A 144179-nucleotide genomic window follows, 5' to 3' on the forward strand; every position below is an offset into this window, starting at 1 on the left:
CCAAGTCAGGGTGGTGTGTGGCTTGATGGGGAACTCAATGGTGGTATTGTAATGCATCTGCTGCCCCTTTCTTTTAGGTGGTAGAGGGCAGGGATTTGCAAGATGATGTTGAAGGTGCCTTTCTGAGTTGCTGCAATAGATCTTTTAGGTGGAGCACACTGTTGCCACTGTACACTGGTGATGAAGGGATTGCATGTTTAAGCTGGTAGATGGAGTGCCAATCAAGTGGGCTGGTGTTGTTCTCGATGGTGTCAAGCTCCATGAGTGTTGTTGGAACTGAACACATCCAGGCAAGTGAAAAATATTCACTTGTGTCTTGTGTCCTGTAGATGGTGGACAGACTTTGGGGAGTCAGGAGGTGAGTTACTCAGAATTCCCAGCCTCTGACCTGCTCTTGTAGCCACAGTATTTATATGACTGATAAGTTAAACTTCTGGTCAAGGGTAACGGCCTAGGTTGTTGATGATGGGGAATTCAGTGATGGTAATGCCATGGAGTATTGAGGGGAAATGGTTAGATTCTCTCTTGTTGGAGATGGTCATTGCCAGGCACTTGTAGGGCATGGAAGTTACTTGTTAATTATCAGCCTAAGCCTGAATGTTATCCGAGTCTTATACTGCATGTGGGCACAGATTACTTCATTATTCAAAGAGCTGCAAATGGTATTAAACACTGTTAAATCATGCGTGAACAAACCCACTTCTGAGCTTATGTTGTAGGGAAGGTCATTGATGAAGCAGTTGATAGTTGGGCAGAGGACACTATCTTGAGGAATTCCTGCTGTGATCTCCTGGGACTGAAGTGATTGACCTACAACAACCACGACAACCTTCCTTTGTGCTAGGAATGATCCCAACCATAGGAGAGTTTTCACCCTGATTCTCATTGACTTCGATTTTGTTAGTGTGGTACTCAGTCAAATGTTGCCATGATGTCAGCTGCAGTCACTCTTATCTCACCTCTGCAATTCAGGTCTTTTGTCTAAGTTTGACCAAGGCTGTAATGAGGTCTGAAATTGAGAACCCAAGCTAAGCATTGATGAGCAGGTTATTGCTGAGTAAGTGCCGCTTGATAGCACTGATGACGAAACGTTCAACCACTTTGCTGATGATTGAGAGAAGACTGATGGGGTGATAATTAACTGGATTGAATTTGTGGGCAGGCGATACCTGGGCATCTGTCTATAGCATGCTGCTTCTGCTGTTTAGCATGCATGTATCCTGTGTTGTAGTTTAACATCGGCACCTCGTTTTTAGGTATGCCTAGTACTGCTCCTGGCATGCTCTCCTACAATTCTCAGTGAATAAGTTAGTCCTCTGACTTGATGTTAATGGTAGAGTGTGGGATATGCCAGGCCATAGGTAAACAGATTGTGGTTGAATACAATTCTGTTGCTGCTGATGGCTCACAGTTCCTCAAGGTGCCCAGTTTTGAATTGTTAGATCGGTTCCTAATCTATCCCATTTAGCACAGTGATAATGTCACGCAACACCTTGGAGGGTGTTTCACTTTGAAAACGGGACTTCACCTCCACAAGGACTGTGTGGTGGTCATTTCTACAAATGTTGTCATGGACAGATGCATCTGCAACAGATAGGTTGGCGAGGACAAGATCAGGTAGGTTTTTCCCTCTTGTTGGTTCTCTTCCCACCTGCCACAGGCCCAGTCTGGCAAACATGTCTTTCAGGACTGCCAGCTTGGTCAGTGGGGGTGCTCCCAAGCTACTCATAGGCCTTGAAGACCTCACCAAGGGTACATTCTGTGCCCTTGCTGCCTTCAGTGCTTTATCCAAATGCTGTTCGACATGGAGGAGTATTGATTGTCAGCTGAGGGAGGGTGGTAATTAGCAAGAGGTTTCTTTGCCCATGTTTGACCTCATTCCATGAAACTACATGGGGTCAGGAGTGAAAGTTGAGGACTCCTAGGGGCACTCCCTCCCAACTGTATATTTGTCGCCACCTCTGGTGGGCCTGTTCCGCTGAAGGCTGTTGCTCGACTAGTCTGTGGGACAGCTCTCGTAATTTTAGCACAAATCCCCAAATATATTGCCGTTCCTTCACTTTACTGGGTCAAAATCCTGGAACTCCCTCCCTAATAGCACTGTGGGCATACCTACAGCATATGGACTGCAGCGGTTCAACAAGGCAGCTCACCACCACCTTCTCAAGGGCAATTAGGGATAAGCCAGCGATGCCCAAATCCCATAAATGAAGAAAAAAAAAATTGATGGAAGGGGTCATCAACAGTGCCAACAAGCGGCACTTGCTTAGCAATAACCTGCTCACTGATGCTCAGTTTGGGTTCTGCTAGGGCCACTGAGCTCATTACAGCCTTGGTTCAAATATGGACAAAAGAGCTGAATACCAGAGGTGAGGTGAGAGTGACTGCTCTTGACATCAAGGCAGCATTTGACTGAGTGTAGCATCAAGGAGCCCTAGCAAAACTCAAGTCAATGGGAATCAGGAGGAAAATTCTCCACTTGTTGGAGTCATAACCAACACAAAGGAAGATGATTGTAGTTGTTGGCGGTCAATCATCTCAGTTCCAGGACATCACTGCAAGAGTTCCTCAGCATAGAGTCCTAGGCCCAACCATCTTCAGCTGTTTCATCAATGACTTTCCTTCCATCATAAGGTAAGAAGTGGGGATGTTCGCTAATGATTGTGCAATGTTCAACATCATTCACAACTCCTCAAATAGTAAAGCAGTCCGTGTCCAAACGCAGCATGACCTGGACAATATCCAGGCTTAGGCTGACAAATGGCGAGTAACATTTGCACCACAAATGTGCCAGGCAATGACCATCTCCAACAAGGTAAAATCTAACCATTGCCCTCTACAGCCAGCGGCACTACCATCGCTGAATCCCCCACTATCAACATCCTGGGGGGTTACCATTGACCAGAAACTGAACTGGATTAGCCATATAAATACTGTAGCTACAAGAGCAGGTCAGAAGCTAGGAATCCTGTGGTGAGTAACTCACCTCCTGGCTCTCCAAAGCCTGTCCACCACCTACAAGGCACAAGTCAGGTGTGTGATGGAATACTCTCCATTTTCCTGGATGAGTGCAGCTTCAACAACACTAAAGAAGCTTGACAACATCTGCTTGATTGGCACCCCATCCACAAACATTCACTCCCTCCATCACCAACGCACAGTGGCAAACAGTGTGTACCATCTATAAAATGCACATTTGGAACTCACCAAGGCTCCTTAAACAGCACCTTCTAAACCCATGACCGCTTTCATCTAGAAGGGCTAGGGCAGCAGACACATGGGAACACCACCAGCTGGAAGTTCCCCTCCAAGCCACTCACCATCTGAACTTGGAAATATATTGCTGTTCCTTCACTGTCGCAGGGTCAAAATTCTGGAACTCCCTCCCTAACAGCATTGTGGTTGTACCTATACCACATGGACTACAGTGGTTCAAGAAGACAGCTCACCACCACCTTAAGGGTAATTATGGATGGACAATAAACTTTGGCCTAGCCAGTGAAGCCCACATCCCATAAATGAATTTTAAAAATGTTAGTGAGGAGGACTTTGCAAGGTTGACTAGGCAGGGTATAGCTTTGTCATATCCAATGTTTTCGTTGATGATAGGTGATCCAACTGGTTTTATGCTTATTCAACTTTTCTGTAGTGATTCGATACAATTGACTGGCTTGCTTAGTCACTTCAGAGGAAAGTTAAGAGTCAACCATGTTACTATTGGTTTGGAATCACATGTAGGCCAGACCATATAAGGAAGACAGATTTCCTTCCTTGAAGGATCATTTTGAAAACTGGTAGTATCATTGCCATCACTTTGAGACTTGCCTGTTATTCCACATTTAATAATAAATTGAAAATAAATTCCCCCAGCTGCCCTGGTGGAATTTGGACTTATTCCGGAGTATTAGTCCAGTAATATTACCATTATGCTACTGTTCAACATATCTTTTTATGTAGCTTAGTGTTATATTTTGTTTTTAATGCCTCTGTGACATTCATCCAAAAAAGGCGCTGGTGAGAAGCGACTGAAGCATTCTGGGAGAAGTCGCTGCAAACACCACGATTCAGCAGAGAATCAAGAAGGACTCTTGCACTCAACAGGAGGAAGAGCATCCAACAGAGGGCGCTGGTGAGAAGCGACTGAAGCATTCTGGGAGAAGTCGCCGCAGACACCACGACTCAGGAGGGAATCGAGGAGGACCCACTGTCAAAGAACAGAATAGCCCCAAACATTACATTGCTGTAGTATTTACATCCCTCCCTCCTCCTCAAACCTAAAAAAAGAGAGGAAGAGGCAATGCCTTCAGGAGTGCACCAGACCTGCGAGGGACACTCTTCTGAAAGTGGATTTTAAAGAAAAAGCAGCAGTTTGGTGAGTAAATCCAGGGAGCAGACTCAGCGGGAGGAGCACCGGAGCGGTGACCTCGGGGTACAGAGTAACTGAAGCCAAAACTGAAAAAGTGACATCACAGGAAAGCTGTGACCTGATTGGTTGATAGGAAATCATAACCAAATTTGAAAAAAAACACTGCAAGCTAATTTATAAAATAATTAACTAAGTCGAGATGGCTGGGCAGGTGATGTGCTGTAGCTGTATGATGTGGGAGCTGGCAGATCCCATTGCGAGCTGCAGTGACCACATCTGCAGCAAGTGTTGGTTGCTGGAGGAACTCCGGCTCAGAATTGATGAGCTGGAGTCCGAGCCCCGGACACTGCGGCACATCTGGGAGGGAGAGAGTTACCTGGACGCTTTGTTTCAGGAGGCGGTCACACCCAGTAGATTAAGTACCTCAATTTCAGTCAGTGGTCAGGGTCAGCAGGGTATGACTGCAAGTGAGGCAGGTAGAGGGATCCTGTGTTCAGGAACAGAGGAGCCTCAGCTCTTGACCTTGTCCAACAGGTACGAGGTTCTTGCTCCCTGTGTGGATGAGGAACAGGGAGGATGAGCCAGCTGACCACGGCACCGTGTCACAGGAGGCCATTCAAGAGGGGGGAGTAAAAAGACAAGTGGTAGTTGTAGGGGATTCTATAATTAGGGGAATTGATAGCATCCTTTGTAAGCAGGATCGAGAGTCCGCATGGTATGTTGCCTGCCCGATGCCAGGGTGAGGGACATCTCTGACCGGCTTGAAAGAATATTGGAGATCCAATTGTTGTGGTCCACGTCGGGACAAATAACATAGGTAAGACTAGGAAAGAGGACCTGTTTGCGGATTATCAGGAACTAGGAACTAAATTAAAGAACAGGTCCTCAAGGGTTATAATCTCCGGATTACTACCCGAGCCACGTGCAAATTGGCATAGGGACGCGAGAATAAGGAAAGTAAACACGTGGCTAAAGGAGTGGTGCGGGAAAGAGGGGTTCCATTTCATGGGGCACTGGCATCAGTATTGGAACAGGAGGGATCTGTACCATTGGGATGGTCTCCACCTGAACTGATCTGGGAACAGTGTTCCAGTGAAAAGGGTAAATAGAGTGGTCAACAGGACTTTAAACTAGAAAGTGGGTGGGGGGGGGGGGGGGGGGGGGGGGGACAATGAGAAAGGGGACCGAAAATACAGGACTGAAGGTGTTGTATCTGAATGCACGCAGTATACGAAATAAGGTAAATGAGCTTGTGGCGCAGATTAAAATTGGCAGGTATGATGTGGTGGGCATCACGGGGATGCAAGGAGGTCAGGACTGGGAGCTAAATATCCAAGGATATACATCCTATCGAAAAGATAGGCAGGTTGGCAGATGGGGAGGGGTTGCTTTGTTAGTAAGAAATTAAATTAAGTCGATAGCAAGAAACGACGTAGGGTCAGATGATGTAGAATCTGTGTGGGTAGAGTTGAGGAATCGCAAAGGTAAAAAAACCATAATGGGATTTATGTACAGGCCTCCGAACAGTAGTCAGGATGTGGGGCACAAGATACACCAGGAGATAGAAAAGGCGTGTAAGAAAGGCAAGGTTACGGTGATCATGGGGGATTTCAGTATGCAGGTAGACTGGGAAAATCAGGTTGGTAGTGGATCCCAAGAAAAGGAATTTGTGGAATGTCAACGAGATGGCTTTTTGGAGCAGCTTGTGGTGGAGCCCACTAGGGAACAGGCAATTCTAGATTTAGTGATGTGTAATGAGGCAGATTTGATAAGGGAGCTTAAGGTGAAGGAACCCTTAGGAGGAAGTGACCATAATATGATAGAATTTACCTTGCAATTTGAGAGGAAAGAGCTGGAATCAGATGTAACGGTATTACAGTTGAATAAAGGCAACTACAGAGGCATGAGGGAGGAGCTGGCCAGAATTGACTGGGAGATGAGCCTAGCAGGAAAGACAGTGGAACAGCAATGGCAGGAGTTTCTGGGAGTAATTTGGGAGACACAGCAAAAATTCATCCCTAGGAAGAAGCATACTAAAGGGAGGACGAGGCAACCATGGCTGACAAGGGACGTCAGGGGCAGCATAAAAGCTTAAGAGAAAGCATACAATGCGGCGAAGAGCAGTGAGAAACCAGGGGATTGGGAAGCCTACAAAGACCAACAGAGGACAACTAAAAAAGAAATAAGAAGGGAGAAGATTAAATATGAGGGTAAACTAGCCAGTAATATAAAAGAAGATTGCAAGAGTTTTTTTTAGATATATAAAGGGTAAGAGAGAGGCAAAAGTGGACATTGGGCCGCTGGAAAATGACGCTGGAGAAGTAGAAGTGGGGAACAAAGAAATGGCGGAGGAACTGAATAGATTCTTTGCGTCAGTCTTCACGGTGGGAGACACGAGTAACATCCCCATAGTTCAAGAGAGTCGGGGGGCAGAGGTGAGTATGATGGCCATTACCAAGGAGAAAGTAGAAACTAGGAAAACTGAAAGGTCTGAAGGTGGATAAATCACCGGGACCAGATGGATTACACCCCAGAGTTCTGAAGGAGATAGCTGAAGAGATAGTGGAGGCATTAGTGGTGATCTTTCAGGAATCACTGGAGTCAGGGAGGGTCCCAGAGGACTGGAAAATCGCTAATGTAACCCCGCTGTTTAAGAAGGGAGTGAGGCAAAAGACAGGAAATTACAGGCCAATTAGCATGACCTCGGTCGTTGGTAAGATTTTAGAATCCATTATTAAGGATGAGATTTCAGAATACTTGGAAATGCATTGTAAAGTAAGGCAAAGTCAGCATGGTTTCATCAAGGGGAGGTCATGCCTGACAAATCTGTTAGAATTCTTTGAGGAGGTAACAAGTAGGTTAGACAAAGGAGAGCCAATGGATGTTATCTACTTGGACTTCCAGAAGGCCTTTGACAAGGTGCTGCACAGGAGGCTGCTCAGTAAGATAAGAACCCATGGTGTCAGAGGCAAGGTACTAGCATGGATAGAAGATTGGCTGTCTGGCAGGAGGCAGAGAGTGGGGATAAGGGGGTCCTTCTCAGGATGGCGGCTGGTGACTAGTGGAGTTCCGCAGGGGTCAGTGTTGGGACCACAACTTTTCACTTTATACATTAATGATCTAGATGAAGGAACTGAGGGCATTCTGGCTAAGTTTGCAGATGATACAAAGATAGGTGGAGGAACAGGTAGTATTGAGGAGGCTGGGAGTCTGCAGAAGGATTTGGACAGGTTAGGAGAATGGGCAAAGAAGTGGCAGATGGAATACAATGTGGGGAAGTGTGAGGTCATGCACTTTGGTAGGAAGAATAAAGGCATAGACTATTTTCTAAATGGGGAGAGAATTCAGAAATCTGGAGTGCAAAGGGACTTGGGAGTCCTAGTCCAGGATTCTCTTAAGGTTAACTTGCAGGTTGAGTCGGTAGTTAGGAAGGCAAATGCAATGTTGGCATTAATTTCGAGAGGACTAGAATATAAAAGCAGGGATGTGCTGCTGAGGCTTTATAAGGCTCTGGTCAGACCATATTTAGAATGTTGTGAGCAATTTTGGGCCCCATATTTCAGGAAGGATGTGCTGGCCCTGGAGAGGGTCCAGAGGAGGTTCACGAGAACGATCCCAGGAATGAAAGGCTTAACATATGAGGAACGTTTGAGGACTCTGGGTATATACTCAATGGAGTTTAGAAGGATGAGGGGGATCTGATTGAAACTTACAAAATACTGAAAGGCCTAGATAGAGTGGATGTGGGGAAGATGTTTCCATTAGTAGGAGAGACTAGGACCCAAGGGCACAGCCTCAGAGTAAAGGGAAGACCTTTTAGAACAGAGATGAGGAGAAACTTCTTTAGCCAGAGAGTGGTGAATCTATGGAATTCATTGCCACAGAAGACTGTGGAGGACAGGTCATTGAGTGTATTTAAGACCGAGATAGATAGGTTCTTGATTGGTAAGGGGATCAAAGATTACGGGGAGAAGGCGGGAGAATTGAGTTGAGAAACTTATCAGCCATGATTGAATGGGCCGAATGACTCAATGGGCCGAATGGCCTCATTTCTGCTCCTATGTCTTATGGTCTTTGGTAGGTTTATTATGTTACATATAAGTGCAAGTTGTTGCAGTTATTGTTGTATGATGATTTGGCCATGGAAAGTAAGCAAATAATGTTAGAGCTTGATGAGGCCAAGCCTTATTTGATGATGGACAACCAGAGTGATCGCTTGGCAATTGTGCTGAAGCTTGCAACCTTTGGACCTGAGGCTACAGAGTGCCTGCTATGCCAGGGAGAATAGTGAACGTTAATATAAAAGCAAAGAACTGTGGATGCTGGGAATCCAAAACAAAAACAAAAATACCTGGAAAAACTCACTTCTAAGGGTCATTCGGACTCGAAACGTTAGCTGTGCTCCTCGCCGCAGATGCTGCCAGACCTGCTGAGTTTTTCCAGGTATTTTTGTTTTTGTTTTAGAATAGTGAACGTGATGGATTACCCATGATGATTGGGTCAAATGAAATGATTGTGGAGTGCATTGACAGAGGCACTGATTTCATCATGAGTAATAAATATGTCAGTTGAAGAGGTTGGAATATCAAAAGGCACAATGAATAACATATCAGAATAGGCTTACATAGTGAAATGATCTGCTTACTGGACAACCAAAACCAAGGAGTGCTGAAATAAACCTTTCAAGAACAAATGAATTTAAACATTAATCAAGATTGAGATTTGAGTACATCTAGGAGATCAAATATGTTTGTGAAATCAATATTTAACCCCTAGGGATAGTTTGTTACCTTTCAGAAAAATACTGAAATGATATCTTCAATGTCACTTCAAATTTTCCATTAACAACCAGTCCTAAACTAGAGAAGTTTTAAGCATAGTCAACAACCAAACCTTTGGTTAAGATTTTGATATTGATAACATATTAAAACTATTGTTACAAGACACCTTGGTAGAATTTCAAATGTTATGATGAGTTTAGAAAATTATTTACATAGTACAGCTTCCTCTGACCTGTGTTTATTCTTTTGGCTTTATATTTCAAAATTTTTTGGCACTGTTGATTGCTGCTCTGCATTAATTGAATATATTGAGGAGTCCATTGAGATTTTTAGCTCCCTTTCAACTTCATCCTTAACTATATTTCAACACAAGCAGAGTATGAATGTTACCCTTTTTCTTCCTAGAATGGTTCAGAATTTTACAGTAGTTGGCTTTAAATCTCACCTGTCATTGTTCTGCCTATTTACATATTATGTGCACCATATTTTTTAATTTCTGAGCTGCTTCATTCAATTCTACTGCTCCTCTGAACCATCTGATGATTTAACCAATTTGAATTAAGTTTCTGGCTCAGTCAGTGATATAAATTAGAAACAATGCTAGTCCCAACACTGATCACTGGGTCACCTTATTCAGAACAGCATTCCCACTAACACCACCACCACCGGAGTGGTAGCCAAGGTGGGGGGACCTTGGCTACCAATCTGAAAACAGTTTCTCTAACGAATGCCCATTCACTTTTATCCTTGAGTGAACTTGTAGCCTTTGTGTGGAAATTTATCAAATGTCTCTTGGAAATCTAAGTACACCACATTCTAAGATTTAACATGGTCCATTTGACTTGTCACTTCTTCAAAGAAGTCAAACTTTTTCAGACAGGATCTTCTCTTTCTGAAACTGCAGTGACTATAATTTGTTAGGGTATTGTTGTACAAGATAATCTTAAAATTTACTCCTAACAACTGATTCCATTGAAATTTCAGATTAGGAAGAGCTATTTATTTATGTAGCCAAGATATCTTGCGGTGTTGTTCTATGTCAAGTTCATGAAGGGAATGCTACCTTGCTTTAAGAGGCAGTCTTGGGAGTCACACAGGAACCATTTCATAGTAAGTGGGTGGGGTGCCCAAATCCCAATGTGATTAGGAGAGCAGGCCATCTATCAATTGGAAATCTCTGGGAGTTAAAATTATCTGGACCTCAAGCTTGATGACATCAAGGGACTTCCCACTTGCCATGTCCGCATACTTTGCGCTTTGGGTTAAAATTTTTATATTTGATTTTCCCTTCCATTTCCATTGTACATGAGCACTGATTCTCAGTATTCCAGTCCGGCTATAGGGAGGATCCACAGTTCAAATGATAAATAAGCTGTTGGTGTGTGTTCCACGCAATTGGTGCACTGGGATGCACCACTGCATTGTGGTATTCTAAGAATAATGATTGCAAAATGGGCCTCAGAGCCCCTTGGCTGAAACAGGTGCCTACATCCAAAGCACAGCAGTACCGCAAATACCTGCCACCGCCTTATCGACACGTGTATACCATACCTCAGCCACACTCTTCTGGCTTATGACACCATTTCAATATCTAGTCACACATAGCAAGACAATTTATAATTGTCAATTTGTAATTGAGGATAATATATAGGGCAGAATTTTGCCCTTAATGGGTGGGCGGGCAGCCGAACTCTGCCACCGAAACGGGGCCCGTCGCCATTTAGAGTGGGCGGGCCAATTAAGGCCCGCCCTTCGGCCTGCCCGACAGGAAGCGCTATGCGCTTCTTTTGCAGGGAGTGGAGGGATTCCCCATCTGTCAAAGTGCGCTCTTTCACACATGCGCACGAAAGAACGTACTGCTCCCTGAGACTAAGTGCTGTCTCAGGGAGATTAGTGACAGTCTAAAAAACTTTAAAAATAGAAAAATTTAAAAATTATTAACATGTCCCCCTCATGTGACAATGTCACACGAGATGGAACATGTTAATAAATATCACATAAAATTTATTAAAGTTTTTAAAAACGGACATGAAACCTCATCCCACCAGTGAAGCCCACTGGGGCTCCTGGCCTGCCCGCTAGCATTAAGGTTGGACGGGCAGGTCTTTAATTATCTTAATTACTCTGTCAATGGCCTCAATTGGCCATTGACAGGTCAGTGGGTGGACAGCTGATTTCGCTGTCCGCCCGCCTTCCTAAAAATTTAAATGGACAGGATGATGTCGGGGGTTCCTCCCGACGTCATCCCACATCATTTTCCAGTCGGCGAGCGGGCCCTGCCCCCAAATCGCTGACAGGAAAATTCTGGCCATGGTCATCACTTCACACTTGCTTCAGTGTAGGGAGTGCTCCATTTTTACATACTGTTTAAAAAAAAACTGCTCATCCGACATCCAGTACTAAGTGAGCAGAATTTTCCTCTAAATAAATATTGGGAAGACTGAAGCCATTGTTTTCAATCTTCAATCCAAAACCTGTTCCCTAACTACGGACTCCATCCCTCTCCCTGGCCAAAATCTGAGATTAAGTCGATCTGATTACAACCTTGGTGTCACATTTGATCCTGAGGTAAGCTTCCAAGCTCATATTCATGCCATCGCTAAGACCACCTACTTCCATCTCTGTAACATCGCCCAACTTATTTCGTGTCTCAGTTCACCTGTTGCTGAAATCCTCAGCAATGCCTTCGTTACTCTAGACTCAACTATTCCAACACACTCCTGGTTGTTCCCCCACATTCTACCCTCCGTAAACTTGAGGTCATCCAAAACTCTGCTGCCATGTCTCACAGCAAGTCCCATTCTCCTATCACCCCTGTTCTCACTAACCTACATTGGCTTCCAGTGAAGCAATGTCTTGATTTTAAAATTCTTATCCTTGTTTTCAAATTCCTCCATGGCCTTTCACCTGATCCCTATGTCTGTGATCCCCTCCAACCCACAACTCTCCAAGATATCTGTGCTCCTCTAATTCTGGCCTCTTGTGCATTCCGAAAATTAATTGCCTCATCATTAGTGGTCATGCTTTCAGTTGTCTTGATCCCAAGCTCTGAAATTCCCTCCCTACACCTCTCTGCCTCACTTTCCTCCTTTAAGACACCTCTTAAAACCTACCCCTTTGACCAAACCTTTGGTCCTCTGACTTAATATCTTATATGGCTCGGTGTCATACTTTGTTTTATCCCTATGAAACACCTTGGGATGTCTTATTACTTTAAAGATGCTATATAAGTTGTTGTTTTTGACAATGCTCTATAAAGAAAGGACAGAAAAACATTCTGTCCAACAGAAAGAAAAAGGACAGAAAAATATTCTGACCAACAAAGTCATTTTCAATACATTTTTATCAACCCATCTCCATTTTAACTTACTATCATTTCAATTCCAACTTGAAACCTTAAATGGCCTTCATAGACAATGCACCAATACCACCCTTTCTGATTAAGTAATTGTATCAATTACTTTTTGAGTCAATTCAATCTTACCGGCCTCAGAATAATTTTCTGCTTTACTTTTTTATCTGATTATTGTACCTTCTTAAGATTTACAACGTTCATCTCATCAATTCCTCTTACAAATTTAAATACTTGTGAAACATAGTATCTCATATATCCTAATCAAATGCAATAAACAAAGCTTCCTCAATATCCTCTCATCGAACTTAGATCCTTAGTTCCAGACAATCTTAGTTGTTCTTTTTGCATCCTTTTAGACCATGTATATATTTCTGTCCAGAAGCCAAAAAGTACAATATTGCAAATTTACAGTAAGACATTGAAGGAGCTGGGGATATTACCTCAGTTGACTTGAGCTCAAGGTCCTTGTTATGTACTTCAAAACTGCATTTGCCTTTTTAAACAGTTGCATGATGCTGTCACAATGGTTACTCGGGTGTACATGATGTAACATATGGTGATGTAACATCAATTTCCAAAAGGTACAAAAGTGCAAAATACTTTTAACAAAAATGTAATAGTGATTATATATAATATGGAAAAAGGGCTTCCAATGGTACAATTTTAACAAGACCCTATGATCAAGCTAGCAAATACTGAACTCAGGTTTAAAATGAACGTTTCGAATATTATTTCCTCTATAATACAACCACTGGACTTCAAGATTTCGGACTAACCGTCAGCATACTTTTTAATGCAAGAGGTGTTTTACCAGACGTTTTACACTCCAACCCCTCTGAATTGGAATGGAGCCCGTACAAAGCCCGGAATAGAAATGCTAGCTCAAAAGAAAATCAACATTTATGTTTTATTTAAGTTCTATGTTTTTTTAATCTCAGGCCAAATTATTCATGTGTTCAAATTAATCGCCAGATGTGTCAGTTTGGCCCAGTTAGTAGCAGTCTTACCTCTTAACATAATTTAAGCTTTTTACTATATTAAATCAATAAGCACTCCGTCTGTGCGCGGCTTTGCATCCCGACAGTACTATGTTGTAAAATTTACTACCTTAAATCAAGGTCCCACCTGTCTATTCCAATGGTGACAACAGTTGGAAAAAGAACAATTTTAAGTTAATACCTATGTTATTAAGGAGTGGGACTGAAGCCGGATCATTACAACGGCTGGTTGGGGTAAAGGGAGAGGATAAGGGAGACAGGGGCTTGGACCAGGACCCCGAGGCTCCTGGAAGCACCGACACCACAAGACATGAGGTACGGCTCGATATATATATATATATATATATAAGCAGCTCGGCCTACAGCCGTCCATCGCCTTCCGGCGTCTCTCCCACTCCCGGTTACCATGGAGACACCAAACGGACCTCCGACCCGGAAATAGAAGCTGGCGGGACTGATTTCCAAAATGTCGCTTGTGGAATGGCTGTTGGTGGAAATTCCGCTCTCAGTATTTGATTCTCTGTGGTAGACGTGGGAGCGGGGGTGGGGAGGGTAAGAGATTTCATATAGTTGAAGCCGCCGGGAGTGTGTCCAGCGAGCTTACCGCGGGCCTGGGATCCGCTGCCAGCCTTGCCTGCCTACCTGATGAGATGTTAACCCGAGGCCCCGTCCACCCTCCTAGGTGGATGTAGAAGATCCCATGGCCCTATTTCGAAAAAGAACAAGGGGGGTTTTCCGCAGTGTCTTGGCCAATATTCACCCCTCAGTCAAAAAACATAAAACAGATTATCTGATCATGATCACATTCTTATTTCTGGGAGCTTGCTGTGCACAAATTGGCTGTCACATTTCCGACGATTGAAACAGTGACTACCTCATTGGCTTCAAACAGTACTGGAATTTTGTGTCAGGGCCGGGTGTGAGCGGGTGGAACAAGAATCACTGGCCTTGGTTGTGACTGCACAAAAAGATGACATTTTCAGAGGTCCACACATTTGGCTCTGTGTAGCTGCCACTAGCTTTCCTATCACTCCCGTTATTATAGGTGCCTTATTTTTACTGTCAATGAAGTAGGGTCACAAATAAAGATCCTAGTTTCTTTGCAGCAATGGATGTTCACCTTGATACTAATCACTTCTTTATGCTTTTATCAGCACAAACACGCAAACGTGAAAAAATATTGTAATTGTCAATGAAACTAACTTGATTACAATCAATGCTGAACTGAAATGGAAGATTTTATGTGTTGGACTATATAATCATTAATAATATTATCATCATTGTTCTCAGGGATCTGTAACCTCTAAGAAGCGGTGCAAGCTGAACCATGACGTTTTTGAAACGAAGAAAGACTACGAAAGGCACCGAAGAAAGACCAAAACAACAGGAAGATGAGCAGCCCAAAATAAAGCCAACAACTGGTAGGCTTTCCAGAAGCTCACAGTTTTTTTTTATGAATGACTTGGAACCAGATTTTAGTAACTGTCTTTTGGTATGTCAGTTAATAAACGGAAGACCAATCAATCACTAGCTTGGTTATAAAACCTCAAGGTGGCGCACTTCTCTCCTACTCAGATTCATTGATACAGGAAACAGTGAAAAGAGAACGGAATTCATTAACGTGTTTAGGGTTCTTTCCTCAAACAATATTTTAGTATAGCTACAAGGGGAGAGGCGTTGCTAGATATAGTTAGGAATAATAAAATACGTCAGATAGATGATTTAAATGTTGATGAGTGCCTTCGGAGCAATGACCATAAATTAAATGATCAGGTTTGAGGTGGGAAGAAAGAAGGGAAATTTATTGACAAGATCGGGCAGATTCTAGAGATATAAGAAATGAGCTAATTGAGGTGAAATGTAATGGGAAATTTCCACTATACTGTAGATAAAAAATGAGACATAAAAAAGGAGACTATTTTAAATTTCAGAATGGCTTTGAATGGAAGAGGTTAGAAACAAACTGAAATTAAAGAAGCAATATACTGCAGCTGCTGAACATCTGAAACAAAAACAGAAAACTCTGGAAACATTCAGCAGGTCTGGCAGCATCTGTGGAGGGAGAAATAGAGGTAGTGTTTCAGGTCGATTCCCTTTCACAAGAAAGACCAAATTCCGATGAAAGATCTGAAATACTAACTGTGGGCTGGATTTTACAGGGGAGTGTCATATTGCTCGCCCCCATGCCCCCACCCTCCGACTGACTTAAAAACAGGCCGCCCTGCACAATAACACATTGCCACGGCCTAAAGAAGCAGAGAGTGCGACTTCTACCCCTCAAATTGGGTTGCAGCTCTAGCAGTCCCAGCAATACCAGAACTCAGTAGTGGGCACTGCTGGGACTGCAAGCAGTTCCATGAGGAAGTAAGCAATGGATCGTGAAGGATCTGGACTTAGGTAAGTCTGGGATTTTTGGCAGGGAGGGACTGGGCACCCGAGGGAGGGGAGTGGGTTTTGGGAGGCCTGACAGGGAGGCACAAAGGAGGTATCATCTTGGGGGCGGAGGGATTGGGTGCCCCGATGCATACAGGGCACCCCAAAAGGATGTATCCTCCTTGCTTTTTCACTTCAGATGGTGAAAAAGCGGACTCCCCACTTTCACCTGCCTGTCCATGCTAACCTGCGTTACGGCATGGTTAGTGTAATATTCAAGTCAGTTGGTTTACTAATGAGCATAGTTGCCCTTTATGATTCATTTTTAAAACGGCGGGTAGGCTGTCAATTTCGGCGCATGCCTGCCTACTGTACTGTGGGAAACTGGCATGTTGACATTGGATTCGCAACCTGACATCATTCCGCTGGATTTTAAGCATGCGTGGGACAACTGCAGTCTCGATTTGCAAACTTAAAATCCCGGTCTCTGATACTCTTTCCACAGATGCTTCCAGATCTGCTGAATTTTTCCAGCGTTTTCAATTTTCTTTAAAATTGTAGAAGCTGGCTTTTGGGCTTACAGGAATGTGAAATAAGGACCTTGAGAAAATAAGGAAAGAGACTAAGAAAGGAATAAGGAAAGCACAAAAGGACTATAGAATCTCAAAATCTTAGAAAGAATAAAATATTCTACACACATACCAATAAAAAAGAGATACATGTTGGGTGAGATGTCAGGGAGCAAAGGATAGTGAATTAGTAAAGGATAAGCATAAATTGGGGAAGTCTTGTGTTGCAGTGGGTAGCATCCATGCCTCTGAGTCAAAAGCTCTGGGTTTGAGTCCCACCCCAGGACTTGATGGCCACGGAAGGTACGTCCAACCTGTAAATCCTTCCAATGCATGCCAATGGCAATCAGTAAATGTAGGAGAGATTACTGGTCAGCTGCGTGATAGAAAGAAAGTTGGAGCTTCTACTATCACTGTCCGTAGCTTCAGACTGCAACATGCATGTAAAAGTGTATTGCCTCAGGACTCCAAGTGATCTGTAACACACCACCACCACCAAGCAGAAATTGGCAAGGATATTTAACAGAGAAGAATAATGGGAAGGTGGTAAATCCTTAATTGGTTGAAATGTGTGGAGAGATATAATAAATAAAAGGAAAATATAGTTCAGGATTCTATTGAAAATGAATGTGTGCCAGAGATCTGGAGATTGGTCGATGTAATATTCATTTTTTAAAAAGGGAGTCAAAAGTAACCTGAGTAATTATAGGCTAATTGGTATAATAACTGTGTTGGGGAAAATTTAACTATCTTTAATTAAAGATGAAATAAATAAATATGAAGAGAAAATTATTGGAAGCAGTCAATGTGGATTTCAGTAAGAAAAGCCTGACAAACATCATTCAGACTAGTAACTCAATGCAGCACAGGTTTAAAGAGAGGTCTGTCAGACAGAACCCAGAACTGATAGTGAATTTAAATATCACTTTGTCAGCTTTGCTATGATTGAAAAAGAGATAAGTGATTATCATCACTGTTTACAAAAGCTTTAGTCATTGGATCCTAGATAGTATTGGAATAGTTGAGGTGAACCGCATAGATGCACCAAAGGGCCAACTAGATAAACAGATGAGGGAGAAAAGAATGGAAGAATATACTGATATGGTTAGATGACGTAGGATATGAAACATAAACACTGGCATGGGCTTGTTGGCCTGCATGACTTGATTCTGTGCTGTAAATTCTATGTAAGTGTATGTGCATCAGTATATTTCTACATTCATAAACTGACCTAATGTGTCCCGAGGTTTGTAGGCATTTTGCTCTTATATCCTTTATCTGTGAATTAATCCACATAGTCTTGAGCTGCTTGCTAAATCTGTTGCTATTTGGCATAAATAGCTAGACTCTAATGCAGTTAAGAAAATAATTCATGAATATAATTATTAGCATTTGGCCTGCAATTTCAACTGGAATAAATGTAAAACCCTAGTATGGCTAGGATCAATTTTGTTTAACATTCCAAGTCATTTCTGTTCTTACAATAACGCAATAAAAACACTGAAATGAATATTCTAACAAATAGGCTGTTGAACATACTTGTTTTATTTTTCTGTAATTTAGTATGTAATTCCATAGGTCCAGTGACATTGAAGCATATAACCATCCTCGTTGGTGGACTTATGGCAATTTTCTTAGGACTTCTCACCTCAGTTTATGTTGCAACTTTGCATGAAAATGATCTGTGGTTTTCTACTATCCAGGTAAGAGGGCCAAATCAATAAATAATAATATTAATGAGTGAACAAAAAAAATGTTGGAAGGATTATCATTCATTTTTTTAAACAGTGATATTATCTGTTTTGATTTTGAATTTTTCTTCTCCCTGATTTATACACTAGTTAGTTATTTGGTTTAATCTTTAGCATTGAATATTCTATAGACTAGAAATTGTCTGTTAATAATGCATGCACTTGTATGTCTAATACTGTAGTAAGTTTGTAACATTGCTGATTGGCCCATGGTGTCATGTAATATGGATTAATCCAAGCCCAACATTGATACAGGCTAACTATGTGATGGCACAGAGCAACAAAAACAAAAACAAAAAGGTAGCCTTTTTTATTTTCTACATTCTATTTTTCTAAAATTATTTTTAGCCATCTTCCTTGCTTTGATTTTTTTTTACTCCTACACAGCTAAAACTTGGTGCACTTAGACTCCTGACTCTGCCTATGTTAATTGTGGATTTATTAATATATTAATTGTGTTTAATTGTATGCAGGTGGTGGGCATGAACTGGGAATTCACTTGAGCCACTATAAATGAACAGCGACTAAAACCATGGTTGTTGGGTTAGGAGGTGTATACTTGTCATATGTAACTAAATAAGTATAAGGATGTGTAAAGATTGGCTCCAGCTCTATCCTTTATCTGGCTTCCTGGAGAAGAACATGGTAGCATAGAATGCCTAAAGGTGAAGGTTGGAAGCTAAGAACAAAACTCAGACAGAAAACTACATTCCAGTCACCATTGTGAAAAATGGCAAAAAGCAACTGTATATTGTTGGGCTATGATTACTGTTTGATTATCTCAATCTGAATCATATGACCAGTGGATGACTGAAGCGGATATGTGGAGACAGGTTATATCCCTTGGTGATGTCGCTTCTTACCAGAAATAAAATACAAGGTAAAGTATTTTGTGAGGCGGATGCTGATCAATTGGATAGTGATGAAGGTCTGGGTCTTCTATTAGAGTTCTTGGATGAAATTTGCAAGAAAGATGATCTGTTAAATGTCAATGAGGCATGGTTAGCCTTTGATAGATTTCAGGAAAACAAATGGTCAATCCATAGAGGAATGGATTGGAATGGACGGAGATGAGTTTTTTTTTCTCGGAGGTTCGTGAATCTTTGGAACTCTCTTCCCCAAAGATCAGTGGAAGCAGAGTCAAGGCATATTTTTAAGGCAGAGGTAGATTGAGTCCCTTGTTAGTCAAGAATCTAAGGTTATTAAGGGCAGGCGGAATGTGGCGTTGAGGCCACAATCGGATCAGCTATGATCTTATTGAATGGTGGAGCAGGCTCGAGGGGCTGAATGGCCTACTCTTGCTTCTAATTTGTATGTTCATATGTTTGTATGTATGTTCATATATCATGCACTTCTATAAAAGATTGACAAAATTCAATTTGGAGATCCCTAGATCAATACTAGCATTTTAAGTTGCTGGATTATTCTAAGGTGTTTCATGGACAGGCTCCTGGTTCTAACTGGTGTTTGGTTCTCAGAGAGGGACACCTTGTTGGATCAGATTTCTACTGCCTTGAAAAAACCCTACAGAAGCAGTAATTTCTTTCAGTCTTCATAGAACAAATGGGACATCCTCCATGACACAAAGAATAGAAAACTCAATGATTGCCAGATTTCAAAACGGTCCAGATACTGGGTGCAGGCATCAATACAATGGAAGGGTTAAAGACAGGCAAAGTGAGGATGAAAGTGCCTTTAGCAGATCTGGCTGTTACAGCAGAAGGCAAAATTGGAACAACAATAATAAAGAAATGAATCCCAGGAATACCCAAGAAACAGTTAATAGATACTTCAGGCGTGACTTAAAAATCATTATGTGATGAACTGCCCAAACTGGAGAGGCAGGATCCTCAAAGAGATGCATAACTCAGAGAATTCTGTGAATAGGATAAAGATAATGATAAATCCAAACAAATTACCTGGGCACAAGTAACTTTAGTCCTGTGTTGAATGTATTAGTCATGGCTCATTTAACTATGAAATGCTGGATAGTGCATGTACTTCATGTAGATAAGTTAAAATGTTACCTTGATTCACTAAGTAATGAGAATAGGTACAAGGTTAAAGAATATAAAAATACTACTTTAGGTTTGGTGATGACATTGAGATCACTAAAGAAAGTTGTAATTTCATGTAAAATAGCTGGACTAAGCCATTTTATAAATACTGACTATAGGCTGTAGTGAGATACCTAAACAAAAACAGAATTACCTGGAAAAACTCAGCAGGTCTGGCAGCATCGGTGGAGAAGGAATCAGTTAACGTTTCGAGTCCTCATGACCCTTCGGCAGAACTGAGTATGAATACTCAGTTCTGCCGAAGGGTCATGAGGACTCGAAACGTTAACTGACTTCTTCTCCACCGATACTGCCAGACCTGCTGAGTTTTTCCAGGTAATTCTGTTTTTGTTTTGGATTTCCAGCATCCGCAGTAGCTTTTAGCTTTTTGTTTTTATCTCTGTGAGATACCTATACTGTTGAGTAAACCTTCTATAAAAAAGGCAAATGAAATTTAGCATAGAGCATGATAAGGCAATTGTTTTTCGGAAGTCAGTGAATCTGCATTTTACGCAGTCAAACCATTAATGCATTCCTTTAACACAACCTGATGCTTCTTATCAGAGTATTAGACAAATATTAATGGCATTAGGTGATAAGATTCAGAGAGAGAAGAAAAAGCAAATTTGGCTTAAAGTTACATAGACAAATTGCTCACCCTACTTGTCAAAGGTTTCTCTCCTTTAGTTAGGATTTCATTATTTTTCCTACCATGGATCTTAAGCTGGCAGGTTTATAATTCCCTGGACATGTTCTGTTCCCCTTCTTAAATTACATTAGCTATCCACTAGTCCTGTGGCACTACTCATTTTTTCTAATGAATTATTAAGTCTGAGCAGTAATGTCTCTGCTAACTCTTCCTGAGATTCTTTTAAAATAGATGGATGAATACATCTGGACCTGGGGCCTTATCCTCTTTGAGTTTGTTTAATTTATTCACTATATCCTCTTATTTTATTTTAAATGCACTTATCTCATTGCTCATCTCATAATTCAATGCCATGTCTACCTGTTCTATCTCCCTGGTAGAAACCGAAGCAAAATAATTGTTTAATATTTCTGCCATCTCGCTATCATTACCTGTGGGATTACCCTGTCTATCCCTTAATGGTCCTATTCCCCTCCAAGCCTTCCTTTTTTAATGATGAGCTTGTAAAATATTTCACTATTTTGTTTTATGTTTCTTGACACTTTAATTTCATAGTTCCTCTTTGCCTTCCTAATTGCTTTCTCGAGTACTCTCCAAATCTCTTCATATTTTCTCTTATCATGCATTCCTCTGCTATCTCTGTACTTAATGTACACCTCTTGTCTAACACTCAGATGTTCCCTCATGTCCCACTTCCCATGGAATCCCACTAGTGTTTAGTTTTTTCTTTCCATTTAGCGGAATATATTTTCCCTACATTCTGGACACTATTTTAATAGTTTCCCATTTTTGTTCTACACTGTTGTTTGCAAATATAGCTGCTGCCCATTTTATTTTCTCAAGTTCCATTCTCAGCCCCTCAAAATCACCTTTTAGAGCAAAACCAGAAACATCAAAAATACGTGACCAATGAAATGCTGCATAAACTTTTAGCTGATCACCAGACTGCAAATTGACAACCGCCCTGTCATCGTCAGTTCATACAAAAATATTCACTGTAAATGGTTGGAAGGTATGGGCGAAATCCCAAGTTGTCACCTCTGCTATGTGGTAGTTCTCCTGCTCTAGAAGGTACTACAATTAGTTCCATTTTTTCCGCACATTTGAATGCTTTACATGCTAGGAGATGTTGGAGGTCTTGGCGGAAATTTGGAGAACACTGAGGTGTCATAGAAGACCATCAGGGACAGGATTCATTGGATTATTAAAGTAAGGGTCATAGGGAATGTGAAAGCCCAGGTAAAGTAATCAGTCGTGATGGTAAGACAGTACTTATGAAACATGGTAAGTAAACTGTTAAGGTTCATTCCTCATGATTAATCAGAATTAAAGACAACATCTTGGACTCTTACCAACTGATAGAAGTAAACCAAGCACCTTGTCTATCAACTGCTCATGTGTTTTGGGATGAAGGTCCTGAGGAACAGAATATAGTAGATCAATGACTGGGTGATGGTATATGAGTGATCATGATACATAGGGCAGAGGTATCACATCCAAAGGCCAATTACCCAGAGTGAGTACTCGGGTGACATAAATTCCAGAGAGGCCTAGTGAATGGTGGGATTCCACAATTGTGGGGCATGCAGATAAAGCCACTGGCAAGTTTAAATATTGGTTTAATGTTCAGGATGATAACCAAGAAGTGAGGTTCATGGACTGGCAGAATAGAGTGAAAGAGTGGTGAGTAAGAATGCACCTTACAAGTTCTGATAGTGGGTCTGGACATGGCTCTTGCATCAGAAGACAATCATGTAGCAAAGAAAGTCTGAATAGTTGTGCAGGAGGTCAATTAACAGCAGTAGTCCCAACACGCACAGAAGTGGAAGTAGAGGCCATAGCTTGAGTAGATTACACAATGGAACAATCTCACAACGGTACTAGAAGAAGAAGAAGACCTCATTATCGTGAAGTTTTGGTGGCTGCCAATAAACTTGAAGATAAACAAATAAGAGAGGCAATGCAAGGGGAATTGGATAGTTGGAGAGAATTTTGAGTGTGTTCTGAGATACCAGATAAGAGGCAACTAGCTATGTCACATAGATGGGTTTGTACTGAGAAAGTCCTTGCAATGGAGCCTAAAGCAAGGCTAGCTGCTAGGAGACTGGGTGATACAAACGTTAGAGTGAACTCTCTCACTATGGAAAAGCAATATTGAATATCTGTTTAGTTCTTTTGGTGACACATTCATGGGAGGCTAGATCAATCAACGTAAAAGCCACATTTCTGCAGGGCGATTCTTTTCAGGGAGAAAAGAGATAAAGATGCAGAAGGAAAACTATGAAAACTAAAGAAATGCGTCTATGGCCTGAATGATGCTTCTAAGGTGTGGCATTTTTCATTGAGATCTGTTTTGCTAAAAATAGAATGCAAGATCTGCTTTTAGTTAAACAAAGTTTTATAGGTGGTATAAAGGAAAACTTTTAGGCACCTTCATGGTGCATGTTGATTTCTTATAGGGTGGTGCCATGGAACATGAGGAATCTGTTAACAAATTTAGAGTAGAGATTAAAAATGGGAGTTGGGCTCTATGGGGTTTTAAATGTATCAGTTTCGATATTAAGTAGAATAAGTCTGGAATAACTTTAAATTGACAGTCCTATTTATAAAGTGTTACTCCCATTATGGTAAATCATACTAGGTAATCACAGAAAGATGATATCATATCTAAAAAAGAGATGGAACAATCGCGAAGCTTGATTGGTTAGTTGAAGTGGTTATGCATTCAGACTAGACCAGATGCTAGCTTTGATGGATTGGAATTAAGTACTACAATGAAACATCCTAAAGTAGTGAATGTTTTAAGGCGAAATAAGGCACTAAAAAGATTAAATCAGGAGAAATGCATATTTGAGTTCCCGCCTTAGGTGACCCAAAGAAAATGAAACTAGTCATTTTTATTGATCTTTCACATGCTAATCTTTCTGATGGTTATTCTAACACAATTGATTTTGTAAAATTTCTTATGGACTTGGGAAGCTAAGAAAACAAAAACAGTTGTTAAAAGTACTTTAGCTGCTGAAACATTGGTCATGTGGAGTCAGTGGACATGGGGTTCTATTTGTCAAATATTTTGTGGGTTTCTGTACAGGGGAAAGATATGTAGAATGTTATGTAGATTGAATATTATGTAGATAATCGTTCACTATAGGATAATTTATAGATTATGAAAAGTATGATTGAGAAAAGATTACAGAGTGACTTCACTGCCTTGAATCAAATGCTAGAGAGAAAGGAAATCTCTAAAATTAAATAAGTGGATGAAAGTCATCAATCATCTAATTTTTGTAAAAAAAAGACAAAGATGCATGTTCAATTAAATTATTAGGGGTCCTAAAGGAGGGGTGTCTCGCAATACAATGCTTTATACTGAACATATTTTCTGGTTTAATCTGTTTTGAAATTTTGGTTGTGGACATTAACTTTTTATTTTAAGAGCGAAGGGGATCTGTTAATTGCATATCAATTGTGTTTAATTGCATGCAGGTGGTGGCTATTAACTGAGGATTCACTTGAGCCCCTATAAATAGACACAGTTTAAAACTGTTGTTGTTGGCTTATAAAGTGTATGCTTGTAATGTGTAACTCTGGAAATAAATATACAACTAAAGATTGGCTCCAGTTCTAGCCTTCATTTAAGACAGTTGTACGTTTAAGACAGAGATGAGGAGAAATTTTTTTCTCTGAGGATCGTGAGTCTATGAAACTCACTTCCTCAAAAGGCAGTGGAGCAGAGTCTTTGAATATTTTTAAGGCAGAGCTAAATAGATTCTTGATAAGCAAGGTGGGGGGTGAAAAGGTTATCGGGGGTAGGTAGGAATGTGGAGTTGAGGTTACAATCAGATCAGCATGATCTTATTGAATAGCAGAGCAGGCTCGAGGGGCTGAGTGACCTACTCCTGCTTCTAATTTGTATGTTCATCAACTGGCTTTCTGGAGTATAACAGCCTAATCTAAATTTCCTTTCCTGTTTCATCCAAGCCCACTCGATCTCCATCAACATCTCGGCCATTCTGATCTCTTCTTCCCTACCCAGCCTCTTTGCTCTGTCTTTTCTGACTCTCACTTGGATATGTGCCCTGGCTGACTTGACGCTCACTCACCCCAACTGATATCTTCCCAATCACCCAACCAGAAACAGTATATTATTATTTCCCCTCCTCCTTTCTCAACAGCCTTTCCTTCAAAACCTCCTCCTCATGCCCAGTATTCCCTGACACTCGGATTGTGAGCAGCAATGCAGGAGATCCTTTAGTTGTTATTAAAATTCAGGTTCTAATGCATGCAGTTGATCAAATGTGCCACAGGATGGCAACAAAAATTATCATATAATTTCCCTTAAGCCCCAACTTACTTAATTGGCATATTTTTACTTTTTATTTTGCTTTTGCTTTTGTATGCCCTTACCCCTTCCCTGTCTTTCCTCCTTCCCTTACCCTCTCCTTCTGCCTTCCCCTCCCTTCTCTTTCCACCCTGCCCCCATTTCTTCTGACCCCCATTCCCCTATCTAGAAACAAAAACAGAAATACCTGGAAAAACTCAGCAGGTCTGGCAGCATCGGCGGAGAAGAACAAAGTTGACGTTTCGAGTCCTCATGACCCTTGAGGACTCAAAACGTCAACTTTGTTCTTCTCCGCTGATGCTGCCAGACCTGCTGAGTTTTTCCAGGTATTTCTGTTTTTGTTTTGGATTTCCAGCATCCGCAGTTTTTTGTTTTTACCCCTATCTAGAAAGTTGCTAGAAAACTTATTTAATGAGAAATTGAGTTTTAACAAGTTGCAGGAGCCTTTAGTGATTATTGTATATGCATCCTGCACAATATTAGCATACAAGTCAATTTCAAGCAAAAAACTAAGCTATTCAATAATTCCACAGTGATTAATTCTACAGATCCATCTTAGCCTCGCCCTCTCCACCATCGCAGATGCAGTCTTCAGCCAATTTGACTCACCATGCATGATGCCAAGAAATAGCTGAGTGCACTAAATACGGCAAAGACTATGGGCCCCGACAACATCTTGGCTGTCGTGCTCTAAATTAGCCGTGCTTCTATCCAAGATGTTCCAGTACATCTACAACACTGACATCAATCCGACAATGTGGAAAATCGCCAAGGTATGTTTCATCCACAAAAAGCCGGACAAATTCAGTCTGACTAATTACCATCCTGTCAACTGATTCTCAATCATCAGCAAAGAGACAGAAGCTGTTATTGAAAGTGCTATCAAGCAACACTTACTCACCAATGACTTGCTCACTGATGCTCAGTTTGGATTCCACCAGAACTACCCAGCTCCAGACCTCATTGCTGCCTTGGTATAAACCTGAACAAAAGGAGTGAATTCCAGAGGTGAGGTGAGGTGAGAATGACTGCCCTTGACATCAGGCAGCATTTGACAGGTGTGCCATCAAGGTGCGCTATTAAAATGATGTCAATGGGAATCAGGAGGAAAGCTCTCCATTGGCTGGAGTCATCACTAGCATACAGGAAAATGGTTGCGGTGTTAGAGGATAATCATCTCAGGACATTGTAGAAGGAGTCCCCCAGGGCAGTGTCTTAGGCCTCCATCCTTCTTCATCAATAATTTTCTCTCCATCATAAGATCATATGGTGCCAGGGTAAAGGACGTTATGGAAAGGGTGCAGTATATGCTGCAGGTGAAAGGGATTGAGCCAGAAGTTGTGGCATATGTCGGTACCAAGGGCATACAGCAGGTATTGAGGTCCTATGTTCAGATTTTCAGCAGCTAGGGAAGAAATTAAAAAGTAAGAGCTCAAAGGTAGTAGTCACTGGATTACTTCCAGTCCCAGGATCTTGGGAGATTCGAAATGAAGATGGGGGGATCAACGTGTAGTTTGTGGCATGATGCAGGAGGGAGCGCTTCAGATTCTTGGGACAATGAGACCAGTTCTGAGGCAGGAGGCACCTAGTCAAAAGGGGCAAGTTGTACCTCAACAGGCCTGGAATCAAAGTCCTGATGGGGAGATTCACCATTGTGGTTGGGGAGGGTTTAAATTGGCGGAGGATGGGCACCAGAAAATTGAAGTAGAGAAGTGCATAAAGGAGTGACAGTGAGATAGTACTGGAGAAGCAAGTAGTACCATAGCAGATAGGAGCAGACTAAGGACTACGAAGAATACCAAGACAGGTTTAGAATGTATGTACGTAAATGCCCAAAGTGTGATGAATAAGATTGGTGAGTTACAAGCACAAATAGCTGTGTTTGAATATGATGTAATGGTAATAACAGATATGTGGCTTAAAAATGGTGAGGACTGGGTGCATAATATTCAAGAATACAAAATGTTCAGAAATGATAGGGAAGCAAATAAATGGAGGTAGGGTGGAAGTAGTAATTAGGGAAGACGTACTATTGGAAAGAGAGAGGCCATCCTTGATTCGAGGACAAAAGCCATTTGATTAAAGTTGAGAAACGAGAAGGATATGGTCACACCACTGCAGATATTCAATAAGCCTCCTAATTGTTAGAGGCAGATAGAGGAGCAAATCTGCAGGCAAATCACCGTGCAAGAACTATAGAGGGGAACTTTAATTGTCCAAATATTGATTGGTATAGTGTTAAGAGTGAAGGGTAAGGAGAGGGAGGAATTTCTGAAATGCATTTAGGAGAACGCCCTTGACCAATATGTTCGTAGTCCAACTAGGGAGGAAGCATTGCTGGATCATTCCAACAAGGTCAAAAAGTAGGGGAACCAAAGCCAGGGCTCTTTGGATGATGAAGGAGATAGAGGATAAAATGAAATTTTTTAAAACTGTATGATGCACGTCAGGTAAATTCTTCAAGCGTGAACCAGGCCAAATGCATAAATTGAGAGGAGAAGTGAAGAGGAAAATAAGACTGGCAAGGAGAGAATCTGAGAATAGAATGGCAGTTAACACAAAAGGGAACTCAAAAATCTTCGACTGTTATATAAATAGTAAACAGATAATAAGAGGTGGGTGAATACTATTAGGGTCAAAGAGGATGATCTTTGCTTGGAGACGCAGGACTAGAATACTTAAGTCTAGTATTCTACTAGAATACTTAATGAGTTCTTAGTATCGATGTTTCCTATGGAAGAGGATGCTGACAAAATATCAGTAGAAGCGGAAATGGCAGAGGTAATGGATGAGGTGAAAATCAATATGCAGGTTGTACTGGAGTTTGCTAAAAGAAGTGAGGGTGAAGATAGCAGAAAGGCTTGATGTAGCCTTCCAATGTTTGTTGCCTATATGGATTTTGAGAAAGTGACAAAGTACCACAGAAAAGGCTGGGTGACAAAATTGATGCTCATGGAATAGGAGGTTCAGTGCCAGCTTAGATAAAAAAATTGTCATTTAATTCAAAAGTGGCAGATTTCATCCTACCAACAGATTTACTTTTTGTAACTTTTACTTTAATTTATGTTGATTTTGATTTGCATTAAACATAATTGACAAGCAAAAGATTATTCAAATGAAAAGGTAAACTTCACTTTAAATAATCGATACACCAAAGATATCTTACAAAACCACAACCCTAACACCACTGTGGGTGTGTACCTACATCACATGGACTTGGGAATGTGGATTTGCCAGTTCAGAGCTGTTCTAGGTGTAATGGGTTGCATTAAGTTTTTAAAACATGACCGGTAAGTTTGTAGACGACACAAAAATTGGTGGTATTGTAAATAGTGAGGAGGAAAGCCTTAGATTACAGGATAGTATAGATGAGCTGGTAAGATGGGCAGAGCAGTGGCAAATGGAATTTAATCCTGAGAAGTGTGAGGTGATGCATTTTGGGAGGACTGAATTGGCAAGGCAATACACAATGAATGGTAGGACCCTAGAAAGTACAGAGGATCAGATTAGCCGAGGCATAGAATATAAGAGCAGGGAGGTTATATTGGAGCTGTATAAAATGCTAGTTAGGCCACAGCTGGAGTACTGTGTGCAGTTTTGGGATGTTGCCTGGGCTGGAGCATTTCAGCTATGAAGAGAGACTGTATAGGCTAGGGTTGATTTCCTTAGAGCAGAGAAGGCTGAGGGGGGACCTGATAGAGGTATACAAAATTATGAGGGGCATAGATAGGGTAGATAGGAAGAAACTTTCTTCCTTAGTGGAGGTGTCAATAACCAAGGGACATAGATTTAAGTTAAAGGACAGGCGGTTTAGAGGGGATTTGAGGAAACTTTTTTTCATCCGGAGGGTGGCTGGAATCTGGAACACTGCCTGAGGGGGTGGTAGAAGCAGGAGCCCTCACAACATTTAAGAAGTATTTAGATGAACACTTGAAATGCCATAGCATACAGGGCTATGGGCCAAATGCTGGAAAATGGGATTAGAATAGATAGGTACTTGATGGCCGGCACGGACACAATGGGCCGAAGGGCCTGTTTGTGCTGTATAACTCTATGACTCCACTTTGGGCAACAACAATGCTTTCTACTTTACTGCTTTGGTATACTTCAGGTACTTTTTTTACCTCTGCAGTGCTGCATTACATGACAAGTTGCTGGGTTACATTTCCAGTTTTCTTTGAACTCTACAGCTCAATATGCCTTCCTCGGTGCTTGCCCACATAAATGATATTTTCTTGCTTTCTCTGCTCACAGTATTTATATATTGTACATGAGTGTTCAAACATACTACTGTAAAAAATCTAATTCAACCTGTGTGGTGAGCAACTGTGATAATTTTCAGTTGAATGGGTAATTGAGCAGGAAAAATCTGAGAATTTTATATTTATCTTAATTTGGTATGCGATTCAATTTTCCAATTTACAAAAGCACCTTTTGCAATATTTCTGTTGAAAATCCTTTGAGAAAAAATTTTCAGAAGGGCATAGCATATGCTATTGGTTAAGTATTAGGAGTTTTAGAAATTTATTTGGAAACGGAAAAAAAACAACTGTTGCAAAGCTTCCTTTTAGCAGTTGCATTCTCTGTTAAATGTTGCGTACCTTGCAGTTTGGTGCATATTTGGTTGGGTACAGCTGTTACTTAGTTTAGGCACATACCTCTGCTATCCCTAAGCTTCTGCACAAACATATTAGTATCCAGGGTGGGCCCAATCTGGCTACATCCTGGATGAAAATGTTAATAGCTGCAACTAAGAAGCTAGTGCATAATCAAAAATGTCTGAGTGAAAAGCAGTCGAGAAATGGGCATGATGCTGTCACTTGTTCCTTATTGGTCCTTGCTATTTGTCTTGGAGCACACCGGATCACCTCATAGAAGTTCGGTTGAAATAAATTTGCTGTTTTCCTTTTCCTACAGACATTGTATGCTACTCTGTCTGGATCTTTGAATGACAGTATTGTGCTCATGCCTGACCTGTTCTTACTGAGCCAATGGCAGGTGACCATTCCAAACATAGAAGAGGGTGCAAAGTCAAAACATTCTTAGCTACTGCGATTTGACATTTGCATCCAGGATGTAGACAAGCTGGATCTACCACAGATTATAATAATATATTTGTGCAGAGACTTGGAGTTAATTATTTAAGCTAAGTAACAGCTGTATCCAACCAAAACTATTGGATCTGGAATAACTTAGTGCTTAGGACTGTGACTTTTGGCTGCTATGAAAGCATGAGTTGAGAGAGACCAATTGAGTGTGAAGTCAGCTGAGTGAGTACAGATTGCCTGTACTAGAATTTCAGCACTGCAGCGTAGCTGATTTGAAGTTACTTTAAATTGAGTTTGAGTCCATTTCGTGCAGCAGAACAATTGAAGTTAGTGTTGTGTGGAACTATAACTCTCGTTTATATGGTGACTTTAACATAGTAAAATGCAGGAGTGATTGTCAAATCAAATTTGATATGAACCACCAATATTAGAACAGGTGACCAAAAATTTGGTAGAAGAGATAGGTTTTGAGGAGTGCCTTAAAGGAGGGGAAAAAGGTGAAGATGTTTCGTGAGGGAATTGTGGAGTTGGGGTCCAGGCAGCTAAAAGCACAGTGGCCAGTGGTAAGCAAAAAAAAAATTAGGATGCGCAAGAGACCAGAATTGAAGAAGCTAGATGATCTAGAAGGCTTGTAGGACTGGAGGAGCTTACATCAATAGAGTAGGGCGAGGCCATAATCAAGTTTGTAAGTCACGGGTGAAAGGACTGTTTCCAAATGAAATTCTTGGCAGATGGAAAAAATTGCAGGAATGTGGAAAGAGCAGGGAGTGGGACTAACTAGACTGTTCTTTGAAAGAGCTAGTGCAGACTAGATGAGCTGAATGGCGTCCTGTGTTGTACAATTCTGTGGCTAAGTGCTGTGCAGTTGAGGAGCTGTAACTCTGTCGGTAACTCTACTTGTGTTTATTTTGATAGGTTTAATTATTTTTTAAAATCTACAATATGTTCAATTGTTTAACATCCCCATAATCAAACTAAATAAGCTGGGGTCCCGAACCTTGGTCTATGTATTAGATAGTATTGTGTTCTGCATTATTAGCAGTGTCTACTCTGGATGGTAATAGAAGTTTATTTTAAGCGAATATTGCCAATCATTGAAGGAAATGAGATGATACTCTAGACTGAATGATTACAATTTATGACTCTAGCAAACTTCAGGATAACTCATAGCACCTCATTGTGTCTTGGATTTTTAGTGAAAACAGATGCTACATTGAGCAGAGCAGCACGCTAGATACTGTATTTGTGCTCTTGAGGCAAAAAGCGACTGAGATTTTTGTTACATCCAGTGGTATATCATCATGACGTTGAGGAAGAGGAAACAGCAATCTCAAGTTATCACTGATGCTTCACAGCATAGTTTGGAAAGGAATCAGAAACAGATTGATGCACATGCTGACACTAATGGAAGAAGTAACAAGTCATCTTGGGAGCTGGAAGCAATTGGGATCTGGTTACCTGTATGGACAATGGAGATTATCCCACTGCTCGGTCTCTCACTGGGACTAATACTAGGATGCTTTCACTCCTGGTATGTTCAGTCCCTACATGAGAATTTACTATGGTTTTCAAATATACAGGTGAGCATTTTGCTAATTGTCTTTCAAAGGGAAAGATTTCCAAGGCAGCAGCTGTGCTTTCAGCTAACATTCTAATAATATTGCAGTATTTCCAGTCCACCGTGGAGAGCTGAGTGAGATTAGTACCTCTTTGGCCTGCTGGATGTATGTAGGAAACTGTGTATCTGAGCTTCATTTCAGTTAACTAAGTCAGTTTAAGCCTATGATATTACTGGCATTAGTCTTGAAACATTTTGTTTGGCAAGCATGATAACTATTGTTGACTGTCTTGTTTATTTTTTAATCAGAATCAAATTTTTTTGTTCATGGATTACCTTTTCTCAAAAAATATCAAATGTAAGGCATTGTTGTGCTTTATCTTGGAGCACTTCATTAACCTTTGAAAATAAATTAAATCCTGAATATGTGTTTACATACTTAAGTAATGAATTAATTATTGCCTATTTTAAGAAGGTAATATCTTGTCTATTTATCTTTGTAATTGCTGTGTTACAGCTATAGCTGATGTGAAAGGGACATTTATGAACATGAATATTCATATTTTCAGTGCTATCCAAGAGTAAACGACAATCTTCACTAACATCAGCATTTAACCAAATTTAAGAATGCCCTGCACACCATGCATTTAAGGTTTCTCCAAGCAAAGAGAAAAAGAAACATGAAATAAAAATGCAAAATTCTGAAAATAGTCAGCAGGCCTGTCAGCAGAAGCAATGCTGGAAGTGTGTGCAGATCAGTGTAAACATTGCAGAAGCAAAACTTTACACTGTTCCAAAACAAAAGATCTAAATTCCTAGTAACTCTCAGTAACTTTCGATTATAAGTCCATGATAAAAGGCTTCACCTGAAAATGAATCTTCCTCCCTCTCTCTCCCTCTCTCTTTCTCTCTTTATATCTGCGTGATTGATACCCCAGATGAAGCCCACATGGGTTAGTTTAGCCTGATTTGAAGAATCCAATAACTGGCCATGCTCTGGTGACTGCCTTTGGCTTTCTGCTAGGTAATTAGAAGTTCTGTGGTCCACAATGAAGTATTACATTTTGCAAACTCACTGATTTATAGGAGGCAGAATTGAGATTGCCATTTACTTTTCTAATAGAAGTACCAGTTCTCTGCATCTGTTGCTGAACAATGCATGAAGAAAACATTCCAGATTCTGAACGTTCCTGCTGTAAGCAGTTAGGACTGTACCTGCATCAGTGCAGGACTGAAATGTCGGCCTAGACTATGTGATCAAGTCTCTGAAGTAGGACCTGAATCTATGATCTTCTGACTTGGAAATTAGAATACTACCACTGAAGCAAGGTCATCACTAGCCTTTTTAACGATCCTAATATTTTTCTTTGGTGAATGTGAATATCTTCTCTGCAGTTTGGACAACAAATTATTTAACTTGCCTTGACCTGAATGGAAGCTTTTCCTGTGCTGCCTAGCCCCTATCTCTGCATTCGTCTCTAGATCCATTATCTTTCCACTCAAAATCTTTTTGACTCAGGAGGATTTTGTGCTTTTCAGCTGATGATTATATGATCCCTAAGTACTGCTGTGGTAGCTTCTCGTAGCATTTTTGGGGACACTAGGGAAATCCTTCGTTCTTCAATACACAACGTGAGATCTGGCTCAGTATCAGGTAGAATTTCTGATGTAAAGTTTAGTGCTGCCTTTTCTTCACCAGTTATCAGATCAGCAATTTATTTCAAAGTTGAATCTGCTGACAAGATTTTAAAGCTTCAGAATTTGATTAAAGCACTCAGCAGAGAATCCTGTCAGCTTTGCAAGATGATGCAGGAAAGTGTGGAGAGCAGCTTAGAGTCTACATGTCAGCCATTGACAGAATCCCAAGACTTGCAGGCAGCAATGGTGAGTCATCAGAGAAGAAAGCACTCTTAGCCCATTTTTGTAGAATCTGGGTGTGGGAGGAATAGGCTAACTCAGCATTCCATGAGACCCCTAAGTTTTTGGATGTGGAGGCTTATCCTGGGTCAAGTAGCAATGGGAATGAAGCGAAGTATAGACTGGCGAACTGTTTGTACTCACTGGGTTTGTACACTCCTGGCTGTGTGGTGATATTAATTTCAAAAATCAGCATCTGCTTCCAGAGTTTCTGCTTCAGATTACCAGGCTGCTGAGCTGCATTGATTTGAATCAACTAATACAGTAGTATTCCTAAATGTTTACAGAATATTGATGTATCCTTGAAAGCAAAATACTGTGGATGCTGGAAATCTGAAATAAAAACAGAAAATGCTGGAAAAACTCAACAAGCCTGACAACATCTGTGTACAGAGAAACAGAGTTAACATTTCGAGTGCATATGACTCTTCTTCAGAGTTTTCCATCATTTTTTGTTTTCATATTGATGTATCCTTCACTACTTCCAATTAAATCAAACATTTTTTTAAAACTTGGAATTAGTTGGAATCGACACTATAGCCAGTGTGGATTATTGTTGTGTTCATGAACATGCTACTTATAAATAGCATTAATGTTTTGGAAGATTACCAAGTATTTTAAAAAGCATGAGAGCAGTAAATGGCCTATTCCATGTGACAGCTTTATCAACCCAGTTGGCTGTATTAAATGATCTACACCCTGGTTCCACCATGGTAACTCTTTTAAGCCTTTACAGCTCTTGATGTGTTTTTATTCCCATTAATATCTGTTTTTTTTAGAATGTAGCTTTCAAGTATATCTTTGTAATATTTGTATTACTGACAGAATTATATTCTGCTTGTTTAGTTGTTACGAACATGACTGTATTCTGTTTTACATGCAGGAGGTTGAGCGAGAAATCTCCTTCAGGACAGAATGTGGCCTATACTACTCATATTACAAGCAGATGCTGCAGGCTCCAACCATAGCCCAAGGTGATCACAAACTTTCTGTTCATGTTGACACTACTGTAAATTATATTTTATGCTGTTAATCTTAGGGTAGATTTTGTGAGTCCTAACTGCGACTGTCATGTATCAGAAACATTACAAGTGGTGCTGCTTGCACCATAGATGCAATTTTTGATGTGCACTGTACTGGCCAATGACTGGGACAGTTTACTATTGTCAATTTTTCAAAGATCCAACCAAATTGATTTTGCTGTCAGTGGAAGTGAAACTGTCGTTCAAGATAAAACAATCTTTGTATGATAGCTTTGCACCCTTATTGATATTGTACTTTTGTAGATATTACAAAGTGCACTGTAAAACTTAATAGTTTGAAAAATACCCAGTCGTAATTTATAATTCTAGCACTTGCAGTACTAACTCCCTGCTTTGTTGAAGATACAGCTCATCTACTTTCTGAGTCTCATAAACATGGACAGTTTGTTGGTGTATCTTGAAACCTGAATAATTTTTTTATTATTCATTCATGGGGTGTGGACATCGCTGGCTAGTCCAGCATTTATTGCCCATCCCTTGTTCAGAGGGCATTTAAGCGTCAACCACATTGCTGTGGGTCTGGAGTCATATGTAGGCCAGACCAGGTAAGGACAGTAGATTTCCTTTCCCTATAGGACATTAGTGAATCAGATGGGTTTTTACGACAATTGGAAATGGTTTCGTGGTCATCATCAGACTTTTAATTCCAAATTTGTTTTTTATTGGATTCTAATTTCGCCATCTACCGTGGTGGGATTTGAACCCGGGTCCCCAGAGCTCTACCCTGGGTCTTCCGGAATACTAGTCCATTGACTATACCACTGCCTCATACTTCTACATATGCATGAAACAATTAAACAGTTAAACTTTAGAAATTTGATTTTATCTCAAATTAGCTGCAATCTCAGGATTTTTTAAAAAAACTACCTAACCTGAATTTTACTGCCTGTCAAGGAAGACTAAAAATTATTTCTCTTAACCTGCTTTTGGAACCCAGAGAAGGATATCCTAGGGATGGGCAAAACCATATGCGGGGAAAGGGTACGTACTTTATGGTCCTTGGTTCATAAAATAGCAGTTGTAAATTTGTAGAATGTTCTGATATTTGTAAATTTGGAAACAAGTATCACATGCTGATGTATTCATGTTTATCCTTAAGAGTCCAGTTCTTTTTATTTATGTTGTGCTTTTTGTGTAAAGGATTGAAGGAACTCGTATATGACAATAAAACTGAATCAAGGAGAACAATAAACCTCCTTAAGCGAATGAACATTTACCAAGAGGTTATCCTAAGCATTTTGTACAGAATTTTGTCTCTTCAGGTAAAAACATCAGCTTTTACAATAAAATGAATCTGTTTTTTTAAAATTCATTTATGTGATCTGAGTGTCGCTGGCTAGGCCAGCATTTATTGCCCACCCCTAATTGCCCTTGATAATGTGGTGGTGAGCTGCCTTCTTAAACCGCTGCAGTCCATGTGGGGTAGGTATACCCACAGTGCTGTTAGGGAGGGAGTTCCAGGATTTTGACTCAGTGACAGTGATGGAATAGGATGGTGTGTGGCTTGGAGGGGAACTTCCAGGTTGTGCTGTTCCCATGCATCTACTTGCCCTTGTCCTTCTAGATGGTAGTGTCGTGGGTTTGGAAGGTACTGCCTAAGGAGCCTTGGTGAGTTTCTGCATTGAATCTTGTAGATGGTACACACTGCAGCAACTGTTCGTCGGTGATGGAGGGAGTGAATGCTTGTGGAGGGGGTGCCAATCAAGCGGCTGCTTTGTCCTGGATGGCGTTAAGCTTCTTGATTATTGTTGGAGCTGCATACATCCAGGCAAGGGGAGAGTATTTCATCACACTCCTGACTTGTGCCTTGTAGAAGGTGGAAAGGCTTTGGGGAGCCAGGAGGTGATTTACTCGTTGCACAATTCCTAGCCTCTGACCTGGTCTTGTAGACACAGCCTTTATATGGCTAGTCCAGTTTCGTTTCTGGTCAATGGTAACCCCCAGAATGTTGATAGTGGTGGGATTCAGCAATGGTAATGCCATTGAACGTCAAGGGGCAATGGTTAGATCCTCTTTTGTTGAAAATGGTCATTGCCTGGCACTTGTGTGGTGCGAATGTTACTTGCCACTTGTCAGCCTAAGTCTGGATATTGTCCAGGTCTTGTTGCATTTGGTTATGGACTGTTTCAGTATCTGAGGAGTCACAAAAGGTGCTTAACCTTGTGCAATCATCAGTGAACATCCCCACTTCTGAATTAATGATGGAAGGAAGGTCATTGATGAAGCAGCTGAAGATGGTTGGGCCTAGGAACTCCTGCAGCGATGTCCTGGGATAGAGATGATTGACCTCCAACAACCACAACCATCTTCCTTTGTGCTAGGTATGACTTCAACCAGCGGAGAGTTTCCCCCCTGCTTCCCATTGACTCCAGTTTTGCTAGGATTCCTTGATGCCATACTTGGACAAGTGTGGCCTTGATGTCAAGGGCAGTCACTCTGACCTCACTTCTGCAGTTCAGCTCTTTTGTCCATGTTTGAACCAAGACTGTAATGAGGTCAGGAGCTGAGTGGTCCTGGTGGAACCCAAAGTGAGTGTCAGTGGGCAGGTTATTGTTAAGAGTGCCGCTTGACAGCACTGTTGATGACCCCTTCCATCACTTTACTGATGATTGAGAGTAGACTGATGGGGCGGTAATTGGCTGGGTGGGGTTTGTCCTGCTGTTTGTGTGCAGGACATACCTGGCCAATTTTCCACATTGCTAGGTAGATGCCAGTGTCATAGCTGCACTGGAACAGCTTGGCTAGGGACGCAGCAAGCTCTGGAGCACAAGTCTTCAGTACTGTTGCTGGAATATTGTCAGATCCCATAGCCTTTGCATTATAAAGTGCCTTCAACTGTTTCTTGATGTCAAGTAGAGTGAATTGAATTGGCTGAAGGCTGGCGTTTGTGATGCTTGGGACCTCTGGAGGAAACGGAGATGGATCATCCACTCGGCACATCTGGCTGAAGATTGTTGCGAATGCTTCAGCCTTATCTTTTGCACTGATGTGCTGGGCTCCTCCATCATTGAGGACGGGCATATTTGTGGAGCCTCCTCCTCCAGTGAGTTGTTTAATTGTCCACCATCAGTCATAACTGGATGTGGCAGGACTGCAGAGCTTAGATCTGATCCGATGGTTGTGGGATCACTTAGCTCTGTCTATGGCATGCTGCTATACTGTTTGGTAAGCACGTAGTCCTGATTTTTAGCTTCACCAGGTTGACATTTCATTTTTAGGTATGCCTGGTGCTGCTCCTGGCATGCCCTTCTGCACACTTCATTGAACCAGGCAGGGTTGATCCCCTGGCTTGGTGGTAATGATAGAGTGGGGGATATGCTGGGCCATGTAGTTATAGATTGTGGTTGAGTACAATTCTACTGCTGTTGATGGCCTACAGCACCTCATGGATGCCCAGTTTTGAGTTGCTAGATCTGTTCGAAAATCTATCCCATTTAGTACGATGGTTGTGCCACACAACACGAGGAAAGTATCCTCAATGTGAAGACGAGACTTCTTCTCCACAAGGATTGTGCAGTGGTCACTCCTACCCCATATTGTCATGGACAGATGCACCTGTGGCAGGCAGATTGGTGAGGATGAGGTCAAGTATGTTTTTCCCTCTTGGTTCCCTCACCACCTGCTGCTGACCCAGTCTAGCAGCTATGTCCTTTACGACCCTACCAACTCGGTCAGTAGTGGTGCTACCGAGCCACTCTTGGTCATGGACATTGAAGTCCCCCACCCAGAGTACATTCAGCATGGTGGGGTACTAACTCATCAGCTGCGGGAGTGTGGTACATAGTAATCAGCAGGAGGTTTCCTTGCCCATGTTTGACCTTATGCCATAAGACTTCATGGGGTCCAGAGTCAATGTTGAGGACCTCTGAGACAACTTCCTCCCGACTGTATACCACTGTGCCTCCACCTCTGCACTGTCTGTCCTGCTAGTGGGACAGGACATACCCCAGGATGATGATGGTGGGGAATGATTCCGTCAGTATGACTGTGTCAGGCTGTTGCTTGTCTAGTCTGTGAGACAGCTCTCCCAATTTTGGCACAAGTTCCCAGGTATTAGTAAGGAGGACTTTGCAGGGTTGACAGTTTGTCGTGGTCATTTCCACTTTCTAAGTCGATGCTGAGTGGTCCGTCTGGTTCCATACCTTATGGACTTCGTAGCAGAATGTTACAACTGAGTGGCTTGCTAGGCGATTTTAGAGGGCATTTAAGAGTCAACCACATTGCTGTGAGTGTGGAATCACTTGTAGGCCAGATCAGGTAAGGACAGCAGATTTCTTGCCCTAAAGGGCAGATTTTTATTGAATTCAAATTCCACCATCTGCCATGGTGGGATTCGAACCTAGAGCATTACCCTCACCACCTGCCATCTGGATTACTAGTCCAGTAATAATACCTCTACACTACCATTTCCCCCATGAAAATATATTTACATTTTTGTAGTTTATTCTAAACTTTTATAAATTACTGTTAGTTTACGTTGTAGTCAAGTATTGTGAAGAGAGTTATTTTCATCATGTTTTAAACAGCGATACCTGGAGCCAGTTTACTTCTACCTGTACACAGTATTTGGACTCCAGGCCCTCTATGTCATTTCAATATATATTACCAGCTGGTTATTAAGTGGTACCTGGATGTCAGGAGCACTGGCAGCTATATGGTACATCCTAAACAGGTAGGCATCAATACTTAGTAGTGTAGAAAAATTATGTATTGTCTGTGCATTAAATCTACTGAGAGCAGGATCACCAACTGTTGATGTCTTTTATGTGTCTTTTTATGAAGTTCATTCTTCATTTTTGCTCCTAATTCTGGCTGTAATTAATCTAAGATCATTCCATTTGTTGTCAGACTCCAGATTATGATGGTTATAATTTTATTTCAGAAGCTGTAAAATTAAATCTTATTAATACCCTTTTTGTTTGTAAACTGACAGCTGGATGACCCATTTCAGTAAATTTGGAAACAGTTTCATTTCACTTTTCTTGAGCACCTATAGAAACTGTAAGTATTGATCCATCTAGAGTAAACTCCTTTTGGTATGTTGAATTTTTGTTTGCTCTTTATAGAATAGATACAACAAGGGTGGAGTTCACCATTCCGTTGAGGGAGAATTGGTCACTTCCATTTTTTGCATTACAAATAATGGCAATCACATACTACCTCAGACCACAGCTCAAATCTCTTCAGGTGAGTATAGCAATTTGTTGTTGTAAAGCCAGTGGAGGTTACTCAGTATGAAGGAGTGTATTATATTTGTAGAGGTGCTTCTACAGAGAGTTGGGGAGAATATGGAGGTGGGGGAACTGTGACATTATTCACTTTGATAATAAGAATAGGAAAACTATTTTTTTTTATTCATTCACAGGATGTGGGCATCGCTGGCTTGGCCAGCGTTTATTGCCCATCCCTAATTGCCCTTGAGAAGGCGGTGGTGAGCTACCTTCTTGAACTGTTGCAGTCCACAATGCTGTTAGGAGTTTCGTTACTTTTTTGTGACTTTGCAGCGGTTTTTTTTTTTACAACTCATGATACAACAGGGCATGTAAGAGTCAACCACATTGCTGTGGGTTTGGAGTCACATGTAGGCCAGAGCAGGTAAGGAAGGAAATCCTTCTGTGAAAAATCCATTTGTGAACCAGATGGGTTTTCTGTGAACCTGATGGGTTTTTACAACAACCGACAATGGTTCCGTGGCCATCATTCAGCTTTTAATTCCAGATTTTTATTGAACTCAATTCAATTTTTTGGATTCGAACCTGGGTCCTCAGAGCGTTACCCTGGGTCTCTGGATTACTAGTCCAGCGACAATACCACTACACCATCGCCTCCCCATATTAGGTGTGAAACTTGTAAATATTGATGTTCAGAGGGACATGGGTGTACTTGTACAAGGAACACTGAAACCTAGTATGTAGATACAGCAAGCAGTTAGGAAGGCAAATGGCATGTTGGCCTTTATTGTGAGGGGATTGGAATACAAGAAGGCTTGCTACAGTTGTACAGGGCTTTGGTGAGACCACACCTGAAGTCTTTTGAACTGTTTTGGTCTTCATATTTAAAGAAGGACATTGTGATAAAACTCAAATACTGACCTTATTCTGAAGTCAGAGGCCAATTCCTGACGAGCCTCATGCGTTTTGCACATGTGCTGGCTGGGAAATGGCCGCACATGCACAGTTCATTTATTTTATCCTCTTTAGGCTGGGAATTGGCCCTGCGCAACTACACAGAAACAAGGAAGAGCAAACAGTGCAAAAAGCAGGTCAGATGGCCTGAACCGGAGCGCCATTGCCAAGTAATGGCAATTACCGAGGGAGCAGGATATGGGAGGGGGACAGGGAGAAGGTCCCAAACTAGGGAGCGGGACAGGGTGAGGTCCCAGAAGGAAGTCCCAGGTAAGGGACAAAGACAGGGATCAGAAATAGATCCTGTTAAGTTTAGTTAAAAGAAAGGAGCAGAGAAATGGGCTCTGAGTTAAAGAAAGAGCTGCGGTGAGCAGACTTGAAGTGAAGTGGATTTGAGAGAAGCCCTGAAGATCTGAGAAGGCAGCCAACAGTTTATGACTCTGTCCTGCAAGCCATTGGGACAAAGATGCCCCTTTGAAGCAGTGGTGAAATGCTTGGCATGGCCAAAGATCTGAAATTATGTTTGGAAGGTGAAGTTTGAGTGTACTTAGAAATCCAGGGGAAAGGAGACGCAGAAGGTGACATTGAAACCCTGCAAGGTGGGCCACTATTAAAATACCTGAGTGGGAGCGACTTATGGAAAGAATACCAAGGCAAGATCTTCAAATGTGGAAATTAGAAACACTCATGAGAAAGACAGAAGTTTCAGTGAGATTGGTTGGCTCACAACGTGATAAGTATCTGGGTGTAATCTGCTTTGGTCGCATCTGTCATTGAGTGTTTAGTGTGTGTCAGAGAGAGAAGGCAGGGATTTTTAAGCTGCCTGAGAAGAAAAATTACAAGGCTATTGGGACAGTAGTTAACTGAATAATCAATAAGACTCAGTAAAGTGATCAGTTTAGCAGAGTTTAGGGAATTTATTTGTTTGCTCTGCGGTTGAAGAAACAGTGAGTTTAGAGTATGGTTTTTGGGTGTCTCAGGAAGAGATACGAGTTGGGTGCAAAGCATCAAGTGAATGCTCGGGAATTCACTGGAAGAAAACCGTTTGCAACTGTGCCAGTCCCAAGCGAGAAGTCTTTGTGTCAAGCCAGTGGTAACTGTTCGCTAGTTTATGTGTCTGGAAGGATATTGCTAGGGTAAAGCAATAGTGAGAATTTGAATTGTCATCTTATGATTGTGTTGAGATGTTTCCAAACTTTTGTTGAGTGTAATATAGTTCACTTTTCTTGTTTTAATAAATATTTTATTCTTCATATTAACATTTCATCAGCAGGCTCCTATGAATTTGTTCAGTAACTTTCCACCACGATTTCTACAAAAAAAGTTAGGATCCATCAAGCCAGGTTTCACTCTGGGATCTGACTTGTCCAATGTTAACATCAGCTGGGATCGTAACAATATACTTGCATTGGAAGCAGTACAGTGCAGACCTGATATATTAGTTCCTGGGATGAGAAGACTGTCCTATAATGAGAGGCTGAGTACATTGGAGTTTAGATGAATGAGAGGTGATCAGTTTAAACATCAGAGGTTCTGAAGGGATTTGATAGGCTAGACATTGAGGGGTTAATTTCCCTGGCTGGGGAATATAGAACACAGAGGCACACAGGATAAGGTGTTGATCGTTTAGGACTGCGATGAGGTGACATTGGTGGCCTTTAGCTGCGCTCTGAGCTCTGGAATTTCCTCCCTAAACCTCTCCGCCTCTCTACTTCTCTTTCCTCCTTTAAGACAATCCTTAAAACCTACCTCTCCAACTTTTTGATCATCTGCCCTAATATACCCTTACACGGCTCAGTGATATATTTTGTTCTATAATGCCTCTGTGAAGCACCTTAGGCTGTTTAATTATGTTAAAGGTGTTGTCTAAATACAAGTTGTAACTGTAAAACTTTCCAAATCTCACATGTATAATAACCAGGTTTCTTAAAATGATAAAGACAAAAAGCTAAAAGCTACTGCGGATGCTGGAAATCCAAAACAAAAACAGAATTACCTGGAAAAACTCAGCAGGTCTGGCAGCATCTGCCGAAGGGTCATGAAGACTCGAAACGTTAACTGATTTCTTCTCCACCGATGCTGCCAGACCTGCTGAGTTTTTCCAGGTAATTCTGTTTTTGTTTTCTTAAAATGATGGTGAGCAGACATGGTCCCCATTTCAAAAACAAATTTTAAAAAGAGGCATCATCGGTAAGGGTGGCACATATTTGCCTATTCATTGTTGCCGAGGGCATGAAAAGTCAACCACATTCTTCTTGTTGAACGGGGGTGCAGACAGTGAAGCAGCAAGAGTTTATAATGTTTAATGCTCTAACTGTTAGTAGGTCTGTGAGGAACACTAGTCAATATTTGGTACTCCAGATATTCAAAGTTATGAAGGTACAGGTGCTGTACTCAGAGTTAAATGTTCTGCTGTCCATATTTAAATTATAATTGTATCTTTAAGCTACAGTGGAAAGGTGAGTATAGAACGTAACACTTTGAAGACTAATATGAATCTTTGGAAGGCAGCTTTAATATTTTGAAAACTGTCAAAGTAAATACACAAGTATTGCTTATGTATATGAAGAATACAAGTATATTTCTGACAACTAAATATTGTTAACTTTGTATTTAAGTTAATTATTGTTCAATAAACTTATTTGTTGGGAAGTAAAGTTGTTGCAGCAGCAAATATGTATGTACAAATGTTAAATTTGAATTTTCAAAAAGAGATGAGCAATTGATCTAACTCACTGTAGATAGGACTTTAAACTATATAGTGGGGAGGGGAAGGTTAACATAAGGGGAGATTTGGAAAGCATGAGAAAGCACAAGGCAATAGTGCAGAGTAGCAATATGGGTAATGACAACCAGAGTTTGATAGGAAGGCATAGAGTGTACAAATATAAGAGCGAACCAGCAAATAAGGCCACAGAGTAGGGGAAAATGGTATACAGACACAATTAAAAACTCTTTATCTGAATGCTTGCAGCATGCATAGCAAAATGGATGAATGAATTGATAGCACAAAGAGAAATAACTGAGTATGGTATGACAGCCATTACAGAGATGTGGTTACAAGGGCATCAAGGCTGGAACCTGAATATTCTAGGATATTTGATATTTCAGAAGGACAGGAAGGAAGGAATAGGAGGTGGGGTAGCTCTGTTAATGAAAGATGAGACCAGTAGAGGTAAATGATCTTGGCTCGGAAGATCAAGATATGGAATCAGTTTGGGTGGAGATAACAAATAGTAAAAGTGGGAGTAGTTTATTGGCCCCCTAACAGTAGCTATACTGTAACAGAGTATAAATCAAGAAATAATGGGGGCTTGTAAGAAAGGAACTGTAATAATCATGGGAAATTTTAACCTTCATATAGATTGGATGAATCAAATTGGCATAGGCAGCCTAGAGATGAGTTCATAGTGTATTTGGGACAGTTTCTTTTTTTAAATTAATTTACAGGATGTGGGCGTTGCTGGCTAGGCCAGCATTTATTGCCCATCCCTAATTGCCCTTGTTCAGAGGGCATTTAAGAGTCAACCGAGTTGCTGTGGCTCTGGAGTCGCATGTAGGCCAGACCAAGTAAGGACAGCAGATTTCCTTCCCTAAAGGACATTAGTGAGCCAGATGGGTTTTTACAACAATCGACAATGGTTTCAGGGCTATCATTAGACTTTTAATTCCAAACTTTATTGAATTCAAATTCCACCATCTGACATGGCGGGATGCGAACCTGGGTCCCCAGTGCATTACCCTGGGTCTCTGGATCACTAGTCCAGCAACAATACCACTACGCCATCACCTCCCCATATTCTTAGAACAATACACCCTGGAACCAACCAGGGAGCAGGCTATTTTAGTCCTGGTGATGTGTAATGAGGCAGGATTAATTAATGACCTCATAGTAAAGAATTCTCTAGGCAAGGGTAGTAATAATATGTTAGAATTTCACATTCAGTTTGAGGATGAGAAGTGTGGATCTGTAACTAGTGTCTTAAACTTAAATATAGGCAATTACAAAGGTATGAAGACAGAGATAGATAAACTGGACTGGGAAAATAGGTTAAAAGACAGTAGAGAAGCAGTGGCAGACATTTAAGGAGATATTTCATAACTTATGTATTCGTTCGCAGGATATGGACATCGCTGACTAGGCCACCGTTTATTGCCCATCCCTAATTGCCCTTGAAAAGGTGGTAGTGAGCTGCCTTCATGAACCACTGCAGGTCATGTGGCAAAGGTACAACCACAGTGCTGTTAGGAAGGGAGTTCCAGGATTTTGACCATGCTACAGTGACGGAACGGTAATATAGTTCCAAGTCAGGATGGTATGTGGCTTGGAGGGGAACTTATAGGCGGTGCTGTCCTTGTCCTATTAGGTGGTAGAGTTCATAGGTTTGGAAGGTGCTAGCAAAGGAGCCTTGGTGAGTTGCTGCAATGCATCTTGTAGATAGTACACATTATTGGCACTATGGGTCTGTGGTGGAGGGAGTGAATGTTCAAGTTGGTGGATGAGGTACCAATCAAGCAGGCTGCTTTGTCCTGGATGGCGTTGACCTTCTTGAGTGTGTTGGGACTGCACACATCCAGACAAGTGGAGAGTATTCCATCACACTCCTGACTTGTTCCTTGTCAGGTGGACAAGCTTTGGGGAGTCGGGAGGTGAGTTACTCATCACGGAATTCCCAGCCTCTGACCTGTTCCTGTACCCACAGTATTTATATGGCTGGTCTAGTTCAGTTTGTAGCCAATGGTAACCCCCGAGATGTTGATACTGGGAGAGGGATTCAGCGATGAGAATGTCATTGAAGGTCAAGGGGAGATGGTTAGATTTTCTCTTGTTGGAGATGGTCATTGCCTGGCACTTGTAAGGCGCAAATGTTACTTTCAACAAGTAACTCTCAAAAATGATATATTCCATTGAGAAAGAAATACTCTATGAGAAGGATGCACCATCCGTGACTAACTAAGGAAGTTAAGGATTGTGTCAAATTGAAAGAAAATACATACAATGTTGTGAAGGTTAGTGGTAAGGCAGAAGATTGGGAAAGTTTTAGAAACCAGCAAAGGATGAATTTAAAAAAAATAAAGAGGGAGAAATTAGAGTATGAGAGCAAATTAGCAAGAAATATAAAAATGGACAGTAAAAACTTCAAGTATATAAAAAGGGAAAAGATTTGGTCCTTTTAGAGCAGGCTTGTCCAACCTGGGCCATTGCGGCCCCTGTAGCTCCTCCATGTGGCCCCCGGAGTGTTTTTGAAAATGCCAGTAGTGAGTCACTGAGTTTGAAGATTTCTGCAGGGGTCCTCTCCTCCAATCATAACCTATTTCGCTCCCACATTTGCAGCTTATTGGTTCAATAGTGAGCCTATTGGAAGTGAACATGGAAGAGAAACAGGCTGTGATTGGAGGAACAGTGAACACTGGCAACCCTGGAGTGTACGAGGCCTTCGCTCACCATGCTTCCCACCCATCCCCGCAGCTTACAGTGCTCTGGCGTGGCTCTGGCCGCATTCTCCAACTCTCCCCACGTTCCCCCAGCTCCGGGCACGTTCCTCGGCTCTCCCCGCATTCCTCCAGCTCCCGGCGCATTCAACCAGCCCTCAGTGCTCCCCTTGATGGGCACCCACTTTTGGGCATCTCCAAGCCTCAGGCCTTTCTCCAGGTGTCTCTTCTGCTCACATCCCACCTCCCCTGTCCCCACAGCTGATTTGATGAGTAAGGGTAAGCGAGTGTGAGTAAGGGTGCGTGGGTCAGTGGGTGTGTTAGTGAGGGTGGGTCAGTCAGGATGGGTGAGGGGGGTGTGGGTGGGTGAGTGAGGGAGTGTTGGTGAGTGAGGGTGTGTTGGTTGTCTAAGAGAGAGGGGGAGTGTGTGTGTATCTGACAGAGAGAAGGAGAGGGGGTGAATGTGTGTGTGAGAGAGAGAGGGGGGGTGAGTGTGTGAGAGAGAGGGGGGTGAATGCGTGTGAGAGAGAGGGTGGTTGCATGTGCGTGAGAGAAGAGGATGAGGGCGTGTGCGTGAGAGAAAGAGGGTGAGGGTGCATGCGTGAGCAAAAGAGGGTGAGGGTGGCTGCGCGCGTGTGCGATGGGGAGTACGGCTACACGTGAGTGAGTGCGTATGTGTGAGAGAGGGTGAGGGCGAGTTTGTGCACGTGTGTGAAAGAGAGGGGGCGAGTGTTTGGGAGAGAGAGAGAGAGGTGAGGATATGTGTGTGAGAGAGACAGAAGGTGAGTTTGTGTGTATGTGAGAGAGAGAGGGGGAGGATGGTGAGACAGAGGGAAGAGTGTGACTGGCTCACTCCCGGTCACCCCAACACTCTAGGCACTCTCACCCACTCTCACAGGGACTGAGGGTGAGTGAGTGAGCACCCAGATAGGGAAAGATCTGGACATGCACACTCTCACCCTTTCACACTCAAATAGTCATCTTATCTTAAAAGAAATGAGTAGTAAATAATCAATTTATTGTGGTTTTTTTTTGCTCAGCAAGTTGTTTCTTTTCATACATTAGCTTTTGTTTTTGAAATTCATGTTTAACGTTGTGCCAAACCCTATCTTTCTGAAATTTATTCATCGCCCCACCCCTATCCCCCCTGCGAGTGTGAGAAAAATTGAAATGTGCTCCCCCTCCCCACACAAAAAGGTTGGACAAAATGGGACTGGGGAATTAATAATGGGAAACATCTTAAAAGAAGTGGCTGCAGAGATAGTGGATGTATTGTTTGTAATCTTACAAAATTCCCTAGATTCTGTACACGTCCCGACAGATTGAAAAACCGCAAATGTAACTCCTATATTCCTAAAAGGAGGGACACAGGAAACTATGGGCCAGTTAGCCTAACGCCTGTCATTTGGGGAAAATGCTAGAATCCATATTATGAGGATGTAGTAGCTGGGCATTTAAAAAATCATGAAGAATCAAAATGGTTTTGTGAAAGAGAATCCGTGTTTGACAGATTAATTGGAGTTCTTTGAGTATATAACAAGCAGGGTGGATAAAGGGAAACCAGTAAATGAGTGTATTTGGATTTCCAAAAGGCACCCGATAAGGCGTCACATAAATGGTTACTACACAAGATAAGAGATTATCATGTTGGGGGTGATATATTAGCATGGATAGGGAATTGGCTAATTAACAGGAAACAGATGGAATAAATGGGTAATTTTCAACTTGTCAAACTGCAACAAGTGGAGTGCCACAGGGATCAGTGCTGGACCCTCAACTATTTTTATGATCTATATGAATGACTTGGATGAAGGGACCAATTGTATTGTAGTGAAATTTGCTGACGGTACAAAGATAGGTAGGAAAGCAAGTTGTGAGCTGGATTTAAAGAGTCTGCAAAGGGATATAGATAGGTCAAGTGAGCGGGCAAAAATTTAGCAGATTGATTATAATGTGGGAAAATGTGAAGTTGTCCACTTTGGCAGGAAGAATAGAAAAGTAGAATATTATTTAAATGGAGTGAGACTGCAGAATGCTATGGTACAGAGGGATCTGGGTGCCCTTATACGTGAATCACAAAAGGTTAGCATGCAGGTGCAGCAAATAATCAGAAAGACATATAGACTTTTGACCTTTATTGCAAGGGGTTGGAGTATAAAAGTAGGGATGTCTTGTTACAACTGTACAGAACATTGGTGTGATTACACCTAGAGTATTGTGTATATTTTTGGTCTCCTTACTTAAGGTGAGATTTGCTTGCATTGGAAGAGGTTCAGAGAAGGGTCACTAGATTGACTCCTGGGATAAAGGTGTTGTCTTATGAGGAAAGGTTGAACAGGTTGGGCCTATACCCATTGGAGTTTTGAAGAATGAGAGGTGATCTTATTGAAATATATAAGATTCTGAGAGAGCTTGACAGGATAGATGCTGAGAGGCCATTTCTCCTCTTGGGGGAATCTAGAACTGGGGAGACACAGTTTCAAAATAAGGAGTCTCTCATTTAAGACTGAGGAGGAGGAGAGATTTCTTCTCTGAGGGTCTTTAGTTTCTGGAACTCTCTTCCTCTGAGAGCAATGGAGACTGGATCATTGTCTAACTCAGCCTTGAATATATTCAGATTTTTGGTCAACAAGAGTGTCGAGGTTATGGGAGGCAGGCAGTAAAGTGGAGTTAAGGTCACAATGAGATCAGCCATGATCTTATTAAATGATGGACAGGTTCAAGGGGCCGAGTGGCCTCTCCTGCCCCTATGTCTTATGATCCTATGACTCTAGCATTTTTGGGTGCTTTTCAAAATACAAAAATAAAATATATTCTGCAGTAAAATTAGTAACAATGTGCAAAGATTTTTCAGCAATGGCACAACTAAAAACATAGTATGACAGTTTTGTTGTTTATCTTGTGATCTACTTTGTCTAATGAAGCCTCCAAGAAAAAGAGGGAAAATGCAGTTACAGAATTAAACTGTAATATTAATCATCAGTACATGCATAGTTTGCTGCTGTAACTGGAAGTTGAGGATTGAACTTTCCCAACTGTGTAGACAGATTTCGCACCTAATGCATTCAGGCTATTCGATTCTGCCTTTTCTGATGGCAACTTGACTAATGAAGAGAGTGGAATCACTAAAGAAAGTTAAAGCACAAGCACTTAAAAACAGGTATACTTCCTAGTTTATGACTTGTACTTAATTTGTTTATCTTTTTCTTTTATTTTAAGTGGTGGTCGTTCACATTGATCATGGCATCAACATTCCTTTTCTGCATTACCTGGCAGTTTAACCAGTTTATTTTATTAATACAAGCCCTGGTTTTCTTTACCTTGGACTGTTTAGATATGGTGCCTGCATCAAAGGTAATATGCAGTTAATACTGTGCAGTAAACCTGATGTGTGTGTATCAGATTACATGGGAAATGCAGCACATGCTGTATCACAGAATAAAATATGGATTCACTAAACTTGCAAAGTACTAGTCTCAGCTGGATTGTTAGAGGTGATGAATGCAGCTGAGGAGATCGCAGGTTAATCCAACAAGTTTATTTCAGAGTGTTGCAGTACTTGGGCAGAGATTGCTGTGCAATGTGTGGACACTAAAAGGATATATATAAAATTTTAAAGGTGGGGGGGAGTGGGCAGCATGAGTGCAGAAAGAAGATACCTGTAAGTAGCTCTAGGTTTCACTAGGGGGAAAATCTAGTCAGTTTCAGTATAGGATCCTTGGTTTTAGTAAACCTCTTCAATGGGAATGCTTAAAGGCTTTGCAAAATATATTAGCTTTACAATGATGGTATGAGTATACTAGTTTGAATTCCATCATGATATCTATTAGTAAATTGATTTAGTCTTAGGGGGAGAAAGGATAAACTGGTCAGTAAAATTGTCCATTTCATTTGAGAAAGCCCCACTAGGCAATCAGGTAGAGATGCCTCAAATGCTGAACTCCCAAATTTAATGTGGATGCGGGAGACTAAATCATTGGGGAAGTGGGAAAACTGAGTAAATAGCAGCAAATCCTGGGTGATTTGGTAAATATATCCTAGATCTCCTATCTAACTTGTGTAACGAGAAGGTGACATTGTTTGTCTGTTTTTTTCCCCAATCCTAATTCTCCCACTTCAGGAAACTTGCGGCCATCACTTGTATTTAGTTTAATTTAATGCTTTAAAAGTACTATTAAAGCACACCAAATTTATTTTAAAGCCAGATCTTTGCTGAGCTTTGAATTAAAAATAGCTGTTTATTTTACTGCTTGGGAAGATATGTATTTACCTTGAAATCAGCTTGTCAGGCACTTCTGAAAATCATTGGCTAGTCACTGCTTAAAGTAAAACAAATGAGGAGAAAGGCTGAATGTCATTGTAAAGTAGATCACTGGTGCGACATCCGTGTAGTTTCTAAATTTTCCTTTGAAAAGGGCCCACTTAAATGTCTGTTTTTAGCATACGGAAGAACATACTTAAAGCATTGTTATTTCTTTCAAAATCTTAGTGTGGAGTCTAAACAAAGGTCAGACTGATTTGCATTTATTTTGTATTTTTAGCATTAAGGAAATGATTTTTGTATGAGGAATTTTAATTGCATGGTTCACTTTTTGTGGATTGTGTTTCTAGAATGATTAAGTGATGTCATATCTCTTTTGCAGGTTACATCACTATATTTCGTACATGTGGCTTCTTTACTTCTTGTCTGGATCCTGCAGTTTAACAACTCTATGCTCCTGGGGTCATTGGTTCTAAGTTTCATTCTGTCTGCTTTAGTAGTACGGCACTTGCAGGTAGTAATAACAATAATATATGCAAACTTAAATCTTTATAGTTATGACCCTACTTTTTTGAATTTCAGATAAGAAATATCTTAAATTATGAAGATTATATGAGGAGAAATTTGTTGACTGCAGAAAATGTGTGGGGATCTTGTTACCCATGCCTGTTCATTGTGTTGCAGGCAATATGTTTAAATTGCTGCTGCCTGCTCTTTTATATGATTGCTTTTTTGCAGCAAACACTATCCACACTGGTCATTGGCTGCATGCAGCCTGATATCATGAGCGGCTAGTGCTATTTAAAGGCACCACTTAAAAGGGAGGCACATCGTGGCTGCAATAAGTGGTAGGAGTCTTTTCAAATGTCAGTCTGCTATGTGATGACCTGAGCAATGGTTCAATGTGAGAGAGTAGTTTTTTTATTCATTCAAGGGATGCGGACTTCGCTGTCCAGGCCATTATTTACTGCCCATCCCTAACTGCCCTTGAGAAGCTGGTGACGAGCTGCCTTCTTGAATCGCTGCAGTCCTTGTGGTGTAGGTACACCCACAGTCCTGTTAGGGAGGGAGTGCCAGGATTTTGACAAAGCAACAGTGAAGGAATGGCAATATATTTCCAGGTCAGGATGGTGAGTGGCTTGGAGGGAAACTTCCAGGTGGAGGTGTTCCCGTGTGTCTGCAACCCTTGTCCTTCTAGATGGTAGTGGTCGTCGGTTTGGAAGGTGCTGAGTTTCTGAAGTGCATCTTATAGATGGTACACACTGCTGCTACTGTACGTTGGTAGTGGAGGGAGTGAATGTTTGTGGAAGGGGTGCCAATCAAATGGGCTGCTTTGTCCTGGATGGTGTCAAGCTTCTTGAGTGTTATTGGAGCTGCACTCATCCAGGCAAGGGGAGAGTATTCAATCACACTCCTGACTTGTGCCTTGTAGATTGTGGACAGGCTTTGGAGAGTCAGGAAGTGAGTTACTCGCCACATGATTCCTAGCCTCTGACCTGCTCTTCTGGCCACAGTATTTAGTCCAGTTCAGTTTCTGGTCAATGGTAACCCCCAGGATGTTGACAGAGGGGGATTCAGCGATGGTAATGCCATTGAATGTCAAGCGGTGATGGTATATTGTCTCTTGTTGAAGATGGTCATTGCCTGGTATTTGTGTGGCATGAATGTTACTTGTCACTTATCAGCCCAAGGCTGGATTGTGTCTCAGTCTTGCTGCATTTGGACACGGACTGCTTCAGTATCTGAGGAGTCGCGAATGCTGCTGAACATTGTGCAATCATCAGTGAACATCACCACTCCTGACCTTATGATGGAGGGAAGGTCATTGATGCAGCAGCTGAAGATGGCTGGGCCTAGGACAGTACCCTGAGAAACTCCTGCAGTGATGACCTGGAACTGAGATGATTGTTCTCCAACATCCACAACCATCTTCCTTTATGCTAGGTATGACTCCAACAAGTGGAGAGTTTTCCCCCTAATTCCCATTGACTCCATTTTTGCTAGGGCTCCTTGATTCTTCGATCAAATACGGCCTTGATGTCATGGGCAGTCACTCTCAGCTCACCTCTGGAGTTCAGCTCTTTTGACCATGTTTGAACCAAGGCTGTAATGAGGTCAGGAGTTGAGTGGTCCTGGCAGAACCCAAACTGAGTGTCAGTGAGCAGGTTATTGCTGAGCAAGCGCCGCTTTATAGCCTGTTGATGACCCCTTCCATCACTTTACTGATGATCGAGAGTAGGCTGATGGGGCGGTAATTGGCCTGGTTGGATTTGACTTGCTTTTTGTGTACAGGACATACCTGGGCAATTTTCCACATAGCCGGGTAGATGCCAATGTTGTAGCTGTACTGGAACAGCTTGGCTAGGGGCACGGCAAGTTCTGGAGCACAAGCCTTTTAGTACTATTGCTAGAATATTGTCAGGGCCCATAGCCTTTGCAGTATCTAGTGCCTTCAGCCATTTCTTGATATCACGTGGATTGAATCAAATTGGCTAAAGACTGGCATCTGCGATGCTGGGGACCTCTGGAGGAGACCAAGATGGATCATCCACTTGGCTGAAGATTGTAGAAAATGCTTCAGCCTTATCTTTTGCACTGATGTGCTGGGCTCCCCCATCATTTAGGACGGGAATATTTGCGGAGCCTTCTCCTCCAATGTGTTGGTTTAATTGTCTACCACCATTCACGGCTGGATGTGGCAGGACTGCAAAGCTTAGAGTTGATCCGTTGGTTGTGGGATCGCTTAGCTCTGTCTATCACTTGCTGTTTATGCTGTTTGGCAGGCAAGTAGTCCTATGTTGTAGCTTCACCAGGTTGACACCTCATTGTTTGGAATGCCTGGTGCTGCTCCTGGCATGCCCTCTTGCACTCTCCATTGAACCAGGGTTGATCCCCTGGCTTAGTGGTGATGATAGAGTGGGGGATATGCTGGGCCATGAGGTTACAGATTGTGGTTGCGTATAATTCTGCTGCTGCTCGCTGGCCCACAGAGCCACATGGTTGCCCAGCCTTGAGTTGCTAGATCTGTTTGAAATCTATCCCATTTAGCATGGTGGTCATGCCACACAACACGATGGAGGGTATCCTCAATGTGAAGAAGGTACTTAGTCTCCACAAGGACTGTGCGGTGGTCACTTCTGTCGATACTGTCATGGACAGATGCATCTGCGGCAGGTGGGTTGGTGAGAATGAGGTCAAATATGTTATTCCCTCTTGTTAGTTCCCTCACCACCTGCCGCAGACCCAGTTTAGAAGCTATGTCCTTTAGGATTCAATCAACTTGGTCAGTAGTGGAGCTACCGAGCCACTCTTGGTGATGGACATTGATGTCCTCACCCAGAGTACATTCTGTGCCCTTGTCACCTTCAGTGCTTCCTCCAAGTGGTGTTTAACATGAAGGAGTACTGATTCATCTGATGAAGGGGGAGTTCAGTACGTGGTAATCAGCAGGAAGTTTCCTTGCCCCTGTTTGATCTGATGCCATGAGACTTCATGTGGTCCGGAGTCGATGTTGAGGACTCCTAGGGCAACTCCCTCCTGACTGTATAACACTGTGCCACCACCTCTGTTGTCCCAGGATAGACCCAGGGATGGTGATGGTGGTGTCTGGGACATTGTCCGTAAGGTATGATTCCATGAGGATGACTATGTCAGGCTGTTGCTTGATTAGTCTGTGAGACAGCTCTCCCAATTTTGGCACAAGCCCCCAGATGTTAGTAAGGAGGACTTTGCAGGATCGACAGGGCTGAGTTTACCGTTGTCGTTTCCAGTGCCTAGGTCAATGTCGGGTCGTCCGTCCGGTTTCATTCTTTTGAGACTTTTTAGCGGTTTGATACAACTGAGTGGCTTGTTAGGCTATTTCAGAGGGCAGTTAAGAGTCAACCACATTGCTGCAAGACCAGGTAAGGGTGGCAGATTTCCTTTCCCTAAAGGACATTAGTGAACCAGATGGGTTTTTACGACAATCGACAATGGTTTCATGGTCATCATTAGGCTTTTAATTCCAGATTTTAACTGAATTCACATTTCATCATCTGCCATGGTGGGATTCAAACCCAGGACCTCAGAGCATCATCCTGGGTCTCTGGATTACGAGTACAGCCACAATACCACTATGCTGGGCTGGGGATCTTAGTGGGAGAAGTGGAAACAAGGAGAGATGTCACAAGGGGCAGGGTGCCATCCAGATACATGCTCAGGGAACAGTGGGAACAAGTACTAGCGGAGCTCAATGCCAGGAATGTTGCTGCAAGAACAGGGATGTAGTACAGGAAGAAATTTAATGGCCTGACATGAGTTATCGAGGTGAGTGAATTAATCTTCAAATAGCACATTGTACCAACTGCATATGAGCCCTATCCACTGCTCAGTTCTCTACATTTCCATCACCCAGCCACCAACATTCTCTATCAATTAGTATTCAATGTGCTTTGCCACATCCTCACACACTTAGCACTGTTACAAGCCACATACCCACAACTCAGAGTTTGCACATACTGGCAGCTATTCAACCACGACAGCCACATCATTCAAACATATTGCAGGACACTCACTGTCACACATCTCTTTTTCTTGCCGTAGAATGTGGCACATCACAGCAGGTAACAGAATAGAACCGCAGGAAATAAAGTGCATCTGCATATTTTAACCCCATCAAGGAAATTGTGCTGGCCACCCTGGGAAGGAACGTCACAGCAGCAATGTCCTCTGGCAGGGCCAAAGAGATCAATGATGAGGATATCTCCATATGTAACCCTCTTTCATGTAAAAGCAGAAAATGATGGAAGTATTCAGCAGGTCAGACAGCATCTGTGGAGTGCTTCAGGTTGATGACTCCCTCTCTCATCCCACTTATCCCTCATTTTACATTTTCTCCCAAAGCATGAGTTGTAGATAGTGTGAGCAAGCACTTTTTACTTTCTCCTCTCCCCTCAACATAACCCAACTCATCCCTTTTTCATTTTAGAAACCCAAGAACTGAAACCTTCCCAGTCAGTGAAGAAAGAGGAAGGAGACAGTGAAGATTAAATGGCAATATCATTCGATCTTAAGCTCCCAGCCTCCAGCTCAGACACTGACAACTGCGTATATTTCTGAGGCAAGGGAGAGGAGGGGAGAGTGGGAAGATACTAACACAAGAATTAGAGTAGGCCATTCGGACTTGAACCTGCTCCACCATTTGATAAGATCATTGGTGATCTGTTTGTGACCTGAACTTCTCATCCCTGTCTGCCCCCGACCCCCTTTACCCTGGACTCCCTTGTCAATCAAAAATCCAGGCACAAGTACACAGGAATCAGGGCAGGAGGAGAGAATCATGCAGATGCCAACTAGTTGGAGAGCAAGGTTGCACACTGGTTCTGCTGCAGAAAAATCAGGTGAGGATATCAATAGGCCAGGATACAGAAGAAAGCTGATAGGTGTAAATAACACCCCTGCCACTCTGTAAGTGTCCTTACTGTTGGCTGTTGGCCAGCCAGCCCAGACCAAGATGTTGCAGTCTGATGTTGGGCCTCCTAGAGTCAAAGCTGCTCAAGGTCAACCTCCAAAGCCATCTGCAGTCTCCTGATTTGGAGGTCAGCAGCCTTTCACCACCATTGCTGCAGCCACTGGGGAAGCCCCTCAACAGAGCACTAGGGGAGACAAGGACACATGGAGGACATAAAAACACAAGAAATAGAAGCAGGAGTAGGCCATTCAGCCCTTTGAAACTGCTCCACTATTCAGTGAAATCATGACTGGTCTTCTGCATCAGCACCTTTTTCCTGCACTATGCTCATATCCCTTGATATTTTTAATACGTAGAAACCTATCAATCTCAGTCTTGAACATGCTCAATGACTGAGCCTCCACAGCCCTCTGGGGCAGAGAAATCTGAAGATTCACCACCCTCGGCGTGAAGAAATTCCTCCCCATCTTAGTCCTAAGTGACCTGTCCTTTATTCTGCGACTGTGTCCCTTGGTTCTAGACCCCCGCCTGCAGCCAAGGGAAATATCCTTCCTGCATCTACCCTGTCGAATCCTGTAAGAATTTTGCATGTTTGAATGACATCACCTCTCATTCTTCTAAACTCCTGAGAATAAAGGTCCAGTCTATTTAATCGCTCCTCATAGGACAATTCTTCCATCCCAGGAATTAATTTAGTGAACCTTTGTTGCATTCCCACTATGGCAAGTATACCTTTCCTTAGGTAAGGAGCCCAAAACTGCACACAATACTCCAGGTGAGGTCTTACCAAGTCTCTATGTAGTTGCAGTAAGACATCTTTACTCCTATACTCAAATCCTCTTGCAATAAAGGCCAACATACCGTTTGCCTTCTTAATTGTTTGCCGTACCTGCATGTTATCTTTCAGTGACTCATGAACAAGGATACCCAAGTCCCTTTGAAGTTCAACACTTTCCAGCCTCTCACCATTTAAGAAATACTCTGTATTTCTGTTTTTCCTACCAAAGTGGATAACCTCACGTTTCTCCACGTTATATTTCATTTGCCAAATTTTTGCCCACTCGCTTAGCCTCTCCAAATCCCCTTGAAGCATCTTTGCATCCTCCTCAAAACTCACACTTCCAACTAGTTTTGTGTCACCTGCAAGCTTGGAAATATTACATTTAATTCCCCCCATCAAAATCACTGATATAGATTGTGAATAGCTGGGGCTAAAGCACTAATCCTAGAGGTACCCCACTAGCCACAGCCTGCCAACCTAAAAATGACCCATTTATTCCTACTCTGTTTGATTTGTTAACCAGTTCTCAATCCATGCCAGTATACTTCCTCTAATCCCATGTGCTCTAATTTTGTTTACTAATCTCTTGTGAGAGACCTTATTAAAAGCTTTCTGAAAATCTAAATATGCCACATCCACCGGTTCTCCCTTATCTATTCTGCAAGTTACATCCTCAAAAAACTCCAACAGGTTTGTTAAACACGATTTCCCTTTTATAAATCCATGTTGACTGTGCCCAGTGCTATCATTATTTTCTTAGTGTCCTGTTACCATTTCCTTTATAAGGATTCTAGCATTTTCTCTATTACCGACGTCAGGCTAACAGGTCTTTAGTTTCCCATTTTCTCTCTCCCCGTCCTTCCTTAAATATTGGGATTACATTTGCCACCTTCCAATCTGCAGGAATCATCCCAGATCTATAGAATTTTGAAAGATGATCACCGATGCATTTACTATCTCTGCAGCCACCTCTCTCAACACTCTGGGATGTAGATCATCAGGTCTACTGGATTTATCTATTTTTAAGTCCCATTAATTTGTATAGTGCTTTTTTTTTTTAACACTGGTCCCTTGATTCTCCATTTATTCTGGGAGGTTTTTAGTATTTTCTTCTGTGAAGACAGACACAAAGTATTTGTTTAGTTTCTCTGTCAGCTCCTTATTCCGCATTATAAATTCTCCTGACTTCACTTATAATGAACTCACATTTGTTTTTGCTAATCTTTTCCTATTTACATACCTATAGAAGCTTTTACAGTCCATTTTTATGTTTCTCACTAGTTTACTCTCACATTCTATTTTCCCTTTCTTAATCTTTTACTTGGTCCTCCTGTGCAGAACTCTAAAATGCTCCCAATTACCTTATTTTTTGGCAACTTTACACACCTTTTCCTTAGATCTAATACAATCCTTGATTTATTTCGTTAGCCACGGTTGGAACATTTGCCTTGGTATGTTTTTATGCATTAAAGGAATGTATTTTTATGGTAAACTATGTATTAGTTCTTTAGACGTTAGCCATTGCCTGTCTACCATCATACGTTTTAACGTAGTTTCCCAACCAGCTATAGTCAATTTTCCCTTCATACCTTCATAGTTTCCTTGGTTTAGATTTAAGACTCTAGTTTCTGATTGAACGGCATCAGTTTCAAACTTAATGTAAAATTCTGTCATACTATGGGGCAGGTTCTTCCGGTCGGCGAGCAGGAGCGGGGCCTGCTCACGACACATAAAATTATGCGGGATGACGTCGGGTGGAACTCCCGACATCATCCCCCGTCATTTCCATTTTCAGGTCAGCGGGGGCGCAGCCGAGTCAGCTGCGCGCCCGCCGACCTGTCAACGGCCTATTGAGGCCATTGAAAAACGAATTAAAGTCATTAATGGACCTGCCCATCCAACCTTATGGTTGGTGGGCAGGCCGGAAGCCCGAAACCTCATCCACGGGCGGGATGAGGTTTTATGAGGGTATTTAAATTTTTATTAAAGGTTTCAAGAAAAGTTATGGACATGTCCCAACTCATGTGACAGTGTCACATGAGGGGACATGTCAGGGAAATTTTTTTATCATTTGTATTACAAATTTTAATTCCGAGCTGATCTTCCTGAGCCTCAGGGAGATCTGTGCGCTCTTTCGTGCGCATGCGAGAAAGGGCACACTCCCGGCTAAGGGAATCCCCCGCCCCCACCCACACAGGGAGCGCATAGTGCTTCAGAGCGGACGTCACGCTTGACGGGCCTTAATTGGCCCACCCATGTAAAATGGCGGTGCGCCCCCGATTGGGGGCACCAATCGGAGGTGCGCCAGCTCCTAAACTTCCCCCTAATGGGGGAGAATTTTTCTCACGGTCACTCTTTTGTAAAGGCTCCTTTATAATACTATTTATTAGCCTTTTTTCATTGCACAATACTAGATCTAAAATAGCCCATTCATGATTCCTCAACATTGTGTTCTAAAAAATCGTCTTGCATACATTCCAAGAATTTGTCCACCACAATATTAGTACTAATTAGGTTTATCCAATCTATGTATTATATATATATTATATAGAAATCCCCATGATTACTGTATTACCCTTGTCACAGACAGCTCTAATTTCCTGATTTATACTGTGATTTACATTACCACTGCTATTTGGTAGCCTATAAACAACTCCCACCAATGTTTTCTGACCCTTGCTGTTTCTTTGTTCCACCCAAACTGATTCTATACCTTGATCTTTAGAACTAATGTCACCTCTCATTATGATGCTAATGCCGTCTTTAATTAACAGAGCTATCCCGCCATCTTTTCCCAGCTTCATGTACTTCCTGAAAGTCACAAACTCTTGGATATTCAGGTCCAAGCTTTGGTCTCCTTGTAGACACATCTCTGTAATGACTATCGGGTCATGTGTATAAATTTCTATTTGAGCTGACAATTCATCTATATTATTGCGAAAGCTGCGGGCATTCAAATAAGCGCCCTTAATTCAGTTTTTTTTTACTGTTTTTGTAAACTCTGACCTTATGCACTGGTACACTCTTAGGTTTGCAATCACTATCCCTTCCTGCCATATTCTGATTATCATTACCTTTAATGCTATCTTGATTTGTTGCCTCCTCATTTCCCTTTAATTTACTCAATCTTTCCCTACATGATCCCTTCCCCCCTTTATTTAGTTTAAAGCCCTCTCTACTTTCCTAGTTATATGGTTTGCTAGAACACTAGTCCCAGCACGGTTCAGGTGAAGTCTGTCCCAACGGTACAGCCCCCATATTCCCTAGTACTGGTGCCAGTGACCCACGAACTGCAACGCACTTTTCCCATGCATTCATCTCTTTATTTTTATTTAACCTATGCCAATTTGCACATGGCTCAGGTAATAATCCAGAGATTATTACCTTTAAGGTTCTGATTTTTAATTTATGCCTAGCTCCTCCCACACCCTGCAGAACCTCTTTCCTACTTTTACCTATGTCATTGGTACCACAGGGACCACAGCAACAGGTTCTTCCCCCACCCTCCCACTGCAAGTCCCCACCCTCCTACTGCAGGTCCCCCCTCCCTCCCCTCCCACTGCAGGTCCCCCCTCCCTCCCCTCCCACTGCAGGTTCCCCCCCCCGCCCTCCCACTGCAGGTTCCCCCCCCCCCCCCCCCCCACTGCAGGTTCCCCCCTCCCACTGCAGGTCCCCCCTCCCTCCCCTCCCACTGCAGGTCCCCCCTCCCTCCCCTCCCACTGCAGGTCCCCCCTCCCTCCCCTCCCACTGCAGGTCCCCCCTCCCTCCCCTCCCACTGCAGGTTCCCCCCCCCGCCCTCCCACTGCAGGTCCCACCCCACTGCAGGTTCCCCCCTCCCACTGCAGGTTCCACCCCTTCCTCCCACTGCAGGTTCCACCCCCCCCCCCCATCCCGCTGCAGGTTTCCCCCCCCCCCCACAACTGCAGGTTCTCCCCCCACTGCAGGTTCTCCCCACAGCCCTGAGCAGACATCCCAAACTCTGGCATTGAGCAGACAACACAGCCTTTTGTATTTTCGTCACAGCTGTGGAGAACAGCGTCCACCCCCTGAGCACATCGTCCCCACCACCACCACCAGACTACCCCCCCCCTCCCCAACTCCCCCCACTTGAATGCCCCACCCCCCCCACACCACAGTACCATGGCTAGCCCACTCGTCCACATTGCAGTCCCGACTGCTGTCCACACGAGCTGCAAAAACCTCAAACTTGTTGCCCACTGTAAGGGCTCAGGTCCCTCCACTCCCATCCTCCCAATCCCCCCACCTGCCTGCCTCACATCCATTCTCTTGTCCCCAACTACTGACCAAAGCAGATGACGCCAACCTAAGGGGTGTGACTGCTTTCTATAACAAAGTGCCCAGGCCAAATACTTTTTCTCCTGCCCTGATGCAGTGCAATATCTGCAGCTCAGCCCCCAGCTCATTAACTCCTCAAGCCGCAGACACTTACCACAGATGTGGTTTCCATGGAGTGCAGTGGCATTCAGGAGCTCCCACATGCTGCAGTCACTACACACCATCCATCCCCCATCTTTATTGTGTTAATTACATTTATTTTTCTTAATTTATAGTTCCCCTCTTCACCAAACTCCTGGATTCACACTGTTCAGACAAGCAACACTGAGAAACCCCTATATTTATACTTTCTGAAAACAAATGAGTCAAGCTGTGCTAAAGCTCAGAAACTAGTTTAAGCTTGCCACCTAATTAACCAGCTACAGCTGCTCTCAGAGAGATTGTGTATCCCTGTTTAAGACTGAAATAAACTTAACTTACCTCTTAACTTAAACAGTAATTTTTAGTTCATTACTAAATTAAAGAAAAAACTAGACTTTAGAAAGAAATTGACCCTTAAAACTCCCTCATTAGCCAAATTCCTGGTTTCACACACTAAGATAATGCACAAGGGTTATTTAGTTTATTTTTGTATGCATTATGCCAAGATTGAAGTCATAAAATTGGATTGGGATATGCATTTTCTGGTTTTTTTTACATTTGTGTTGTCAGAAGGTCAAAATGTGAAAGTCAGTGGTAGAGGAGAAGTAAGGAATGTGGAACCCTTCCCCCCTCACCCCTCTCCATGTTCTAACTGCACGGCCTCCCTTCATTCTTCCATACTTGCTCAAATTCTCAGAGGAAGCCATTCCAAGTCACCAATGTTTGGAAGCAACTTGTTTCATCACAAGCTTTTAAATCAACATACCACTCTCTGTAAACTATTCAAACTCTGGGCACAAATCGCAAAACTCCAAAACAAAAACATACAATTGCACCCAGAAGCCAGAAGAAACAATTCAGCAACTAACCTGATGATCTCTTTAAATAACGTTGGTGGGACATCTTTTATTTTAACATTGTGTTCAGTTGTACAAGATTAAGACAGGGTGTGGAATGGATCATGGCATTTGAAAATGACAGTGCTCACATTAAGTCAGTGTTGCATACTGATCGATGTCATCTCCATGCTCTGCATACCGCAGGCGGTCATTAGGTGTGCACGTGGAAACCCCTTTACCAAGATGCCATTAGGCACACTTCCCATTAGAAGTATGCACACATCTTGGATTCCATTTTTGAGTGTTAGGAGGCTATGTAAGCACCAAAAAAAAACAGGTGCTACATAGTCCAATTTCTCCCGCATAATGTTCTAAATTGTTTCAATCATAATAACATTGATTTGATTGAAAATAATTGTTTTGACTTCTATGTAATCATGAGGTTACACTGAAGAGTGTTACATTTCAGGAATAGCCAGATAATCTTAAAAATAAATCAATTGGGGTAAAAAAGATGTAAAATTGAAACTCTGTCCATATAGCCTGAGGCAAAGATCACATTGATTTTTTTATACCTGGTACATCTAATCCACAGAACAGGGCAGCAAATTTGCATTTTAAGGGGCATCTTTGTAATTTTACAATTGCCAAAACATGAAGAGTTGTGTTTTACATGTTGGAAAGTTCTTGATTACAAGGGAAATACTTAACAAGCATACTTCTAATGGGAAGTGTACCTGATGGCATCTTGGTAAAGGGGTTTCCACGTGCACACCTAATGACCGCCTGCGGTATGCAGAGCATGGAGATGACATCGATCAGTATGAAACACTTTAATCAGCTGGAGTGAGTGAAAAAGTGCAAGTGGAAACAGAACTTAGGGTTTTCATGAGGGGAAAAAAGTTGACTAAATTACTGGTAGAAGATATGTTAATTTTTTAAGGGACATAGGACCTTCATGGAAGTAATTTTGATTTGCTCCAAAAATGTCAGTGTGATGCAATGATAAAGCAAATTAGAAACAAAAACAAAAATACCTGGAAAAACTCAGCAGGTCTGACAGCATCTGCGGAGAGGAACACAGTTAACGTTTCGAGTCCGTATGACTCTTCATTAGAATATTTTAGAAATTCAGAATTGTTGTCAAACCGCATTTTGATTTTGAGCCTCTTTCTAGGCATTATATTTATAGTCATAGTTCATGTAAATACCTGGATTGTCCTGCATGGTTGATGAGATTGACTTTTATGGAAATGAAGAATCTAATATTGCCATCTTTCTTTTTTTTTTAGAGGAATTTAAAATCTGGCGGTTTTCTTATGAGAGTTTTGAAACTATTGCTGCATTTAGTTGTAGTATTCAGCTTAACAGTCCTAACAAATAATACAAGTAAGGTATGTGAATAAAGTTATTGAAAGTCTTCTTTGAGGAAACTCCACAAAATGAGTTGTTTGCAAATGAATGTAATTTTTTTGTTAATGTGAAATAATATGCATTTTCCTCTAGTTTATTTTGATCTATAAACGATTATAAATAAGAGTGTCTGGCCTCATCAATGTGCTTACATAGAATATACAACACAAACAAGCCTTTTAATCCAACCAGTTTATGGTGGGTATATATATTCCATTTGAGCCTACATTTATTATGTCTTCTCAAGAAATAATAGATAGGTATAACATTCACAAACATCAAAACTGTTTATTGGAATTTATTTATTGTGACTAATAAATCTTGTCAGAAGCTTAAACTTTTCTTGTGGAAAATGAATTTCTAACAATCAGTACTGTTCAATGAATTCACATTTCAAAATCTAATATAACTTGAGCCAATATTGGTTGAGTTATTTTCAATATACTTTCCTTGTTAATTCTTCAGGGCTTCTCTCATATATTACTTATTTATATTCCAAGATCTTGGATAGTAACTAATGAAAGAGTAACTCTTGGCAGAAGCAGTACTGAATGGAACCAATTTAATAGCAGGGCTATAAATTGCTGTTATAATCTCATCAATGTGTCCCTTTTTGTTGCAGAAAATTCTAGGGCTAGAATCCGATGAACATATTTTTAAATTCCTTAAAGCAAAGTTTGGATTTGGGGCGACAAGGTAAAAGTTTAATTTTATATATCACTCAAATATTAGTCCATTATATTACATTTCACAAGCTGTACAGAATATTGTTGGAGAATGACTCAAGTTGTGATGGTCTGTCCTCCGTCCCTGAAATCAAAACTGAGGGTAAATATTTATTTATAGTGTTGATGCAGAACATTCATACAGCAGATTGTTGTGGCAAGATAGAATCATAGAATCTTACAGCACAGAAGGAAACGAATTGGCCCATCATATCTGTGCTGGCTCTTTGAAAGAGCCGTACAATTTAGTTCCACACCCCAACTTTATCCCCATAACCCTCCAAATTAGTCCTCTTCAAGTACATGTTTAAAAGTTTCTATGGAATCTGATTCCACCACTCTATTTCAGGTAGTGTGTTTAGGTCATAACAATCCTCTGAAGCAATTTCTCCTAATTTCCCCTCAAGTTCTTTTGCCAATTATTTTAAAACTATAGCTCTGATTATCTTAGAACTTATTTTCCAGGGGAAATAGTTTCTCCCTACTTGCTGTATCTAAACCATGCATAATTTTGAATACAATCTTCTTTGCACTAAGGAGGACAATCCCACCTTCTCCTATCTCTTTGCATAGCTGAAATTTGTCATCCCTTGTGCCACCCTGGTAAACCTTCTCCATGCTCTCTCCAGGGAATTGACATCCTTCCTGAAGTGTGGTGCATGGAATTATACACAATACTCCCGCTGAGGTATAACCAGAAATTTGTAAAGATTTAGCATGATATCCTTGTTTTTATATTTAATGTCCTCCTACATTACAACAGTGGCAACACTTCAAAAGTATTTCATTGGCTGTAAAGTGCTTTGAGATGTCCAGTGGTCGTGAAAAACAGGTCCTTCTTTTCTATTTCCATGGCCAAGTATCTCTTTTATACTTTCTTAACTGCCTTGTCAAGTTTCCAGCCACCTTGTGTCATTGAGATGTAAGGAAAGTTGAATCTAACTGGTCAAGCAATTCTTTGTTTAATTTCTGCATTCATTCCTTTTATAGAATCATAGCATTTAAGTCATGGGGGTGTGGGTGGGGTATTCGTAGAGTCATAGAGCTGCATCTTCTGGTCGGCAAGCAGGGGAGCGGGGCCCGCTTGCTGACATGTAAAATGACGCGGGGTGACGTCAGGTGTGTGTCCCGACGTCACCCTGAGTCATTTAGATTTTCAGTTCGGCGGGCGCGCAGTCTAGTCAGCGAAACTGTCATCAAACTGTCAAAGGCCACTTAAGGCCTTTAAAAAAGTAATTAAGCTAATTAAAGGACCTGCCCGTCCAACCTCAAGGTTGGCAGGCAGGCCAGGCGGCCTTTAGAAAAAACATGAAACCTCATCCACAGGTGGGATGAGGTTTCGTGAGGGCTTTAAAATGTTTATGAAATGTTGAAATAAAAGAAAGTGACATGTCTCAGTTCATGTGACAGTGTCACATGAGGGGACACATCAGGAATTTTTTTCCACACTTCTACAAATTTTTAAAACTTCCAGCGATCTCCCTGAGGCGGCACTTTACCTCAGGGAGATCTGTGAGCTCTTTCGCGTGCATGCGCGAAAGACTGCACTCCCGGCTCAGGGAATCCCCCCCTGCCTGCACAGGGAGCGCATAGCACTCTGGGCAGGTCTTAATTGGCCCGCCCATGTAAAATGGCAGTGTGCCCCCAACTGGAGGTGCCGACCGGGAACCCGCCCGCTCGTGCCAGCTCCCGCACATCCCCCCCAACGGGGGGAAAATGTTGCCCATAGTCATAGACATCTAGAGCACAGAAAAAGGCCCTTTGGCCCATCGAGTCTGCACCGGCCAAACAAGTACCTAACTATTCTAATCCCATTTTCCAGCACTAGGCCCATAGCCTTGTATGCCATGGCATCGCAAGTGCACATCCAAATACTTCTTAAATGTTATGAGGGTATCTGCCTCTACCACCCTTTCAGGCAGTGAGTTCCAGATTCCCACCACCCTCTGGATGAAAAAATTCTTCCTCACATCCCCTCTAAACCTCCTGCCCCTTACCTTAAATCAATGCCCCCTGGTTATTGAACCCTCCACCAAGGGGAAAAGTTCCTTCCTGTCTACCCTATCTATGCCCCTCATAATTTTATACACCTCAATCATGTCCCCCCTCAATCTCCTCTGCTCCAGGGAAAATAACCCCAGTCTATCCAATCTCTCCTCATAACTAAAACTCTCCAGCCCAAGCAACATCCTGATAAATCTCCTCTGCACTCTCTCTAGTGCAATCACATCCTTCCTATAATGCGGATTCCAGAACTGAACGCAATACTCTAGCTGTGGCCTAACCAGCGTTTTATACAGTTGTAGCATAACCTCCTTGCTCTTATATTCTATGCCTCGGCTAATAAAGGCAAGTATCCCACATGCCTTCTTAACCACCTTATCTACCTGTCCCGCTACATTAAAGGACCGGTGGACATGCACACCAAGGTCCCTCTGATCCTCGGTACTTCCCAGGGTCCTATCATTCATCGTGTATTCCCGTGCCTTTTTTTTTCCTGCCCAAGTGCATCACCTCACATTTATCCGGATTAAATTCTATTTGCCACTGATCAGCCCATCTGATCAGCCTGTCAATACCCTCCTGTAATCTAAGGCTAACATCCTCACTATTTACCACCCCAACAATTTTTGTGTCATACGCGAACTTACTGATCAACCCTCTACATTCAAGCCTAAATCATTTATATATACCACAAACAGCAAGGGGCCCAACACCGATCCCTGTGGAACCCCACTGGACACAGGCAACCAGTCACAAATACACTCCTCGACCATCACCCTCTGCTTCCTGCCACTCAGCCAATTCTGGATCCAATTTGCCAAATTGCCTTGGATCCCATGGGCTCTTACCTTGGTTATCAGTCTCCCATGCAGTTCCATTGTCCATTCAGTTCATTGAGTCTTTACTGGAACTGTTTAACCCCATTTTGTTGCCTTTTCCCTGTACCACTTTATGTTCCTCCTTTTGAAACATTATCCAATCCCTTTTTAAATGATAAAGTGTCTACCTTAATATCTGCTTACAGTAATGTGGGCAGAAATTTAACTGCTAAAGGGGGCATGTTCAAGTGCAGCATGGGGTTTGGGTGTGATTAAATCCCCTAAACGTGCCATTGTGTCTGAAATCTGACATGATCCCACTCACTTCCAGCTTTTACCAGGGCACATTTAGATGTGTGGAAACCGCCATATAAATGTCAGATCTATGATTTATATATGTAAAGAGCCAATTAATGCAGACTTCAAGCCAACATTATGGTTTTAACAACAAACACACGGGTTTCCTAAGTTGTGTGGAACTTGCCAGGGGTCAACAAGGCAAGAGCACAGTGGGAATTCTTGCTCAATGAAATTGACTCTTGCACCTCCTTAAATATTTATTCCCTTCACCACCGATGAACAGTGGCAGCAGTATGTACTATCTACAAAATGCACTGTAGCAATTCACCAAGGCTCCTTCAACAGCACCTTCCAAATCCACAACCTAGAGGAACAAGGGAACCAGATGCATAGGAACACCACCACCTGCAAATTCCCCTCCAAGTCACACACCAACCTGACTTGGAATTGCCAAACCTTCACTGTCATTGGGTCAAAATCCTGGAACTTACTCCCTATCAGTGCTGTTGGTGTACCTACTATGCATGGACTGCAACTGTTCCAGAAGGTGGCTCACCACCACTTTCTCCAAGGGCATTTAGGGATAGGCAGTAAATACTGGCTTTACCAGTGACACTCGCATCCCAAAAACAAATAAAAAGCAAATTTAAAAATAAGATGAGTGTTGCAAATATCTGATTCCATAATTCATGTGTTTTAGGGATATAATTTATAGTCTTAGGAATTAAAGTGTTAAATATAGATAAATTGAAATGTTTGATTGAGGAACTGGTAAACAAACCTGGGATGGTTGCAGTTCAAAGGGTAATCTATGTTGATTTAATCAGGTTAGGATTGAAAGTGAAAAAACTTACGCAATAGATGACCCATCTTTGAGCTTTTGGTAGAGTCAGGAGGTCTACAGCTGTGTCAAGGGATTTGGATTATTCATGTAGTTCCCAAATCAAAGAAGCTAAAAGTGCCTTTGTAAACAAAGGAGTTTCTGGGTGGAACCAGCAAATTTGGGGGAGAGGGTCATTAACACCATTGGATATACAAATTATTCATGTGGGTCCCAGAATCAAAAGATTTGCTTTTGAAGGTTAAAAAAATAGTTAATTTACATTTTTGTTTGCAACATCCCTCATATGCCATGTTGCCATGGAGATGGGCACTGGGCTTTAGGGATGTTCCGTTGTTTAATTTATCCATGTGTGGATTTTTGCTGATGGGAGCAGGCAGAAGCAGTTGAGCTGTGGTCTTCGGCAGTTTGCAGCTCACAGAATCAAGAGGGCCAAAAGAAATAAATGTTAGCCAGGCCTGCACCTTAAGTCCAGAAGATACTAACCCTATGATTCACCACATGGAAAGTAGGTGGGAGCTCGAGTTCAGTTTGGTTACAAAGTTTGTGAGGGGGAAAGAGGCTAGAAGATTTACCTGGCGTGAAGCTGGAGCAAGAAATCTATAGTAACCCTCATAGTGAAAACAAGCTGTCAGCTTGGAGAGTCTGTCAGGAGCTGTGGCTGTCCAAAACCAGGACAATGAACGTAGAGGCCATTAGGAACCAGGGGTGTTCCTGATTTTTAAATCACTGAACATGAATGTAGTGAAGCTTAAGCGTCAACTAAGAAGTCCACATTTATGGGATTTTGAAGAAATTGGTTCTTCAAGCCTCAGAAAGGTCAAGATTAAAGTGAGTCACAAGAATGCTGTCCTCCCATTCTCTGGTGCATCTCAGAGGTCATGCTGTATGTTATGCTGGAGTGAAGAGAAGTTTGCTTCCCATGGTGGGAGGAAGAGGTCAGCCTCTCAGAAAAAGCAGGTATATCTGGAACTGGCGGAAGCGGTGAGCAGCAGAAGCCCCTAGAACTTGTTTTCAGTGCTGCATAAAGCTCAATGATCTCTTGAGGACAGGAAAGGTGAGCTGGCTTACCAAAACCTAATGGAGGGTCCCCATGAAATCTCGCACCTCAGAGAACAGTTGGAGCACTGAGAAAAAATTAAAGTGTATTCCGGAGAGCTGCGGCATACTTGATTTCCAAAAGGGAGAAATAAATGAATCTTCAAGATTGTGTAACGTATAGAGGGGCTCTTGGGTGGAATTAGGAAGTAAAAGGGGAGTTGGATTTATATTTTAAGTCCTGACAAACTATTGTAATGGCACAGCGGGTGGTAAATGCTAAGCTGCTGAAATCCCAGAGGGAAACTTGAAACAACTGCCACAACTGTTTTGCAATTTTTATTTTTATTTCAAGGTGGTGCCTTGAATTCAGTAGTAATAAGTCCACCAAGCCTTAGAGGATTTTTTTAAAAAACTAAATTAATCATTTATTAATAAAAAAATAATTTTAAGCACATACGTAGGTCTACAAGTTACTACTATGATAACTCCTAGTTCCCCTAATTAATCAGACACCCAGTTACACCCCAGTTAAGGCAACAGTAAAAGCAGAATCGATTTTAACAGACCCAGGCAAAGCACACGATACCCTGGACAGGGATATTCACAGTGAATTCTCTTAGCATCATTTCCTATAGACAGCAGCTTGATACGTAGAGGCTGGAGGCTTTTCACACTTATTAGGTCTTAGAATGCCTTCCTCCTACACATAGCCTTCTCTCTTTATACATATTTTCCCCTTTGAATGCAAATTTCATTGTTTCAATATGTCTTTGGACTTTACCTTTCTAATAATAAAAATCTTTCATAGTACCAATTTTATCAGTGAGTTCGGGGGGGAAATAAACACACGGGCTTCTTCTGGCTAAGTGTAACATTTCACCCTCTCTTGAAATTCAAACTACTCTGGTTTATCTAAAAATGTAAACTTTCCTTTACACCTCACATTCTAAAACTTCAGCCGTGTTTACTTATTTAGCATTTCAAACCTAGCTTCTCTTCTGGTGCATCAAAGCCTTCAGACCAGCTGTCTTTAATTCAGTTAATTCCCCCCTCCCAACACCCCCCCCCCCCCCCCCCCCCCCCCCACACACACACACACACACACACACACAACCCAGATCCCACTATTCCCACTTTATAATAAATCCCAATAATATTATGAAAATTGTTATATTTTCATGACACTATAGTGCTAAGTTTGTTGTTCTTGCTTTATTTTATTTTTATATGCAGTAAAGGTTGTTTTGTTTAAAAAAAATCCTGTGGCTTAATTTCTTTCTTTTAAACACTGCATGTTTGAATTTATCTTTAAACATTAATGGTCTCTGTGGGGATCATAACATGAAGGTGAGTGTGAGCATTGACAGCTCAGATGGAAATGTAAGGAGATGCCTCGAATGAGAGGAATGAATGGAGCTGCATAGCACATTAGTCTATGGAGTGCTGTGCAGAAGAGCACTGGGGAAGTCAGAGTATGGATAATGGCATTTGAAGGATGGATGCCACTCACCTTTCCTGTGCTCAAGAGATCACTGAACTTCTTGCAGCACTGAAAACAGGTTCTAGGGGCTTCTGCTGCTCACTGCTTCCGGCATTTCCAGATATGCCTGCTTGTTCTGAGAGGCTGGCCTTTTCCTCCCACCATGGAAAGCAAACTTCTCTGCACTCTCACATAACCTACAGTATGACCTCTGAGAAGCACCAGAGAGTAGGGGAACAGAGTTCTTGCGACTCACTTCCAATCTTGACCTTTCTGGAGCTTGAAGAGCCAATGCAGGATGTAGCCATTCTGATGCCTAACAGAGTTCCTTTAAGTTGAAATCCTTTTATTGACACATGCAGTGTTTCTTTACTCCCATGCGCTGTGGTTGGCTAAGAAACCCAGAATTGGGATGCTAATGCCTTGGCTAAGTTAAATAGCCTTCTTCATTGTGAAATGGGCTCCTGAGCCACTGCTGGCATCTCCACCGCAAAAGCTGGTCAGCTTCATTTAAGGTCTATCCACGTTCTTTGTTGTAATAATCCTGTATGTGAAACAGTTCATTTAACTTCCTTTCTTTGTGTTCTTGTGGTGATCTTAAATTTATATTCCCTTGTTACCAATTTGCCAGCCCATTCCAAAGTACTTTACAACCAATTAAATCTGTTAATTCTGTAGGAAGTCATTCTACATACCTATCCTTAGGAAGAAATAAATGTTCCAAAACCCATGATCACTCTGACTTTGCGAATAAATGAAAAACTATCTTTATATTTAAATGGGGGTCAGGAGAAATATGTACAAGTAACCACCACATGGCTTTTCGAATATCAAAATAATGAAGGTGAAATTTTATCATTTTTGTTGAAAAGGAACATATCCCCTTTTCCTCTTATTTGTTTATAGTAATGAAAGGGAAGCCTAGGTGTGATACCAGAAATTTAACTGCACTCTGCATATATTAAATTAATTCATCATCATTGGCTTTTCAGAAGTTGGTATTCCTTTCATACAATCACACCAGTGTTATGATTAAACTTTTCTGTAAAAACAGTTTGCTTTTGGCACTCCTTTTAAACTAGTTGTGAAGTTTCGTATTTACTAAATAAAAAGTTATGATGCTGTTGATGTGAAAGTAAAAACCAGCATTGTCTGTAGAGAGAAATCCACAAAATCCTAATGTGCTGTGAAGGCAGGGGATTTGATGTTGAAGTCCTAATTCAGAATGATATATATTGAGATATACCTCTAAGAATCTAGCTAGAATAACTAGCAATTATGTAATGTTAAAATAACTAGTCCAGCATGTATAAAATAGTGCCGAATTGAGTTAGTCAACACATCCTGTTTGCAAATATATTTAGTAGAAACATTTTCTTTGTCTTTCTCTTCATCTTTAGGGATTTTGATGCTAAGTTATACCTGTGTGAAGAAGCTTTTGGCCTACTGCCTTATGATACTTTCCAAAGACTTCTGTACACGCTGATTTTACCTTCATATCTTTTAATTCTGGTTACTACAGTGATCATCGCTATAACTGTTGCTGTTCGGAATCTCAGGTAAGTGTAGTTATCAAATAGTATTGGTACTTTTTTGCTGACACATTGTATTTTAGGGATCAGTATTTTTCATTTCAATTAGCAATTGTGCTCTGCATTGTTTAAAAATGACTGAAAGTTGATAGATTTGATTAGTTTTTCTATTTTTTGAGCAGTTGTAACATCATAGACCAAATTATAGAGTGGTCATTTACAAAACAAACTATCTCCAAGGGCAGAATTTTCCCCCCATCTGGGGGATTGTGCAGGGGTGGGCGGGAGTGGGCGCAAACCCGATCAGCGCTCCTGGTCGGGTTCGTACCGCCATTTTACGTGGGCAGGCCAATTAAGATCTGTCCAGCGTGACGCGCACCTGGAAGCGCTGAGCGCTCCCTGTGCGGGCAGTGTTGGGGGGGGGGGGTTCCCTGAGTCGTCGCCTTCGCTCTTTCGCACATGCGCGTGAAAGAGCGCAGAAATCTCCGTGGCACAGAGGTGCCTCGGAGATTAGTTTATGGTTTAAGCATTTAAAGAAAGAAATTAAAAACTTTTAAAACATGTGCCTTCATGTGACAGTGTCACATGAGCTGGGACATGTCAATTAATTTTTTAAAAAATTTTTATTGAATTTTTAAACACTTCATGAAACCTGATCCTGCCCATGGATGAGGTTCCATGAAAAATGTGAAGGCTGCCTGGGTTCTAAGCCTGCCCGTCAACCTTAAGGTTGGACAGGCAGCTCATTTAATTATTTCAATTAGTTTTTAACAGGCCTTAATAAGCCTTTGACAGTTTGGCAGCCCGCCGAACTGAAAATCTAAATTGCGCGCAGTGACATCAGGACGCCCGCCCGACGTCACCGCGCATCATTTTACACGTTGGCGAGCAGGCCCCATCCCCACTCGCCAACCCAAAAATTCTATCCCAAGTGTTTTGACCATTAAAGTCATCAATCATTGAAGTTTTTTTTAATTGCTGATCTAAAGACCCTTGGTAGCCTCATGAATTTCAAGAGTACTTTCATGAAGTGAGCAAGTAATGGAGTGAGGTGGGAATAGAGAGAACATGAAGACTTCAACAATGGAAATTTAGTGAAAATGATAAGTAGGCACAGATTGAAGAAGATGCTAAATAAACTAATTGATATTTTCCACAAATAATAAAAACTTTAAAAGAAATCAAGCTAACTAAACCTAAAATGTAGAACTACCCAAATTTAAATGTGTCAGCAACACACATCTCGTGTGCGTCAACATTCTCAACAAAATTCTTAACAGTAACTCCGAAGAAATCAAAGATCACTTGTACCTGCTGATCAAAAATCTACAAGCCACACTCATGCCAGCAGTTTTCATTGAAAAGATCTAGAAAGGGTAAGAGGCCAGAGGGAGAGATCCAGGCGGAGGGTGAATACTGGAGCCAGGTAAAAAGTTCCGCTGAGCAGGCAGAAGATTCATGGCCAAAAAGTAGGTGCAAAAAGTAGGCAAAGGCAGCAGAAGAAGAGCTCAACTTTGTGCCAACTTCAATTCATTGAGGTGGGGCATAAGGGGATGAAGCTGAGGCCTTTGCTAAGGACAAATCATTCAGGGCCAGAGGATTTTTAAAATAAGGTGAGAATTGTTTGTTACTGACAGCCTCCTGGCAGCTTTTCGGGAGTGCTATCCAAGACAGGGGTTCCATGGAGGAGCTGGGGGCCACTGGCAGCAAATGAAGCCCCGGTGCTGCTGGTGAGGCATTTTCCCTCTGTTTTCCGATCCCTGCCGGCTTAGCTCGCATAAAAATGTATTTAATGCTCACCCTTCCACCCTTCACCCTCATAGGGCAGAATCTTCTGGCTGGCATGCGGGTGGCGGAGTCCGCACGCCAGCGCTTAAAATGTCGCACGCTGACGTCGCACCAGTGTCCCGACGTCAGCGCGCGGCATCGCGATAATTTGGTCGGCGGCCCGCCATTAATTAGAGGCCTTGTTAAGGCCATTAACTCTCCAATCGACCAGGATTTTGAGGGGCCCGTGCAAACTTCGGGTCAGCGCATGAGCCCAACGGGCAGGCAGGTAAGTGATTTTTTTACAAACCTCATCTAGTGGCGGAATGAGGTTTGATATCGGGTTTAAAAACTTGTAATAAAGTGTTTGTGTTCTTCGCTAACATGCCCCATCTCATGTGACATTTTCAAATGAGGGGGACATGTTAATGATTTTTAAATTCTTCTATTTTTAGGGTTTCACAGAGTTTCAGCAATCTCCCTGAGGCAGCACTTTGCCTCAGGGAGATGTGCGCTCTTTCGCGCGACACTCTGGCAGTTGAGGAATTCCCCCCCCCTGCCCGCACAGGAAGTGCATAGCGCCCACTTAAAATGGCGGCGGGGCCCGTTTTGGCGGCGGCAATTGGCTGCCCGCCTGCTGCCAAGTCAGTTGGGCCCGCCCACCCATCAAGGGCAAAATTCTGCCCATAATGGAGGCGCTGTCCAATTCTCCTTTCTGCCTGAGCAGCAGCCATTTCTGTTGGTGGCGCTGCTGGCCCTGTGGGCCTGCAACTTGAATGACTGTCTGCCATCTTTAATTGTACACCTCTCCTGCCTGGTGTCACTTAGTTGCCTCCTTTTTGCAATATCGTGGATTAAGTTCTACCTCCCACCTGAACATGCTGGCCACCCAAAAACCACCCCGATGATGGGACCTCCACCGGTTTGGCAAAATCTTGCCCCAGACCTCATAGCTAGTGACAGCCCCAATATATTGTAAACCTGCCAGAGGTCTAAGTTCAATGTCCAGGATAAAGAACGGACACTGGTCTTGGCTAATGCAATCAGATTTAAATTGGCTCTGGGAGAATTGGAGAGATATTTGAGTGATTTTTGGCAGGAGTGGTGCCTTGAAGATGAACTGCATAATCTTTTCCAATCCAATACTTTCCTATGTTCCTACACTTTTCTGTATGATTTGCTTCTGTGGTGCATTTTATTTGTACAGTATATATCTTGTACATTGTGTCCTACTCTCCTTGTGTGTTATGATCATATGCTTTCTGAAACTTGCAAACAACACAAACTTTTCTGGTATCTTTTCTAAAGGCATTAAGGTCAGATGTTAATGAAATAGAAGTAATTCAATATTTTGAGCTTGTATCATTGTAAGCAGAATGCTTATTTATTGGAAAACAACTTGTTTCCTATTTATAACTGTAATTTTCTTCCCCGCTGCAGCGGTGGTTCATCTCTATTCCAGAGCACATCTATTAAAGAAGAGAACACGATTATGCTGAGACCAGATTTGGCTTACAATCTAATACACAATGTGTTATTTGGTCTGCTGGCTTTAAGCACAATGAGGTATTATAACCTATGGCATTGACCCAAATGCCTTATAGGCATTATTTATTGTTTCTGAAGGTTAATAGAGTTATAACTAGAAAACATAAGTACAGCTAGATATATTAATAAATTAGTTACACAAGAAATGTATTTTCCAAATTCATTTTAACATCCCAAATTCTGTAATCTCGGTGGTAAATTGGTAAATTATGTTCATATGTAGACTGATATATATGTATATGCAAATAATGATATGTAAATATATATATATATATATGAGTAAACTTAGTATATGATCACTAGATTCACCTGTCCTGCACACCTGTTACCGACCCTAGACATTAGTTGGTCAGTGCTCCAAATTGGCTCTACTGTCTGCAAGTCAACTTCATCCCTCCATAGGACCTCTGATTTTAGCTTTGGACTCTCTCTTACTGACTCCTCCCTGCCTACATTTTCAACCAGGACATTTCTACCCTATCCTAAATCTTTGCCATGTCTATGTGACCTGAATTTCCCTGTGTCCATTTGTGTGAACATTTTGATTTTCACTCCAGACCCTAGCCCATTGTTTCTATTTCTCTTTTGCTTTCTCTTTACCTCTCAGACCTGGATGAGCCGCAATTTCTTCCAGTTAAACATTGAATAGACTCTGTCCCTTACCACTGAATCCATTCTCCTCGATAGCCACTGTTTCAAGCTGAATTGAACTATTCACAACTTTGTCTTATTTGAGTTTTCAACCTCCTGTGCTCTCCATCAACAAGACTGTGTACTTCATCCTTCTTAGCAACACCCTTCTCTGCCCTTGCATCAGCTTGTCTGGTGCTGAAACCCTCATTCACGCTCTTGTTACTTCTAGATTTGACTATTCCAATGCACTCTTGACTAGCCTCCCACCTTTCATCCTCCATAACCTTGAAATCAGCCAAATTTCTGCTGCCAGCATCCCAACCTGTATCAGGTCGCATACACATATCAACTCTATGCTCACTGACTGACAAGCTCTGGCTCTACCAATGACTCTATTAAAATTCTATCCTCATGTTCAAGCCCTCCATGCCCTTGCACTTCCCTATCTTGATAGCGTTCTCCAGCCCTGGAACCCTCCAAGAATTCTATGTTCCACCAATTCTGGGCTCTTGTGCATTCCCCCCTCCCCCCTTTCGCCCCAACATTGGCAGCCATGCCTTCAGTCATCTAAGCAATAAATTCTCTGCCTCTTCATCTTTCTTCTCCATCAAGACACTCCTGAAAACCTACCTGTCATACCAAGCTTTTAGCCACTTGACACCTTCTTTGGCTCAGTGTCAATTGTGAAGTGCTTTGACATTTTATTATGTTAAAGGTGCTAAATAAATGCAAGCAGTTGTAATAGTAGTTACAATGAAGTTTCAATTAATTAAGTAGTCCTACATTATGAACTAATGCATGTTGTACATACTAAAGTGTTAGAAAATTTCAGATTGGTATCCCTTTTTACTAAATTAGCACCCTAACAGTAAATTTTATAACTTTAATGAGTACGCCTACATACTAATAATCTTGTGATTTTGAGAAGATTAATTGTTCCAAAGTTTCAATTTTAACAGTATTGGAAAGACTCCACTTTTTAAGGGAAATAATACAAATAATGCCCATTACAAATGCACTTTGATTCTAACTCTTGCTGTAATATGACTCCAAATTAAATAAAAAGCTTCACTGAGAATATTGGTCGAATATCATTTATCCATAAATCTGAAAACTGAACGCATCCAAAAACCGCACTTTTTTTTAACCTTGCCGACCGTTAGTACGGGAAGTCTGTGACCCAAGCCAACACGACCCAAGCCGACATAAACCTCGCCAACTGTATCAAACTTTAGCGCAGGAAGTCTAGTTGTTTGTCTGCTCTTTTTACCTTGCGATTTTTGTCTGCACTATTTACCTTGTGAACCCTCTTCTACAAGCAGAATCGCAGATGGCGCCACGGGTGGGATCTTATTACAGGTGCCCTGTATTTATTATTCAGTGATACATCTGACTTTCCTAGCCATTTTATTTACTTTAGATTATAGCTAGTCTAGGGTTCGGCCATTGTAATGTAAGTAGGCCTAGACCTATATGCGGTGTCCAAAAACTGAAATTATCCGAAATCCGAAAAGCAATTGGCCCTGAGGGTTTCAAATAAAGGATATTCAACCTGTATATATTTTCCTTCTTCATATTTTTTTTTATTTTAATAGATATTTTTGGACTGCTGAGGTGTTTGACACTACAATTTTACTGTTTAGATAATTGGCCCACATTTGCCTGTCAAAATAAAAAGAAAGACTTGCATTTACATAGCTACCAACTGAGCCATGGCTGATGCACACATAATGTTGAGGTTAATGTTGCGCACCTTTATTTATGTGCAAATGCTACAGCAACTTCAGCAAGGGGCATTCATTGCCAACCTTTAATTGCCCTTGAGAAGGTGGTGGTGAGTTGCCTTCTTAAACTGCTACAGTGCATGTTGTGTAGGTATTCCCACAGTGCTATTGAATAGAAAGTTCCAGGATTTTGACCCAGTGATGATGAAGAAACTGAAATATATTTCCAAGTTAGAATGGTGCATGACTTGGAGAGGAACTTGCAGGTGGTGGTGTTCCCATGTGCTTGCTGCTCTTGTCCTTCTAGGTAGTATATGTTGTGGGTTTAGAAGATGCTGCTGAAGGAGCCTTGGCAAGTTGCTACAAGTGCCAGTGAGGATAGAGAGGGTGAATGTTTAAGCTGGGGTGCCAATCAAGCAGGCTGCTTTGTCCTGTTGTTGAAGTTTCACTCATCCAGGGAAGCGGAAAGTATTCCATCACACTCCTAACCTGCCTTGTAGATGGTGGGCAAGCTGTGAGGAGTCAGGAATGCTTTAAGATTTACAGTTTGTATAATCAGAAACTATTTCTGCAACTTCTAAATCTTATCAATAGGAGGGATCTGTTTCAAAATGACTCATTGCTGTGATGAAAAGGTAATAGTTAAAAATTATTTTTTAGATTTGCATTATAGGGATTAATCACAGATCTCTTAGCTCCGTTGTTTTTTGTTACAGGATGAAATATCTGTGGACATCTCATATGTGTGTCTTTGCATCAGCAGCAATTTGCAGCAATCATTTGTGGAGTTTGAGCCTCAAAGCAATACGGCTGTATTCTCCTCAGTCGGTCAGTACCATTAACAGACACAGCGCGCCATTACTTTTGAATTAGAAGTTCAAGTTGATGTTTAATGTAATTTGTTTAACAAAATTCCCTATAGTGTTTTGATTTTTTATGCCCATTGTTCTCCTTAATAAAGATAAATAGTATGTACTGGCTATTAAGAGTTATGTATAGACTTTCTTATTGAGGTGAAGTCACTTTTTGCACAATTTGTCCCACACTATCAAATTTGTTTGCTGCATAAATGAGATGTCATCAGTTGTGGTTTCATCAACATATAGAATGACACATGTTGCATACTTATTTCATTAAACATAAGTTAAAATATTTTTTATGTTACCATTAGCATTTCTAAACATTGAACATTCAAGTACTGCATTAATCCACAGCCATTGCATTGCTCGTATTTTTAACTGCTACAAAGACATGCAATTAATATAATTGACCAGACCATTTTGCATTCATTTACTTGAACCTCCTTTGTTGCCAAAGCTTAGGTGTTGTAAGTGATCTCATTTACAACTCACTTTCATTACTTGCACGACATCAATTTTATTATTTCATTGAGAATGTAATTCAGAGCAGACTTTATCCAGGAACTGTGACTCTGCAATTATGTAATTTACCCAAAATCAGTGGCAGCAAAGAGTTGTCATGGTGACAGTGATTGGCTCAATATGTGGCCACAGCACACTATTTCTAACAGAGAAATAAAAGTGTTTCTCAGCTATTAAAATTCACAGCAACTAAAAAGTGATATAGTGCAAGGAATAACTTCATCATTGAGGTGTGACCAGTTATGTATTTTAAGATTGTATTATGTAGTCGACAATAGAGTTTATAAGTTAAGGAAAACTCTGTTAGTATTAAGTTGTTTGGATTGTCAGCTTAAAATTGGAAAGTACATATATTTTGATCATTCTAATTATTTGAGTTTAAATAGTAATTACAACTTGCCACTAGGTGTCAGTGCTCTGACAGATAATCTTGTTTTTATAGAGTAGTATTTTTGCACATAAGAATTAATGCTGTATTTCAAACAGTGATTTGTTTCAGACCTTTTCCCAGCTCAATAATCTTATTATACTTTTCTAAATACAAATATTAACCATATAACAACTGGAATAGATTAAAAATAGAGTACCAGAAGTTTCAAAAAATGCACAATTTCAAGACTATATAAATAGCAACTCTATTGAAAGGGCTATTAAGTAGCACTGTGGAATTCAACTGCCAATAATGTATCTGCTTATTTCCTCCAATTGATTCTGACTTTTAGAAACTGCTCTATCAGAATCAATTGCCACTTTTATTTTAGTATCATCTGTAAATCTGACCTATTTGCATTGAATTTCTGAATTCAAGGCAATGGTGAAAATTAGAAACTGTAGTGATCACAATGTTGATCCTTGAGGAATCCTACCTTGATATAACTATTTAGAAAGTACTTGTTTAAAAAGTATCCATTTCCAAGATTTAACCTCAATATCCCAGAGCTGTGAGCTTACCTTTATAGCATATAAAATTAAAGCACATGGGATTGGGGGTAGTGTATTGAGATGGATAGAAAACTGGTTGGCAGACAGGAAACAAAGAGTAGAAATAAACGGGTCTTTTTCCGAATGGCAGGCAGTGACTAGTGGGGTACCGCAGGGATCGGTGCTGGGACCCCAGCTATTCACAATATATAGTAACGATTTAGACGAGGGAGCTAAATGTAATATCTCCAAATTTGCGGATGACACAAAGCTGGGTGGGAGGGTGAGCTGTGAGGAGGATGCAGAGGTGCTTCAGGGTGATTTGGACAGCTGAGTGAGTAGGCAAATGCATGGCAGATGCAATATAATGTGGATAAATGTGAGGTTATCCACTTTGGTAGCAAAAACAGGAAGGCAGATTATAATCTGAATGGCTATAAATTGAGAGAGGGGAATGTGCAACGAGACCTGGATGTCCTCGTAAACCAGTTGTTGAAGGTAAGCATGCAGATGCAGCAGGCGGTAAAGAAGGCAAATGGTATGTTGGCCTTCATAGCGAGAGGATTAGAGTACAGCAACAGGGATGTCTTGCTGCAATTATACAGGGCCTTGGTGAGACCACACTTGGAATATTGTGTGCAGTTTTGGTCTCCTTATCTGAGGAAGGATGTTCTTGCTATAGAGGGAGTGCAGCGAAGGTTTACCAGACTGATTCCTGGGATGACGGGACTGACATATGAGGAGAGATTGAGTCGGTTAGGATTATATTCGCTGGAGTTCAGAAGAATGAGGGGGGATCGCATAGAAACCTATAAAATTCTAACAGACAGGACTAGACAGGGTAGATGCAGGAAGGATGTTCCCGATGGTGGGGGAGTCCAGAACCAAGGGTCACATTCTGAGGATACGGGGTAGACCATTTAGGACAGAGATTAGGAGAAATTTCTTCATCCAGAGAGTGGTGAGCCTGTGGAATTCTCTACCACAGAAAGTAGTTGAGGCCAAAACATTGTATGTTTTCAAGAAGAAGTTAGATATAGCTCTTGGGGCGAAAGGGATCAAAGGATATGGGGAGAAAGTGGGAGCAGGCTATTGAGTTGGATGATCAGCCACGATCATGATGAATGGCGGAGCAGGCTCGAAGGGCCGAATGGCCTACTCCTACTCCTATTTTCTATGTTTCTATGTCTTTCTCATGTAATTTTTTGGATGCCTTTTAAAAATCTATATACACCAAGTTGTAGGCTTACCCTAGTACAGTTGGCATAACATTTTCCTCTAAAAGCCAGAGTGGTTGATCAAACAGGATTTTTTCTCTATGAATCCATATTGACTGCTGTTTACTAAGTTGTTTTAAAGATAACCCTAAACTTTATTGGATGTAATCAATACTATTGTTTTACACTATATTGAAGTAAAACTAATGGGTCAGTAGCCTATTATTGCTTTCTTTGTCCTTTTTGAAAATGAGTATATTGTTAGTCTATTTCCAATCTACCTGTATTATTTAACCTTTAGGTGTCTTGTTTTTGCAGGTCCGTGTGATGAGGTTTGCAGTTCCTATATTAATTTTCATCTACCTTTACCATGAGGTAAGATTTATTCCACAATATACTTACTGTACCTGAGAAAGCAAGAACATTTAGCTCGTCCATGTCAAGTTTCAGATGTTTTAATTTAAAGCTATAAAAATTACTAAAGATGAATGATCAGAATCAGTTGGAGCCTGCAGATGATGTCCCATTCTTAGTAAACTAAAATCTTATGTCATGGACAATTTTAGGGTGTTATCTTTTATTGCCTGTGGTCAAATGTATTTGTATATAGATATGTGTCTCTTCTTACCCTTGGGGTGATTGAATCAACTTACATAACTCAGCATCAAGCTGTTGTGTATTAAATTTGAAGAAAGTTACTCAGTTTTTCACACACACTTGCCCTGAAGGTTAAGAAGGTTAAACGAAGGCTTATTACCTCACTCATACGACTCACCCGCAATATCACACACACAAAAATTAGATACAGTTTAAGGTAAAACAGTAATTAAAATGGAATTTAACTCTGTCTTTATTTTGTTGCGGGCCCAATGTTTCTTGGTTGAGTTGATGTTTTGGCTGGACCTGAAGATCCTGAAAAGTAGGAATTTCTCCTTGGCTTCAAAGACTCTTGCAGCAGATCTGCCAGACGTTGAGTATTTTAAAGAGTCACAATATTGTCACGGCCGTACAGCTGTGACATTTATCATTTTGCTCCTTCCTTCTGTCCATTTATGCTAACCTTTTATTTTGGTGCCCCAAATTAGGAAGTATAGTTACTACTAGGGAAGAGAACATCAAAAAGCACAAAGTTGTTAACAAACTTGTGGAATTGGTGTGTAAATGTCAAATGAATTTCAATATAGATGTCTGATGTGGTGCATTTTGGTAGGAAGAATAAGGAAACCACCTTCCCCTTTGAAAATAAGAACCTAAATGGAGTAGAGGCACAAAGGGTTTTTGGAGTACAGATACAAAAGTCATTAAAAGTAGCAATGCTGGTTAAGAAAACTGTAAAGAGTGAAAAGCACTGAGGTTCATTTCTGGAGGAATAGAATTCAAAAGCAGAGAATTATGTTAAGCTGTATAGATCCTTGGTTAAACTATGCTTAGAATGCCATGTATGGTTCTGATCCCCATATTACAAAAAGTATGCAGAACTTTAGAGAAAGTGTTGAAAATATTTAAAAGTATGATACCAGAGCAATCTTCATGAAAATCTGAATAGATTAGGGCTCTTTTCTCTAAAAAGTGAAGAATGAGAAGTGACCTGATAGAGGTCTTTAAAATATTGAAGGGGCTCAATCAGGCGTAAGTAACAAAGATGTTTCCACTGATGGGGCAGCCCAAAACTAGCAGCTACGAAGATAAGATAGTCACCAATTATTTCAATAAGGAATTCAGGACAAACTCCTTTACCTAAAAGTGGTTAAAATATAGAGCTTGCTGGAGTTGTGGCAAATAACATAGCTGCATTTAACGGGAAGCCAGATAAGTGCATGAAGGAGAAAGGAATAGACGGATATGTTGCTTGGGTGAGGTGAGAGGAAGCTTGTGTGGAGCATAAACACTGACATTGACTGGTTGAGGGAATGGCCTGCTTCTGTGCTGTAAATTCTATGTAACCATGAAATTCTGGTGTGTAAGGATGGGTTTGTGAGCTTCAATTTTTTTTATGATAACCAAGTTAGCATCCTAATGCACCATTGTGACGTAGGCCTGTAACTATGTTGAAGTAGACAAAGCACAATCAACAGCAATAGCAACTTGTGTTTATGTAGGCCTTTTAACATAGAAAAATATCTCAGTGCGCTTCACAGAAGCATAATCAGACAAGAATTTACTCCTAGCCAAAGAAAGGTTTGGGACAGGTGTCTAAAAGCTTGATCAAAGAGGAGTATTTTAAGAATGAGCTTAGGAAAAAGTTCAAAAATACAATTTGGTAGACAAAGAGGAAATAGAAAATGAAAATGTGGAAGAATATAAAAAGAAATAGTAAAGTAAATCTATAGGCACCTCGGTAACAAATTGAGAATCAAGATAGATATAGAGAAAGTGCAGGAAAAAATTACATGATTATTACCTGAAGTGAGGATGCTGGTATCAGGAAAGACTGAGTAGGCTGGACTGTTTTGTCTGTAAAACAGAAGACTAAGGAGATCTGATGGCGTCTTCAAAATTATGAAAGGATTCAACAAGTTAGATATAGAGTAGCTGTTTCCACTAGTGGGTGAGTTCAGAACAAGGGGCATAAGTATAAGATCATCACTAACGGATCAAATGAAGTATTTAGGAGAATGCCTTTACTCAGTGTTACAGCCAGGTGAGAAGTGATAAAATGGCTCCCTTCTTTTTCCGTCCTCTCGGTTAACTACAACGGGTGTTTTCTAAAAGAATTTGCTTATCAATTTCATGAGTATTTATTTGTTTCAGTGCTGTGACTGTAAAAGGCACACACACGCATGCATAGGTTTCCTTATAAGTTTTAAAAGAAAAGGAAATAGTGTTTATTGTCCTTAAAATCAATAGATAATAAAAATGCGCCAACTCTCACCGAAAGATGCACACACGCACGCACGCGCGCGCACACACACACACACACACACAGAAGTAGGTTCCAAGGACGGAGGGTAGGTTAAATTGTTTAAGTGCCAAAAGAAAGTCAATCATAAATAGATCCTGTAGGTTGATGCATTGGATGGTTTCAGGCCATGTTTGGTGATTTTCTGGATTGTGCACAGAAATTATTTAAAATCTTGAGGGACATCTGTCTTTTCCTCTGAAGTCAGCAACTGTTTGGTTTATGTTGTAGATAAAAGCAAAATACTGTGGATGCTGAAAATCTGAAATAAAAACAGAAAATGTGGGAAAAACTCAGCAAGTCTAACAGCATCTGTGGAGAGAGAAACAGGGGTACCATTTCGAGTCAGCACAACTCTTCTTCTGAAGCTCTGAAGAAGAGTCGTGCTGACTTGAAACATTAACTCTGTTTCTATCTCCACAGATTTTTCCAGTATGTTGTTTTTATGTTGAAGATGCTGCCTGCAGTGTTTGGCTGGTCAGAGCAGAATGGCTGGAGAGGGAAAGATGGACCACAAGTCCTCTTCTCTCTGTTACCCACTAACGGTCTTTCTGACTCTGACCTTGGAAAAGCAATTTATTTTTCAACACAAAGGACTAGCTTGCTATCACATGACCTCACTTCACAACCTAGCCAGTTACTAAATAAGGTCACAGCAAGCCAGGAATCCTCACACCCATTGCTTAAAGTGATTAGATTGAATTGTCGGTGGAGCCCTCTTCTCAGCCAGGCTCCATTGTCCAAAGTGATTGAGTTTAACGGATCGATCTGCACCCACCTGAATAAACAAATTATGTCTGGATCCCTGTGAGTGGTTCAGGGGATGGGTCATTCACACTTGTTTAAAGTGATTGTCCTGATGGGCTACTTCCAGACAGCATGAGGTGTCAGCTGTGGCTCAGTTCATAGCACCCTCGCCTTTGAATCAGAGGGTTGTGGGTTCATGTCCCACTCCCGGAAACCAAGAACTGTGATTGTACTCGAAAGAGTTGCAATCTGTGACTGTTGATAACTCGAAAGAGTTTCCCACTCTACTTATGAGGTGTCAGCTGTGGCTCAGTTCATAGCACCCTCGCCTTTGAATCAGAGGGTTGTGGGTTCATGTCCCACTCCCGGAAACCAAGAACTGTGATTGTACTCGAAAGAGTTGCAATCTGTGACTGTTGATAACTCGAAAGAGTTTCCAGACAGCATGACTCTTTTCTGATAACTTCACCTTGCAAGTTACAAAGCTATATAAATGTTTGGCCATTTAATAACTGCTTTTTAGGTCACATAAGAATACTGTTGTCAGTTTTTTTAACTTATCCTGTGGCTTCAGCCCACTCAGTTAGCAAAGTCATTTTTAATATAAAACATGGTTTTATAACAACAGAGAGTGGTGAGAATTTGGAACTTGCTGCCACATGGAAGGTTGCAATAGAAAGCATTTTAAGGAGAGGTTTGATGCATATATGAGAGAAAATAGAATAAAGAAATAAAGGAGCAGAGTGGGAAGAGGTATTTAAAATGGTAAGGTACTTCTGTGGAATAAATACTTCAGCATAGATTTATTGGACCAAATGGCCTGTTTGCTATAGATTCTATATAATTGTCTAAATGGTTGATAATGGCTTTCAATTGTCATGTATTATAAACCCGCAGACTTCCACAGCTATCTGGATTATGCCTTCTCACATCTCTCTTCCTGTAAACACCATCTGTTTCACCAAATATCTCCATCGCTCTCATATCTGCTCTGTTAGAATCAGAACTTCTAACATCCCTTTTACTTCAGCAGAAATCTTCCCTCAATAATGGTGGCCTCATCACTCATGCTTTTCCCTTTGACTAACAATAATGAGCACAACCCTCATTGAGGCTCTGCACCAGTTCTGGTGTTGGCTAGTTTTCATTCCCCTGTTTTTGGGGATGGCAGACTACTCTGTGTTTCGTATTTCATTTCCGACCTTGTTCCCTTCTTGTCCCTTTTTACCATCTATTTTTTCTTATTTATTCATGGGATGGGGCTTCGCTGGCTGGGCCAGCATTTATTGCCCATCCTTAGTTCCCCTTTATACATTCTAATGCACAAACCTTGGCTACCATCACTTCATCTGCCAATTCCATCACTTACAGCATAATTCCCTCTCCTCTGTGTTTCACCACAACCACTCTAACTTCTGTCTACCCTTCTAGCATTTCCCATAAAGCCACATGAGATTCATCTGTCCATTCACTTCTTCCCATACCAATTCCCAAGCATTTCTTCAATGGGAAACAGCAATTTATATGTACTTTCTCTAAATAATATACTATTTTTACTACTCATGGCATGGTTTGATCTACAAATGCAAATTAAGTGATCACTTTACCAATCTGTGGGAGAATTGGCAGAGTGAAAACAGGTAATTAGATGGTAAGGCACTTGTGTGGAACATACACTCCAGCATAGATAAATTGGGCCAGTGCCATTGATCACCTTGTCACATACCACTTTAACTTCTCGTATTTCCAGTCTGGTTTCTGCACCTTTGCCTCCTACATTGTTCCAACGAAGCCCGACAGTTTCAGGAGCAGCATCTCGTCTTTCCCCCGGGAACTCTGCAGCATTCGTTTGAACTTTAATGTTAGTCATTTTAAAACTTAGCTGCAACCATTTTTCTTTCCAATAGTGGGTGCTGAAAGACTTTGTTGGGAGGGGAAATAGGTTAAGGCTTCAAGTGCAGGCCCTCCAACAGAATACAGCTGCAACATGGGGTTCTGCAAACAGATGTTGATTTTTTTTTCTCTATTTGGGGCTAGCAGGCCTTCTGTATTTGTAGTGTTTCATTTCAGATCTTGTACCTTTCCCATGCTTTTTACTGTCTGAGTACGCATTGTGTGGGATCCCACCCAAAGTGTGGTGGCGGGCGGGGAAAGCAGCATTTTCCCTGCCGGCTGCAATGGCATGCTTTTGCATCCAATTGTACGCTTCTCGGCTCTAAATAGGAATTAACAGGAAACATGTCGTATCGTGGGTGGGTAGCCTGTGATTCACCTGCCCTGCCATGACCTAAGCGGATAATTGCAGCAGGCACTATTTTAAACCACATCCACACACAGCCTTCTCAATGTCTGCAGCCCAGGACTGCTGCAACAGAGAGATGGCCCCCCAAAGGGAAGAAGACTGCAGCCCCCAAGTTTACCTTCTTGATGCCTTCAAGGATTGCTGGCAGACGTTGACAACAGAAAGAGGTCCAAATTCCTGTCAACTGTGGCTTGGGAGGAGGTGGCCAGGGCAGTGAGTACCAATTCAGCCCAAAAGAGATCAGCCAGCCAGTGCAGGAAGAGGAAGAATGATCTCATCCGTTCTGCCAGGGTAAGTCGACCATCACATCATTGTCAACTCATATTTTCACAAGTCCATCAGACCTTCACGGGATGAGTCTCCACATGGATCTCACACACTGCCAGCTCAGGGAACATCACCACTCACTCTCTCGCACACACTTTGACTTCTCCATCTGGGCTCATATCCTGTGCAGCTAGTGTACTCATCCCGTGCATAGCTCCACTCAGCACCCACATAGCCAGGCATCCTTATCATCTGCCGTGGCATGTGTCCTGTTCACACTATCGCCACCTGTCTTTATACAGGACAAGTTTACCCACAATAAGAGGGAGAGGTTCCAGACCGGTGGTGGGATGCCTGAGCTCAAGGCCCTCACTCCCTATGAGTTGAGCTGACTGGAGAGAATCGGAACCATGCCTGCGGCAACAATGAGGTCAGCAGCACAGACCCAAATGAGGACCCTTCACCAGCTGCTCCTTCAAACAGCGACACTGTGAATGCATTGTTATGTTTTGGAATCTGCTGCCAAGCACTAGTTATCTCTACACTCTTTAATAGGCACCACAGCCAAATGCCCCAGCAACACCAGGAGCCAGCCCCTCATCTCCAGCTCCAAAAACACCTCAGATGAGGATGCAGGTGACATGCTGCTGGAATATCCTTCACAGTGCTCACCCACACCCTCCACCAGCGCAGAGACACACACCTCTCTAGTGGGGCCTAGCTTTAGAGCAGGCTCATCATCACAATCTGGTAAGCACAATACTGATTCTAGTCCACAGCAGGCAAAGTCAGGCCAATCCAAGGTCACTGACGCTCAGAGGACTGCCTGAGGCAAGGATTCTGCTGAGTCTTAGTCAGATGATGAGCCTGTGGACTCGGCCCTAACTCAAATGTTGGAGCTGCAATGACAATCATGGGAATATCAGGTGGGGTTGTCAAATGCATTTCACAGATTGAACGCAGACGGACTCCTCCATCGCACAATCTGAATTCATTGCGCTAGCATGCCAGCGCATTGTCATGCTGAGAAGGCATGAAGAAAAAAAATCTTTAAAATTTGTTTTTCTTCCATATTCTCTTGTTTAAATTCTGTTTTTAAAAATTGACAAAGGCTAACTCATCAACCTCCTGGAATATGACACCCCTTGCATTATATTCCAGCCAAGCTAACACATAGGGCTAGTAGACAAGACGTCTGCACCAGCCAGCTCTGGACAAAGACAGAGATATTGTGAGTCTTCATCTCCAATGTTATGGTAATGGTTCCACAGTAATCTGCTCAAAATACAATGGGTTTTAACGAGGGCCATTAAAGTCCATTGCTAGCTGAATGGCTCGACCTGAAACTACCCTGTCACATGACCAAGACTTGAGCTGTTTAAATTGTTTTAATTATACAGCTTTTGGATGCTGTGTTCAGTTGCTGTTAAACCTCAGAAGAGAAAAACAGGACTCCAGGCTAGCAGCCTGCCTCTGACCTCCATCTCCCTCAAAGTTCTGATCTCCAGAAAGAATCCTGATTTCGTTTACAAAGTGAACTAATTCCCTGAATACAAGAATACTTTGCTGCATCTTCAATTGCCTCAACCTGCAACCGAGTTCCTAGGACATAGCCATCTGAAAGAACCTTCATTGGACATTGACTTACTGGACTCTACTCATGCGAATTAATGCCAATACCTTGTGATTTTTTTTAAGTAACTCACAATTTGTAACTTCTTTCTCTGTTTTTCTTCCTTGTATGCTCATGAGTGTGAATGTGTGTCGCGATCCTTTCCTCGGGTTTTGAATGTATTAATAAATCCTAGTTTTGTTTCACCTTAAAGAATTTGCTGTGGGGTTATTTTTAACATCGGACCTCATAAACTGAGGTTTATGGCCCAGTTCAACAAGGGAAACAAATGAAATTAGAAATTAAAACTACCACTGTCACGGGCGGAAGAGGAGAGCAGTAATGATAATTCAATTCACCTCCCCCTCGTGTCCGTAACAGCACCAAGGTCAACACTGGTAAGATGGTGGCTGCCATGGAGACCTTGGTTCAGGACACAGCACCTGTGCTGCTGCAGGTGTTGCACTCCATCGCAGACAGCATTGGTGGCATCTAGCAGTGGCTATATGAGAGGGGGCGAGGGAACCTCGATCTCACTCCAGGTGCCCCTTCTCCTCAAGGAGTCAGCCAGGGGCCCTCAGGCACCCATAGGGACGAGGATGGGCAGCTGGACACCCCAGGGTCATCCACCCAGGTGACTCTGGGAGTGCCCAGCTGACCCCATACCCCTCTGCCTGTGACCCTATCAGCTGTAGCTCCATAGACCGAGGAGAGTGCACCTGACCCACAGCAGGAGACCCAAAGCAGGCCGGGGCCCTCCAGGTCTGGGGCCTTCAGAGGACGCCTGCCAAAGTCATCACAGACAACGGGGCTTAGCAATCAGCAGGCTGCGTCCACCTCTGCTGTGGATATCGGGGATGCGCCAAGATGTAGCAGGAGGCTTAGGAAGATCAAGAAATATTAGGAGCACAACAGTTGCACAGGTGTTCCCCAGAAGTATATAGAATTGCACCCATTCCACATCTCATCTTGTGTATGCCTCCTCTGTATGGTGAGCTGGGTGGTGGTCAATCAGGTCTCACACCATGTCCCCTTCCCCCCCTACTTATCGCAGATGTCACATCATATAGCTCAAGTCGATGTTGTGTGCAGCCAGCCCATAACAGTGAGTGTCAGTTCTCAGCTTATTCCCGACATCAGTGAAGTGTCACTCTCAATGTGAAGTGTGTTTGTGAAAGGCATCTCTAGGACATGCTTTGCAAGTTCAAGTGATGTTTGTTCCTAGCTGTGTAAGATGGAGACTCATGTAGTCACCTGACTCGTCTGCATTGTGGAAAGGTAAAGGTGTAGTGTCAAAGGAGAGATGTAAATACATATGGAGACAGGTAATCTTTCCTTGATCACCATTAACTCTCAGTCAGTGATGAGGGTGTTCAATCTATTAGCCTACATTCTGAGCTCCTGTGTGCTCATGTCTGCCTTCATCATTGTCGACTCTCCAAGTGAAAATCTGCATAGCTCCCCAATGTTAGTGCGCACCTTCCCGCCTCAGTGTTCCTGAGCTTTGACCCTCGCTGACACGTTTTTGTCCTGGTGCTCAAAGCTATGGCATTAACAGCTTTGGAGTTGTCTACAGTGCACCCAAAAGGCTATCGTGGACATGTAGGGATGCACACTGGGCCATAATTCCTGATATGTGTCCCCTCACCTAAACCATCGGCAAGCTCTGTGATTCTAATTTCATATAATGATGTATTGGGATCACTTGAACTGTTGAACCTGATCTCAATGCGCATATGTTAGCTAGATGAGATGACAATGCTGAGTATGGAAATGGGATAGGAGCGAGGATGGAATGCACAGATGTGTGCTCTTTATTATCAATGATGCTGAACCTTGAGAGCTGCATGGCCTGTCTGCATTTTCGGACTAGCTAGGGACATGGCTGGCCATCAGACAAAATTGATTGTGTTGAACAGGAGGCATATGTTTCTGTATGGCAGGCAGGTGTCTGAAGATGGACGCTGGAGACAATGTTATGAGGGTTGAAGTAACACTGAGGACTCAGTATGATTAACAGGCATGAGCACTTAGAGAACATCTTCGGCTGGCTTGGCCCAAATCTCACCTCGCATTTCCACCATCGAAGTCACACACAAGGCATTGTCCTGTAGCTGGAGATTGCTCTCCTTGAGACGTCTTGTCAGACTGAAGGCATTCAGCCACGAGCGCACTGAGGATTGCATTCCAACTCCTGCCTCTTGTAGGTGGCCGTAGCGACTGGGATGCTCGAGAGATGCTTGAAGAGGCTGCACCATCTACCGTGTGATGCCGGAAGGCCCTCCTGCAGTTAGTACCACATTTCAGCAAGGCAACATGCTCCCAAGAGTTCATCATCCTTCAAAGGTTGAGGACATGGTGACCCTAACTCATTCTCAGATTGAAGTGGATGGTTGAAATGAGAAGGACAGCAATGCAGGCCCAGAATGGGGGCCAGTGACCCGAGAGCATAATCACTGCATCTCATCATCATCCTCCTAGAATCTGGTGGCTGTTAGTACCTCACATGCACGCCTGCCTCGTCTGGCCCGTGTTATGGCCTCTTCACCTGCAGCCTCAGCTTCCTCGTCCTCATCCTTTGAGAATATGTGCAGCTCCTCCATCTCATCATCTGGAAAATCCTCCCCCCTTTGCAGCACCAAGTTGTGCAGGAAGCAGAAAGCCATGATGATCCATGAGACCCTCTGGGGAGTGTACTGGAGTGCCCCACCAGATCTGTTGAGACATCAGAATTGCATCTTCAGTATGCCAAAGGTTTGCTCTACCGGTGACATGAGCATCGTTGTACCTTTCCTCAGAGGGAGTTTGTGGCCACCTGACGGGCGTCATCAGCCATACCCTTTGCAGGTAGTCTTTGTCACTGAGGATCCAACCCTGGAATGTGGTTTGGCCCTCGAAAATGTCCAGAATCTACGATTTACTCTCAGAAGTCATGCAGCTTCCTGGGTATTTCGCTCATACCTGCATGATATGTTTCTGGTGGTCACAGACCACCTGTACATTGAGTGAATGGAACCCTTTCCTGTTGATGTATTGCATTGGCTCTTCTTCTAGCCATGTGAGTGCAGTCGATGTTACCCTGTACCTGTGGCACTCCTGAAGTAGCAGCAAATCCTGGTGTTCGGGCTGCCTGGCTAGCTTGATCCCCAGTGAGGTGCATGTAGTTGTGCACCTTGGCAAAGATGGCATCCGATGGCATACTTCCTGTATGCACGTGAGTGGAAGCTTGAGAGATGCCACAGAGGTTCCCAATGGAGCCCTGGAAGGAGCCACTCACATAGGAGTTAAGAGCTGCGGTGACTTTGAGAACCACTGGTAATTGATGTCCTCCCAGTCGCCACAGTGTCAACTCTTGGAGAATGTGGCAGATGTGACCCACCAGATCCCTGGACATGCGGAAGCATTGACGACACTAATTTTCACTCATCTGGAGGAATGATGTGCGTCTTCTGTACACCCTCGGTCTTGTGAGCAACCTATGCCCAGCGGATCTGTGTGTTTCATCCTCTGGGTCCAGAGGGGTCCTGCTGCCCCTTGCTCATCAGGGTGATGCACCTCCCTTTGCCGAGCCTGGCGCCAACATCACACTCTTCTCCACCTTTCCTCCTGCCTGTATGTGATGACGAAGGATACGTTAAATGCTCCATTCAACTTCCTCACATTCTCCTCTTTGCTAGAACATTAGAGGCTGATGCTCACTCATGCTTTGAAGAAAAACTCCTCTTCCTGTCTATGATCAGTGAGTGACTGTGGTTCCAAGAAGTTAGTTTCAGTCAAGGCACTTCATTGCCACAATATTCCTTGAAAGTGCAATGACAATTTTCAGGAACACAGTATGCACCTCTCCTTCCCCCACCACCCCGCTCCCCCCTCCCTATTCGAAGACCTAATGACATGAGGTTTCTTTGGACAGGCACTTGGATGTGCTGTTTTATCCCAGGCGCTGGAATCCTCATCCAGTGCACTCTATGACTACATCCTATAGAATACACAAGGGCAAACGTTCAGTGAGAGAATGAGATTAATTTAGGAGGGGTTGGGGTTTCACATCTCTGAACCTGCCAGCTGCAAGGTTCGGAGGTGCAGTTTCCAGTGGCCTTCTGCAGTTTGTTCAGTAGCCCACTTGGTTTTGGATTTATTGTTGCATTTAGGAATTTCTACACTTGGGACAAGGGGTTATTGCAAGGAGATCGATTAGTGGCACAAATTGAACTAATATCACATAATGCGCTTTACAAATTAAGGCTCCTGATTGCATCTATTGTTGCTAAAATGCTCCTACCATGTCTGAGTTGTGCATTCCTCCTCATTTGAGAATACATATATCAGTTGGGTGCCCCTTAAGTCAGCCCAGTGTAGTAATTAACTTCTCCCAGAAGCCCTAAGAGCCTCCCCACCAGAATGTTTCCAAAATTTCATTTTCTACTGTGCCATAGGTTCAGGTTGCAAGATGGTGGAGCTGAGGATCCACCACCAGACCAGCTTGGACCCTCCCTGCGTGACTGTGGAAATCACTCCCATCGTCCTGGAGGAGCATAATGTACAGGTTTCCATCCCTTCAGTAACTCTGTCCTCCCCCTGTGACCTTGATGCCATTGTCATTGTGGTAGATATCCCTGTCTTATCCCCTGAGGTGGATGTGCCTATGCCCCATGTGGACCTTACTCCTCCCCATCTTAACGCCTATTACACAGTGACATATAGAGACGCCTCCCCCCACATCCCCCAACCATGATATCATTGAGTGCCCGCCCCTACACTACCTGTTCCCCATCTATAGGCTGCAGATACCCCCCCCGACTGTGACTGTGCCATTTGCAGCCCGGTTTATGTCCAAAGCCCCCCTGACTGACGTGTGTGTGGTGTTGACCAGGCTTTGCACACCTTGCCTGGCATTACTGACTATGGACTGAGATGCCCTCCTCCTTAATGGACTGTGACGAGGACAGTCTTTGCAAGCTCAGCAATCTATCACAGAATCATAGAATCACACAGTGCAGAAGAGGCCCTTCGGCCCATCGAGTTTGCACTGACACGTGAGAAACACCTGACCTACCTACCTAATCCCATTTACCAGCACTTGGCCCATAGCCTTGAATGTTATGACGTGCCAAGTGCTCATCCAGGTACTTTTCAAAGGATGTGTGGCAACCCGCCTCCACCACCCTCCCAGGCAGCACATTTCAGACCGTCACCACCCTCTGGGTAAAAAGGTTTTCCCTCACATCCCCCCTAAACTTCCTGCCCCTCACCTTGAACTTGCGTCCCCTCATGACTGACCCTTCAACTAAGGGGAACAGCTGCTCCCTATCCACCCTGTCCATGCCCCTCATAATCTTGTACACCTCGATCAGGTCGCCCCCTCAGTCTTCTCTGCTCCAACGAAACAAAGAACAAAGAAAAGTACAGCACAGGAACAGGCCCTTCGGCCCTCCAAGCCTGCGCCGATCATATTGCCCGTCAACTAAAACATTTTGCACTTCCAGGGTCCGTATCTCTCTATTCCCATCCTATTCATGTATTTGTCAAGCTGCCTCTTAAACACCACTATCGTCCCTGCTTTCACCACCTCCTCTGGCAGCGAATTCCAGACACTCACTACCCTCTGCGTAAAAAACTTGCCCCGCACATCTCCTTTATAGTTTTCTCCTCTCACCTTAAATTTATGTCCCCTAGTAATTGACTCTTCCACCCTGGGAAAAAGCTTCTGACTATCTACTCTGTCCATACCACTCATAATTTTGTAAACTTCTATCGTCACTCTAGTGAGAACAATCCGAGTTTTTCCAACCTCTCCTCATAGCTAATAACCTCCAGACCAGGCAGCATCCTGGTAAACCTCCTCTGCACCCTCTCCAACACCTCCATATCCTTCTGGTACTATGGCGACCAGAATTGCACGCAATATTCCAAGTGTGGCCTAACCAAGGTCCTATACAGCTGCAGCATGACTTCCCAGCTTTTATACTCAATACCCCTGCCAATGAAGGCAAGCATGCCATACGCCTTCCTGACTACTTTATCCACCTGCGTTGCCACTTTCAGTGACCTGTGGACCTGTACGCCCAGATCCCTCTGCCCATCAATGCACTTAAGGGTTCTGCCATTTACTGTATCCAAGACTAACCAACCTCTCTTCATAATTTAAATGTTTCATCCCAGGCAACATCCTGGTGAATCTCCTCTGCATCCCCTCCAGTGCAATCACATCCTTCCTACAATGTGGCGACCAGAACTGTACATAGTACTCTAGCTGTGGCCTCACCAAGGTTTTATACAACTCCAACATGACCTCCTTACTTCTGCAATCTATGCCTCGATTGATAAAGACAAACTGAAGGGCTTCTTTACTCGGCTCACTACCCCATCTGGCCCCACTCGCATTTGGGCTTTAGCCCTAGACTCACTTCCCTGTCTGGCCCCGAGGACATCCCACCACCAGCCCTTCCCCCCTGCCCAATCATGTATCTGAGTTAACCCTTTCCCAGTATTTCACCCGCCGCCTTCGCAATCAGGCCTCTCCCTTCCCTTGCCTCTGTCCTGTCTTCCCGCCCAATCAAGCCTTTGCCCTCCAGCTTATTTCAACCCCCCCACCTTACTGCTGGTCTGGTATGTAGAGCCTTGGCTCTGAAATCGTGCTGTTGCCTGCACGACCTGGCGCAGAGTCGGAGGAGCCATGAGCGATGCATGATGTAAAGTAGGCTTGCATACCTTAAAGTCGCGAGTGAAGCACAGTTCATCAGGTGCATGTCCCTTATATCTGATCATGACTGACGCTGGTCTAATTAGATGCTGGCTTGGCCTTTTGATCCAGCGTGGGGGAGTGATTCCAGCGAGCTGACTTCATAATGAGTATTCATAATATTTAAATGTATTCAAATGCCGTTCCCAAAATAGCGCAGTGGGAAACGCGTCATCGCGCACTCGCGCAATGTTTCGGTCGACAGGCGTGCAAGAGAGTTGGCAGCACACCTGTCGACAATTAAGAGGCTTATTGAGGCCCTTAAGCAGAATTTGTATTTTTCGCTGTCCGTCCAACTTTATGGTTGGCGGGCGGGCAAATAGGCCAGGCGGCCTTTGCATTTTTTACGAAACCTTATCCACAAGTGGGATGAGGTTTCCAACAATAAATGAAAAAGCAATAAAACATTTTTAATATCATTTTTAACATGGCCCTCTTCATGTGACTGCGTCACATGTGGGGACATGTTTATATCATTTGTAAAATCTTTATTTTTGTGTGTACAATTCTTCAGCTCCCTGAGGCAGCTCTGTGCCCTCAGGGAGCTTTCAGCATGTCCTCCCCCAGCTCATACGCAGACTTTAGCGCTCACCCTCCTCCCACCCCACCCCAGCAACACTGAGCTGTTCAGTGAGCCTTTCACGCTGGCTGGCCGTTAATTGGCCAGCCAGCATGAATTCGCGGTTGGGGGGCTAATCGCGGGCAGCGGAGTTTTTCCCGGCCGCTCCTAGGCCCACCCACCGCGCCCGCCTAATGAAGAGAAAATCCTGCCCTATATGTCGGGGCACAAACTTTCTGAACTTTAGAGCCGCATACAGTAATCTTCAGACATTCAAGAGCTGCAAGAATTTTCCATTCTGGAATCTAAGTCTGATGGTGGGCAGGAAAAACGGCGTGATTCCTGCTAGGTGGCAGGGTGAGTGAACATGTGCAATCTTTCACGTTTCAGTTCATTAATTATACATCCATGAGGAACTCGATGGATCTTGTGGCAGGGCAGGCAGGAAGTCACCCGCCTTGCTGTTACCTCATTGGGTTGCAGGTCCTGGCACCATACTTAAAGGGCACCCGGACAGACATTTACTCATTACAGGCCAGGAGCTTCACACTACTTCTACAGAATCCTTGCAGCCACAGCTTGTACTGGAGAAGTTGGCAGACGTGAGAAACCACATCCCAGGACATACGAGAGCACATCCAGCATTGACTTTCACTCATCTCTGGATAAGAGCACTGCAGTATTCCATGTTTTCCAGCCTCATCACCTTATAAGTGCCCTGCTGCCTCTTGCTGATCAAGCCCTTGCTTCTCCTGATCTTGTACCACCCTGTGATGGGCTCTCCTCCTCATCTGGAAAAGAGCCATTACCAAGGCAGGGTTGCCTGCAGCTTGCATCATCGATGCTTCAGTGGATTTGTGAGCAAATTGAAGTGATACATTAAATGAGCATGTCCTTTACAGATTTCCCTCCATCTCAAAGCCAGCAGGCAAGTGCTATAGGCCGTTCACCTCGTCTCCTTTTAGATATGGCATCCCCACCCCACTCCTTCCATGTAAAGGACATCCTGGAAAATTAGAAATAGGTGTTCTTTCCCTTCATACATGAATGTGTATGGAGACATTGCTCTTTGACCAGGGTAATGAGAGCCATGAGCAAGAGGCCTCAGGCGGACACTTTTCTGCTTGCTTCCATGACCCTCGAAACTCTGTAGGGAGAAAATTCCCTTGGCAGTATGTAAAGACTAACTGCGTGATCCTTTGTCAGCCATGACCAATCACCCTCCACCAGCCATGCCCTTTCAAGGCATTCCACCCAGCACATCCCACTCCCCCTCTGACTGTGACTGTTCCCTCCTATCACCAGTTCCTTGAGTTCTCACACCAGGACTTTGCCTTCGACACCACCGATCTCACCCTCTAAAATACTCCCCACCCCTCCTCCTTTCCTGGACACACTTACCCCACCTTTCCCTGAACATTCTCCACCCCACTCCACTTCCCCACACATGCCCCCTTCCCCGGTCACTCTCCCCACCCTTCCCCCGTAAGCCTGCGTCCCCATCCCGCCTTCGCTCCACCCTTCCACCCCCCCTCCCACTTCTAGCCTTTGCCTGCCTCCTTTGTCCAGCCTCAGTGTTTGTTAACAGCACTCAATATGAGTGATGTTTTGCAAGGTCCCCAAGAAGGAGAAAGCAACATCTACAGACCTTAAAGTCATGAAGAGGTGAAGCCCACCTGGTGCATTCCACTTGTATATGCAATCATAAAACTGAATGTTCTAAATTTTCGCTGGTGGGGAACTTTATCTTGAAGGGGAGCTTAATTCCAGCAAGGTGGCCTTTTAATGAAGACACCTGAAATGCAAATGTGTGCAAACGGAGTTCCCGACATTGTTTGTCAAGAAGCTCGACCCACCTTTAACCCGCCCTGAAAGTCAGGAGAACAGAATTCCAACAGTTTATCACGCCATTGGGAAACAATTTGGTGGAAGGCAAAAAAATCTAAGTGACCCCACCCACCACGATTCCCACCGCTGGCGGGAGCAGGAGGCTCCGCTCCGGCCAACTTTTGCAGACGTTTTTATTACTATTCTTGCACATACTTTTGTGAGGAAAACCTTATAAAACTATTACAATAGCAATATCCCTTAAGTCAGGTGAAACTTAGTTATCAGGGCTAGTCACTGTTAGAGGTAGAGGCCTTGTGAGTCTCCAACCTGGATACAAATCTTTGAAAATCCAGCTGATATGTTGTCTCACACAATCCAGATAGTGGCGAAAACAAATCTGCTTCACTAAGACTCTTCAGAGTTAGCATATGCTCACTGCTTAACTGACTTTGGTGGCCTTGTTTTTCCAATGTGGAAAATCAGTCCAGAGGTTAAAAAGGAGGATTAATCATACTTGGAAAAAAAGAGTTGTACCCATCTACTGAACAACAAATTTAATTCAGAGTACCTGTGTCTCAATACAGTAGATCCTTACATTCCTCTTCTATAGCAATCTGTTTCCTCCCTTTCCCGGATAGATGCCACAAGTCTGAAGGTCAGCAGCAAGATGGTGAGTTAGGGACCGGAGAGGCTGCTCCAAAATGGCGTTGATCATGCGGGTCACACAGCACCTAAGTTAGACCGGCAGGAAACTCCTCCCCGTACTGCTGCCTGCCAGTTCTCTCCCGTGGAGCAGCTATTCGTGGCCATTTTTGAGCAGCCAATGTTTCCTCATAACTCAACCATTCTATGTTTAGAAATTAGCCTTGTACCTTTTTCTGGACACCTTCAAAAATCTCAGAGCAGAAATAACAAAAACGACAAGGTGGTAGCCTACTAGCTGCCTGTTGAGCCACGCTCTACGTTTAAAATAACTGCAGGCAGCTCACAAGCCATGGTTTGGCCACTGCTGTTATGTGTTATCTCTTTTCCTCCCCACTACCTTTTTTCTATCTTCAACATGTTACAAAGCCTTACTTATTTTTCACTTTCCAGTTTTGATGAAGGACGCACACCTGAATTGTTATATTTTATCTTTACAGATGCTGATGGACCTGCTGTCTATTTTCTGTTTTTACTTAAGAATTGCAGGGGTTTTTTTAAGCTTGTTTGTCTTTTTCAGTTTGGACTAATTTTTACTCATTCATGGGATGAGAATGTCACTGTCAATGCCAGAATTATTGCCTATCCCCAACTGCCCTTCAGACGGCAATGTGCTGCCATCTTAAACCACTGCTGTTCATGTGGTGTATTCTTATTTGACTTTTCTTTGATACAACTGAGCAGCTTCCTTGGCCATATCAGAGGGCTGTTAAGAGTCAACCACATTACTGTGGGTCTGGAGTCACACGTAGGCCAGACTGGGTAAGAACGCCAGGTTTCCTTCCCAGAAGGACATCAGTAAACCGGATGGGTTTTTACAACAATTGGATAGTTGCAAAATCATGATTACTGAGATTGGTTTTTCATTAAAAAAATTTAATCCACTGTGGTGGGTTTACTGGTCCAGTAACATTAACACTGTGCTACTGTTCCTGCATGATTGTTACTCAAAATTATTGCTCTATGGGACATTTTTGAGAAATATATCAATTTTTACTTCTTAGTTTTCTTATTTTCATATCCATTCTTTTAATCCCATTGATAATGTTACATGACTCATTTCAAAGCAATGCACACATTGTAAAACATTTTTTTAATATTAGTGAGTTACAGTTTCTGCAAATGTCAAAGCTAAGACTGAGGTAATATGAAAATATTCATTGGCGATATGAAGATGAAATTGCATTCATTTGCAATTTCGTAACTATCGAACTTGGAGCTTGTGTGCATATACCATAGATTTCTGAATAAGATAATGAAAGTACTTTGTAAATGATTATCTTTTCTCTCTTGAGTTATGGAGGTCATTTTGCATACTGTACCTTTCCTGGCCAGAGGGTGCTGATTTCAACCCACTCTACCCAACAGAAACAGGGCAGCTGAATAGTTAAAATTGCCTCCTTAAACTAATATAGGCCTCTTCTCGCTCCATTCCCATCTACCATCCCCATCTCAGCTAATGGACGGGATTTTCTGCACCCGCCCGCTGCCAGGATCTTCTGCTCCCGCCGCCAGCCAATGGACTTCTGGCTGGGGCGCTGCCTCACCCACGGCGAGTCCCGCCCGCTATAGGGCCAGAAAATCCCAGCCACTCTTTTTCTTTTAGGCTGGCGGAAAGCTTCAGCTTTCTTTGGCAATGAGCATCATTTGCAAATGGGGCTTCAATGTGTCGCTATGTCCCCACTTTACAAGTCCAGTGGCATGGTGGTTATTTCACTGAGCTGGCAATCTAGAAGCCTGAACTAATGAGCCAGTGACATGAGTTCAAATCTCACCATGACAGCTGGGCAAGTTAAGTTCAGTTAATTGCATAAATCTAGAATAAAAAGCTAGTATCAGTTACGGTATTTGTAACTACTAGATTGTCAAAAAACCCATCTGATTCACTAATGGCCTTTAGGAAAGGAAATCTGCCTCCTTACCTGTTCTGGCCTACATGTGACTCCAGCCCCATAGCAATGTGATTGATCGTTAGCTGTTCTCTGAATTGGCCTAATAAAACACTCCGTTTTGTTCAAGAAAGTAGCTTACCCACCACCTTCTCAAGGATAATTAAGGATGGGCAGTAAACAAAGGTCTTTCCAGTGACACTCTCATCCCATGAAGAACAATTACTGTAAAAAAAAATCTGCCAGGGAAGAGGTAAAGGCCCAAAAACATGAGTTTTATTATCTTTATCTGGCCTGCTAACCAGGTTTTGTCCCATCTACTTTCCCACTATGATATTCTGTTGAAACCATGCCTCATAACCAGAATGCCACCAGTGGCCACCTGATCTGCCTGTAGGCAGCCAACCAGCTGCCTATTTATATAAGATAAAAGCAAAATACTGCGGATGCTGGAAATCTGAAAGAAAAAAAAAAAATAGCTGGAAAAACTCAGCAGGTCTGACAGCATCTGCAGAGAGGAACACAGTTGACGTTTCGAGTCCGTACGGACTCAAAACGTCAACTGTGTTCCTCTCCACAGATGCTGTCAGCTGCCTATTTATACTGGTTTAATTGGGCAGGTGACCGATGGGATGTAAATGAGTCCCGGGTTTTAAAATAGCTCTCATGTCAAAGCCATGCCATCAAGAAGGTTTGACCATAGCCTGCTCAAGCTCTGACCCCACCCTCAAATAAACCCAGGTAAAATCCTCCCAGCCCACCTCTCCTGCTGGTGCATCTGTTTGTATTTCTGTCTTATGAGATATTCTACATATGTAAATTTTAATCATATTGGTAGTTTTGTATTTTGCTGTGGCAGAGAACGTAAGTGGGCAGAAGGCAAAAGATGTCAGAATGTCATGAGCTGTAATCTGTTGAGACATTAATATCTGTGAGAAGAGATCACATGAAGAGTGCTTTCTCAGATGTCCCTGCATTTCCTCATCAATATGTTTATCTCATCGGACTAAAAAGATTTTGTTTGTGCTGTTCTGCAGACGAAGCTAAGTGAGCTCTAGTTTCAGTAACTGCATATGATTATGTTTTATGAGGCGTATTTATCAGCTGTTGGTTGCTGTTTGCACTGAGTGTCTTCAGGGGAATATTTTATGGTGTCAAACAGAAGTAATGCTGATTCAGGTGTAGAACTTAACAAGCAGAGTAACAGTTCCAAACGTATGTTAATTGTTGTCAAAAACAATATCCCACTCCTGATCCATTCTTTGTGTGACTATAGGGATAGCATAAGCGTGTTTTGCTCAATTTTAGTTCTGAAATGGATTAAATGTTATAATTTTTCTTAATGGGAAAATAAATTGCATAATTTACACCATCAATCTTACAAACAGTAAAATTTATATATGGATCACACTGTTTGAACATGTAATTTTTAATTTTTTAACCTTCATGTGTAGAGTTTCTTAATGAACCAAAGTTCACCTTTTGGTTTGTGTAAAGGCTTATTGAGTATATTGTGGTTATAATTGTTTTAATGTGTAATTATGCAGTCGATGCCTACCTTCAAACTGTTGTTAGTGTTGATTTGTTCATCTGCAGTTTCAGGTCTGTTTTATCTAAGTAAATTGTAAGTATGTTAACGAGTGATCTACTACAACCTTATGACACTGCATTTTCTGAATTAAATTTGTTATATTACCTTATATTAAGTGGGATTTTCTTATTTCTTATTTATATAGTGTGTATATATGTATGTGTGTGGTAAAAGTACTTAAAAGAATTCACACCCATCAGAAAAGCTATGTTACCAATGTAGTGCACTCAAATGAAATCAACTGAAGAGAAATTTGTGTTTGGGTTTTCCCACATTGTAAATGGGTGCTGGGCCATTGATGCAGCAGCCAGTAGAGGCAATGTTTATGAATACATTGCAGTGGTTTGTTTCACCTTGATCAAGCATCAGCCCTCTAACAACCCTTATCCCTGTGAGCTTGTCAGTTAGTGGCATTCCCAGAGGCCACCTTTGGTTACCACATCTGCTTTTTTTCAGCTGGAGTTCTAGGATACCTGACCTCAGGCTAGTAAGGTGCAAAATGTGAACAGAAACATTATATTTGTTCAACATTTGGTCTCTTGTTGTTGTAGTTCTGGCCAAAGATAATGACTGAACTTTCAGATCTGAGGGAATTTTATGATCCGGATACAGTTGAATTAATGAACTGGATCAAGTAAGTTAAATAATTTTCTACCTATAAAATGGCATTTGAATTTTTAACTTTAAAATTGTGAAAAAAGTTCTTATCCATAACAATCAGAACTTGTGTTTTTTGCTTTTAAATTTGTGCTTTTACAGTATATTGGTTTGAATTTTCCAGATTAAGACAACAGTCCATGAAATACTGTCTAGAAGTAGCAGACACTGTAGCTAGCGGTGCGGTGTACTCCACTGCAGCTTTAGGAAAATCTGAGAATTTTTGTGCAGTGATATGAGTCAACTGTGTTTTGTTATGAATATGAGATTTTGTTTTGGACTCTCTCTTTAATTCGCAGTAAAATAGAGTAATGAAGAGAATCATGTGATTTGCTATAAATTCTGCCTGACGACAAGCTAGTGTGGCTTGCTTACCATGGAGACAGGGGCCCAGGTTGAGACTTACTGAGAGTAAGGTGCAAAATGTTCACACCTGCAAAAAGAGGCAGGAGCAGCTGGCCTGACTGTGGGCAGACTCTATGTCTGAGTTTTTGGACAGGAAGAGAGAGATGTCACAGAGACAAAAGGCTACAGTTGGTTTGGTCAGCAGAGAGGAGGAGGCTGTGCTCCTCTGTGAGCTACCAGGCAGAATGAGGGAGGGAGAACAGTCTCTGGTAAAAGAGACAAATCTCATAGCACTCTAAAGACTCTGGAAGATTTGCCTTGGTGAGGCCAGGAGGATAAATCACCGGAACAAACCTTACTGCTGGTGGTCAGTTTGGGAATTCTCCCAAAACTGAGGGAAGCGCCTTTCGACAATCACTCAAGATTATGATTCAGCGAAATGGGGAGAAGTGAACCCATTGGAGCTGAGAGTGACTGTCAGCTGTTTCCTATAAAGACTGCAATCCAATGGAAAGCATGTTGCAATGTATATCTATGCAGCAAAGAATTATCATCACGTTAGGTCATTAATGAGGGTTATTGTTTCCGTAGCTTAGAGTATTAGTTACCTACCAAGAAATGTTTAGTTGACTTTTAGTTTATTTGTTACAGTAAAAGTCTTAAAACTTGAAATCTTGTTGTGCAATTTCTTTAAATTGGTCACCGGGAATTCAAATCACTTGCTTAAAGTTATTGGTCTCTACAAGAATTGTACCGATTTGTTGTCAGGATTAGCAATTTCTACCATCAGTTGAGTTTGCAGACTTATGGCCAGACTTAAAAGTTGTCCTGGAGACTAGAGGGTTGCCAATAGAGGACATACGAGAAGGGACAAAGGGATAAACAGGGTAGTTTGTCAGCCTAACATGCTTCAGTACTGGGTAAGCTTCAAGAATATAAAATTAGTACTCAATTGGAAAGATATGGGTTTATTAAGAACAGCCAGCACCAATTTGTAAAACACTTAACTTTGACAACATTTGTATTTCATTCAGAAAACCTATGGAGTATATTAACTAAGGAAAAGTGCATATTGTGTTTATGAATTTTCAAAGATGTCTGATGAAATTCCATTTAGCAAGCTTGTTGATAAAAGGAGGATGCATGATATTAGAGGGAACATGGCAGTAATGAAACCAAAGTTGAGTAAAGACAAAAACAGAATTAAGTTTATTGGACGGTACCTCATTATCTTAGAGAGAGTATAGAAGAGTTTTATGAAGGTAATACATGGGATAGGAAGCTTTACTTATTAAGTTGTTTTCTTATTGTTACACTCTACTTCTGGAGAATAGCACAAAGTAATTTGCAATCTGAAGGGCCATGATGTGAACATGCTTCTATGGCTGTAAGAATCATTGTATCAGCCAATAGGATGGTTGCACCTATACAACGGGAGGGTTCCACAGCCTCACGAGGATGGAGGGCCACCGACAACTACCCAACATGAATGTATGTCTGGATATTGACCCAGAATTCAGAGCCACTTACTAGTGCAGAATATGAACGATGCATCTTCTCAGGTGGAAATGCTATCATTCACCCAGTTATCAGGTGCAAAAGAAGAACTGGACTCATTGCTAGAACAAAGAAGATTGAGATAAGATAGAGGTGTTCTAAGTTATGGTAGGATTTGATAGGTAAATAAGGAGAAATATTTTCACTGTTGTCAGTAACTAGAAAGAATACATTTAAACATTTGAACAAACAAAGGGTCATGAGTAAATTAAGGATATTTCTGGAAAAAGAGACATGTCAAAGCTTTTTGTCTTGCACTCATCAGGACACTTGGCAAGAATACCAATATAAGGGGAAAACGGCAATTTATACTGTATGTGAAAAGAGTGCTGATTATTTGCCAAGTGGACTCTAGTAGAGGCATTGCCATGGAGAATGCACCACTGTTGGTGACTAACAGTTAACTGCCAAGCATTGTTGAAATTTAAACCAGGCAGCTTGACCCTGATTGGTCAAGGCATTTGCCCTGAGGAATGAGTCAGTGAATGGTTGTCACTTATTTTGTTTAGCTGAAACAGGTGCAATGTGTGTACATGTTCTTTATACTTGCAAGGAACAGCAATCCTGACTTCCCAAAATGTGTCCACCATCTACAAGGCACAAGTCAGGAGTGTGATGGAATATTCTCCCCTTGCTTGGGTGAGTGCAGCCCCAACAACACTCAAGAAGCTTGATACCATCCAGGCAAAGCAACCCGCTTGATTGGCACTCCTTCCACAAACATTCACTCCCTCCACCATCAATTCACGATGGCTGTAGTGTGCATCATCTACAAGATGTACTGCAGGAACTCACCCAGGCTTCTTCAACAGCACCATTCAAACCCACGACTGCTACCATCTAGAAGGACAAGGCAGCAGACATTTGGGAACACCACCAGCTGGAAGTTCCCCTCCAAGCCACTCACCATCCTGACTTAGAAATATATCGCCGTTCCTCCACAGTTGCTGCGTCAAAATCCTTTAATTCTGTCCCTAACAGCACTGTGGGTGTGCTTACACCACATGGACTGCAACGGTTCAAGAAGGCAGCTCACCACCACCTTCTCAAGGGCAATTAGGGATGGGCAATAAATGCTGGCCTAGCCAACGACGCCCACATCCCCTGAATTAATTTTAAAAAGGATCTTAACTTAATTATGCTGTTCATTTTTAAATAAAGCTAGCAAAGAATATTGACTTATAAAGAAACCTGTTTATCAGTGTTCAGTATATTGTTGGATGTTTTCCTTTCTTTCCCCAAAGGTCAAAAACTTCTAAAAATGCAGTGTTTGCTGGAAGTATGCAACTATTAGCAGGGGTCAAGTTGTGTACTGGGAGAACCATAACTAATCACCCTCATTATGAAGACAAAAAGTTAAGAGAAAGAACAAAACAGGTACATATCTCACAGACAATGGATTAGATTGTATCCTCATAACAACAGAGGGTTTAATTCCTGAAGTGGTTTCTGTTTCCTTATTTCAAATCCATTTTTTGGCCTCTGCTGTAATCTAAACTGATTTAGGCTATGGGTGAGCCTGTATGTATACTGGAATAGCTATTTTGATTTCATTAGGAGCCTCTGTTTGGAACTAATCTATTGCCAACTTAGAGATGCCTGATTTTGGAATAATTATTACCTATAACTTGGGCCCCTGCTGCTTGGGAAAAAATGCAGATTGAAATAACGTGTGAATGCCCTTGAATCCAAAAAATATTATGCAAATTTGAGAATATCTCCTAAAAGATGAGTGAAGAACTGTCCACTTTTAATCAGAATTGTCACTGCAGTCTCAGCAATGGTGTAAATGAAATTTTCTAACTATACCCACTAGAACTATGAAAAATAGACAACAGTGCAAAAATAGTTTATTTTCCTTCCTAGTGTCTAGAATGGGCAGTTTGAACGTTATAGTAATACGGTGAAGTAGTGGTTACACATCTGTCACTAATGATGTAAGTAATTTGAAATAGTGAGGATGATTTTCAACTACCGCACCTCCTCAACATTTTGAAATGGTAGACAAACAAAGGCTGCTCTTGCACTGCCCAGTGATGCCCTGTAAATGGACATCTGGCATTACAGATATCTGGCCACCCATGAGGCCTGCACTTGTTCAGGACTGCTTTTGAAATTCCCAAGTCCAAATGGGTGGAGTGGTACTCATTGTGCCTGGTTGAGTGACCTCACCAGTGGTGCTGAAAGGAATTGCAAGAAGCCACCGCAAAAATAACCTGGAATATTTTGGGGCGAAATTTTTATGGGTCCAGGAGGAGCAGCAACAGCATTATAGTGGCTTGCTACCAATTGCTGGGTAAGCTCCCTTGCCCCAATGCACCTCCAATATTTTTTAATGCATAGCTCGATCAGCTTGTTCACGGAGCCACTATATTTTCAGTCCCTGGTTTGGCAAGCTGCATACAAGCACTCAGAGTGCACTTGGGAGCCCAATAACTGTATTGTAATGAGGTTCAATTCTGAAACTGGTTCCAGCGTCCTGCTGAAAGGTTTAGCTGAGTGCAGCAGATGTAATACTGACTTTGTGCCCATTTTGGGTGTATGTTTAAAATTTCCCCCAAAGGGTTTGGTGCACTGCACAGTATAATGGCTTGGTAGAGATTTTTCCAATGTAGCATTTGGCATCACTGAATACGTATTAAATACATATGGTGACTAAAGTAGGATGAGGAATGCCCAGTGAATTTACTTGCATTTCTCAAAGGTATTTGATGAAGTTTTACATCTGGACTTTTAACAAAAATGTATATGGAATAAGTGATAAATTAACCAGACAAAAAATCATATTGGCACCAGAAATCAGGTGATGATAAGAGGCCTAAGAGATAACGGGAGCAATTTTCCAGTCCCACCGGCAGAGGGAATCATGGCGGGCGGGAGCACATAATTTGGGGGGAGGCAAGAAATCTGTTTCCCGATGGCAGGGTGAACTATTGGAAAGTTGTTCTCCCAACTTTCAAGGCGGTTCAAAGCGGGTCGAGCTTCCCGACAAACAATGTCGGGCACTACATTTGCATGCAATAGCATCTCATGCATGCTCATTAAAAGGCCACCTGACCAGAATTAAGATCGCCCTCCAAATTAAGTTCCCCACCAGCGAGAATTTAGAACGTTTAGTTTTACAACCATATATAAGTGGCGTGCACCTGGAGAGCCTTACTTCTTCCACAACTTTGAGGTCCATAGATGTTGCTTTCTCCTTCTTGGGGACTTCACATAACTTCACTCGAGTGTTGTTAGCAAACACTGCACCAAGGCTGGACGCGAAAGACAGGCAAATGCTGGAAGCGGGGTAAGGTGGAGCAAAAGCTGGACAGGGGAGACAAGCTTATGGTGGAAGGCTGTGGAGAATGTCCGGGGAAAGGGGGGGAAGGGAGAGTGTCTGGGGTAGGGGGGACAGAGAGTTTCTTGAGATGGGGGGGTGGAGGAATGTCTGGGGAAGGGGTGGGGTGCGGGCCACAAGTGTCTTAGAAGGTGGAGTCAGTGGGGTCAATGGTGGGTTCCTTGGGTAGGAATTCAGGGTATTGGTGACAGGAAGAAATAGTCACAGTTGTTAATAGTATGTTAATTTTATTGTTGATACCCAAGTGAAGAGCATTGTTAAGTACTTTGATCACTATTAACTATTTGATAAATAGGGGACAAGCAGTCCTGTACAACTGTTGGCTACGATGGTTCATGGACTCCCAGGCCGCCTGTATTTTCTGTGGCCTTGAGGAGTCTGTGTTCCATGCTTACACAGAGTTCACAAGATTGCAGCCCCTCTTTAGTTTTTTGAAGGGGCTGCTCCTCAAGTTCTGGTTGCACTTCAGCCCCATGCTCCTGATCTTTGGCCACCCAGTGCAGAGGGGGTGCAGGCAAGGAGGAGGACCTCCTTGTAAGCCTGCTCCTGGACTTGACCAAGCTGGCCATTAACAGGTTCAGGCAGCGGGCGGTCAAGGGGGTCATCCGGCCCAACTATCTGCCCCTCTTCCGCAGCTACATTTGTGGCCGGGTGCCCTTGGAGAGGGAGCACGCATCCACTGGCACATGTGAGGGCTTCCACAAGCAGTAGGCAGGAGCTGGAGTTCGTCATTGGCCCCCAAAACAACGACATTTTGATTTCAGTAGATAAGTTTCCTTTGTAGTTTAGTTTCTGTTACAGTGCCGTTTAAAAGGCATTTTCTTTAATTTGATTTGTTAATTTGCTCATTTGCTTTAGGTTCATACCCAAAAGAGTATAAATAGGGGACAACCAGTCCCGTGCAATAGAGATTAAAATGGTTTACGGACCCCCAGGCCACCTGTATTTCTGCAGCCTTGAGGAGTTCGTGTTTCATGTCTGTATAGATTGCCAGAAGTTGCATCCCTTTTCGACTGTTTGAAGGGACTGCTCCTCAAATTTTGGTTGCACCTCAGCCCCATGCTCCTGATCTCTAGTCACCCAGTGTAGATGGATGCTCCTTGTAAGCCTGCTCCTGGGCCTGGCTAGGGTGGCCATTAACAGGTCCAAGCAGTGGGCAGTCAAGATGGTCATTCAGCCTGACTGTCTGCCCCTCTTCTGCAGCTACATTCACATCTGGGTGTCCCTGGAGAGGGGGCACGCAGTGTCCACTGGTAAACTTGAGGTCTGCCATGACTGGTGGGTCATGCAGGGGCTAGAGTTCATCTTCAGCCCCAGGAATGACATTTTAATTTAATTACATAAGTTTCCTCTAAAGTTGTGTTTTTGTTACAGTGCCCCTTCAGGGGCTGACATCCCTTTTATTATTTTATTGATTTGTGTTTTCTTTCAAAAGAGCATATAAATAGGGGGCAGCTGGGACATATGGGGTTGGAAAGAGAGGTATGAGACTGAATAAAGTTAAGAAGTTCTCTTGGTAAAGAAAAGCTCTAGATTTTGACTTCAAACAGATTCTATTAACAACAGTCAGAGGGGTCATTGGGATGTGGTAGGGTGGCACGTCCTGGATGAGAGTCTGGTAGGTGAAGGTCTCATTGGGTGGGTCACAGAAGGGGACAAGACAAGTGGCTCGAATAACGGGCGGAGGTAGGGTCAGGGTGGCATGGGAATGGTAAAGGGCATTGGCTCTGAGGGGCGGAAAGGCATCTGGAGATGGATCCAGGGTGATGCGGAGAGGTTCAAGTGTGACAGAGGGGAGAGGAATGGTGATATTGGGTGAGTCTGTGGTGATGGGGGCAAATTGATGGGTGACAGGGAGGGTAGTAGGTGGTGGAGCGAGTTTGAAAGGTAATGCGCACCATTTTGCCAAACTGACCTTGGCCACACAGTTAGTCAGTGAGATTCCTCACTGGGAGGAGTGTCTTTTCAGGTGGATGAAGTTCAAGATCAGCACAAGCAGCTGACCAAAGGGACACTCTAATAATTATGAGGCAACTGGATGTAAAGATGCTCACTTGTGTTCTCTCTGTGATGAAGCCTGCATTGCAGCAGGTTTGTTCCTGATTCATGGGTCTCATAACATAGACATCCTAGCAAGGTGTGGAGCTGCTGTTCATTCTGTGTGATTTGCCATCCGCTGCAGTCAGAGGCAGGGATGAAGGAAGGTGGAATGCCTCCAAGGGGCACAGCTGGTGAAGGGCAGCCAACTCACAACTCCAAACCTCCATCCTCCCAGGTGAATGGTCATGGCTGATGAGGGCTCTTACGGTTAGTCTTTCTATGCTGCCAAGGCAATGGTCTCCTATAGAGTTTTGAGGGTAGTGGAGGCAAGCATAAAAGTGCCCACGTGAGGCTTCTTGCACATAGCTCCTATCACCCTGGTCAAAGAGCAATGTCTCCTTATACTTATGTATGAATGGGAGGAAAACCCATTTCTGGTCTTCCAGGATGTCCTTTACCTGGAAGGGGTGGGGTGGGGATGCCATGACTAGACAGAAGCCAGGTGAAGGACTTAGCACTTGCCTACTGGCTTTGAAATGGAGGGAAACCTATAATGGACATGCTCACTTTAATGTATTACTTCAATTCATTCTCACATCCACTGAGGCATCCCTGCATTGGTAATAGCTCACTTCCAGATGAGGAGAAGGAGGGCCCGTCACCGGTTAACACAGAGCCATGAGGAGCAAGGGCCTGAACAGCAAGAGGCAGCAGGGCCTCTATAAGGTCAAAATCCTGGATAACATGGATCACTGCAACAGTGAGCATTGGCCCAACCATTGGCATATTGCCAGTAATACTCTTATCTAGAAATGAACGAACGGCAATGATGCCCTTGTATGTCCTGGGATGTGGTTGCTCACACTCACTCTGTGAGTTTCTCCAATATGAGTAGCAACTGTAAGGACTCTGGAGAAGTAGTGCAGAGCTCCTGGCCTGCAATGAATGAATGTCCGTCCGATGCCCTTTAAATATGGTCCCAGGATCTTCAACCCCATGAGTTAAGTGTGGGATGGACGACTTCCCGCCCACCCTGCCACAAGATCCATCGAGCTCCTCGCTGATGCATAATTAATGAGCTGAAAAGTAGGAGGTTCCACTTGTTCGCCCACCCCACCGCTCAATGGGAATCACACCAACTTTCCTGCCCGCCTCCAGACTTAGTCTCCTGAATGGAAAATTCTGCCAAGTGGCAAATGATATTCTGCAAAGGTCTATGCTGGAACACTTTCTGATTACACTATTGATAAACCATTGATAACTGGAGATAAGTTCTGGTAAGGTTATAACATTGGTTTTTGATGCTTAGCTGTGTAGCTAGTTCTGTAATGTTGGGCAAATTGACAGCTTTCAGGTTAAATTAAGTGGATGGACTAAAAAAACAGTAGACGGAATGTACTGTGGTTAAATGTAAGGAAATGTGAAATATTTGTACATGTGGATGACATGCACTTTGGCAAAGGTAGAAAATGGATAAAGATTTGCATATGGTTGCTTGCTGAAAGTATCTGGTTAATTAAAGCATAGAAACAGAAAATAGAAGCAGGAGTAGGTCATTCGGCCCTTCGAGCCTTTTCCGCCATTCAGTATGATCATGGCTGATCCTCTATCTCAAGCCATACTCCCGCTCTCTCCCCATTCCCCTTGATGCCTTTAGAATCTAGAAATCTATCTACTTCTTTCTTAAATATATTCAGTGACTTGGCCTCCACAGCCCTCTGCGGTAGAGAATTCCACAGGTTCACCACCTTCTGAGTGAAGAGGTTTCTCCTCATCTCAGTCCTAAATGGCCTACCCCGTATCCTAAGATTATGACCCCTTATTCTAGACCCCCAAGCCAGAGGAAACATCATCTCTATCCAGTCTGTCCAGCCCTGTCAGAATTTTATACATTTCAATGAGATCCCCTCTCATTCTTCGAAACTCCGGTGAATACAAGCCTAGTCGGCCCAATTTTTCCTCATACAACAATCCTGCCATCCCAGGAATCAGTCTGGTGAACCTTTGCTGCACACCCTCTATGGCAAGTATATATTTTCTTAGGTAAGGAGGCCAAAACCGCACACAATACTCCAGGTGTGGTCTCACTAAGGCCCTGTACAGATGCAGTAAGACATCCTTGCTCCTGCACTCAAGCCCTCTTGCAACGAAGGCCAACATACCATTTGCCTTCTTAACTACTTGCTGCACCGGCATACTTGCTTTCAGTGATTGGTGTACAAGGACACCCAGGTCCCTTGGTACATCAACATTTCCCAATCTACAACTATTTAAATAATACTCTGCATTATTAATAAATAAGGCAAACAAGATATTGGAGGTCGTGCACCTCAAAGTTATTCAATTTTAAGCAAGGAAATGTTATCTCCCTTATATACCCACTGTTGTCAATCCTAAAATATTGGATGATCTTTCTGTGCTGTGTGTACCTTGAAAGAACAACATTCGGAGAAGAGCAGATATCTTGGAGGGTTGGGAAGCAAGATAAGATTACAGAGATCAGGAGGGCCAATGCCATGGAAGGATTTGAAAGCAAGGATGAGAATTTTAAATCAAGGCATTGCTTAACCCAGAGCCAGTGTATTTCAGTGAGCACAGGAGTGACATGAACTTGACTTGGCACAATTTAAGATGCAGGCAGCAGGGTTTTCAATTAATTCAAGTTTACGAATGTAGAAAATGGGAGACCAGCCAGGAGTGTGATGGAATACTCAAGACCAGAGATAGCAAAGTCTGGTTCATAGACTCATGGATGTTCCAGCACAGAAGGAGGCCATTTGGCCCATCATGTTCACGTCAGTCAACAAAGATCTGACTACACTGATCCCATTTTCCAGTACTTGGCCCATAGCCCGGGAGGCTATGGCAACACGAGTGAATATCTAAATACTTCTGAAATGTTACGAGAGCTTCTAACTCAACCACCCTTTCAGGCAGTGAGTTCCAGACTCCCACTGCCCTCTGGGTGAAAAAATTTCTCTTCAACTCCCCCCTTAGCCTTCTACCTCTTACCTTAAATCTATGCCCCCTGGTTATTGACCTCTCTACTAATGGAAAAAGTGCCTTCCTATCCACCCTATCTATGCTTCTCATAATCTTATACATCTCTATCAGATCCCCTCTCAACCTTCATTCAACCTCAGACAGTTGCCAGGGAGAGAGATGGAGTTACTGGCTAGGGAACAGAGTTTGTGGCGGGGACAGAAGATAATAGCTTCAGTCCTCCCAATGTTTAGATGGAGGAGATTTTTGCTCATACAGTACTGGATGTCAGACAAGGAACCTAACAACTTAGAATCAGTGGAGGGGTTGAGGGAGGTGCTGGTGACATAGAGGCGCAGCTAAGTGTTATCAACGTACATTTGGAAACTGACACTGTATTTTTGGATGATGTCTCAGAGGCAGCATTTAGATGAGATAGTGGAAGCTGGTGAAACATAGATCCTTAGGAGATGCTGCTTAAGAAGGGTAACAGTGTGTGAGCGAGGTAGAGAAGTTATTGCAGGTAATTCTCTGGCTACAACTGGATAAATAAGAATGGATCCAGGCGAGTGCAGTCCCACCCAGCTGTACTCCAGCGGAGAGAATGAGGATGACATGATCAACCATATTAAAGGTTGAGAAGGAAGAAGGATTGTTTACCTTTGTCGCAGTTACATAGGATGTCTTTTGTAAGAGCTGTTTCGGTACTGTGGCAGGGGAAGAAATCGGATTGGAAGCATTCAAAAAAGGAGTTCCAAGAAAGATGTTCACAGATTGGGGAGGCAACAGTACGTTTAAGGACTTTAAAGAGGAAAGGGAGATTCTAAATGGGCAGTAGTTTGCAAAGACTAATGGGTCAATGGTTGTTTTTTTTTGATGGGATGATGATAGCAGATTTGAAAGAGAGAAGGATCAACAGTTTCAAAGGAAAGGGTTCGCAGGAGGAGGAGGTGGGTCTCATGGACATGATAAACTTGGAGAGGGCATGAGGGTTGATTGTCTAGTTCCTCTTCTAAGTTGTGAGTTCAGAACTAGAAGAGGCGGAAACCTTGGAGAAATTGGCCCGATAGGTTAGACGAAGTGAGGGAAGCAATAGAAGTAACTGAGCAGATCATCTCAATCTTAGTGACAAATATGTCCATGAGCTCCTAGCAATTGTTGTTGGAGGTGAGGGTGGAGGAGATGGGATAGGGGTTTAAGAAGATGGTTTGCAGAAGAAAAAAGAAAAAGGTTATCTTATTCAGGTATGAATATGTGATTAGTGTTTTGGAATCACCTCAAATAATCATGTGGGTATTTAAGTTTATTCAGTTCTTTCAGCAGATTAAGTAAGACAGGAAGAATCCCTGATAGTATATACTGAGTACAGTTAGTTGGAAGTAGCCAAATTGCCTTAAATAATTTTGTATTTTAAGTTTCAGTTGAGTTGATACTGCTTGTGTCGTCCTTCTCTAAAGATCTATCAGATTTACTCCAGGAATTCCCCAGAAGAGGTGTACAGTATCCTAAGATTGTATGGAACAGACTACATTCTCCTCGAGGATAGTATTTGTTATGAAAGAAGGCACAACAGAGGCTGTCGTCTGAGAGACCTGCTTGATATCGCAAATGGTCATGTAAGTAGCATTTGTTCAGTTTTGCCAGCTAAAAGGCCCTTTTCAAAAATTTTACATGATTTGATATTTTTCAGTTAGTAGCTTTAAATAATATCTAGCAAATCCTACTTGATAACTCAATGAAACACATTAAGGATAATTTCACATTATGGTGGTAGATCAGCTTGTCATTCCAGGCAATGCCTGGGATTTTCTACTTCAAATCTCCAAGGCTGGGTTTCTGGCCTGGAGCCTGAAGTATACAAGTAATTGACCTCACAATTTGAAGTGGCAACATTAACTGGATTTGCACACTCAGTACTTGAGCTGTGCTTTAAAGAGACAGTTCAAATTAACAGTTAATTACCACAACCATGTCAAGACTTTAAACTGTTTGGCACATAGATTGCAATTATTAGCAAATTTCATATTGTATGTTTCAAGAGGTAGTTTCTTCTGAAATACTCCAAACAGTGATTGCCCTCTTTTATCAGTGTTTTGTTCTTCCTATTGCCAGGCCAGTTATCTATTTATCCAGCTAATTTGTCATTAAGGATTAATGTTCAGTGAATTGAAGTCCACACTTCTGGTTTCCTGAAAATCGAAATAAATTGTATCAGGTAGATTCTCACCATCCATTAGTTCATTATCCCCCCTGAACTTGTTGATAACACGAGAGCCGGTTTAATAGCCTGAGAATATAAGGACCACAGTCAGTTGATCATCATTGAAGGTGACAGGACAGGTTGAGAGAACAGTTAATAAAGCATTAAAGCTTTATAAATAGTGGCATAGCGTACAAAAGCAAGGAATTTATGTTAAACCTGTATATGATACTGGTTTGGCCTCAACTGGAGTATTGCATCCAGTTCTAGGCACCAAACTTTAGGAAGGATGTGAAGGCGTTAGAGAGGGTGGAGAAAAGATTCACAAGAATCGTTCCAGGGATGAGGAACCTGGAGAAGCTGAGACTGTCCTCCTCGGAGAAGAGAAGTTTGAGAGGAGATTTGATAGCGGTATTTAAAATCATGAGGGGTCTGGACAGAGTAGTTAGGAAGAAACTGTTCCATTAGTGGAAGGATTAAGAACAAGAGGCACAGATTAAAGATAATTAGCAAAAGAAGAAATGGTGACATGAGGTAGAACTTGTTAATGCAGTGAGTGGTTAGGGTCTGGAATGCAGTGCCTGAGAGTGTGCTGGAGATAAGTTCAGTTGAGGCATTCAAAAGGGAATTGGATCATTATCTGAAAACGAAAAATGTGACAAGCTACAGGGAAAAGGCACGGGAATGCCACTAGATGAATTGCTCCTCCAGAAGCCCAGCAGGGACACGACAAGCCAAATGGCCTCCTTCTGTGCTGTAACCATTCTATAGTACCAGTGTGCTGACTGTTTGCAGTTTTTTTAAGAAAGCAAGATGAAGAGCTAAAATCCAATAAGTACAGGATACTACTAAGATTGTGAAGAATAGGACAGAAAATGAAATGTCAATTAATTACGCCAAACTTGGGTTGTAAATATTTGTAGACTGCAGAGAGAAAGACCAAGAGCAGTCTGCGTTTCTGAGCTCCCAGGAAAGAATATTGAAGTGCATTGTATGAAGGTTCGACCTCAAAGAGCTGGAGTTCTGTCTGTGATCGAAGCAGATAGAGTATCAGTAAATTTTTAAAAACTAATAGGAAGTGGAAGATGTTCATTGCACGTGAGAGAAATTTGTCTTTCAAACAAGTGAAAGATTTTATTTTGCCTATCTAAGAGCATGGAAATCAAAGTTTAGTGATGTACCCATTTTACTGAAAAATGAATGGGAATTGTATGCTTTAAGAATGTGCAAACTGAAGAAAGCTGACAAATGTAGAATGAAATTATCAGCAAAATAGAGGAATAGTAGCACTAGAAAAAGGAAGCCATGAGTTGATGGAAGAAGAGCCAGGGGGGTGACCCATGAACTAGATTACATGTAAAGGAAGCCCATGTAATGGTAACTTAATTAGAAGTTCATGGTGTGAAGATGTCCAAGGCAAATAAATGACGAAAATGTCCTAAAAGCAAATTTTTAAAGGTGAATAATGTAGGCATTATGGTCAAGTTGAGAGCCCAGACAACCAATGATAACTTGGACCAGAACTTTCAAGTTGATGGATCATTTCAGAGTTAATTGCAGCTTTTATAAACTTGGAAAGTACCAATGTAATGACAAAATAATAACTGGAAAGGCTCATAGGGATTCCATGAACACATGCAAATTTCTAAAGAGAAGGAAAGATGGTTTGGGATTAAAAAACTGAATAGATGGCAAAGGACAGGCCAAGTTTGGGATGCACAATTTGAGCACATACTCATCATTCATAGTATGGAACATCCAACAGACATTGCAGTGATAAAAGTAAAGGTTAATTGTAAAACAGAACAGAATAGAAGGATTACTTTCCCGGATGATTGAAATTAAAATTATAGAAGGTGAACCAAAAAGATCAGTTTACTCTATACAAGAGCTGGTATTTGAACCATTAAGTCAGAAGAGGGTGGAATAGACGATTCAAAAAAGTTTTGAGAAATAGTCTTAATAAGTGACTACTGGGGGATAGGGAGGACTATAGATAAATAACCACAAAGTTCATGTTCCACATTTCTTTCTTATATAGCCATACTTGTAGTACAAGCAGTGTCCATAGAATCTTAAGCAACACATAGCTGAACACGTTGTCTTTATGGATATGGTAATGTGTTTGATGTATCTTTCTTCTTCCTTGAAAAATAAATTCATTCAACTTATCCGTAGTTAGTAACAGAACTGCCCCTAAATGAAATTACAACATACGGACCGACCATACTTTAATTTCAGGTACTGGAGAAACTTGATTTAGGCAAACTGTTTATATAGTAATGAGACTTTAGGATCATGTGTAATAAGTAATTGTACAAGACTTGGTTCTGACTAGACTATCTTGAATAATCACTATCAACCTTATGTGAACATTAAGAATGTTTATTTTGAAGGTGTTTTATATTTTTGTGCTGTGAAAATATATGTTTTTGGGAATATGACTTTAACTGTAATTATACACTTTGCAGGTGATGGATGGTCCTGGAGCAAATGATCCTGATTTGAAGCCTTCTCCTTATCCACGCTTTTGTGATGAAATCAAATCGAGTAAACCTCCCTATACCATTTATTTCTCTCGTGTGTTTAAAAACAAAACATTCCATGTTTACAAACTAAAGAAAAAGAGGGATGTACCTTATTAGAAGTACGTTTCCACAACTATTCACTATTACATTGCAAAAAATAGGTGTTGGTTTTAACAGTACAAAATACAAAGCTATATTTATGAAAAAGTCTAGTCTTGTATTTGGGATTGAAAGCTTTGTTCCTGCTGAATACCAGACTTAGTTATCATAGCTCATGTTTCAATCCAAAATGTAATACCCAGTTAAAGTCCTATCTCATTTAAATGTTTTACTAGTTCAAGCGGTGTACTTTTCTTTTACACTTCTATACATTTCACTTAATTTGTTGAAACAAGATTTTTACTTAACACATACAAACTGATTTTTTCCATATCATATCCTAGAAATTGAATGTTTATAGATCAATCATCACCCCATAATTTATTTTAATCGAAATTTCTTTTGGTCATTCTGTCTTAGAACTCATGGCAGGATTTATTTGAATTGCTAATACAGACTGCCATTGGAGACACAGTTCTTACAGTATTAATTTTTTTTTAAGAGATTATCTGCATAATCACATACTTATATGCATCGTGTGACTTATGTAATACGATACAGTTTTATTTTGCTTTCATTTATGTTACCGTTCATATAGAACAAACTATGCTTTCAGTTAGAGGCTGTGATTAGCAGATTATTGATACTATAAATTATCTTAAAATTACAAGTAACATGTTGACACCTCTACTTAAATAGTGCCAAATTAGATGATTAGATTTATTGGGTAGTATTACAGTGAATGAAATATTTTTATTATGGTGCTGTTCCACCGTTCTGGGCCTTTTTGTGCATTTTGAAATTACTGAATTAATGGACCACTTCAACTAACAATTGAGGGAAATTTTAGCCTACAGAGCTATGTCTCATAACAGTTTACACAAATGTGTCTATACATTGGCAAGTCTCTGAACTGGTGGCTGAAGGTCATTGTGTTGCCCATTTCAGTGAAACACAGTGTTGCATTCAAGTTTTATTTGGACTGAATGTAAAATTGAGAAGATTTTCTGGATACAGTAATTGTAGTCTTTTGCATGATTAATATTTTTGCATGTAACTGAATACAGGCAATAACTAAGAATAACACTACTGAAATGTGGATGTACAATGTTGCTAGTGCTGCTGGAAGCTATAGCGGTGACTAGTTTTTTTCACTTTTGTGTCTTCTGCCATTCCTCATAATCAACCAGTTAAGCCCTGATCCTATGCTGTCCTTTTCCATCACGAGGGCAGAATAACCCAGTGTATTATTCTGTTGATGTTGTATCTCTATTAGCACAAGACAAGTCACACACTGAATATTACTGGGCTTAAAACCCTCTTTATCTAGTCAAGAGTCTGTCCCTTTAAGGTTATAGATATTATGTTGCAATAACACTTAAAATATTCCAATTGGCACTTGGCTCTTTGTACTGAAAAAATTACAATTAGTATTTTTTATTAAAATAGTGGTAGATTTTTGTTACTAGAAACAAATTGACTTTCTATGGCAACATTGCAATTTAACAATGCTACAAGTATCACTACTGAATTTTGCATTTTTAAAAATGTTTAATTCCTATATCCACTTTGTACAGCAGATATATAGATTTCAAAATGGACCTTCTGTGGGTTCAGCTGTTTCATTCCATTACGTTGTTTGGCAGAATTTTTAGGAAATAAACCATCATTCAATTAATATATTCATATGGATGTTGTCATTTGTTCACAAAATGTAGCTTTTATTACAAATACTTTAATCAGTTTTCTAAAATTAAAATTGTAAAGTAGTCAAACATGAAATTTCTTGGATTTTGTATTCCTTTTAACTGAATCTTTAGACATCATTCACAGAGACACACCTCTGTGCCCAGAGTTCCAGTCTCATTGCTGTCATGTGGAAATATTGATGAAGTAAGTGAATTAAATATAAGCCATTTTTACAAAGCCTGTGTATTAAGAAAGCTTACATCACAGAATTGGAGGCTATTCGGCTTGTCACATCTGTACCAGCTCTCCGAATTAGCAATTCACCAAGTACCATTCTCCCACATTCTCACTGTAAACCTGTGCATTCTTCCTTTTCAGATAACAGTCCAATTTCCTTTTGAATGCCTCGATTGAACCTGCCTCCACCACACTCTCAGGCAGCACATTCCATTTCTTAGCCATTTGCTGTATGAAAAATTTCTCCTCATGTCACCATTGCTTTTTTTGCCAATTACCTTAAATCTATGCACTTTCGTTCTTGATCCTTCCACCAGTGGGAACAGTTTTTCCCTATCCATTCTGCCCTGACTCCTCATGATTTTGAATACCTCTGTCAAATCTCAGCTTTCTCTTCTCCAAGGAAAATGGTTCCAACTTCTCCAATCTATCTATGTAACTTCATACCATTGGTGTTAATTTTGCCAGCAGATCTCCCAGTGAGTCAACTATTGCAGATAATTTTATTTGTGTTTATAATAATTGTTTACCCTGACAGGCCAGAGTTATGACCTTCCAAGGTTTTCCTTTTTGAGGAAAAATTGTTTCTGCTGTAAGTATGCATGTAGATTATAGTGTTGTATGTTCATTGTCATTATTTAATGAACTTGCTCTAATATTAGATCAAGATCTTATCCGATGTTCTATTATTTATCTAGGCTCTCCTAGAGATAGATCTATGGAATCTTAAAGATAATTGAAAGACCAGGGTATTCCTTTTGTTATCCTGGCCATATTACCAAAGTAGCATGGCACTTTACAAGATAGTGCTTTACAACATGTTAAGACACTCCTAAAAAGAACAAGGACTCTTGTAGGAGAGCGATCTAATACACTGGAACCTGAAAAGAAATCTATGCTGAAAAGATCCAAAAATGTAATGCCAAAGTGCATCTCAAGCCTTACAGCATAAATTGAATTTGCACAACCCTCAAAACATTGAATGCCATCACAATTTTCATCAGAAATGAAAATTGACGAGACAAATAGATTGTAAAATATTTTATTAATTCTCTTTGCCCAGTAGTATTAGGTTTGCCAGATCTCTCTGTGGTATCTAGTGGATAAAAAGATGGCAATTTCTGTTTTCATTAATGCAACATGGAATGAGTTGCAGGGAGTGATTTCCATTACTTAAGGCAAGATTGGAACCTTTTGCCTACCAAACATGAGAGTTTTCATTGCTGTACTAATAAACATAAGGAAGACAGTAATAATAGGCAAAAACTGCAGTTGCTGGAAATGTGTAATAAAGAAGAGTATTGGCCTAATATTCTGTGTTGCACTGTTTGGTTTTAGTAAAATCCCAACAAGCATACTTTACTGATGACACTTCTGTCAGAAATACACAAAGTCAACCGTCATCACTTTTCAGTGGTGAAAGTTGGCTGTTTTTCTCAAGTTGGAGAAAGCATTGCTAAAATAACGACAATGTAGCTATTACCAAACAAAAACTCCTGTTTGCAATCTGCAACCAATGGGATTGTCAAAGGCAGCAAATGTAGCATAATTTTTCAGTAATCCAAGGTGCCAGTTTCAAAAAATGCAGTGAAACATTTTAAGGACCCTATAATTGTTCAGATCACAACACTAGCAATTATAACAAGACCACGCCTGGCAAAGTTTCCACCCTTTACAAGACAGCCTTGAACTTGCAATACATTAGCAGGACATAAGAAATAGGAACAGGAGTAGGCCATTCGACCACTTGAGTCTGCTCAGCCATTGAATAAGATCATGGCAGATCTGATTGTGGCCTTAACTACATTTTCCTACCCACCCCCATAACCCTTGACTCTCTTGTCAATCAAAATCTGTCCAACAACTCGACCTTAAATACATTCAATGACCCAGCCTCCACCGCTAGTTTGGGAAGAGAATTCCAAATGCTAATGACCCTTGGAGAAGAAATTCCTCCTTTTCTCCACCTTAAATTGGATCCCCCTTATTTTGAAACCATGTCTCCTAGTTCTAGATTCCCGCACAAGGGGAAGCATCCTCTTATTCTTCTGAACTCCAATGAGTATAGGTTCAACCTTTCCTCGTACGTCAAATTCTTCATCCCAGGAATCAGCCCAATCAACCTTCTCTGGACTGCTTCCAATGCAAGTTTGTCCATCCTTAAGTAAGGTGCCCTAAGGAATTTTGCAACCAAAATATTTAAAAACTCACATTCAGGCACTGGGCAGTTAACTTGAGTAGTGCATTAAAAACTGAAAGTGCTAAAAGCTGCACAGATGCTGCCGGATCTATTGAGTTTTTCTAGCACTTTATTTTTATTTCAGATTTCCAGTATCTGCAGTATTTTGCTTTTTTAGGCCTTGATTAGTGCAATATTTGTCTCACCTTTTAGAACCTAGGTTTTAATCGAGTCAAATGGAAATGTTTTTTCTCTCCATTGATTGAAAGGGTCCTATCAAACGCAATTTTCAATTACAACAGCTTACATTTATATAGTATCTTTATTATGACATAGCCGATGATAAAGGCTGAGTTGTTCAAATCCCAGAGCAAAGCTTGAAACAACTGTCATAAGCCATATTTTTGCAATTTGAATGTTTTGAAATGCAGGCGTTGAATTCAGTAGTGATAAGACCACCAAGTCTTTTTTTTTAATTCATTCACAGGATGTGGGCTTTGCTGGCTGAGCCAACATTTATTGCCCATCCCTAGTTGCCCCAAATGCATCTGCGGCAGGCCGGTTGGTGAGGATGAGGTCAAGTATGTTTTTCCCTCTTGTTGCTTCCCTGCACACCTGCCACAGACCCAGTCTAGCAGCTATGTCATTTAGGACTCGACCAGCTCGGTCAGCAATGGTGCTACCGAGCCACTCTTGGTGATGGACATTGAAGTCCCCACCCAAAGTACATTCTGCTCCCTTGACACCTTCACTGCTTCCTCCAAGTGGTGTTCAACATGAAGGAGCACTGATTCACCAGCTGAGGGAGAGCAGTATGTGATAATCAGCAGGAGGTTTCCTTACCCATGTTTGTCCTGATGCCATGAGACTTCATGGGGTCCAGAGTCGATGTTTAGGACTCCCAGGACAACTCCGTCCCGACTATATACCACTGTGCCACCTCTGTTGGGCCTGTCCTGCCAGTGGGACAGGACATTCCCAGAGATGGTGATGTTGGTGTCTGGGACATTATCTGTAAGATATGATCCTGTGAGGGTGACTATGTCAGGCTGTTGCTTGACTAGTCTGTGAGACAGTTCTCCCAATTTTGGCACTAGCCCCCAGAGGTTACTAAGGAGGGCTTCGCAGGGTCAACAGGGCTGAGATTGCCGTTGTCGGTGCCTAGGTCATTGCCAGGTGGTCGGTTTGGTTTCATTCCTTTTTTGTTACTTTGTAGCTGTTTGTTACAATTGAGTGGCTTGCGAGGCCATTTAAGAGTCAACCACACTGCTGTGGGTCTGAGGTCTCGTGGTAGGCCAGACCCAGACCAAGTAAGGATGACAGATTTCCTTGTGAACCAGATGGGTTTTTACAACATCATTACACTTTTAATTCCAGATTTTTATTGAATTCAAATTCCACCATCTGCCATGGTGGGATTCAAACCTAGGTCTCCAGAGCATTACCCTGGGTCTCTGGATTATTAGTCCAGTGACAATACCACTGCGCCATCGCAGTGGTTTAAATTAAACATTTATTAAAACAAGAAAGATTGTTAGCACATACATATGTCTAGAAAATTACTACTATAATAACTACAAAAATCCCCTAATTAATCTGACTCTCAGTTATACCTTCGTTAAGGCAACAGTAAAACATACAAATTTAAACAGACCCCTGGCAAAGCACACCCTGGACAGTCGCATTCAAAATTAGTTTCTTTCAGCTCTAATTGTCCTTGCAGACAGACTTGAGGCTTACAGGTTGGAGGCTTCAGATCTTAGAATCTCGCCTCCTATTACCAACAGCCTTCTCTTCCTTTAAACATATTTTCCTCTTTGAATGCAAATTCTCATTGTCACTAGGTCTTTTTTTTAAACTTTAAATCTGCAAACAATAAAACCCTTTCACAATACACACTTTATTTGTAATCTTTGAAAAAAATAAAGACAATGGGCAGAATCTTCTGCTTGACGTGCGGGGGGGAGGCGGGTCCCACACGTCAGCGCATAAAATGACGCGTGGTGACGTCGGGCGAGCGTCCCAGCGTCACTGCGCGCCATCGCGATATTTCGTTGGGCGGGCACATGATGAAGTGCAATGCGCGTCCGCCATTAATTAAAGGGCTAGTTAAGGCCCTTAACTCGGCAATCAACGCTGATTTTCAGGCATGTGATCTTCGGCTCACCACACAGGCGCAACGAGCAGGCGGGTAAGTGACTTTTTAACAAAACTCATCCACGGGCGGGATATGAGGGCTCCCGTGGGGTTGTCAGTCTGTTCTGTGAAGTATTTATTATAGAAAGTATGATCTGTAATAGTTCAGAACAAATTCCAGCAATTTTCTGTGTACTTTGAAGCTTCAGCTCAGCACTCTGCAGTCAGGAATCTTTATCGAGCCTGCAGCTTTCCAGAGGCCTCCCTTTAGCCTGGGTATGGGTTCTGACATCTCCACTGGAGGCAGCTCCTCTGAGAAGGAGGGGAAGGCTAGAATAAGGAGGAGGCCAGGGGTGGACAATCAGCCTCCAGGGGAGCCACCTTCGGGAGGACAGGCGCAGGCACAAGGGGCGCAGGGCCAAGTGGTATCCAAGGTGGAATGGGCCGCAGAAGACGCCACTATCCTGCTGCCAGGGTATACAGGCGGCGAAGCAGCTACCTCAATATGACTGAGTTGCAGTGCCGAAGGAGGCTCCAACTGTCAAGGGAGACAGTCAACTATATCTGTCAGATGATTGGCACTGAGATCTCTCCTAACTGTGCGGGTGGACACCCCGTGCCAGTGGCTCTGAAGGTCACGGTTGCCCTCAACTTCTATGCCTCTGGCTCCTTCCACGGCTCGGTGGGTGATCTTTGTGGTGTCTCCCAATCAGCTGTCCACACTTGTGTCAAGCAGGTTACAGACGCTCTGTTTAGGCGTGCATTGACCTTCATCACTTCCGCTGTGACCAGGCAAGTCAGGCACAGCGAGCCAGAGGCTTTGCGGCCATTGCTGGTTTCCCCCGTGTCCAGGGTGCAATAGACTGCACACATGTGGCCATCAAGGCGCCAGCAGGTGAGCCGGGTGCCTTCGTCAACAGGAAGGGCTTCCACTCCATGAACGTGCAGATAGTGTGTGATCACAGGATGCAGATTCTACAAGTCTGTGCAAGGTACCCAGGCAGCTCCCACGACGCCTACATCCTCAGACACTACCAGATGCCGGGGATCTTCAGTGCTCCAGCCTGGCTTGATGGATGGCTGCTGGGTGACAAGGGATACCCCCTCAGAAGGTGGCTCATGACGCCTCCACCATCCAAGAACAGAAGCTGAGCAGCGCTACAATGGAAGCCACGGCACCACAAGGGCTGTGGTGGAGAGAGCCATTTGTCTTCTCATGATGCGCTTTCAATGCCTGGACCGGTCAGGGCACACTCCAGTACCCCCCAGGTCGTGTCTCTGTGATAGTGGTAACATGCTGCGCTCCGCACGATCTTGCGTTGGAAAAGGGGGACGCAGTGGACGATAAAGACCTTGACACAGTGGATGCGGGTGCACACGATGACTCCAGCAGTGGTTCGGGGGATGAGGAAGCACAGGGCAATGATGAGGGGCTGAACGCTGACCCGGAACTACAGCAAGGAGGCAGGGACACCCGGGAGACAACGAACCTTCAGCAAGCTCCACACAAATGGATCTGGAGGACCAGCATTGCCTGGCACATCCATACATGGCACTTAAATGCTACATCTGCCACTCCATCAGCTGCAACTAAGGGCTTTGTACATAAACTTCAATGTCCACTCAAACACTCACATGTCTGTGAAACATACAAATGCAGCGCAAAGGAGCTACCCTCAGGCATGGTAACACATGTGGATTTTATTTTGATCCATCATATGGTCCAACAAAATTAATTCCAAACGTTGTTACAACGTCAAAAAATTAAAATTCCTTAATCTAGGGCCAACACAAAAGCACCAGTGAGAAACCCGTGGTGTGTCTAAGGTGCCTGGTGCTTATGTTTACCGGTGCTACGTCTGGGTGCCGCCCCATTGCTCGGAGTGGCTTCTGAGACAGCCTGCTGACTCTGCTGTCCTGTTGGCCTCGATGATCTTGGCAGACGTCCTCTGGCCCATGGAGGCAGTGCTGGCCCCGCATCGGAGGGAGTGGCCAATTTCACAGCTGGCATCTCCCCAGTTGTCACAGCCTCAACGGATGCAACGGTCACTGGCAGAGGGGCGGAGGAGCTGCTGCCCTCATCCAGAGCACCCTGAGAGGAGCCCGCAGAGATGACAGGCAGCTGTTGCTTCGGACTGCTCTGCTCACCGTAGATGGATGGGCACCGAGCTGGGACACATTGCCAATGACCAGCTGTGGCCACTGGCGCTGTGAAGGCTTGCAGGTCCAAACGTATCCCCAGGAGAAGCTGGTTATTCTGCTGGAAACCCCTCTCCAGGAGAGTCGCCACTCTATACAAGGAGGAAGCATGATGCTCTGACATGAGGCTCATGGCATCACTCATGCTACGCATGAATTCCTCCACCACGGACAACAAGCGAAGCATACTGTCATGCAACACTCCCAGATGCTCGTGCACACCTGGCTGCATTTTCTGCAGCTGCTGCGTGGCGGACGACTCCAGAGGCACATCATCACAGCGCCATCGGCTCTCTCTGTCTGTGCCATCTCCTCCAGCAATTGTGAAGTGCCCTCTCCACCGTGCCCTGGGACACTAGCCAATGTAACAATTCCCACCGATGTGCCAGTCTCTGCGCTGGTGCCTGCCTCGCTGAAATGTTGTAACGCAGGTGTCGGTTCAGGCCCCTCAGGTGTGCGAGGGGGCATCTGTAATGGAGCCTGGTCGGCAGTCTCTGATGATGCTGAAATTAACAACAAGGACAGTGGATCAGTTAGCGTCCACACAGTGACACATTTCATCCCTTTCCCCCAGGCTCATTATGCACTCAACCTTCCAAAAAACTATGGAGACGAATATTGGTGGGGTGGTAAATAGTCAGGAGGAGGCCCAAACATTACAGGTGGATACAGACGAGCTGGTCAAATGGCCTAAGGAATGCCAAATGGAATGTTATGTGGATAAGTGTGAGGTGAGACACTTGGGCAAGACAAACAAGGTACGGGAATAACGAGGAATAGTAGGACCTTGGAAAGTAAGGACAATTAGAGGGACCTTGCTGGGCATGTCGCCTGGCCCATTAAGGTAGCGGGACAGGTACATAAGGTGTTTAAGAAGGTAAAAGCCATACTTGCCTTTATTAGCCGAGGAATAGAAAGTCAGTAAAGGGAGGTCATGTTGCAAGTGCAGAAAACGCTGCCGAGGCCACAGCTACACTACTGCGTTCAGTTGTGATCAGCGCTTCATGGGAGGGATGTGATTGGAGTGGAGAGAGTGCAGAGGTCACTGACCAGGATGCATGCTGGCCTGGAAAGTTGGAGTTATGAGGAAACATAGCATACACTGGTGAAATTTGCCGTGAAGCACAGGAGAATGACGGGTGACATTATTGAGCTTCATAACATTATGAGGGGCATAGATCGGGTGGATAGAAAGCAACATTTCCCCTTGGCAGAGGGATGACTAACCTGGTGCCATTTATTTAAGGAGAGGGGCATGTGGTTGAGAGGTGAGGTGATGAGGAACATTTGGACAGAGTAATGTTGGATGCACTGGCTGAAAGGGTGGTGGAGGCAGAAACCCTCCTAAGATGTAATAAGTATTTGGATGTGCAGTAGCGATGTCATGGCATACAAGGCCATGGGGATAGTGGTCAGAAATGGGATAAGGCCACTTTGGAAGGTGCTAGACATGCGCATCTTCGAAGGACCGAGGGATCTTTGCCTATGACCCACATGTCTGACTCTATCAGTCTGTGAATGAGCAGTGTTGCTGCATTAACAATTCCAACAATCATCAGTGCTTTGGATGGTGGGAAGACAGAGCGAATGGGACTGTGGACCTCAAATACCTGGCCACTCCACCCCAGCCTCGCTGACACCTGTGGACCTGGGTGCATGGCGCGTTTCTAGCTCCAGGGCCTCCTGATAAAAATGGGTCAAGATGACGAGCTGGGCCTGGCCACCTCCAGTGCACAAACCTTCATGCGCATTATGCGCATTTTTCTCCTGCAAAACAGAGATGACCATTTATTGGGGCTGATCGCTCAAGTACTCTGCACACACACACTGCATCCCAACCACAGTGGCCCATCTGAGGCCTCCAGTGCCTCCTGTCCACGCTATTGCTGATCGGTCACAAAAATATAGTACGGCTGCTCCCAACCTCCCCCCACCCCCCGCCAATGGCCACCTTGGACACATTCTGCATCCATCACTTTCAGAAACACATGGTCTTAGCTCCCATGGCAAGGAGGCACAACTAGGTGCGGCACCAAGGGCACCAGATGGCTCTTGGCCACGAGACCTTGAGGCTCCCCTTCCACCATCTCATCACTGTGAATAAGACATGTGTTGGAGTTATGAGTATGCACCTAGCTGCATCTCCTGCAGGTTGTCCCCAGACTACACATGTGCAACTAAGACCAACACATGGTGCAGGGAGAGCCCAGCTTCTCATGAACCACTGAGGCTGATGTAAGCATGGTCACTATCTGCTTGTCCCCCCAGCGTGCGACAAATGCCCAACATGAGTCAATGCAGTCACGACAGTAAGACTTGGGGCAGAGGGGCCCTCAAAGGCAAAGGCTACCTGCTGGGTTAAAAGCCCAAGGCCAACATGGTACTCTTCCAGAGCAGAACAAATTGTTGAACCGCTTAAGGCACTGGATCCAGGTGTGCCGCACCACGTCCCGGAAGCTCACCACCTCCGCCACCTCCTCCCAGGCACGCTTCGTCATGTGGGAGGCCCTCCTCCTCCCATCCTGGGGAAGCAGCACCCCCTGTCGTGCTGCCACCTCCTCCACAAGGGCAGCAAGGCAATCATCAGAAAAGCGATGGGCACATTGGCCCCCTGCTGGCCTACCCTGCAGCCTGCCCTGCTCCTGCCCCACACCCTGTAGCCTGCCCTCCTCTGGCCTTCCCTCTACATTGGCCTGCTGTGCAGGCCCCCTGTGGTACCACCTGCAGCTGACCATTGTGAACAGCCTAAAGGAGGCTGCCTGGCCTTTTTTTATACAGACTGCCGGGACACCATTGGACCCGGCGGTCTGTACACGCCCGCCACAAACTTAAGATTCCTGCTCTCCACGGGAGTCGGAAATGCACTGGGCGGACCTTAATTGGCCCACCCGCGCAAAATGACGGTGCAGCAGCGATCGGGTCTGCGGCTACCTGCGTCAGGATTAGCTCTGCCCGCCCGCCTAATGGAAGATTGAGGCCATTGTTTCTGAGCTTCACCTGGTCAGGTGTAATGTTTCACCCACTCTTTTGAATGGTCTATTTAAAAATGCAAATTTCTCCTTTATACCTAACCTTCTATTTCCCTATTTTACTCTTTTTTACTTAGTTCTGTTGAAGAGTCATACGGACTCAAAACGTTAACTGTGTTCCTCTCCGCAGATGCTGCCAGACCTGCTGAGTTTTTCCAGGTATTTTTATTTTTGTTTTCTATTTCCCTATGTTTACCTAATTACCATTTCAAACCTACTTCTCTTCTCTATATCAAAGCCTTTAGACCAGCTGGCTTTAATCCAATTAAGATTCACACACACATAAACACGGACACCACTAAACTCTATTTTAAAATAATTTCCAATAACATTATAGATATTATTATATCGTCTTGACAATCTTTAAAGTAGAAAAAGACCCAAGGTATTTCACAGAAAAAAAAATGGATGCTATGCAAACAAAGATGACGTGGCCTAAAGTATGGTCAAAGTGTTGGGTTTTAAGGAAGGTCATAAAGGAGATGCAAGAGTGTGGGGAGGGAATTCCAGAGCATAGGGCCTAGGTAGCTGAAACCACGGTTGTCAATGATGGAGTGAAGAGAGAGAGGAATGCACATGAGGCCAGAATTGGAGAAGCACCGAGTTCTGTGCCGGGTATTGTAGTGGGTGTAGAGCTGGATGAGGTATAGAGATAGGGAGGATTGAGGCCATGGAGGGATTTAAACACAAGACTTGAGAATTTTAAATTGGTAATGTTGAATGACCAGGAACCTATGTAGGTTAATGAGCACTGGATTGGAGGCAAGTGTGTATGGATATCAGATGTGGCAAAATTGTACTCAACTGGAGTGTCCCCTGCAGGACAACACTCCACATGAACAATGGTCAAGAGTGTGAGGTACAAGGTAGAAATTATCCTCAACAAAGACTCTGCCTTCAGCGTACAGGAGAAGAGAAATGTTGAAAAATTATTTTAAAACTGCATAAATGTTTTATTTTTCTCAATTTAATGAATGCAAGACAGCAGTAAAAAATGTCTTCAGCTTTTGTTGTAATTTTATACAAAAAGAATAAATAAGTGTTTATATACTGTAAAAGTACTGAACTTATACTCCTTATAATACAGTTGAGTTGAGCTTAGTACCCTAAAGGGACTAAGAAACTGAACTGGACGAGCCATATAAATACTATGGCTACAAGAGCAGGTCAGAGGCTAGGAATCGTGCAACGAGTAAGTCACCTCTTGACTCCCCAAAGCCTGTCCATCATCTACAAGGCACAAGTCAGGAGTGTGATGGAATACTCCCCACTTGCCTGGATCAGTGCAGCACCCACAACACTGAAGAAGCTGGATACCATCCAGGACAAAGCAGCCCACTTAATTGGCACCACATCCACAAATATTCACTCCCTCCACCACCAACGCACAGTAGCAGCAGTGTGTACCATCTACAAGATGCACTGCAGGAATTCACCAAGGCTCCTTAGACAACACCTTCCAAATCCACAGCCACTACCACCTAGAAGGACAAGGGCAGCAGATACATAAGAACACTACCACCTGGAGGTTCCCCTCCAAGTAACTCACCATCCTGACTTGGAAATATATCACTGTTCCTTCACTGTCGCTGGGTCAAAATCCTGGAACTCCCTTCTTAACAGCACCGTGGATGTACCTATACCACATGGACTGCATCAGTTCAAGAAGGCAGCTCACCACCACCTTCTCAAGGGCAATGAGGGATGGGCAATAAATGCTGGCTTAGCCAGTGACGCCCACATCCCATGAATGAATTTTTTTTAAAGTATAAACCTAGAGAAGGGGATCAGATTGAAGACTTAAAAGATTATGAATGAAGATTTGGAGAAAGTGAATAGTTTCAAGTGCTGGCACAAGACAGAAGTATAGTCAGTGGTGGCACAAGACAGAAGTATAGAAATTGAAATTAAGCAATGGATTAGCTCTGGCTGGAGTAATTGGAAGAAGTGCAGTGGAGCGTTACATGGTAGAAAAGTATCGCTGAGACCGGAAGGAAGAACCTACAAGACAATTGTGAGACCAACCTTGTTATATGTGCAGAAACTTGGGCAACACCAGGAGAGGAACAACAACTGGATACTAATGAGATCAGAGACTGAGATGGATGTGTGGATTAACAAGAAAGGACAACATCAGGAACCAGCATATCAGGGGGCCAGTGAAGATTGTGGGAGCATTGAAGAAAGTAGCTGAGAAGGGATTGAAATCGTATTGTAATTTGTTGCAGAGAGAGAGAGGAAATGTGGTGAGGCAAGTGATGGAGCTGGGACTGCCAGGAAGGAGAAGAGGAAGGCCTAAGAACAGTTGGAAGTATGTAGCGGCTGAGACTTACATGCAGTGGGATTGGAAGAGGAATGGGTGACTGACAGGAGGAGTTAGAAAGTGTGATCAACCAGCATTTGTGGCGACCTCAAGTAAAATGGGGGAAGCCAAAAGAAGGATCGGAGTAGATTTTCAACTTATTCCTTGGGTGTAAAACTGGATTTCTGAATCAGTCTCCCATCTTAATTTCCATTGAAACTAAGTGAAAATTGGCTGATTTCTATAATGGGTAGTGGATATACAATGATAGTGGGCTATTACTTCTCAAATAAATTATCCAAAATGTGTTAGATAATGTTGTAATTCCTGACTGAAATGGTTGTTATAAGACATTGGCAAGTTCTCCCACTCAATGTAATGTCCACATTATTTGGTTTGTCTTGGGAGCGAGACTTCCTTGATACTCATACAATCTGGTCTTTATGGAAATACAGTTTTTATAATATCTAATCTGTATTCTAAACATCTCACATCTGAAGTAAATTCACTCTTTGAGAAAAACATATGTGCTTAAATGAACACTGTTGCTTTCTGTGAATTAAAAACTCTGTGTTGTTCCTAAAGATCGATAGGATGCTGCCATCAATCCAAAAAGACATTCTGCCTACCACACAATTGAGCAATATCATGTATGAATTTCATTGCTGGTGCAATGCCAAGTAATTAGGCCATATTTCCCAGCGATTGGCTGATCAAATCAAACCGCATGCTCCTTCAGTTGCTCCTAATAGGCAGAGTACAAATTGTACTCAACCAGCCCACGCTTGCAAAACCCAAAACAAAATGTTTATGGTTCGTTGTGATTCCAGCACTTGCTGAACAATCTCGAGTGTAGCTAATAGCTACACTAACAACTAATTTAAGATGATCAGTCGAGCTTGTAACATGACTCATTTACACTTGTTGGAAGCGACATACATTGATATGCAAGGACGCATAATCTGCAAACAAAATGAATATGTTCAAGCCTTAAGTCTTTTTTGAATTACCCGGGAGCTTGGGGAGTCTATAGTTAGTTCCCTGTTGTTTTTTTCATGGCAACACCTCGGCCAATCAACCACCGCCGTTTTCTCCTGTGGTATAAATGGTTGTGATTGTTTGAAATTTGGCATTCCTGTATTTGTCCTGATGAATGCAAGACAAAAAACTTCAGCAACAAGATTTTATTTTATAATTTAAGATGTATACATTAATGTAGATTAACTTAATAGACTATACAGGAGCAAGATTCATACATATTCAAGCTTATGAGAATGAAAATTGTTTAAGTGGGTTAAATGGACAGAGAACAGACAAATTCTGAGTGTGATCCACTAGTGAAAATGTAATGCACAATGGAAAATAGTATGAGAGACAGTGACAGACATCTACAGGATTTTAATCAAAACTTATTGGCCAAAACACATCAGACACTTTTGATCTGACCTTATCACTATTAATAACATACCCATAAAAATAGCTTTCAATTTCCAATGTGTCAAATGGGTGTAATTTTGGTTGACATTTTGGGAGTGCAGTTTTCTGCAGCACCAATAAATGAAACGATTTTCGGGAGACTTTCACACCACTGCAGTTTTTCTTAGTGGCACTAATGTCGGCACACCTCAATTAAAATGGGAAAGTTGAGAGGCTTTCTGTAAGGCAATAGATTTACTGATCTAGTTCAATAGTTTCCGAAGCAATGTAATTTATGTCTGTTCACTTCAAGGCCATTAAATAAATGCAAGGCACTATCAGCTTCCAAATACTTGCTCATACTTTTAACAAAAATATATTGTTTTAATATGTTCAGAAATACAAACTGTACAAAATCTTTGTCAGAAAATGCATGAACAACCACATTGTAAAATTTAGGCTTTGGTTTAAAATGGACTTAACAACCGGAACAAAAGCAGCAAGAAGGCATTTCCAAATATAAAACCTTTGATGCAGATTCTTATGAATATTTACAAGTGAATTTACTGAACTACATGAAGTAAAAAAGGCTTCCCATACTAATAACTCAAGTTATGTAGAGTCAGATAAGGTGTAAATTCAGCCATGTTTTCAATTATTAATCATAAACTGAGGAATATTGAAGAAGGAGGCCAAGGTGAATTACCATTGTAAATTTGGAAATTAACAGGAAATGCTGCAGATCTACACAACAAATATTCACAATGATAAAGTTGTCAGGAAAATCTGAAATATTTAAAAAGTTGAGCTCTTTATATATGCACACATATTTTGACAATATTTTGTACTTACATGGATGAGAAAGTTAAAGCCTTTTTAAGCGACAGAATCTTCCTTGCTGTTCAATTTTACAGTATTAAAAGCTACATAATGAAATTTCCACTCAGACTTTTTTAAAGCTAAAATATCCCTTTACACAGGCTTTATGGACCAATTAAGTAAAGTGCAGTTGGGGTAATTTTGACCTTGTGTGATGCTGTAAAACAGGACATACGGAATCTGGCATGAATTACAATTACACACAAACATGTTGGGCGATTTATGAGAGTTTGCAAATTTATTCATTGACCATGTCATAAAATTTAACCATCAAAAAATCTGTGCCAAGTGTGTTATTTGATTCAGACTGTTAGGCCTACATTTTCGCAACAATGGCATTGCAAAAATGGTGGGGGAGGCAGAAATCCAGGAGTTCAGTCCCTGAACACGGCACCTACCATTTTACTGGGGGCAGGAATGGGGGGCAATTCGGGATTTATGCACGCGCATTTCACGGAGGCAGCTGCCCATATGAAATAGTGGCTGCCTCCGGTCATGTCTGATTTTTGTGAGCCAGGTGTCGGGAAAAACGTGTGCAGATTAGACCTGATAGGAGCAGGTCTAAATTTTTGCAGAGTCCTTTGGAGAGGTGGTGTACCCCATTGGAAATGGTCTCAGGACACCTTTGAGGGAGGTCAGGTGCCCTTTGGGAGAGTTAAGATGCCCTTTGGGATTATTAAAAGTGGACATGAATATGCATAAAGAGTGAATACACTGATTGGAACCGTCCAGACAGCTTTCAAAAGCAACTGTCAAATGTGTCAAAAGGAACTGTCAAAAATGTCAAAAGCAATTGTCACAATCAACTGGCAAAAACAATTGTCAAGGTATTTAAAACTTAAGTCTTTGAAAAAACTATGTGGAGTGGTAAAAAAAATTGTTTGCTATTTCACTCTGTGAGATAAGCCTGAGGGTTACTATTACTGGATTAGTGCTGCATGACTGGTTTCACAACTGTCCATTATCACAGTGGGGTACCTGCCATTTCAAATTTTGATTGACAGCTACAAGTGGTTTAAAGTGGGACTATGAATTCCAATGTTTGTTTTTATAAGGGATTAAACATTTGAATGAAATATTTTTTATGAAAACATTTTATAAGGAATGTAAGTATAGTGAATGGGTTTTTATGAATTAGTGTTTCTTTTAATAAAGTCTGCAATAGATACTTAGAACTTTATTTTATTTAATCTCAGCATTGGTCCTGAGGTCTTCCCTTGGGGATACTGGGTGGGTTGGCATAGTTGGTGTAAGGGAGAAGCGTTGTGGGGAGCATGGGTTATGAGTTGGTACTAAGTTGGCATACAGGGTATGAGGGGCCAAGGGGATGTGTAGAGGGCATAGGTTGACATGGAGGGTATGAGGGATCATGAGAGGTGGGTAGAGAGCATGAGGTGGCATGGGTTTGCATGGATGGGGCATGGGGATGTGTGTGAGGGTGAGGGCTAGAGAGCTTTTTTTTGTTTTATTGCTCGTTTTAAAATCTTTGACAAAGTGCCTGTGCACTGAGACAGGCCTTCCACCCAGCTCGTCTCCGCATCCGGCAGCCTCCGCACTCATTCCAGTGTCGCCTAGCCTGACTCCCATTTCACCCCGCCAGCCCAGAATGAAAATCCCAAATTCTGGGGAACTTTTTCCCGGATTGAGTTCGTGGAGCTGGAAAATGTCTCAACTCTTTGCTCTTGACACGAGAGTGAAAATTCAAGCCTTACTTACTAATCCTGAAATAAAAAGAAATTAAACAAATGGAATTTAAGAGTTCTCATTTTCAAATGACTAAAGTGCAGCATTTGGCCATTTTGCTCATTTGTTTCATTCGTCTATTTTGTTAGATAAGACATGTTCACAATGCTTCAGCAATGGTATAGATATATAGAATTGCAATTGTCTTACTGGGAGGCTCAAGTAGAGTTTGTAGTGTTATGACATAGCAGGTGATGTATGCCAGGCGGACCAAATCCACAAGGGAAACTTGGCCATGCTATCACAATTGTTTTGCAATTTGTATTTATTATGAGAAGATTTGTGCACTGAATTCAGAAGTAGTGAGTCCACTAACACCTTTAGAGATTTTAGAAACTGAATTAAAACATTTATTAACAAAAGAAAAGGTTGCAAGCACATACATAAGATTATAGTTACTTAATACTATAACAAATCCCAAAATCTCTAATTAACCTGACTCCCAACTAAACACTCCCTTTAAGGCAACAGTTCCAAAATAGATTTTAAATTTAAATAGGCAAGTTAGCCACAGCACCCACTCAACAATGGAATTCCAAAGGCTTTCCTCCACCTTTGGTTATAGGACACAGCAGACTTCTGCAAAAGTGGCTGGAGGTTTCCCCAAGGCTGTTTCACATGGTTCTTTCAGATCCTACATGGCGCCACAACATTCTTCTTCTTTATATATGTTTCTGTCTCTTTAATCTGTAAATTCCATTGTTCCATATGTCTTTGAAAATTTACTTTTCCCATAATAGAAAAACCTTTCAAGTTGCCAATATGGTCAGTACCTTTGGGAAAAATAAACATACTGCTTGGCCTTGCTTATCTTGTTAGTTGTAAACATCCTATAATCCCTTTGAAACCCAAACAACCCCTTCACTTATCTAAAAATACAAATTTCCTTCACATCCAGCATGCTGCCCTCATCCATGTTTACTCACCAGCATTTCAAATGCCTTTTACCCCTAACTTCTTTTGATAACTTCAAGCTTGCAGTCTATCTGACTCTAATTCAACTAAATGTCACAGACAGAACCAGCTACACTCACACCCATAAACTTACTTTACAATAAACCACAATAATATAATGAAAAAATGTTAGTTTCATGACAGTAGTTGATTGATTCCTAAACTGAGGAACTTAAAAGACATGCACCTATGCAAACATGTCTGTGCATTGTGTTATCCTTGTGCATCAGGGTGGAAGTCCTGACAGAAGCACAATAACAAGTCAGGCTGTGCTCTCCCAATGCAATGCTTTGAGCTGGCATTTTCCTTTGGTTGCAGCATTGACTATCCACTCTTTTGTATCAATGATAACATCACTTACGTTTACAGTTTAGAATTGGAGGCGCTAAAATGCAAGGTAGAGCGATTCCAACACGTAAGAAAACTTATATACTAACTTCAAAGCACCACTTCACAGAGACATAGGTAAAAAAAAATGAATGCTGAGTCAAAGAAGGAGATATTAGGAGGGTTGACCAAGGCCACAGGTTGCCTTGGGATCAATGTGCTTTTTTGCTAAAGCATTTTGCAACGTATGAAAAGCTTTGATTGAATGGGTTCCATTGAGCCTATCAGGTCAGGAACTGAGTGAAATGTTGTTGGGAAGCCCAAGAACTCCTCCAGCCATGGCTCCTCTATGTGAGGTGTTGTAATCCAGCCCCCTTCACAAATATTTACTATTAAACCTTCACAAACATATAGCACAATCCACACCATGCTCGTCATTTGGCAGCTATATCTCAAATATTGTACCTGCCATTGACACATTTTCCGTTACCTTAATGTGTCATTTCTCAAAAGAAACCTTCAGACTACATTCACTGAAATCCAACAATTTTACTTTCCTTCTGGTGTCTGGTTAGGTGCTGCTGCTGGTTTGCTGTCATTGTTCCATCGTGGTGACTGGAAAAATATATCTACCGCCTAACCTAGTGCTCCTTTGAATTGCTAGTGTAGCAAAATTAAGTATGGTGACAGCCTGCTGCTAAATCAATGAGGGCTTCAGGGGATGATTATAAACCTATGCCAGGTATAAATTATGAAGCCCCTTAAGATGAAAATGTGTCCAAAAATGAGGGCTAATTTGGTTTACTTCAGTGATAATTCTTCAAAATAAGATGGACAAGCAGAACAATTAATGGAGAGGGAAAATCTTAAAAAGGCTTACTGAAACGAGGAAAACATTATCTTCTTCCATTAAGTATCATGCAAACCTTCAGACCCACAGCAATGTGGTTGAGTTTTTCCTAATTTAGTTTAATTGGTTTAATCAATGTGGGGATTCCCTTTAATCACATTTTGGTTTAATGTTTATAAGGTTCCTTAAACGTTTGACTTTTAGTTTGCAATGTCCCTTTAAGGGGCTGCGTCTTGTTTTGTCCCTTGTTTGTCCTAATTTAGTTTAATTGGTTTAATCAAAAGAAAAGCAACGTTGTTGGCTCTTACCTCCCCTGCTTTTGAAGCCACAGTATTTATATGGCTGGTCCAGTTCAGTTTCTGGTCAATGGTAACCCCAAGATGTTGATAGTGGGGGATTAAAGTGATGATAATATCATTGAGTATCGAGGGGAGATGGTTGGATTCATCAATTTAACAAATGTTGAATATCAGCTGTGGATCAGTTGATAACACTTTTGCCTCTGAGTGACAAGATTCTGGGTTCAAGTCCCACTCCAGGTTTTGAGTCCGAGAACAAAGGTTGACACTCTAGTGCAGTACTGAGAGATGCTGTATTTCAGGCAAGATCTTAAATTGAAGCCCCATCTGCCTGCTTGGATGAATGTAAAAGATTCCATGGCACTATTTTGAAAAACAGCAGGGATGTTACCACATCACCCTGGTCAAAATTTATCCTTCAACCAACATCACTAAATAAATTGGGCCTTAACTTCCGCAGACTGACAATCATAGTCGGATTGCCAGTCCGCTCCTGCTTTCTTACCTTGAAAGCCTTTCACTCCTTTCTCGCACAACCTTCCAACTCAGGCCAGGCAAGAACTGTGTAGTGCAGCATGCTCCTGAGGCCATCTGTCAAGGGCTGTAGAGTCAGATGCAAGGAAGCCATGCCCCCTTTTATATGGCAGTAGCTGATGTAAATCAAGTAAGTTTAAAGGTCCAGTGACTTACAAGCCAGGGAGATGGTAGGTTTGTAAGTAGATAGAATTTGGACAGGTGTTTGGTAGTCCGGGGAGGGTGTGTGGGGGCTGATTGTCAGGTGATGGGGGGGTTGTGGGGTAGTTGGGGGTCCCATGGGAGGTCGGGAGGTATAGTCAGAGGTCCCATGAGGGGTCAGTGGAGGTTAGTACAATAGTTACCTAGAAGCTAGAAGTGGTTTTAATTCTAACTTTTTTTGGGGTAACTATTGCTGTAAGCCAGTTGGAACCATCTGAAGTTTGTGATTTAAATCGCATTTTCGGATGGTTCCCATTGCAGGGTAATTCCCATCAGAAGTTTGAACTTCCCAGACAATGGCCATGCATCCTTACCTGGGAACTTCCAGGTGGGGGTTCCCAGCATATTATTGGGGTGCCCCTCCTGCCCTGGAGCTCGAAAGTTATGGGCCGTTATCTGATCGTTATCACATTACTGTTTGTAGGAAGCTCCTGCTTATTTTTAATTTGTTCATGGGATGTGAACGTCGCTAGCTAGGCCAGCATTTATTGCCCTTGAGAAGGCTGTTGGTGAGCTGCCTTCTTGAACTGCTGCAGTCACTGCTGCGTTTCCTATATTTCAACAGTGCCTACATTTCAAAAGTAATTCGATGGCTGTAAAGTGTTTTGAGAGAGCTGGTGGTTCTGAAGTGCACTCCATAAATGCAAGCCTGTCTTTTCACAAGTTGCAGTACAGTACAATGCCTGCTGCAGGTAAAGGGCAGTTTAGTTTAGTCTAGTCAGTTCCCGCTGGCGGCGCTGTCGGCGGAGGGCTGTGCGGTTCAATTAATTCCCGCTGGCGGCGCTGTCGGCGGAGGGCTGTGCGGTTCAATCAATTCCCGCTGGCGGTGCTGTCGGCGGAGGGCTGTGCGGTTCAATCAATTCCCGCTGGCGGCGCTGCGGGTTTATTGGTGTTCGGTGTGTTTCTGCCTTTTTAACCGTACGGAGGCCTTTCCGCGATGGAGGATCAGGAATTGGAGTCGATTCGGCGCCAGAGACTCGCTGAGTTGCGGGCTCAGCGCGGGGTAAGGCCGTGCAGCTGAAGAGAGGGGGGCTGTGGCGGCCGCAGTGGAGGGAGGGCCGGCCGGCCTGGCTCAATAATAGGCCGATCGGCGCGGCCAGAGCCTGGAGACCCCCGGGGAGGTGGGGTGGGGTGGGGGGGGGGGGGAACGACTGATAAACTGGCCGCTGCAGCGAGCCTCGCACCGCTTCACTTCAGTCCGGGCTGTGGAGAATAGAGAGGCGAAGGAAGTGAGCAGGAGCTCCCTTATTACACATTTCTTTTTCCCTGATGTACAGAGGGGTCTGTGACCCCCCCCCATCACCCAGGCTGGCTGCATATTTGTCAGTTAAATTTCATTCACCCACGTTTCTCGTTGATTTGATTTTAACTCCTTCCTGGGCTATCAGTCCATTGACACCCTCCCACTACCTCGCCCGTAGCCATCCTTGATATGCGAGTTTGCTATTGGGGAGGGGGAGGGGTATCCCAGTCATTCATGTTCCACCTTGTCAGCCAGGGAACTGGCTGGGAGGGTGGTTGTGGTTCGTTTGCTACACGCTGTAGAAACTCTGCCTGTTTTCAGCTTCACATAACAGCCAGGAAGTATTCCAGCTGTCATATGTCTGCCACCATTGCACGTTGACTGTGCTCAGAAATATATCTTACGGCCAGTTTGTTGGAATGCTTGCAATGGATGCGCAGTTAGAAAAAAAAATCCCTTTTCAGAAGTGAAAAGCTGTTAGACCCAGAATTTTTGGTAAATTTAGCATTGTTGATACCCCTTGTTTTGCTGTCCAAAATATGATTAACTCAAACACCAATTAATGTGTAAACCATTCAGCAACTTGTAGCGAGCAAGAGATACCTGGTGAAATGCAAATTGCAGTTTGCTGGACAATTTGCTCCATCACTTGCCTCGCAAAAACTCACCATGGAAAGTAAAGGCTTCGACTAAACAGCACAAGTATGTTTTTTGATGGTCAGATGTATGTTGCTGCAATGCCAGTCAATCTCTCTAGCCCAGAAAGTGAACAATTTAAACCGTGATGCCTCATTCCTTCCTGTAGGAGTAGTCAGGCACTTCTGTCGGCAAAATAAAAATAGAAAATGCTGGAAACAGCAGGTCCGGTAGCATTTGTGGATAGAATTAACATTTCAGGTCGATGACCTTTCATCAGAACTTCTTGGCTATGAGTTGAAATGGAAGATTGATGTAAATGGTGTGATTGCCAGTTGTCGTAGACAAGAAATTGTTTATGGATTGAGTTGGCGGTGTTCAGTAGAGAAAGCTGGGGGTGGGGGCGGATCATCTGTCCTGCCATTTCTGAGCTGCAAAGTAAAATCATTAAACTCTGAATAAGGCTGAGTTTAAATGTAATGCTGAGGCACTAGCTGAAGTATATTAAAACTGTGTGTAATCTGGGTCAGTCTTAAGCAGAAGTTGAAATTAGCATTCCAAAAGGAACAAGTGAAGAGGGCACACAGCATGCCTTTGCCACAATGTGTTAACTCAACATTATTACAATTACGCAGCTCTATTTATCCCTGCCTGGTTGATGCCCTGTAAGTAATAGGGGGAGGTGGTGGCGTAGTGGTATTGTCACTTGACTAGTAATCCAGAGACCCAGGCTAATGCTCTGGGGACCGGGGTTTGAATCCCACCATGGCAGATGGTGGAATTTGAATTCAATAAAAATTTGGAATTAAAAGCTAATGATGACCACGATGGTAAAAACCCATCTGGTTCACTGATATCCTTTAAGGAAATCTGGAGTCCTTACCTGCCAATAGTAATGTCCTTAAATGCCCCCTGAAATGGCCTAGCAAGCTACGATGAATACAAAGCGGGCGGACTGCTCGGCATCGACTTACGCACCGGAAACGACAATGGCTAACTCAGCCCTATTGACCTATTGACATCTGGGGGCTAGTGGCAAAATTGGGAGAGCTGTCTCACAGACTAGTGAAGCAACAGTTTGACATAGTCATACTCACAGAATCATACCTTACAGATAATGTCCCAGACACCAGCATCACCAGTGGTATACAGGTGGGAGGGAGTTGCCTTGTGAGTCTCATGGCATCATGGGCAAGGAAACCCCCTGCTGATTAGCACATGCCTCCAACCCCCAGCTGATGAATCAGTGTTCCTCCATGTTGAACACTACTTGGAGGAAGCACTGAGGGTGGTAAGGGTGCAGAATGTACTCTGGTTGGGGACTTCAATGTCCTTCACCAACAGTGGCTTGGTAGCACCACTACTGACCGAGCTGGCCAAGTCCAAAATGACATAGCTGCTAGACTGAGTCTGTGGGAAGTGGTGAGGGAACCAACAAGAGGGCGAAACATACTTGACCTCATCCTCACCAACCTGCCTGCCGCAGATGTACCTGTCCATCCCAGCATCAGTAGGAGTCCTTGTGGCGACAAAGTCCCTCCTTCACATTGAAGATGCTCTCCATCGTATCGTGTGGCACTACCACCGTGCTGAGTGGATGGATTTCGAACAGATCTAGCAACTTGAGATTGGGGATCCATGAGGCTCTGTGGGCTATCAGCAGCAGAATTGTACTCAACCACAATCTGTAACTCATGGCCTGATATATCCTCCACTCTACCGTTATCAACAAGCCAGGGAATCAACCCTGGTTCGATGAAGAGACCAGGAGGGCATGCCAGGAGCAGCACTAGGCACAAAATGAGGTGTCAACCTGGTGAAGCTGCAACTCAGGACTACTTGTGTGCCAAACAATGTAAGCAGTATGCAATAGACAGAGCTAAGCAATCACATAACCAATGGATTAGATCTAAGCTATGCAGTTCTGCCAGTCGTGAATGGTGATGGACAATTTAACAATTAACTGGAGGAGCGGGCTCCACAAATATCCCCATCCTCATTGATGAGGGAGCCCAGCACATCAGTGCAAAAGATAAGGCTGAAACATTTGCTACAATCTTCAGCCGGAAGTGCTGAGTGGATGATCCATCTTGGCCTCCTCCGGAGGTCCCCAGCATCACAGATGTCAGTCTTCAGCCAATTCAATTCACTCCATGTGATATCAAGAAACAGCTAAGGGCACTGGATCCTGCAAAGGCTATGGGCCCTGATATTCCAGCAATAGTACTGAAGACTTACCATGCCCCTAGCCAAGCTGTTTCAGTACAGCTACAACACTGGCATCTACCTGGCAATGTGAAAAATTGCTCGGGTATGTCCTGTCCCGTAAAGTGACAGGGTCATCAACAGTGCTATCAAGCGGCACTTAGAAATAACCTGCTCACTGATGCACAGTTTGGGTTCTGTCAGGGCCATTCAGCTCCTGGCCTCTTTACAGCCTTGGTTTAAACATGGACAAAAGAGCTGAACTCCAGAGGTGAGGTGAGAGTGACTGCCCTTGACATCAAGGCAGCATTTGACCGAGTGTGACATCGAGGAGCCCTAACAAAACTGGAATCAATGGGAATCAGGGGGAAAACTCTCTGCTGGTTGGAGTCATACCTAGCACAAAGGAAGATGGTTGTGGTTGTTGGAGGTCCACATCACAGCTCCAGGACATCACTGTAGGAGTTCCTCAGGTTGTATCCTCGGCCCAATCACCTTCAGCTGCTTCATCAATGACCTTCCCTCCATCATAAGGTCAGAAGAGGGGATATTCGCTGATGATTGCACAATGTTCAGCACCATTCACGACTCCTCAGATACTGAAGCAGTCCATGTCCAAATGCAGCAAGGCCTGGGCAATATCCAGGCTTGAGCTGACAAGTGGCAAGTAACATTCGCACCACACAAATGCCAGCAATGACATCTCCAACAGATAATGTCCCAGACGCCAGCATCACCAGTGGTATACAGGT

The 144179-nt window shown here is 42.5% G+C and overlaps 2 protein-coding genes across 3 annotated transcripts in view; both read left to right on the plus strand.

Moving 5' to 3' along the window:
- The first annotated feature begins 13979 nt into the window (after nucleotides 1-13979).
- Nucleotides 13980-120047, plus strand: dpy19l3 (dpy-19 like C-mannosyltransferase 3). Of its 2 annotated transcripts, XM_078544400.1 has the most exons (18): nucleotides 13980-14921; nucleotides 18021-18145; nucleotides 34648-34738; nucleotides 35948-36069; nucleotides 39334-39479; nucleotides 39874-39994; nucleotides 49585-49719; nucleotides 51009-51140; nucleotides 63425-63526; nucleotides 64168-64241; nucleotides 72155-72313; nucleotides 75494-75619; nucleotides 78675-78786; nucleotides 81797-81853; nucleotides 103170-103252; nucleotides 106422-106554; nucleotides 115000-115158; nucleotides 118214-120047. In XM_078544400.1, the coding sequence occupies exons 1-18, from the start codon at nucleotides 14828-14830 to the stop codon at nucleotides 118385-118387; spliced, it is 2145 nt and encodes a 714-aa protein (XP_078400526.1). In that variant the 5' UTR covers nucleotides 13980-14827; the 3' UTR covers nucleotides 118388-120047. The 2 variants fall into 2 exon arrangements, with proteins under 2 accessions (XP_078400526.1, XP_078400527.1); XM_078544401.1 differs by lacking the exon at nucleotides 18021-18145 and having other exon boundaries at nucleotides 13981-14921.
- Nucleotides 120048-140173: 20126 nt separating this feature from the next.
- Nucleotides 140174-144179, plus strand: part of pdcd5 (programmed cell death 5) — a 16232-nt gene continuing 12226 nt past the window's right edge. The window contains exon 1 of the mRNA XM_078544402.1: nucleotides 140174-140346. Within this exon, the coding sequence (XP_078400528.1) occupies nucleotides 140281-140346 (66 nt within the window). The 5' untranslated portion in view covers nucleotides 140174-140280. The remainder of the gene's footprint in view (nucleotides 140347-144179) is intronic.

The sequence above is a fragment of the Cetorhinus maximus genome, chromosome 6, assembly GCF_964194155.1.
Source record: "Cetorhinus maximus chromosome 6, sCetMax3.hap1.1, whole genome shotgun sequence".
NCBI lineage: Eukaryota > Metazoa > Chordata > Chondrichthyes > Lamniformes > Cetorhinidae > Cetorhinus > Cetorhinus maximus.

Excerpts from the sequence above, each read along its gene's own strand:
- dpy19l3 (XM_078544400.1), top strand. The coding sequence starts at position 14,828 with ATGACGTTTTTGAAACGAAGAAAGACTACGAAAGGCACCGAAGAAAGA. Across the intron at positions 18,146-34,647 it reads TGTGGTTTTCTACTATCCAG|GAGGTTGAGCGAGAAATCTC; the intron begins GTAAGAGGGCCA and ends TTTTACATGCAG. Across the intron at positions 64,242-72,154 it reads TTTGGATTTGGGGCGACAAG|GGATTTTGATGCTAAGTTAT; the intron begins GTAAAAGTTTAA and ends CTTCATCTTTAG.